Consider the following 144,179-nt stretch of genomic DNA (forward strand, 5'->3'; position numbering starts at 1 on the left):
TTAGGCTCAACTCTGAATACAAGGACAAGTGGGAATTTATAGCCAAGGAGCTGGGTTTCGGGGCAGTGGGTAAAGAGTACTAAGCACATCTCGAGGCTGAGGATTCTTGCTGAAGGCAGAGCAGGGTGAGGGACGAGGCATTTGTTCAGATACTAAAGGTGGTCAGATACTGGAGTGGGAGATTTTCACTAACTGACTTAGCAAGGTCCTTTTTCTTTCCTTTTTTTTTTTTAAAATGTAAATTCTACCTCAATTGCTAAACTGTGTCAGCCCAACTATATATTTAATCATAATTCAGAGTCTGTGAAAAGAGTATCTGTTTAGAAGTTTAGCTTTACACTTGAAAACAGATGGGATTTTTAAAAATCAAATGTATTCTCAGCACCAATAATTTCTACTAGTTTCAAAGCATCTTTTTTTTAAATAAAATATTTTTGTAATAATTGTTTTAAGAGACTACACTACATCTGCCACATTCCATTAAAACATTTAATTTTTTTTTTCAGACTCAATAATATGATTCCTACAGAGCACGATCCAATGTATTTAACGATGAGTCTTTTCAGGAACTCAGAAATGACCTAACGTTCTATTTTATATCGATTATCAGTCTGCGGTGTACTATACACATAAAAATATAACTAATTCTTTAATTACTAAATATTGAAGTTCAATTTAGCCAGCATGGAAAGATACATGCTCATACCCTGAGGATACAACAGTAGATTTAATGTTAAAAGTAGTAAAATAGAACATGGGCACTGTCCTTGTGTGTAACTATGACTGGAGATTTACTTGTTTTTTCTCTTTTTTACCCCCTTCATCCATTTCTTCCACCTCCATCCGCCACCCCTGGTAACCACCAGTCTGTTCTCTCTATAAGCTTGTTTTATTTTTATTCTTATATTTTTAGGTTCCACATATAAAAAAGATCATAGAGTATTTGTCCTTCCTTGGCTTATTTCACTTAGCATAAGCCTTCTATGTCCACCCATGTTGTCATAAATGGCAAGATTTCTTTTTTTATGGCTGAATAATATCCCATTTTATATATATACCACAATTTCTTTATCCATTCATGCATCAGTGAACACTTGGCTTGTTTCCATATCTTGACTATTCCAGGTAATGCTGCAGAAATCTTTTTGAGTTAGTGTTTTCATTCTCTTCAGATAAATACCCAGAATTGGATTCCTGGATCATGTGGTAGTCCTATTTTTAATTTTTTGAGTAATCTCCATCCTGTTTTTCTGTTGTGGCTGCACCAATTTATATTCCCATGAACAGTGCCCAAGGGTTCCCTGGTCTCCACATCCTCGCCAATACTTACTTCTCTCTTACCTTTTCTGTAATAGCCATTGTGACAGGAATGAGGTGACAGCTCATTGGGATTTTGACTTGCATGTCCCTGATCATTAGTGATGTTGAGTGTCTTCTCACATGTCTGCTGGCCATCTGTTTGTCTCCTTTGGGAAAATATCTGTCCAGATCTTCTGGCTATTTTTTTTTTAATTTTTAAGATTTTTATTTTTTTAAAATTCTGCCTACCTTGAAATAGGATTTTTTTTGCTGTTGAGTTGAATGAGTTCTTTATAGATTTTGGATATTAGCTCTTTAGCACATTCAGGATTTGGAAATATTTTCTCCCACTTTGTAGGTTGTCTTTTCATTTTGTTGATGGTTTCTGTTGCTGTGCATAAGTTTTTTAGTATGATGTATTCCTACTTATTTATTTTACTTTTTTTGCCTTTACTTTTGATGTCAGATTCAGAAAATCACCACCAAACCTGTGTCTAGGGGTTTACTGCCTATATTTTCTTCTAGGAGTTTTATGGTTTCATGTCTTATATTTAAGTCATTAATTCATTTTGAGTGATTTTTTTGTGTATACTGTGAGACAGTGGTCAAGTTTCATTCTTTGACATGTGGCTGTCCAGTTTTCCCAGCACCATTTATTAAAGAGAATGTCCTTTCCCCCACTGTGTTATTTTTGGCTCCTTTGTTGTAAATTAATTGACCATATACGCATGGGTTTACTTCTTGGCTCTCTATTCTGTTCCTTTAATCTAGGTGTCTGTTTTTATGCCAATACCATACTGTTTTAATTACTATCATTTTTGATATAGTTTGAAATCAGGGAGTGTGATACTTCCAGCTTTGCTCTTCTTTCAGGATTGCTTTGGCTATTCAGGGTCTTTTGTGGTTTCTTATACATTTTAGTATCGTTTGTTCTATTTCTGTGAAAAATGCTATTGGAATTTTGGTAGGGATTTCTTTAAATCTTCAGATTGTTTTTACCAATATTGATTTCTCCAATCCATGAGCACAGAATATCTTTCCATTTATTTGTGTCTTCTTCAGTTTCTTTTATTAATGTCTTATAGTTTTCAATATACAGGTCTTTCATATCTTTGGTTAAATTTATTCTTAGGTATTTTATTCTTTTTGATACAATTGTAAATGGGTTTTTCTTAATTTCTCTGATAGTTTCTTAGTGTATAGAAATGCAACAGGTTTTTGTATATTGCTTTTGTATCCTGCAGCTGTACTGGTTTCACTTATTAGTTCTAACAGTTTTTTGATGGAGTCTTTAGTTAGGATTTTCTCTACAAAATATCTATCTGCAAATAGTGGCAGTTTTACTTCTTCCCTTCCAATTTGGATGCCTTTTATTGTTTTTCTTGCCTATTTGCAGTAGCTAGGACTTCCAATAATATGTTGAATAAAAGTGTCAAGAGTGGCATCCTTGTCTTCCTCCTGATCTTAGAGGCAAGGCTTTCAACTTTTTACCATTGAGTGTGAAGCTGAGGGCTTATCATATACAGCCTTTGTTATGTTGTGGTACATTCCCTCTATACCCACTCTTGGTTGAGAATTTTTATCATAAATAAATGTTGAAGGATACCTGGGTGGCTCAGTCAGTTAAGTGTCTGCCTTTGGCTCAGGTCATGATCTCGGGGTCCTGGGATCGGGCTGTATTGGGCTCCCTGCTCAGCAGGGAGTCTGCTTCTCCCTCTGCCCCTCCCCCCTGCTAGTGTTCTTGCTCTCTCTCTCTCTCAATAGATAAAATCTTTAAAAAATAGTTGTTGAATTTTGTCAAATGATTTTTCTGCATCTGTTGAGATAACCATGTGGTTTTCATCCTTCACTTTGTTAATGTGGTGTATCACAGCGACTGATTTGCAGATACTGAGCCCTCCTCATATCTATCCCCAAAATAAATCCCACTTGATCATGACATATTGTCTTTTTAACACATTGTTGAATTCACTTTGCTAATATTTTGTTAAGGATTTTTGCATCTATGTTCTTCAGAGATATTGGCCTATAATTTTCTTTTCTTGTGATGTCGTGCCTGATTTTGATATCAGGATAATGCTGGCCTCATAAAATAAGTTTAGAAAAATTCCCTCCTCTTTTTTTTTTTTTTTTTTTTAAGAGAGAGAGTGTGAGAGGAGGGGCTAGGGGCAGAGGGAGAGGGAGAGAGAATCTCAAGCAGGCTCCACACCCAGACCAGAGCCCATGTGGGGCTCGATCTCATGACCCTGAGATCACGACCCAAGCCGAAATCAAGAGTCAGTCACTCAACCAGCTGAGCCACGCAGGTGCACCCCCCCACTTCTATTTTTTGAAAGAGTTTGAGGATGTTTTGAATGTTTGGTAGAATTTGCCAGTGAATCCATCTGCTGCTGGGCTTTTGTTTGTTGGGAGGTTTTTGACTACTGATTCAATTTCCTTATTAGTAATTGGTCTGTTCAAATCTTTTAATTTCATCATGATTCAGTCTTGGTAGGTTGTATGTTTCTAGGAATTTATTCATTTCTTTCAGATTATCCAATTTGTTGATCTGTGATTGTTCATAGTCGTCTCTTATGATCCTGTGATATCAGCTGTGACATCTTCTCTTTCCAATCTGATTTTGTTTGAGTCCTCCCTCTTTTTTTCTTGGTGAGTCTCACTATGAGCTTATCAATTTTGTTTATCTTTCCAAATAACCAGCTGGGTTTCACTGATCTTTTCTATTGTCTTCTTAGTCTCTATTTTATTTATTTCTGCTCTAGTGTTGTTATTTCCCTCCTACTAAGTTTGGGCTTCATTTGTTCTTCTTTTTCTAGTTCTCTGAGGTACAAAGTTACGTTATTTAAGACTTTTCTTTTTTCTAGGGGCACCTGAGTGGTTTAGTCAGTTGAGTATCTAACTCTTGATTTCAGCCTAGGTCATGAATTCAGAGCCCTGGGGTGGAGCCCCACCTCTGCTGTCCACTCAGTGGGGAGTCTGTTTCTGCCTTTCCCTCTGTCCATCCCCCACTTGCATGCATGTGTGGGCACCCTCTCTCTCTCTCTCTCAAAACGATAATATAAAAAAATCTTTTAATGACTTCTTTTTTCTTGAGGTAAACATTTATCACTATGAACTTCCCTCTTAGAACTGCTTTTGTTGCATCCCACAAATTTTGGTTTATTTCTATTTTTGTTTGCTCTAAGACTTTTTTAAAATTTCTCCTTTGCTTTCTTCTTTGACTCATTGGTTGTTCAGTAACCTGTGTTTAATCTCAACATATTTATGAATTTTTCAGTTTTCTTCATGCAATTATTTTCTTGTTTCATACACTTGTGGTTAAAAAAAAAATGCTTCGTATGATTTCAGTCCTCTTAAATGTATTAAGACTAGTTTTGTGGCCTAACATATGATCTATCTGGGAAAATGTTTCATGAGCACTTAAGAAGAATGTGTATTCTATTGTGTTTGGATGTAATGTTCTCTATATTATCTGTCAGTCCCTCTGGTCTTACATGTCATTTAAGGCTAATGTTTCCTAATTGATTTTCTGTCTGAGTGATCTATCCACTGATATAAGTAGGGTATTAAAATCCCCTACTATTATCGTATTGCTGTCTGTTTCTCCTTCTAGGTTTGATAATGTTCACTTCATATATTTAGGTGCTCCTATGTTGGGTGCATAAATATTTACAAATGTTTGTTTTAATTATTGTCGGTTTGATCCCTTAATCATTTTGTAACACCCATCTTTGTCTCTTATTAGAGTTTTGTTTTAAGGGTTATTTTGTCTGATTTAAGTGTAGCTACTCCAACTTCCTTTTGGTTTCCGTTTGCATGGGATACCTTTTTCATCCCTTCACTTTCAGTCCATGTGTGTCCTTACATCTAAAGTGTATGTCTTTATGGATGTATGTCTCTATAGACGAGTCTTGTTTTTCATCCATTCAGTCACTCTATGTCTTTTGGTTGGAAAATTTAGTCCACTTACATTTAAAATAATTATTGACAGGTATGTACTTATTGCCACATTGTTAATTGTTTATTAGCTCTTTTTTAGTTCCTCTCAACTTCTTTCTTCTCTTGCTCTCTTCCTTTGTGGTTTGATGACTTTCTTTAGTGGTATACTTCTAATCCCTTCTCTTTACCTTTTGTGTATTTACTATGGGTTTCTTTCTTTCTTTTTTTTTTTTAAGATTTTATTTGTTATTTGACAGAGAGAGAGGCAGCGAGAAAGGGAACACAAGCAGGGGGAGTGGGAGAGGGAGAAGCAGGCTTCCCGCTGAGCAGGGAGCCCAATGCGGGGCTCGATCCCAAAACGCTGGGATCATGACCTGAGCTGAAGGCAGATGCTTAATGACTGAGCCACCCAGGTGCCCCTACTATGGGTTTCTGCTTTGTGGTTACCACGAGGCTTACGTTTAACAGCTAATGTCTGCAACAGTCTATTTTAAGTTGATAATAACTTAAGTCTGATCCCATTCTAAAGCTCAGCATTTTTACTGTCCCCCCCCCACTTTACGTTTTTGATGTCACATTTTACATCTTTTTATCTTTTGTATCCCTTCACTAATTATAATTATAGTTATTTTTACTACTTTTGTCTCTTAACTTTCATATTAGCATTATAAGTGATTAATCTAGTACCTTACTATATATTTACATTTCCAGTGAGATTTATTCTTTTGTATGTTTACCTGTGACGAATTAGTGCCCTTTCTTTTCAGTTTTAAAGAAATCCCTTTAACATTTCTTATAAGGCCAGCCTAGTGGCGATGAACTCCTTTATCTTTTGCTTGTCTGAAAAAACTCCTTCTTTCCTCCAATTCTTAATGATAACTTTGCCAGGTAGAATATTCTTGGTTGGAAGTTCTTTCTTTCAGCACTTTCCCTATATTGTAGGCCACTTCTTTCTGGCCTGTAAAGTTTCTGATGAATAATCTGCTGATAGTTTTATGGAGGTTCCCTTGTACATAACAAGTTGTTTTTTCTTGCTGCTTTCAATATTCTCTCCTTGTTTTTAACTTTCAACATTTAAATTACAGTGTGTCTTCATGTGGATCTCTTTAAGTTCATCTTATTTGGAACATCACCAAGAATGATCCTAAGGGAAACTGTGGACTTTGGGTGACACTGATGTGTCAACAAAGGGTTATCAATTGTAACAAATGTATCCCTCAGTGGGGGATGTCAGCAATGGGGGAGGCTATGCATGTGCTGCAGCAGGCGGTGCATCCAAAATCTGTTCAATTTTGCTGTGTCCCTAAAACCACTCTAAAAAATAAAGTCTATTTTTAAAAAAATTGTTTCAGTCTAGCCACAGAGGATCACATGCACCAAGAAGATTTTGCATCATTTACAGGAGAGAGATTGACCCAGGGATCCCAAATACCATTTCCTTGGAATGGTTTGCATATAAATAAATGATTTGTATACTGACATAGCTACAGTTCCCAGGCCATTCCATGCCCCATCCCATTGCCCTTTACTTCTTAGATAATTAGAGCTAGTGGGGCTCAGAGGTCTCAGCACCCCAGGAGACTCTGGAATACACCTAAGTTAGTATAAGAAAAGGTGAGACTTAGGGACAGAGACACCCAAATTTATCCAATGAACATTGAACTTGGTGCAGAACATTGAACTTGGTGCAGGACCAGATAGTAAGGACACATACACACACATGCAAATGCACACCTACACCCAGAGGCCTGGAGAGTTCCATTGTCATAAAACACCTTGGTACACTGGGATAAGGTGGTGGAATAGAAGGCCAATCCCAGCAGGGTCATGCCACAAGACTTTTAGCTTTTTAATTGATTTCCATAATCCTCATTTTTTTCTTATGTAAAATGGGGCAATCATAACTAACACAGAGAGTTGTGAAGATTAAGGGAGGTGACATCTATAAGGGTTTGGCCAATGTTTGTTCTTCAAACTGTGATCTTGCACAAGTTACCAAATGTCTGAGAAGCTCAGTTTCCAATCTGTAAAATGGAAGTTATAAAAGCACCTTTCTTTAGTGCTTTTCCATTTGTCACTTTTGGAAGTTGAGCAGCTGAACCCACCTTCCTAAGCTTGATGAGGAACTTCCCTTCACATAAAGGAGGGAAGATCCTTCCCTCTGGGTGGGAAGCAGAGTCACTTCTTACCAGGGGACAAAAAACCAGCACTCAGTCATGGCTCTCAAATCTCTTGCAAATCCTCCTCACATTTCATTTTTTGGTAAAACCAAACAAAACCCCTTCATTTCCTGTCTCCTTTGCCACTGAACGTGGATGTAATCTGAATTCTGCCAAACAGGCGTACCAGTCTGATTCAAAAGTGAGCTACTTGAGGAAACTGTCTGGGCCTAGGACATCCATTCTGGCTGGTACTTCTTGGGAAGTAAAGGCAGCTCTTTTTTGGGATCGGGGCAAGCATGGCAGCTTCCTGATCTCAACTGTGGCAGAAGCTCCCTACCAGGCCCTGTGTGGTTGTGGGTATTTTCCTGAAATCTCAGTCCATAGCCTAGTTTTCAACAATCCCAGTGATTCTGTGAGCTATTTAGTCTGTCTTACTAAGTCCCCACCTGCATGAAGTTGGTGGCATGGATTCCATTGTTGGCAACTAAGAACGTCTTCTGTTACTTTGTTTTTTCCAGTCTTCTCGACAGCTTGGCCAATCAGAACCTCATTCCTGGTCTTTAAAGCTGGAACCGCCCTTCAAAGAAGCAAGGGTGGTGGAGAATGCATTCTGATGGGGGCAGGGTTACCAGCAGCAACATCCAGCACCCAGTGATGGCATTAGCCACGATGCCCACTCCTGTGTCCAGGGACCTGGCAGGGGCAGCAGTGTCTGCAACAGATTGTGTCTGTGGTGGGATTCCAGCTGTGGTTCTGCTGCCCCACATTTGTTGTTGTTGCTCTTTCTGCTTGTGCTTTCCTGGATCTGCTTCTCCAGCCTTCCCAGTCATTCTGTGACTTCCCGATTTCCTTTCCCTTCAAGTCTGGTCATACAATGAATTACATCAACTGAATTTTGAATGTGGTACTAGCTTTGCATTCTGGGGATAAATCCCACTTGGCCATAATGTATTATCCTTTTAATACATGGCAGGGTCCCATTTACATCCATGTTTATGAGGGATACTGGTCTGAGCTTTTTTTTCCTTGTTGCCTTTGCCTGGCTTTGGCATCAAACTCATGCTGGCCTTCAACAGTGAGTTAAGGTGTTCCCTTTTCTTCAACTTCTTCTATTTTCTGGAGGAGTTTGTATAATATTGGTATTATTTCCTCTTTACACGCTTCATAGAATCCACCAGTGAAGTAATCTGGCCCTGGAGTTTTCTTTGTGAAGAGATTTTTAAATAGAAATATAATTACTTTAATAGACACAGAGCTATTCTCTCTCTTTTTTGAGTGAACTGTGGTAGTTCATATCTTTCAAGAAATTTGTCATTTCATTCAATTGTTGTATATATAGGCATTAAATTGTCTATAATTTTTCCTTATTATCCTTTTAATACATGTGGAATCTGTAGCAGCCCCACCTCTCATGTTTCTGTGGTAATTTGGGCCTTCTCTCTCCTTTTTTGCCTGTTCAGGGTGGCCAGCAGTTTATCAATTTCATTAATATTCTCAAAGAATCAGCTTTTGGTTTCATTATTTGTTTTCTGGCTTTGATTCCATTGATTTTTACTGTGATATTGTACTACGTCCTTTCTTCTGCTTACTTAGGCATCGATCCTCGCTCTTCTTTCTTTAGTTTCTTAAGGTGAAGGTTAAGATCGTTGATGTGCGACTGTTTTTCTCATCTGATATAGACCTTTAGTGCTATGACATTCTTTCTAAGTACTACCATAGCCCCATCTTGCACGTTTGGCAATATACCATTTTCATTTTCAGGCAGTTCAAAATATTTTGTAACTTTTACATACTTTCTCTTTTGACTCATAAATTACTTAGAATCATGTAATTTTGTTTCCAAATATTTGGAGATTTTCCAGTCATTATTCCATATCAAATTCTAATTTAATTCTGTTGTAACGAAGGAACATTCTTTGCTCTCAAACTGCCAGTTCTCACCACCCACCTATCTCAGTGGCCTTTCAGCCCACTATGAATCAGTCGACACTCCTCCTGCACTGATCAGAGTCCCCTGGGCAATGACAAGCCAAGTGGAGGACAGATACATGCCTAGGATAAAGGACATGCTAAAAGACAGGCATGGGCTCCCCCTGACACTCCTAACAAAAGTATTGCTTTGAACAGAAAGGTAGAGGGAAATTTGCTTATAGGAGAGGATGTTAACAACAATCAGCTTAGATGATGTTTCTTTCCACCTGGTCCCCGAATGAGAAAGCCTGGTACTCAAGGTAAGTGGAGCACACCTGAGTCATGACAGACCGAGTTAAGGAGACCAACAGACGAGCAGACACATTAGTTAGAAATGGTGGTGGTTGTAAGCCGCTGAGATGTGGCTGTTGCCACAGCAAACCTGACTAGTACCTCAACATTCCCTGAACACTTGCCTTGTGCCGGCACCGTCCTGAGCATTGACATGTGTTCTCCCATTGAATCCTCACACTAATCGTGCAAGGCCATGTTTCAGCCAGGGTTTTCGATTGTAAACATCAGAAAGTTACTCTGTGCACAGAAGCACAGCAGAGCTGGAACTTGAATACAGGTCCGGCTGCCTCCAAAGCCCCTATTGTTGCCACTGCCCTCCACTACTGACATGGAGAACACCCCTTCTTTTTTTTTTTTTTTTTTTTTTTTAAAGATTTTATTTATTTATTCAACAGAGACAGAGACAGCGAGCGAGAGAAGGAACACAAGCAGGGGGAGTGGGAGAGGAAGAAGCAGGCTCCTAGCGGAGGAGCCTGATGTGGGGCTCGATCCCATAACGCCGGGATCACGCCCTGAGCCGAAGGCAGACGCTTAACCGCTGTGCCACCCAGGCGCCCCGAGAACACCCCTTCTGCTGAGAGGAAGCCAGGTCAGGCCATCACTGAGGATGGCTGGCCGTGAGCACATGGGGAGTTAATAACTTGGAATATATTCCACCCACACAGCTGAAAGATACCTACTCTACACTACCTGATCTGTATTGCCACTTGAGGGGTTTCTGGGGGGTTTTTTTGTCAGCTATTACGTGGGTGGTAGTCAAGCATTTCATCTTTTTCATTGAATTATCTTATTATGTTCTTGATGTAGTCTCTCATTCCCTCTGAAAATAAAGTGGTTTAAGATGAAAACTGCAATTACAGTGCCATCTATTAAAAGGATTTTGGGATTCCTGTAGTGTTAAAAGGAATATGTAATTGCCAATTAAAGAAAAGCATGCTACTGGCCAAAACCACTGATTAGAAGTAAATTTGGAAAGATTCTCTGAGCAGCTTCATGCACAGGCTCACACCCTTTCTCCGAGAGCCAAAGTGACCCGTGCGAGGCTCAGAGAGGCTAATAACTTGTCCAGGGTCACACGGCTAGTATTCTTTTGACACTGGAGAGTGCACACTTGAAACGTGTTATCCAGGGAACTGGTACAGACTAGAGTATGTAAGATTCTAGAAGGCCTCATCAGATTTCATGGGCAACATGCCCCTAGTAGGCTTCCCTGGTTCAGGCCTTATTACCTCTCCCCTGGACCTTGGCAGTCCAGTCTCCTCTCCCTCACCTCACTCCCTTCCCACAGTGTTCACCAAATAGCACCCAGAGTGACTCCCAGCAATTATTATTGGTTGCCCACCAAAATGCTTTCCCCGGCCTTTCTACTTGAACAGAACAGTAATTTTCATTCAGTGGCCTCAGGGACAAATCCTGACAGGTTTCAGCCACTCCTGGCAACTGCATGAGTAAATACATATGTCTTGTATTTTTACTTAATAGATTTGGTTTTCAGTAGCAGCGTGAGTATAGGAATGCTGGAGCTATTTTCTATGTTTTTAGGTCCGAACAAATAAATGGATATACTAATGTTGGGAAGCAGAGTTCACACCCTGCAAGAAGGGAGAGACAACCATGAAACGGGGCAAAGCAGGCAAACCCCACAGAGTTAGGTTGGAATTAGAGACACCAGGTTTCTAGCTTCGTCCGTGGAAAGGGCCTTGAAACACCAACGCAGCACACTCTAGCACATGATATTTTTGGTCCTAAAAAGCATTCTTTGGGGGCGCCTGGGTGGCACAGCGGTTAAGCGTCTGCCTTCAGCTCAGGGCGTGATCCCGGTGTTATGGGATCAAGCCCCACATCAGGCTCCTCTGCTGTGAGCCTGCTTCTTCCTCTCCCACTCCCCCTGCTTGTGTTCCCTCTCTCGCTGGCTGTCTCTCTGTCAAAAAAAATAAATAAAATCTTTTAAAAAATAAAAATAAAATAGTAAAATAAAAAGCATTCTTTGCTAAAAAGAACCAGAGGTCCTTGAAGAAATGGCTGATTCGAGGACCAGGGCAGGGCAAGTATAAGGTGAATCTGGAACATCAGACTGGGACAGAATGAGAAATACTAGGAATATATCAAAAGTACACAGTAAACACCTGAAGGCATGAAGCATCCAAATAGATGCCAATAATGGGTTATAATCAGTTGAGTATCATGAGAATCCACAAGTCCATATGAATATATACATGCATACCCAAAGGACAGCTCTTCCTTACTGTAGAATGCCAACATACAGCATAAATGCAGGGGAAAATCCCCATCCTATAATGAAGCCAGGCAAGAGTCCTCAAGGGTTACAAAAACATGTGGTTGGAAGTCTATTGAAGAACAAGATATTTACAGTCTCAATGAATCTCTCCACAAAAGTAATTATTAATTAGAAAAGGGAGATAGAAACTTGGTGGGCATTGTTTTAATAAACTGATCAACGTTAATGTCACCAGTGATGGAATTGATCGATACCATTGCCTCCCGATACGTTGCACTGAGGAGAACACAACGTCACTCCTGTGGCATTCTGGCCAGAAGGACACCATCTAAAGCTGATAATGAGGAAATATCAAACCCCAACTGAGGGACATTCTACAAAACAGCTGGCATGACTGTACTTTTCAATGTGTCAAAGTTATGAAAGAAAAAGAAAGGATGAGGAATTGTCCTGGATGAAATGAGGAGACAGAGCCACGGAGGCCTGAGAACTGAGTGGAACACGGGACCCTGGACTGCACCCTGGACCAGAGAAACATTTGCTATAAATTGTTTCATTTGCACCCTCCCTGTGTTGAGGGGTGGGCTGGGAAAAACAGTGGGGAACAGGCCAGGTGGGGGACCCCGTGGCTATGTGTGTGTGTGTGTGTGTGTGTATGTGTGTGCGTGTGTGTGATGGGGCATTCAGAATTGTGGGAAGGCCAAGGTGCAGAGACGGCGTCTTTGCTGTGGCTGGCTCTCCGCCTGTGTGTCTGTTCCCCCTTCCTCGCTCAGGCCTCCTCCCTGGGGCTGCCTCAGGGTGCGCGACGCCTCTCCTGCCCTTGTCTGTGGCCCCCTCAGCCAACTCATCTTACCCCTTCTTCCTCCTCTGCAGAGCCAATCGCGGTCAGCCACCTGCTCTCGTCCGGAGTGATCGCATTTGGTCGCGTTTCTCCCCCTCTCCGTGTGGGAGATCCCGGAGCCTCGGTGCGCCAGGCCCGTGCGCCCATTCAAACAAGCACCAGGGCTCCCCGACAGAGGGTAAAAAGCAGCACCTGTACAGATACCAGCTCCTCTCGCACTTTGAACCATTCCTTCCTACCTAGTCTCTCACTGAGGGCTTAGAGCTGCCTCCAGGACCGGACGAGCAGCATCCTCACTTCACAGGGAAGGAGACTCAGGCCAGAGGGCCTTCCCACGGCCCCTCAGTGAGCAAGAAAGACAGCGCCTTGCTCACAGGACACCATGTCTCACAGGAGACTGGTGAGTCGGCCTCTGCCCCTTGCCAGCTGTGTGACCTTACTCAAATCACTTGCCTTCTCTGCGCTTCCATTTTTGATTTTTTTGATTTTTTGATTTTTTTTGTTTTTTGTTTTTAAGATTTTATCTATTTAAGAGAGAGAGCAAGAGAGAGCACGAGTCAGAGGCAGAGGGAGAGGGAGAAGCAGCAGGGAGCCAGATGCAGGGCTCGAACCCAGGACTGTGGGATCATGACCTGAGCCAAAGGCAGACACTTAACCGACTAAGCCACCCAGGGGCCCATGCCTCACAGGGTTATTAATGATGATCAGATGTACAACAAAGGTAGGATTCTTCTACAAGGAACTCATTTGATTTCTTTAGCTGTGAAGACAGATCTGCCTGTTAGTGATTTTTCTTTCCAAATGTCTGTCCTCACTCATTTTATTTTGAAATATTAAAACCTAAATATTCGAAGGCTCATGTTATGTATATGAATACAAATAGAACTATTTCTCCCCAGTTATTTGAAACTATTCTTCTGCTCCTCCATTTTTCCTGCTTCCCTTCCTCTTTGTATGATCACATACCCTCAGCCCGTGAGTTCTCCCTGTGTTTGAATCTACCTTGGGAAAAAATCCACAGAAGGGAACCCTGGTGCACTGTGGGGAATGCAAATTGGTGCAGCCACTATGGAAAACAGCATACAGGCTCCTCAAAAAATGAATAATAGAACTACCATACGTTCCAGCAGTTCCATTTCTGGGTATTTATCCAAAGGAAAAGAAAACACTATCTCAAAGATATCTGCACCCCCGTGTTCATTGCAGAATTATTTACAAGACATGGAAACAACCTAGGTGTCCGTCAACAGGTGAATAAAGAAGATGGGTTGTGTATACACACAATGGAATACTATTCAGCCAAAGAAGGAAATCCTGTCGTTTTCGACATGGATGAAACTTGAGATCATTATACTGAGTATCAAGTCAGATAGAGAAAGGCAAATACTGTAAGATCTCATTTTTATGTGGAATGTAAATAAGCTGAACGCGAGGTGGGTGGGGGGAGGGTAAAAGAGATGATGGGGACTAAGAGCACACTTAGGGTGATGAGCACGGAGTCGTGGGGAAGTGTTAATCACTGTATTGTACACCTGAAACTAATGTAACACTGTATGTTTATTACACCTCAATTAAAAATTAAAATTAAAAATAAAAAAAATTTTTTTAAAGCTGAACTCACAAAAATAGTTACCAGAGGCTGGGGGTGAGGGAAATACGGATATGCTGGTCAAAGGGTACAAACTCCCCAGTGTACGATAAGTAAGTTCCAGGGATCTAATGAATAGCATGGCGGCTGAATTAACAGTGACATATTGTATAATTGAGAGTTGTTAAGAGAATAGGTTTTAGATGTTATCACCACCCACAAGATGTTATCACCACCTACAATCATGTGAAAGGATGAAGGTGTTCACTGACCTTATTGTGGTAATCATTTTGGATATACATGAGTATCAAATTATCACATCGTATACCCCTGAAACTTGACATGGGTTTCATGTCAATGTCTCAATAAAGCTGAGGAGAAAAAGAAGAAACCCACAGAGTCATTGCAAGAAAATTCTATGAGACAGAGAACCTGACTAATGAACACCATCTAAGTGTATTACACGGACTGATGTCCAAGAAGAAGGAAGAAGAAATGTTCACAGAAGACAGAACTAACTTTGCATAAAGGTCTCATAAATCCAGATGCACTTGTGCCTCTGGGCCTGGTCAGTCCACACACGAACTCAGAACTCTCCCTGTTGAGGAAACAGTGCCAAGGCCTGCATGAACGGCGAGGGAGTCCCTGGGGCCGTCCTGTCTTCTGTCCCCCACAGTCCTGTCCCTACAGCCCCCCTTCAACATCCTCCACAGGGGCCTGGCCACAGGCCCATCTGGGCTGGGCTGGGCTGGGAGGGAAAGAGGCCGCCAGGCGACACAAAGCAGGGGCCTGACCTGGGCCCCAGAAGGCGTCCCTGCATTGTTCTGAGGGAGGCCCGGGGCAGCCCTGAGGCCAGGGGGAGGGGAGCAGGCTGGGCTCAGATGGCAGGCGGCACCCCTGGCCAGACAGATGGCGAAGGGGGGGTCACACAAAGGATGCAAAGTCACCAGACTGGTCTCCACCCAGGGCCCCGAACTCAAACTGCCGTGACACGGCAGGGAGGAGGGGGTGGGGGGTGCCTTTTGCACTTGCCTGTGTGAGCTGGGAACGAACCAGTTTCCCCATGGCAATTTCACAGCCAAATTCTAACACCTGTTTTACAGATGAGGAAACTGGGTCTAAGACACGCTTGTCTGAGGTCTCACTAGGAGTTAACCAAGCTGTCTGTTTCCAAGGCCAGTCTTTTTGATCTTCTTCATCGATTCTTTCTATATGGTAAATATTGCGCTCTTGGCCGCCTCCACAGGGCTATTATCCAAGATCACAAAGACAAAACACTAAAAATTCCTTAACCTGTGTTCTCAAAACCCAGGAAACATCAGAATTCCCCATGGGGGCAAATGAACCAAGCTGCCAAATGGCTTGACTTAGAGACATTCGTATCACAGTAAGTGTGTGTTTTCAGATGTTTAAAACAATTGTTTTTTAAAAGGAGAGAGTTTCGGACCACACACACACACAGTTGCGCCCGAAGCACAACCAATCTGAACAACGGAGGGCTCCATTCAACAGATCTCGCAAATGTCTAAAGGTGGCCCAGCCCATCACCATGTGCTGTTCCTCCCCTGGGGTTTTGCCAATTCCAGGCAAAATTCGAGGGCTCCCTAGTACCACCCAGAAGGATGGATGGGGACAGGAGGTGGCTGTCATATGGTACACCCATGCTGACTCAAGGGGTGCCTGTCACTCCGTCTCCACGGAAAGGAGTAGAAACAGACCCCTCAGGGTGGGGAGAACAATTGCAGCTGCCCTGGTACCCTGTCGAGTGTCGGGACTTTGCAGACCTCACTGACTCCTCGGGTGGGCAGCATCAGCTCGCTTTGTAGGTGAGGAATGGGGGCTGGAGATGGGGAAGTGATGAAGGGATATCTGTGTGCCTTCTCAGACAGGGATCATGTCCCCCTTCTGGCAGTAGCAACCCAATTGCTTCTCTCCCACTTGCGGTCTACTGTGATTTGGGTGAGGCTGCTGGGCTCCCGTGCACCTGATCTAGCCAGGCCCCTCGCCGGATTCGACCCCTAGGACGCAATGACTGGCCCAGGGGTGTGCGGAGACCCAAGGCAGCCAAGGAGATTCAATCCGGGGGGCTCTGTTGGCCTCGTGGACAAGCAGGGCCCACTCTCCATCCAGAAATGATGAGTGAGTGGTTGGCCTCGAGAGGTTACAGGCATCCTGTGAAGTAAGAGGTTACAGGCATCCTTCCTGAGACTGAACCGGACAGCGTAGGAGTAGCACCCTGTGAGATCCAGTCCCAGGGTCCTCTGAGTTACCGCCTAAAGCCTTTCAGGGATGTGAGCAAAGCAATACTAATTTTGAATAAGCCCACTGGTTTTCTTTTCCTGCTTTTTTCCCTTTACTTCCTTAGCTCCCCCTCTTCTTTTTAACCTCAAGTACAGATGGTGGGGCTAATTATACTCCTCAGTCATAACCCATTGTCATCTGTCACTGGACAGCCCCAGGGGGTGGAGGATGGGCCCTTGGGAAGACATACTTCCCAGGCTCCCTTGCAGTGAGTAGGGCATGTGACTGAGTTCAGGCCGTCCTTTTTCCTCTATCCTATCTTTATCCACTCACCCTCCCCCCATCCCCCATCATTCTAAATTAAATTCTAGACATCTTATCATTTTACCCTCAGGTAAGGAGTTTTAAAAACATTACCACAATACCATTATCACACACACAAAAATCATAGTAATTTCTTAGAATCATCTAATACCCAATCCCTGTTTCCGTTTCCTCAGTTGTGTTCGAATGTCTTTTTATAGTTGGTTTGTCCAAATCACAATCCAGTTATGTTCCTTTTGCATATGGCTTATGTCTCTTAATGTCTTTTAATTTTATTTTAATCTACAGTAATATGCTCTTTCAGTCTTTACCCCACGTCATGTACTGGAGAAACAGAGTCATTTATCCTGTAGAATTTCCACCATTCTGGTTTTGGTGGATTATATCTTCACAGTGTTTCTTTTTTCTTTCTTTCTTTCTTTCTTTCTTTCTTTCTTTCTTTCTTTCTTTCCTTCTTTCTTTCTTTCTTTAAAAATTTTATTTATTTATTTGAGAGAGAGAGAGAGAGCACTAACAGAGGCGAGGGGCAGAGGGAGAGGGAGAAGCAGACTCCCCACTGAGCAGGGAGCCTGACTCAGGGCTCGATCCCAGGACCCTGAGATTATGACCTAAGCAGATGCTTAACTGACTGAGCCACCCAGGCGCCCTCTTTTTTTTTTTTTTTAACATTTTATTATTTATTTGAGAGAGAGAGGATGAGAGAGAACAAGGAGGGGGAGGGGAAGAGGGAGAGAGAAAATCTCAAGCAGACTCCCTGCTGAGCACCAAGCCGGATGTGGGAAAGCACCAGGTGGATCCCAGGACCTGAGCCAAAGTCAGACGCTTCACCGACTGAGCCCCCCAGGCACCCCGCACAGTGTTTCTTAATACGTTCCTCCAGCCGTTGTGTTTTCTGTCAAGTACCTGGAAGATCTAGAGGCGTGGCTTGATTCAGTGTCAATTCTGGCGGACAAGAACACTTCAGAGGCGTGCTGTGTATTTTCTACAGTGCTGTGCCTGGAGACACATCACACGTGGGTACTGTATGTTGGGTGATGTTAAAATTGATCTGGGGACTCAGGTATCATCCCGATTTACCCACTTTGTAGTTTTCATAGCATTGATGACTGTGGCTTAGATCCATAATCCCAATCTGGGTTGGAAAACGGCGGTTTTCTAATTCAATCGTGTTTCTTGCTTTTATTAGCCAAGATCCTTCCATAAAGACAAACTTTTCTCCATCAACTATTTGATCACTCTGAACTATAGTCCATCCAGGAAAGACAGGGGGACAAATGGTTGTTTCTCTCCTTCTTATTTAACTGTTTACAGAATAATGATTTATTCCCTACCAAACACACAAAAACCCACAATAAGTTTTTGATGAGTTTCATTTAAAGAGGACCTACAGTATATGGTATGTCAGTGAATTGCAATCATTATTCTGTTGGATGCTCAGCGTGACTCAATTTGAGTCCTTTCACACTGGACGCCATTTCCTTTCCACAGGACCTGGTAGCCCTGATAGCTTCCTCGCTCTCCGGCACAAAACATCCCAAGCTTATCTTGTCCATATCCAGAGCCACAGCCCTGGAGTCCGTCCTTTCTCCAAGGAGCCTTGGTTCCTTTGGTGGTAAATGGTGCTTCAAAGAACACAGTCATTTGAAAAGCCCTTCCCTGTGGAAGCAAGGAAGCAAGCAGTTCCTGTCATCACTGGTCAGATCTTTTCTGGAGCAGCCAGGGGAGGAGACAGGTGGTGCTGCAAAGCAACCTCGCTGCGTTCAAGATTTTGGCCTCTGGCTGGCCCTGCCGGAAAGGACCATGGAGAAAAGCCCAGAAAAACCCAGCCCAGCTGCCTTCGCATCCTTCCCGCTGAGCAACCGGCCAAGAGCTGGCAGGTGTGAGGCGAGTGTTTTCCTGAGACCTGGGTCCTCTGCTGACCAAGCTGATGTCTGAAGTGAGGCGTGCGCCAGCTTTCTCGTGGAGCCCCCCGCCCCCGGTGCTACTGCTCCGTGTGTGACTGGGCTTGTGTGGGAGGCGAGGAGAGCTGGTTGGTCCTGGGGCTTTGGGTAAGGTCTTCACAAACAATTGAAGCCTCACAGCTACCCGAGGAGCTAAGTACCATTTGTATCCCCATTGTACAGATGAGGAAAATGAGGCTCATAGAGGTTAAGTCACTCAGCTGAGGTCACCACACAGGAAGTAAGTGGATGTGCGGCAGCATAACCAGGTCGCTTGGACTTCGTGGTCGTGCAGCTGCCTCAGCCCGGGGGGGGGGGGGCAGTTACTTCTACGGTCGAAACCACTAGCAGCAGCAGCAGCAAATGAAATGGCTAAACGCCACCCGATGTCCATTCTCCTTTTCTTGCTATCAGAATTCTGATTTTATTCTGGAGAATGATGCACACAGCTGGACGACTACATTTCCCAGCCCTCCAGGCCACAACTAGGGGCAGCCCATGAGATGGAAGAAGTTGTCTGATGGGCCCTCTGGGTGCTCCTTGTCAGGGGACAGGCAGCTTCGGGGTACCCCATTGCCCTTGTCTCATTCCTAGCTCCCTGCCTACACTGTGGCCAAGATGACTGGAGCTCCAGTGTCCTCTTAGATCATAGAACAGGTCTGAAAATGGAAGGCTGGAACCAAGGATAAGGGAACAGAAACACAGAAGGAGACTGGGTCCCTGAGAACTGAGAAATTGCCATGCCCGCCTGACTGCCTGTGACCACAGTTCCCTCCTGGCTCTGACACTAATCACTAACCCCGGTGCTCTCTTTCCAGCCAGGTCCTGACTTTTGAGCCCCCACGTCCATCTCCGCATTATCCAATTTCAACAAGAATCCTGCTAAGCCCGTTTAGCAGAACCCAAACCACCCCCATCCTCAATATCTGATCCCTCGATATCTGATCAGCTTCCTGGTCCCCACCACCCCTCAGGGGATGTCTGGTCACCCTGGCCTGCCTTCAGTCAGAATCCTGTTAGGTCAGTGTAAGCAGAATCCTCCTTACCCCCAATGTGCTCTCTTAGCAATTTTCCATCCACTGACCCCCACCTCGTTGCTTGGCTGTAAAGTCCTACTTGTGGGATGCCTGGGTGGCTCAGTCAGTTAAGCATCTGCCTTGGGCTCAGGTTGATCCCAGGGTCTTGGGACCGAGCCCCCACATCAGGCTTCTTGCTCAGCGAGCAGTCTGTTTCTCCCTTTCCCTCTGATCCTTCTCCCCGCTTGTGCTCTCTCTCTGTCTCAAATAAATAAATAAAATCTTTAAAAAATAATAAAAATAAAAACCCTAAAGTCCCACTTCTCCTCCTTGCATTCAGAGTTGGCCTGGTCTCCCTCCCCTACTACCAACCCCACTGAAGCAGTCGCCTCCCCTCCCTTGACTAAAGCCTTCTTTACCATCTTTAACTAGAGTGTGGAAAGTAATTTTTTCTTTGACACCTATCTTTGGAATTCATTTAAGGTATAGACACAGAATTCTGTCTTGCTGAAGCCATTTACTTGGGTATTCTTTTCGGGGCAGCTGAGCCTCACCCCTATAGATACAAACAACAACGTCAAAAGCAGAAGCAGGGCACAATCCTGGATCTTCGGTAATGCTCCAGATCGGAGGCTCCCAGCTTTCCTGACACAACTTTCTCTTTCCATGACAAATATTTTGTAAGATCCCCTTTATCATTTTGAAATAAAAATCACATGCAATTATCCAAATACTATAATGTTCTGATTCTAATATAAAGGAGAAATAAAAAGAAATTTGTAAAAATATGTATTTTGATATATAAATGCTTGGGGCATTTACAGCAGCAGTCAGATGCTGATATCTATGCAGAAAAGCGTGTGTGTGGCCGCTCCCAGTGCGGGCTGACCGGAGTGTTCTATTAGTGACTCAAATACAGGAATGGAATTGTCACTGGTGTTGTGACTTCTGAAATGCCAAACATCTCCAGGTAAAGTTTCAATAATAATGAAACAAAGCATAATCGTACCCTGATTTACCGAGTTAGATGCATTTCCAGAGAACACAATATTAAAACCACACAAAAGTACTTTATATATAAAACCGGAGTTCTTGGGTGAGCTACTTATGAACAGCTTTTTCATCTCCATCAATTTCTGGTAGGACACTGAGAATTTGTGTGGGGTGTAGCACAGTTCTGTTGTGTGGGGCTGTCCCACACGTTGCAGGGGACAATGCACCTCCAGCCACGTCCGCCATTCCTCCTCTCCAGTCAACCTGAGCCCTGAGCACGGCTCAGACTTCCTCAGCGCCCCCTAGTGAGTGGGACTGTCCTGGTTGGAAACTGCCGGCAGAACGCAGCTCTGGGATAGGTAGACATCAGTCAACCCACAGCTCCAGAACGGGAGCAAAGTCACCACAATGAGAGTAGTGCCTTCTGCTTCATGCTCCTTCTAGATCCCGGGGGCGACTCTGGAGGGCGGGTATCATTGTTCCCATTTGCCAGATGAATAAGCAGAAGACAGAGGGAGACTACTGGTGCTGAAAGAGCTGTGCCTTGAGTCCCTCAACAACTTAAGTTCCAAATTGCTAAGAGATCTAAGAGTAAGGGAATAGAATTAGCGACACAATTCTTTCTGTTTTACAAACAAACACCCAGGCAACACTGCACATTTTTCTTGTAAGACGCTTGCTGCTTGAACTTGGGTTGGTTAATCCTTGGATGACATGAAATTATAATCTAATGATGCTCTGCTTGCATCGTAAGAATAGAGAAAAAATGCCTTCGTGGCAGATGTCCACTAACGACCATTCTGCCTAAAAGGCAACATGGATGAGCAGGAATTCTCTTTAGAGTCACCCAGCCCTTGGCTGATATTCAGTTGCAAGAAGAAACTTATTATAGCAGTTCCCAAAAACAATGACATGAGAATTATCAACATGAAATACTCAAAAATTCATATTTCTTCTACAAAAAAATTGACCAACTTTTTTTCTCTTCCAACACCAGCTTGGCTTCACAGAACTTTGGGCCTAGTGAGTTTGTATTGTGATTTCTCTCCTGTCAGTAGGCACTGGGTGAACACTCAATGTACTGACATATTCCCTCTCATTGTTTTCATATTGTTTTTTTCATTTTGAAATAAAGAAAAATGCTTCCTTTATCCAATTCTTCCCTTTGCAACATAAGTTTTTGCTCTTTTTTTTTTTTCTAGAAACAGTGAAGATTTAGGCTGGCAGAAGTTTCACGAAGCATAGGTCAGACAGAGCAAGGGTTTAAATGGAAGTGCAGTTGACTGCTCTCCTCTGACTGGGTGGAAGGAGGGCCCGATGGATACTGCACACGTCTGTCTGGCCTTTTGTGCAGCAGGCCTTTCACAAGTGTTCACCAAGTGTAATGCTCAAAGCAGCCATGTTGGGGTAGGTATCATAATTCTCATTTTATAGACGGGAAAAATCAGAGAAGATGATTTGCTCAACTTCCCAGAGCAGGTGCAGACTCAGGAACTGAACCCAGATCTGTATGAACCAGGAAATTATGGTGATTCTATGGCAGACCCCTTGATCATCACCTGTTTGAACAAATTTGCCCCCCTCCACCATCTCACACAGACAGGGTATTCACTGTCCCACCAGGCATAATCATGTAGCACAATGAGCTGGACTTTCTGCCCTTGGAATCTGTCTCAATCCCCAAATCGGAACGTCTGGGGTGCAATTGTAAATGCAAATTCTACCTACAAAGTCCTCTGCAAAGCAGCTCTCTCCCAGTTCTGTCTCTCCCACGAATAGAACTGAGTACAATTATATTGGTCTTTCACTATAAACAATGAAGAACTGTTGAAGGAAGTTCTAAATTCCAGCAAGCTCTGCCAGGATTTCTCTGTGACTCAGTAAACATTTGCTGAATATGAATAAACGAATAAACAAGAAAACTGATGAGCGTTTCTGTGCTTCCGCAGACTGAGAACACAGCCTCAGCGATGGAGACCGAGGGTGGGGCTGGAACGGCCTAGGGCGGTCATGCAGGCTCCCCTGCGTCCCACCTGCTTTAAAGTGAAACCCTCTGGGAACAAAGAGGAAATTGCACCAATAAACACAATATTACTTTAAATCCTTGATTTCCTGTATGGCATAGCAAAGTATTTACTCTAATGCCCACTAAAGGCAACATGAAATCCCACCCCCAAAAGGGAGAGGGGCTAGAGGGCGATAAAAGAGGGCATTTATTACAACTGCAATTAGAATCAGAGTCAGACTGTTTTAAAGATACAATATCAATATTTTGCAGACTAGTCCCCTATGGGGCAGAGAATCTGGGAGCACCCAGCTGCTGTTCTCAACTTCATAATCTCATTCTGGTTAAGTTATCTCATTAAACCATAAAGTTATTAATATGCAGCCCACGTTTGCACATAATACACCAGTACCAAATAGTATTTTAGAGGACAAGTACCTAATGGTGAATATATTTATTCAAATTACATTTAATTTGCCTTCTATCATCACAGAAGACAATAAAACCATTCTTTATTTCTCTCCGCGTTTTAATGTGTGTAATATATCAGGCCCTGAGGCATCTCCCAGATTTTCCTAAATTATTAATGTAACGAACTTTCGGGGGTACTCCTCTGTGGGTGGATACTGTTTCCAAGTTTTGAGGGTTCTGGGCGCCAGCGTCTGGGCTCCGAAGGGAAGAGCCCGCTGAGGACCTGGGAGACAGACCGGTTACAAGCCCCACAGCAGCTGCCGGGCGCCCCCTAGGGCTTTCGAAGGGGTAAAACGCCTTATTTCCGCGCAAGTCTTCAGCTGATTCTATTCCTAAAGTCTTCCAATTAGGAAAACGTTTGGATTGAGAGGAACATTGGAGTGGATTTTTTCCTAAGCTATTTTTCATGTAAATTAAAAATTGGATTGCATTGGTAATCATTTTCTAGTTGTTTCAGGAATAGAATGATCAGATCTTTAAACGTGTACCTCCTTCCTTCCCAAAGTGCATAAACTCAATGTAATCATAAGAATAGATTAAGACAAACTCAAATTATGGGTCATCCGACAAAAGAATTGGTCTGTGCTTTGAAAAATATTGGTGTCTTGAGTGAAAAGCTGAGAACTGCTTCAGAGTTAAGGAGTCTGAAGAGATGTGACAACGACATGCAATGTGTGACTCTTGAATTGGAGCTTTTTGCTATAAAGGGCACTATGGGGGCAACTAGCGATATTTGAGCATGCGTGTGTACATTAGAAAATAGTATTGTGTAAAATATTACTTTTCCCAAATTTGATCATTGTACTCCCTTGTATGAGAATGCCCTTGATCTCTGAAACTTACTTTTAACTGAAAAAAAAAAAACCCCACTAAACTTTAAAAAAATGTAATGAGAATATGTATGTGATATGCACATCAGTTTCTTATTGCTGCTTTAACAAATTACCACAAACTTAGTGGCTGTAAATAACACAAATTTATTATCCTACGGTTCAGGAAGTCGAAGTCTGAAATGGGTCTTATGGGGCTAAAATGGAAGTGTCTGCAGAACTGAATTACTTTCTGGAGGATCTAGGAGAGAATGTGTTTTCTGGTCTTTTCCAGCTTCTGGAAGTTGCCCACACTGCTTGGCTCATCCGGGCACCGCCCTTCCTTCTTCAAAGCCCCGGATGGCTGGTCGAGGCTTTAATCCCCATGCCGTCTTTTTGGTTCTGACTCTTTCGACCTTCCTTCTCCCCATTTATAGGAACTGTTGTAATCACATTGGGCCCACCTGGATAACTCAGGATAATCTCTTTAATTGTAAAGTCAGCTGATTTGCAATTTTAATTTCATCTTCCAACCTTAATGCCCCCTTGCTGTGTATATATTCCTAGGTTCCAGGAATTAGGGTGTGGACATCTTTGGGGCCATTATTCTGCCTAACACACACACACACACACACACACACACACACACTGAAAAATGGAGAAAGCAAATGTGTTAAGATGTTAACAAGTTAACAATAAACGAAGAGTACATGGAAGTTAATTGCAATATTCTTGCAATTTTTGGTGGGTTTGAAATCTCAAAATAAAAAGTTTAATGTAAAAAAAACACCTTACAACAATGCCTGATATTTCAAGCAAACACAAATCCACAATCCCTTCTCTGAAATAGAAAGGCTCTGAAAGCGGATGGTTTTCTCCTCACTCCTGCGGCTTCAAAGTCACAAGGCTCCTGACGGCGTCTGTTTACGCCTCGCTCTGACTCTCCTCGGAGTCCCTTCCCTCCGTCCGCACTGTTTCTCCAGGGTGGCCGGTGGGCCGGCCGGGAGCTGAGGGCCCCGCGAGCACGGGGCAAACGCCAGAGCTGCCGTGGGGTGAGCAGAGCCCAAGCTGGGCCTGGGGGCGGGGAGGAGGCCAGAACGGCGACGCGACGGGTCCTGGCGGGAGGTGGGCCATGCTGGAAAGGAGGAGCGAAGCCCTTGAGGAAAGACACCGGACGCGGAGAAGTGTGGGGGGCGCCTGGAGACCCGAGGGCATGGTGGGCTTGAGAAACCCGAGTCGGTCATTCTGGGGGAGGAACAGTGGAGGCTGGAGGGACAGGAAGCCGGCCGTGGAGGGGGCTTCTCAGCAGGGAATGAGCACGGTAAGGAGAGGATTTTGGTCCCGCGGTTCCCGAGGAGGCCCCAGAGGGCTTTTTATGACAGAATATTGACCAGAGAACAAACACACACCCGATGTATGTCGTCAGCAGCTTTCTAAAGGGCTGTCAGTGATCCCCGCCTCCGAGGCTCACGGTCTTGTGCAAGCCCCTCCGGTGCGGCCGCCTCGTGACTGGCGTCACAGGTGCACAAACAGCAATGAGGCGAACACGGCGAGCTGCCCGCGGAGAGGCCACATGTCAAGGAACCAGGGGTGGACTTTGGCCAGGAGCTAGCAAGGATCTGAGGCCCTCTGCTCAACCATCGGTGAGACACCGGATCTTGCCTGCAGTCCTATGCGTGAGCTGGAAGCGGGCGCTTCCCTGTGGGGCGTTGACTGGACTGCAGCCCCGGCTGACACCTTGCAGCCTCAGAGAGTCCCCGAGCTGAAGGACTCAGACGCGCAGAAACTGAGAGGCTAAATATTTGTTACTTTCGGTCGTTAAATGTGGCGGTAACGCGTGTTGCACTGATAGCTCAGAAAACGTTTGCAAATCGTCTGACCCACCACCTGCTTGAAGAAGCGTTGGTTCCTTCAAAGCCTCCCGGGTCCCTTTTCCCCATCCCACCCTACCCCCTTTCTCCTGCCGGAGATCACCACTGCCCAGAATTTTTGTCCTTACACTGCTTTAAAAACAGGTTTTTTTTTTTTTATTTTAACATATATAATGGTTGCCTACGCAAATTTTGTTGTCTTTGCAGGTTTTTGAACTTTATATACACAGAATCGCACTGTACATATGCTTCTGTGATTTGCTTTTCTGATTCAAAATTAAGTTCCTGAGATGGAGCCCTGTTGATCATGTGGTTCGTTCATTTTCACCGATGTGTTCTCCATTCTCCTGTCCTCGGACACTTAGAATGTTTTCAGTGTTTTGCTATTGTAACCAGGCTCCAAGGAACATTCATATGCACGACTCTTGGAACACATGAGCCAGGGGTTCTCTGGAATATTCACCTAGGAATGGACATTCCAGCTTATATGGTGTAAGCATCTTCAATGATACAATATCGTGGAATTTTCCCCCAAAGTGATGATACCACGTTATGTCCCCAACTGGAGTGCACAAGAATTCCTTTGTTTTACATCCACTTGAGTTATCTGATTTACCTGTTTTTGCCTTTTTCATGGTTGTAAAATGACATCTTGTTATTTTAATTTGCAGGTTCCTAAGTTTTGCTAAGATGAACATTTTTTCATGTACACATTGCATGTTAGGTTTTATTCTCCTGTAAATTGCTTATTCACAGACTTTTGTCTGTGAATTGCTTATTCACCTGACTTTTGTCCAGGTTTTTACTGGGTTAATCTTTAACTGATGGAGTCACAGGAGTTCTTTCGATATTCTGATACTATACCTTTTCAGTTACGTGTGTTGCAAATTTATTCTTCTAGTTTTTGGATGATCTTTTCATTCCTATTGAAGTATTTTGAGGAAAAGAAATTTAGAAGTTTATTTATTTACATATTTTTAAAAGATTTTATTTATCTATGTGACAGAGAGAGCAGAAGCAAGGAGAGTAGCAGGCAGAGGGAGAAGCATGCTCCCCGCTGAGCAAGGAGCACAATGTGGGACTTGATCCTAGAACACTGGGATCATGACCTGAGCTTTCAAAGGCAGACAATTAACCGACTGAGCCACCCTAGCGTCCCAAAATTTAAAAGTTTAATATAGTCTAATTTATCAATCATTTCCTGTATAATGTACTCTTCTAGTGTCTTGCTTAAGAAAACATTTTACTCCCACTAGTTTGCAAAAATATTTCTCCTGCATTTTCTTCTTAATTCTTTAAGAAAACTCACATCTAAGTCTACTCCATTTGAAAAGAATTCTTTAGTATGGTATAAGGTATTCACTAATTGGATAAGAATATCCAGTTTCATAATTTTTCAGGTGGATAACCTCGAATGAGTACCATATTCAGTGGTCCATCCAGTTCCCACTGACCTGCAAGGCTATCTCTGACAGGATCAAGTTTCCGTGAGGGGTGTGTCTGTGTCTGGGCTCTGTCTTGTGTTCCATTGTTCTAACTGTGTATTCCTGTACCGATAACATATGTCTTAATTACACTAATTGATAATAGCGTCACTGTATCCTTCTTTAGAAGTGTTGAGGTTATTCTGGTCCTTTGTTTTACCATGTACATTTTGCAATTATTTTAATTAAATTCTAAGAAAAATGCTGCTGAGATTAAAATTGTATAGAATCCACGGGTCTATTGGAAGCAATTGCCATTATTCTGTAACTAAGTTTTCCGGCCCATGACATGTTGTATCTCTCCAAATATTTGGGACTTTAATGGTTTTCCAAAAGAGTTTTATCATTTTCTCCATATTTCCTGAGCTCTAGGTTCAGCATGTTGTTTTTCACTATTGCTATTGTAAAGGTATTATTTAAATTCCTATTTCTTATTGCTACATTAAACACAGTTATTGCTATATATCCAGCAATGTTATAAAACATACATTATCTCTAATAATTTACCTAAAGATTGTTTTGAGTTTTGCATGTAGACAGTCAACATTTTCTTTTTTTCTAATCATTTCTGACCAGGATCTGAAATACGATGTTATATAAAAGTGGTAATAGCAGGCTTTCTTGACTTGTTTTTTATTTTTTTTAAAAAAGCTGTAATATTTCACTTAGAAATGGGATATTCGCTATAGGTTTATTGAAGATATTTTTTATGAGGTTAAAAAGCTCTCCTTCTGGGGCACCTGGCTGGCTCAGCCCGTGGAGCACGTGACTCTTGATTTCCATGTTGGGAGTTAGAGCCCCACATTGGGGGTGGAGATTACTTAAAACAAAACAAAGAGGAAAACTTGCTTCTTCTCTTCCTAGCTTATGAAGAGTATTATCATGAATGAATATTAAATTTCATGGATTGCTTTTCCGTATCTGTGATGATCATATGGTTTTTCTTCACTAATCTGTGATGTGGTAAAATAACATTAATAAATTATTTACTGGTAAACTAACCTTATGTTGTTGGGATTAATCCAACTGGGTCATAATCTACTACCTTTTTTATTTTTTATTTTTTTTTAAGATTTTATTTATTTATTCGACAGAGATAGAGACAGCCAGCGAGAGAGGGAACACACGCAGGGGGAGTGGGAGAGGAAGAAGCAGGCTCGTAACAGAGGAGCCTGATGTGGGGCTCGATCCCACAACGCCGGGATCACGCCCTGAGCCGAAGGCAGACGCTTAACCGCTGTGCCACTCAGGCGCCCCCTACTACCTTTTTTAAAACAATAGTATTGATGAATGCAGTTTGAGTTTGTGAAACCCATGAGTGAGACTGGCCTGCCATTTTCCTTACTGTGCTCTTGTCCTCTTTTGCAATCAAGGTAGAGTAACTCAAAACAATGAATTAGAGAATAAACACTTGTTTTCTCTGGAAAAATATATGTAAACTTGAAATGATCTATTCCTTAAGTGATTGATAAGATTCGATGATTAAAACATTTTAGGATTTTTGTGTGCTATGAAAAAAATGTTTTTTAAATGGTTTTTATTATAAATTTGTTCATTTCATTTAATTTGCAAATTTGTTAGCACAACATTTTCATAACCATACAGTTAAGAATTACATTTGTCTGTAACAAAAGTGCAAAATCTAGTCGCTTTAATAAAGCAGGTTTTATGTTTCTCATGTAATGATAAGAGCGATGGTGGGTTGTCCGGGGTGGTTAATGGCTCCACAATGCCACCTGGGACTTAGATTCCCTTGTCTGGTTTCAGGTTAGTCAGATACCGGAAGCTTACAACTAGCTTCTCACAAGTTGTTGCCCTCAAGCATGATGACTGCATTCCAGGCAGGATGACGTGAAAGGTAAAGGGACTAAGACGTGGTCTACATGGAGACAGACGCCTGGCACAAGGTTTCCGTTCCACCATAGAAACTGGAAGGGAACGCACTCTGTGGGGTAACATAGCATGCATTTGACAAACACGGAGGAACTATAACCACAAGGAAATGGAATTGGGTGGCTCTTGCTAAGCTCTACTGCAGCTCTGGAAGAGACAATTAATAAAAGGCTGAGGGTGATTAACATGTAACTGAAAGCCAGAGGGCTTCCTTGGTGGCACACAAAGAAGGACTCATCTCTGCAGGGGGACAGCAGAGAGAGCTGAGGCCCAGGCCTGGGACTTCACCATCAGAGTAGTCCAGCTCCCAAGAAGATTGAAGTCCCAACCAAGGCAGGTCTGCCATCCCCAGGTAGGGTGTGACTAGGAAAGAATGAGACCTTGACACATGTGTCTAGGGTTCTCTGGTTGATGCCCCTGAGAATGGGACCCGCCCCCCCAATCAAGGCTAATTTAGCTACTGCTGCCACCAAGTGCCCAGCCTTCCAGTAACAGAGACCAATGCTGAGTGCCCAACATGGCAGCATTCCTTGAGTGGACCAAACAACCACCAAGTGGGAAGTCAAATCTAGTTGGTAGCTTGCATTTGGGAAAAGCCAGCAACTTGTTCTGACAGGACTAGGTGCATAGTTCAGGTGTGAGTTTGCCTTTTCCTGCCTGTAAGCCTCACCGGCACCACCATCTGAGAACTTACAAAGTTTGATGACCCGACACATCGTGCCAGGCCAGGAGCCCCACTTTCCAGTGAAGGAGTGTGGGAGGGGGTCCATGATCATGGGGTTTACCGGTTGTATCATGCACCACACTACCCAAGAGCTCCTGGCCTGACTGAGCATTGTGACGGCCTGCTGACATCACCGCTGAAGCTATAATTCACAGGTAATATTTGGGATTGGGTACCAACCATCCTCATGGGCCCAAAGGGGGTGATCCCACTTAACATCACTCACAGCTAGTGAGTCTCATGTTCTCACAACTCTGGGCTTGGCAAATTTAGAGGTCCTGGTCCCCAAAGGGAGGTACACTTCTGTCAGCACATACAGCAAGACTCCTTTTTTTTTTTTTTTTTTTTTTTTTTTTTTTTTTAAAATTTTTTTTTTTTTTTTTTTTTTTTTTTTTTTTTTAAAGATTTTATTTATTTATCTGACAGAGAGAGACAGCCAGTGAGAGAGGGAACACAGGCAGGGGGAGTGGGAGAGGAAGAAGCAGGCTCCCAGTGGAGGAGCCTGATGTGGGGCTCGATCCCAGAGCGCTGGGATCACGCCCTGAGCCGAAGGCAGACACTTAACGACTGAGCCACCCAGGCGCCCCAAGACTCCTTTTGAACTATAAGCTGCATCTGCCACTTGGGCACTTCAGGATCTTTGTGACTCAGGACCACCAGGCAAAAAGAGGGCTCACCATTTTTGGTGGGAATTTTGTCAAGGGATATTGACCTTAATCATCAGGAGAGAGTCAGGGTTTCTGTTGCATGATGAAGGCAGGGAGGAATAGAGGAGGACCCAGATCTATCAGGTGCCTCTTGGCTCTCCCTTACCCAATTTTCATGGCACCTGGACAAGGGCAGCAAGCCTTTCCTGAAAAGAGCACAGTCACCACAAACCCAGACCCTTTAGAGATGAAAGTCATGCCACCATGTAAGCCACTGAGACCAGCATAAGTGTGACTTGAAAGTGAGGAAAACCTAGAATGGATAGAACAATGAGTATTCGTTGCAGTTCCTAGACCAGCTGCAGTGCTTGGGGCTGGAATCCACCTCTCTAACCTTCCCATTAAGTTGTCCCCAGGAAGAGCAGCCCTGGCTTTCTGGAGCTGCTTTCAGGACATGGGGGAAGAAATGGCTCTGAGCGCTTAAACTGTAATGGACAGAGAGATGTATCACACCAATTCTCATTTCAAGGAATGGATTCATGTCTAAGTTGTTGCATTTAATGGCATAACGTTTTTTATATTTTCTTATTATCCTTTCAATAGCATAGTCCTTGTGGGATAACTCTGCCTTAGAGGCACCTGGGTGGCTCTGTTGGGTAAGTATCTGCCTTCAGCTCAGGTCATGATCCCGGGGTGCTGGGATTGGGCTCCCTGCAGGGAGCCTGCTTCTCCCTCTCACTCTGCCTGCCTCTCCCCCTGCTTGTGCTCACTCTGTCTCTCTCTCTTTCTCTCTCTGTCAAATAAATAAAATCTTAAAAAAAAAAAAAAAGGATAACTCTGCTTTACTTCTAGTATCACTTATTTGTGTCTTACTCTTTTTTTTTGTCTAGCTAGAATTTTATCAATCTTACATTGATTTTTTTTTAAACCAGCTTTTGGTGTCATGGATATTTTCCATTTTCCATCATCATTTCTCGATACTCCTGCCAAAACTGCACAACTTGACTACACATGAAGAAATGTCAGATGAGCCCAAACTGAGAGAAGTGTACAAAATAACCAGCCAGGGCTTTTCACCAGTGTCAAGGTCATGAATAAGAAATACTAAAGAACCATCCAAGACTAGAGGCAGCGAAGGAGACATGATAACTAAATGCATGTGGCAACCTAGATTAAATTCTGGGCCAGAGAAATAACATTAGTGAGACAAGTGCCAAAATTTGAATAAGGTCTATAAATTAGTAAATAATGTTGTTTTAATGTTAACCTCCCAGTTTTGATAATTGTATAATATGTTACCTTTTGGGGAAGGTAGATGAAAGTATATGGGAACGCTTTGTTCTATTTTTGCAACTTTTTTGTAAGTATATTATTTCAAAATTGAAAGTCTTTTTTTTTAAATAAAGATTTTATTTATTTGTCAGAGAGTGAGCACAAGCAGGGGTAGCAGCAGACAGAGGGAGAAGCAGGCTCCCCGGTGAGCAGAGAGCCTCACGCAGGATTCAATCCAGGGACCCTGGGACCATGACCTAAGCCAAATGCAAATGCCCAACAACTGAACCACCCAGGCATCCCCCAAATCAAAAGGTTTTTAAAAATAAACACAGACGGGGCGCCTGGGTGGCTCAGTCGTTAAGCATTTGCCTTCAGCCCAGGGCGTGATCCCGGCATTCTGGGATCAAGCCCCACATCAGGCTCCTCAGCTGGGAGCCTGCTTCTTCCTCTCCCACTCCCCCTGCTTGTGTTCCCTCTCTCGCTGGCTGTCTCTATCTCTGTCAAATAAATAAATAAATAATTTTTTTAAAAAATAAATAAATGAACACAGACAGCACATAGTTGAATTTTGCCTTGCTACCCAGTCTGACAATCTCTTGTCTTGTAATCAATTGTTCAGACCATTTATATTTAATGTACTTACTGAAATTAGGTTTATATCTACCACCTTGCTATTTGCTTTCTATTTACCTGATTTGTTCTCTATTTTCCCCCTTCTTTTCCTAGCTTTTTTTCAACTGAGTACACTTTAGTATTCCATGTTATCTCCACTATTGGCTTATTAACTATACCTTTTGTTTTATTTGTTTTTAGCTATTATTCTAGGATTTATAGTATTCTTAAATATCAGTATTATTAGTCTTCTTAGAAAACCAATTTTGGCTTTGTTGATTTTCTATTGTATTTTAAGATTTTAATTCATCAAGTACCCCTCTTAATTATTTTATTATTTTTAAGTTATTTGAGTTTATTCCATTTTCTTTTTCTAATTCATTGCAAAGTATGTTGTCACAGAGCTCTTCACAAAAATGTTTCCTTTTCGTCCTGGGCCAACAGCTACTCTATTATTTTCTCAGCCTTCCTATCAGATAGGTCTGGGTATCAGATATCACATGACTGGGTTCTGGTCAGTGAAATACAAGCAGAAGTTTATACCCATCCATGCTCATTCTTCTTTCCAGCTAACTTGGATATAGATAATCCAAAGTTCAGTGGGACTCAGAGTGTGGTCTTTGAACCAAAAGCAGCACCACCTGGCAGCCTGTTAGAAAGGCAAATTCTTGGGCCACAGATTTAGGTTAAGCCTAGTGATTCAAATTCTGGGGATGATACCCAGCAATCAGTGTTTTAACAAGCCCTCTAGAATTTCAAGCTGAAATGATATTCAGCTAATTGGTAACATGAAAACGTATGAATATATACAACACCGATAAGAGTAAGGATACAAATTCAGCTTACTCTAATACTTTATAACACAGTAGAGTGTTAACCACTTAATTCTAGCATAAAGGTTAAAGGACAAGAACATTAAAAATCACAATAGCTACAATAATTTGCTAGTGAATACACAATATAAAAAGAGGTAAATTGTGACCTCAAAAACATAAAAGGTGGAGGAGTAGAAGGATAAAATTTTGATGTGCAATTAAAGTTAATTGTTAACAGTGTAAAACAGATTTATATCTATAGGCTGTTTTATGTCAGCCTCGTGGTAACCACAAAGCAAAAACCTACAGCAGATTCACAAAAGGTAAAGAGAAGGAAATCAAAGCATGCTGTGATGAAAATGATCAATCCACAAAGGAAAGCAGAAAGAGGAAGAAAGGAAAGAGGGAACTACAAACAACCAGAAAACAACTAATTAGATGGCGATAATAGTCCTTACCTATCAATAATTACTCTAAATGTAAAAAGGAGATATCTGAAAAAGAAGTAAACAATCCCACTGTAGCATCAAAAACAATAAAAAATACTCAGGAATAAGCTTAACTGAGGAGGTGAAAGATCTGTACACTGAAAACTGTAAGACTTTGATGAAGGAAATGGAAGATGCCACAAATGGAAAAATTCTGTGTTCATGGATCAGAAGAATTAATATTATTAAAATGTCCATACTACCTAAGCCATCTATAGATTCAATGCAATCTCTAGCAAAATTCCAATGCCATTTTTCACAGAAATAAGAAAAACAATCTTAGAATTCATGTGGAACCACAAAAACCCCCAAATAGCCAGAGCAGTCCTGAGAAAGAAGAACTGGAGAAACCACACCTTCCGATTTCAAACTGCAGTATTTCAAAGCTGTAGCAATTAAAACACTATCGTGTTGGCATAAAAACAGACACATTAGAGCAAGGGAATAGAATCAAGAGCCCAGAAATAAACTCATGCATATATGGTCAACTAATATTCAACAACGGGGCCAAGTAATGGGGAAAAGACTGTCTTTTTAAATAAATGGTGTTGAAAAAACTGGATATTCACATGCAAAAGAATGAAATTAGGCTCTTATTTTCGACCACTCACAAAAATTAAGTCAAAATGGATTAAAGATGGGGCACCTGTGTGGCTCAGTCAGCTAAGCGTCTGCCCTAGGCTCAGGTCATGATCCCAGGGTCCTGGGATCGAGCCCCTTGCTCAGCAGGGAGTCTGCTTCTCCCTCTCCCTCTGCCTGCCCCTCCCCTTGCTTGTGCTCTCTCTCTCTCTGCCAAATGAATAAATAAAATCTTTTTTTAAAAAAGGATTAAAAACTTAAATGCAAGACCTGAAACTGTAAAATTCCTAGACGAAAACATAGGGAAGAAGCCCCTTGACGCTGATCTTGGCAATAACTTTTTGGATATGACACCAAAAGCAAAAATTAATAGGTGGGACTATATCAAACTAAAAAGCTCCTGCACAGCAAAAGAAACAATAAACAAAATGGAAAAGCAACCCGTGGAACAGGAGAAAATATTTGCAAACCACATAGCTGGTAAGGGGTTAATATCCAAAATATGTAAGGAACTCATACAACCCTAAAACAATAAGAAAATAATCTGATTAAAATGGGCAAATGAACTGAGCAGACATTTTTCCAAAGAAGGCATACAAGTAGGGGACAGGCATATGAAAAAATGCTCAGCATCACTAACTACCAGGGAAATGCAAATCAAGACCACAAGGAGAGATCACCTCACACCTGTTAGAATGGCTACCATCTAAGGATAACAAGTGTTGGCAAGGATATGGAGAAAAGGGAACCCTTGTGTGTTGGTAGGAATGTAAATTGGTGCAGCCACTATGGGAAACAGTATGGTGGTTCCTCAAAATATTAAAAATAGAACTACCATAGGATCCAGCAATCCCGCTTCTGGGTATCCACGACAAGAAATTAGATCATTGTCTCAATGAGATAGCTGCACCCTGATGTTCCCTGCAGCATTACCCTCAATAGCCAAGTCATAAAAACACCAGATGAGCAGAACTTTGGGATATATACACAATGGGAGATTGTTCAGCCGTAGAGAAGAAAGAAACCTTGCCTTCTGTGACAACATGCTGATTGAAATAAGTCAGACAGAGAAAGACAAAAACTGCATGATCTCATTAGATCTAAAAGAGTTGAACTCACAGAAAAGGAGGATAGGGGGGTAGCTACCAGAGACTTGGAGCAGGGTGCAGGGAGGTGGAGGCAACAGAGACCTGTTAGCCAAAGGGTACGGACTTCCAGTTATGAGATGAGCAAGTTCTGCGGATCTAAAGTACAGCCTGGTGACAACGTTAACAGCGCTATATTGCCTATTTGAGAGTTGCTGAGAGAGTTCCTAAAAGCTCTAACCACACACACACGCGTGATAATTCCGTGAGGGATGGAGGTGTTAACCTTCTTGTGGTAATCACTTCACAACATGTAAGTGTATCAGATCACCACGTTGTTCACCTCAACTTACACAATATTATATGTCAATTATATCTCAAAGCTGGGGGGGAAAGAAAATACTTTGGTAATGGTATGGGGAAAACATCTAGTCATTCTATCCTCTGAATTACTTCCCCAAATGGTGGAATTTTGCCCATCTATTGAGAGTTTATCTAAGATAGGGAACATTCATCTTTTACTTTATTTTTTAAAAGATTGTATTGATTTATTTGGTTGAGAAAGAGAGAGAGAGAGCATGAGTAGGGAGGGGGGACAGAGAGAGAAACAGACTCCCTGCTGAGCAGGGAGCCGGACATGGGGCTCAATCCCAGAACCCTGAGATCATGACCTGAGCCAAAGGCAGACGCTTAACCGATTGAAAGCCACCCAAGCACCCTTATCTTTTACTTTAAACACCAGAGGCACAAAACAAGCCCTCCATGTGATTTGGATACAGGCTGAAGTCTGAGAACCACAGCCCCTGTCCACCTTGGAAGGCAAATGTTGAGAAGAGCGGAGCCTCAGTCAGCTGAGTCCCTGGAGAACTGTTAGAGCAGAGCCAACCTGTTCCTCTAAGATCATTAAATGAGCAAGCCATAAAATGTCTATTAGGTTGAGCCATTATGCATCTGAGTCTCTATGGTGCCCTAGCCAAGCCGAACTAATACAAATGCTTACCTCATTAATTTTTAGCCTTTTTTCCTTTCTAATACATGGACTTAAAAATTTAAATTTTCTCTGAGGACTGCTTAAGCTGTATTCATCAGTTTTGACATTTAGAATTTTTATTATCATTCAGCTCAAAATATTTTGTCCATGTGGTGAGCAGACCTGTGGGTTATTTGAAAGCATGTGTCTGAATTTCCAAACTTACGAAGTTCTTCAATGATCTCTTTGCTGATTTCCAGTTTAATTGCATTGTGGTCAGAGAACATCCTCTGTATGATTACAATACTTGAAATCTGATAAGATTGCTGGAGTCAATTTCTATAAATAGCAATGCATAGTCTGAAGATGTTAAGTAATGTGCAGTAATGTGCATTTCCATTGGGTTAAGGTTGTTAACCACACCCTTGAAATCTATATGCTTACTATATTTTTCTATTAATTTCCGAGAAGTTTGCGGAAGACTCCCCTTATTGTTGTGGATTTGTCTGTTTCTTCTTGTGGTTCTTTCAATTCTGGCTCTGCATAACGAGGAAATTTTATCTGGCATATGAAAATTTTAAATCATTGTATCCTTGGTGAAACAAATCTTTTATGACCACGTGGTGACCAAACGTTTTGAATTCTGGGAATGCTTTCTTGCCTTAAAGTCTGTTTTCTCTGGTAGTAATATAGTGACTCCTGTTTCCTTTGGGTGGTATTTTCTTTTTTTTTCCTTTTTTTAAAAGATTTTATTTATTTATTTGACAGAACGACAACCAGAGACAGAGGGAACACAAGCAGGGGGAGTGGGAGAGGAAGAAGCAGGCTCCCAGCGGAGAAGCCTGACGTGGGGCACGATCCCATAACGCCAGGATCACGCCCTGAGCCAAAGGCAGACGACCAACGACTGAGCCACTCAGGCGCCCCCTGGGTGGTATTTTCAAGTCTTATCCTTTTACTTCCAACCTTAACATGTCCTTAGGGTTTAGCCACGTCTCTCACAAAATAGCCGTTTGTTGTTTTTAAATCCAGTCTGACAATCTTAGCATTTGTGCCATTTCCACTAATGCAACGACTGAAATATTTGGATTTAAAACCATATTATTTCTGGGGTGCCTGGCTGGCTCAGGATGTCACTCTTGATCTTGGCCTCAAGAGTTTAAGCCCCACTTTGGGTGTACAGTTTACTTAAAAAAAATTTAATTTCATGCTGTTTGTCTTTCCTTTCTGGAACTCCTTTTTTAACTGATTTTTGAGAAGAATCATGTTTTCCCCTCTACTAGGATGGGAGTGGTGCTACTTCTGTTCTTTCGTTGGTTCTCCTCCATTTTACAGCACATACTTAAAACCAATCAGGACTCCTGGGTGGCTCAGTCGGTTAAGCGTCTGTGTTTGGTTCAGGTCATAATACCAGGTCCTCGGATGGAGCCCCGCATCAGGCTCCCTGCTCAGTGGGGAACCTGCTTCTCCCTCTCCCTCTGCTGCTGCTCCCCCTGCTCGTGCTATCTCAAATAAATGAACAAATAATCTTTAAAAAATAAAATGAATCAAAATCTTCATCTTCCACTTGGATAATATAAAGTTTATATAACACTTCCTAACTCCATTTATCTCCTTCCCTCCTTTCATATAATCATAATGTGCTATATTTTTGTCATGTTGTTTTTAAAATCCCATTATTATTACTCTTTTATACAGTTAACCACCTTTTCCATTTGCCTGCCTAAAAATGACTGCTTTTTTGGTTAGCATTTTTTTTTTTGCGTCTTAGGCCTTCCATGTGATACCACAAATTCCTTCTGCCTGAAGTATGCCTTTGAGGATTTCCTTTGATGACCTGCTGATACCACACTCCCTGTTTTAATTTTTCTGAAATTTCTGCATTCCCTTCTTGTGCCTGAAGGATTTTTACTGGGTGTAAAAGTCCAGTTTGGCAGCATGTCGGAAGGAATGGTTCCCCTCTCTTCTGTTCTGCATGTTAAGCTAGTTGTCAGACTGGCTGCCATTGCTTAAAAGGTCCTGTCAGAGGTAAAATCAGGATGTTTTTATCCCAAAATCTTCTCTGCCTTTGGTTATCTAGTTTTATGATACTGTGTATAGATAGGAGTTCCTTTTTACATATTCTGTTTGGGATTTTCAATCCAAGGAGTCAATTCTTCATGAGTTTTAGAAAATCCTCAGCTTGCATCCCTTGAGATGACCCTTTGAGCCGCTCTTTCTGCCCCTGGGACAGCAGTCACCCAGCACTGGGCCTCTGGGGCGTCCTGTCTGCATCTCGCCGTCTCCTCTGTTGTCTTCTTGGTCCTCCTGGCAGCGTGGCGCTCCAACTTGCCGTGAACCCACGTTTCCCAGCTTTGTCCAACTGTGCTCTAAACTTTAGTTTTCACTTCTAGACGTTATATTTGGTTTTCAAATCTGCTCAACCATTTTTTACTGTCCTACTCTCCTATTTTCAAGCATGTCTTACATTTTTAAAACTGTACTCATTTGCATTTTGATTTATATTTGGTAACTCCAGAATCTCTTTTCTTTTTGGGAGTGGGCTGTTTTTGCTCTTAATTACAACCAGTGGCCGGCTTCCTTGTATGCTTATCAGCCGTGTGCTGCTCACAGTCCTTGAAATTATTGATGTGTTCACACCATGACTGAAGATGAGGACTGCTTTGTCCAGAAGAGAATGGTCTTTGCTTCTACCATGCGTTTAGGACCCTATGTGTTTGGAACAACTTTAATTCATGATCGAGGCCCCCTTCCCCAATGTAGCAATGCAAAGTTGGCCTTTAATTCTGCTCAGGGGTCAGTACTGGGTCTCAGGGCTGGCCTTCTGTGTTATACTTCCGTGTCCTGCTCAGCACCAAGGAAACTTTGTCTACTCCCAGGGAGATGGAAGAGAGAATCCAAATTTACTCCTGGGGCCCCAACTTAATGGGAAGGGCCTATCAGACTCAACTTAAATGGAACCCGGTCATCTACTTCTGCCTCACTTGCCTCTAGGTCCTCAGTGGCTTGGAGTGTCCTCTTAACTGTCTAGGCTCTTACCACGTCTTGGATTTTGGCTTGCTCATTCCTCGTTATGTTCACTCGTGGATGTTAAGATTTTTAGGATACTTTACCTAGCATTTTAATTGCACTCACTAGGAGCACTGGTCCTAAAACCTAACCCATTGCAGGTAGCAGAAATCAACTTCACTTTGCTTTAGTGTTCTTCGCATCACCACGTTTATAGGCACGTCTTAATCCAAATTAGGATACATTGTCATTTGTGGAGCTATGGATTCATGTTTATCAACTCTGGGAACTTTCCAATTACCTTTTAAAATATTGCTCCTCTCTGCTCTGCTCATTTACTAAATATATGAAATATCTTAGACATTCTCATTCCATCCTCCGTTATTTCCTAACTGATCTTTCATAGTCCTTCTCTTTACCTTTCCTGTCCTCTAGATAATTTAAATAGATGTTCAAGTTTAAATCACTTCAGTTACATCTAGTCTATTTTTTATGTACCCATTGAGTCCTTGATTTCAGTGCCTATAGTTTTTTGTTTTTGTTTTTTTGGGTTTTTTTGACAACTGAGCACTGTTTTTGCATTATTTGTAACTCTATTTCAAGTTCCTTCCAAAACAAGGCCCCAGGAGCCCCCAGGTTCAAGTATGTCCCCGAGCTTGGTCCACTGCTGTCTTGTATTCATGCCTGGGTGTTCGTTCACCAACATTAAACTCCAGCATAGAAGATGTGACACAGCAGGACTCCCTCTTCCGTGGCAGGAATCCTCCGCTGACCTCAGAGGTGGTGGTGGTAGCCCACATGGAGAACACACTGGAACTTTTCCTTGGAACTGGGCGGTGATGACACGTGCCTGCCAGGAGCATCAGCATCTTTTCCTTGTCCCTCCCTCTAGTTTCTGAAGATATAACAGAAAATAATCTTCTTTGAAGATACTGGTAACAATGCCAAAAGACAAAACACACGCCACCAATGCGCTGAGCTTTCAGATATTCTGGGTTGAATTCAGCTGCCCTATGAGCTGATTGACGTGTCAGCTAGAGGGCGAGGTAAGCCCACCTCCTTGAGGAAGTCCACTCCATTCTTGGTAGCGTGACGGGCCACCAAGAGATGGAAAGGACGGAACGCAGAGATCACCTGGAAATTCTTCCCCGGAGAGGCAATTTCATGAATGAGGTCGTCCAAGCAAGTAACACCGTACTTCCCCAGGTGCTCCTCAATCGCCGTGTTGTCTGTCAAAGGGATGGTTTTATTCCTGACCTTGTCCATGTTTCAAGATGCGTTCCTGGACAGACTTCAGATTTGGAAATCCCCAGGTCACAAGAGGTTCCACTATACACAGTGTTTGCGGTCTGGGGGGTTACTCTGAAAAAGACACCGCTGAAAACCTTCTTCAGGCGAAGCCTCGCAATGGTCCTCTGCACCAGTGAACTCACCCCGTTAATCCTTTGGATGCATACAACAAGGGCCAAGGAATGTTTATCTGGCACTTTCAAGCCGCGAGGTCTCACTTCTAGCCTTCTGAGGCACGCCCTGTCACCATGCTGAAGCCAGGAATCATGTAAGAACCATTCCAGTCCCTTAAACTTGAGCTCTTTTCCTTCCTTCTGCTCCTTCTTGTCCAAAAGTGCCTGCCTGCTTTGCTTGAGTGGCTTAAGGGGCTGATAAGCCTTCTTCTTTCTCAGATTTTCTGGAACCAGTGGGATCTTTTTTCTTTTTTGCTCTTGCTCCACGTTTCCAAGGCTGCGGCTACTGCTCTATAGTTTTCATTTTTATGGTTAACTATTGAAGTCTGTTTGTTCCCTATTTCACATTGTACGCTCATCTTCGTAATTACAACTACTAGCTACTCTGCATTTGATCTTGTTAAGTCTTTGATGGTGTAAATCTGTTGTTTTCATGTTTCTGTAAACACAGTGGCAGGTCTTGTGTTTGCTAATCATGAAGCAATGCCATGAGAGTCTGTAGGTCTAACTTGGTGAGTTTTCTCCCCACCAGATTTAATTCTGCTTCTACTGATATCCGGGGGAGTACCCCCCACCCACCCTGAGAGAACCTGAGTCTGCTGAGGCCCACCCCTGCTCTTCAGGCCTGGACCCCAGTTATAATTGCACCTGGAGACCTAAGCCCCAGCACTAGGCCCCACCCTGATTAACCCATTCAGTTCTAATTGTTTAACTTTGGGCTTGGCATGGGGGACAAAGGGAAGAGGGGAAAAGTCCTTGGGGGAACCCTTCTACTTTTTGTGAGCTATGCTTCAAAAAGCACGTTCTGAGATCTAGTTGTTATGAAGGTGAGTAGCTCAGAGGTCCTGCTTACTCGATACCAAAATTGAGTACTTTTAAAATCACCGTTTTATTTCTTGAAACATACTAAGCATGACTATTTTATGAACTATACTTTGATAATGCCAGTACATCAAGCCTTCATGGGTTTCATCATGTAGCATTTTTTTACTTTGCATTAGATTTTTAAAAAACAGGCTTAAAGTGAACAAATCTTTTTTTTTAAAGATTTTATTTGACAGAGATAGAGACAGCCAGCGAGAGAGGGAACACAAGCAGGGGGAGTGGGAGAGGAAGAAGCAGGCTCATAGCGGAGGAGCCTGATGTGGGGCTCGATCCCATAAAGCCGGGATCACGCCCTGAGCCGAAGGCAGACGCTTAACCGCTGTGCCACCCAGGCGCCCCTAAAGTGAACAAATCTTAAATATACAGATAATGTATCTTCACATTATGTACACACCTGTTGAACCCTACCCAGGTCGAAATGTAGGACTTTTGTTACTCCAGAAACTTTCACTAGGCCTTCTGCTAGTCAACTTCTCCTCTCCAACTCCAGGTACCCTAATTTGACTATCAAACTATGTTTACCTGTTCTTGACCTTCATATAAATGGAATACAGTGTATATTATTCTGTGCCAGACTTCTTTCATCTAACATGTCTTTAACACTCACAGTACTGCACGTATCAATAATTCTTATTTTGCTTTATTATGTAGTATCTCATTGCATAAACTTATAATCGATTTTCCCTTGATGTCCACCTTTAGAAATAAAAGAGCTATGAAGATTTGTGGAGATTTTCGTTATTCTCTTGGGTTGTAGCATAGAAATAGTTTTAAACTTTCTTAAAAACTCCATCTTTCCAAAGTAGCTGTACCATTCTCAACAGCGATGTAGGAGTCCCAGTTGTTTCTATATCCTTGGTCTCGTATCTACTTGTCATTTTATTGGCTATATTGTGTTATCTTATTTGTGGTTCTAATTTGTATTACTAACCATGTTAAGCATCTTTACATGTGCTTATTTTTAAAATAGTGTTTAGGTCATTGTCTGTTTATGTGTATATTTTATTACATACCCTAACAGATATATTGTAAATATTTTCTTGCAGCCTGTGGCTGCACATTTACTTTAATGACGTTTTTAATTTTGAAGGTTTTTTCCTTAATGGTTCGTGCTTTTTGTGGACTCTAATCCCTGCCTACTCCAAGGTTGCAAAGATACTCTGTTTTTTTCCAGAACGTTCGCAATTTTAATTTTTACCTTCAGACCCATATTCATCGTTTGAGTATGGTGAGGTAACGGCTCACTTTTCATACTGATGTCCAGTTGCTCTAGCACATACGTGGGGGCAGAGACAACAAAAAACAAAAATCAACACGTAACTTAGGAAAATTCAGGTCAAATAACCTATGCCACTAAAACACCTCAGAGTAAGTTCATACAACGGAGATCAATCTTACTGGATAATCTTGAAAAGATTCAGAAATAGCGATTGAAATTGGGCCTTTTATCCTTGACAAAGACTTAAGAAGGAACTGCGGTGCTTTGGAAGTGTGAGGGACTGGGACACAGAAAACAGGAGTCTAGCACTCAATTTTGTGATGAGCTCCTTTGAATGAGACGCGGTTTCGAATTCTAGGTCTACCACTAGTTTCAAAATTTTGACACTTTAAAAAATTAATTATATTAACAATATTAATACTAATTTTATATTAATAAACAGAATTTATAATAAAAAAAACTTATCATTTGAGAGAACACACACAGGCACGAGCATGCGGAGGGGGAGATGGGGAGGGAGAGGAAAAGGGAGAGAATCCCAAGCAGGCTCCACACTAGGTGTGGAGCCTGACTGGGGGCTGGATCCCACGACCCCGAGATCATGGCCCAAGCCAAAACCAAAAGTCCGATGCTCAACTGACTAAGCAACCCAGGCACCCCTCAAAACACTTTTTGTATCAATTCCCAGGAGAGAATAAAAGAAAATGGGTTATTTCTCCCGATGGGCTACTAGAACACTTGGATCTTTGTTTCAACAAGGAATGCCCCTCCCCAAATCAGTCTGTCAAGTTTGTTTCAAAGTGTGGTTTAAATACTATTTTCTCCAGCCAACCTTTCCAGATCCTTCTAAAAGAATCAATTACCATGACACTTCCAGAGAACAGATGACATCCCTGAGGCCCAAAGGTAGCATAATTGAAACAGCTCACCTAAGACACACTTGAACCTAATGTTTGAGTTTGACTTGCTATGTTGTTCCAAAGATGCTTTGGTTGTGGGAGAGGGGGGATTCAGTGCTTCCCTCCTGGCCTCGGTAGTAACTTAAGGCTCTGTATAGATCAGCTTCAAGAACGGTTACAATTCATATACGTAGTTCTATTTCTTATTATTCCCCAGTATGTTTCATCCTGAGCCAATCCTCATAGATCTTTCCTCTAAATCGTCTTTTGCTTTGTTACTCATTCCAGTGTTCATCCCAAAGTCTGCTGAATAATCTAGTGTAGTAAATAAACACAGAACTAAGATTCCGAACACCAGTCAAAAAAAGCCCATCGTGACTAACAGCCCTCTAAATATCACTTGTCTATTCACCCAATCTATAAGCTGTTGGAAAACCACATGAAATCACTGTATAAACATAGTACTCTATGAATTTAAATTACTGAACTGATTCCATATACATTAAGGTAGCCAGCTGGTTTGTGCGATGCAAAAAAAATCAGGAAAATAAAGGAAATCATTTAACTACACTTTGTTTTCTTGCCTATCAGTTGTGTGGATATCATACTTGAACCTTAAGAAACAATACACTCACAAATTCCCTCCTCTACCACGGCTTCTAATATTCAGTAATAAACACACAATTTAAAATTGGGACACTAAGCATTAAAATATACTTGTCATACCAACCTCAACCATTATTTTGCCAACGTCCTCACTTCACCCAATATTTCAGTCTTCAGTGGAAAGCAGTAGAAAAGCGTTCAGTTTTACCTTTGAGAAAAGGGACACGAAAAATTTGTCCTGGTTTCCTCACCTACAAAGCTAAGTGATGTTTGATGGTAGCTAGAACTTGTGAAAACTCAAAACAGACAAAATGTAGAATGGGTAGGTACTGCAGAACACTTATATCTGTGTCAATTGTTTCAACCTATCATATGTGGATTTGTTTGGTTATTCTAACAAGCTTCTAGCCCTTTAATTTTTAATATTCTTAGTTTTCTGAAAGGCGAAAACCAAAACTAACACAAAGTCATGAAGTTAAAAATTCATTACAACCATGGGGTGGGGGGGATGGGGTAACCAGCTGCTGGGTGGGTATTAAGGAGGGCACGTGTGGTGATGGGCACTGGGTGTTATACACAACTAACGAATTGTTGAACACTACATCAAAAACTAATGATGTAAGATAAAATGTAAAAAAAAATCATTACAACCTAGGGAGGTATCAAATAACCTCATTAGGCTCAAATTTTTCAGATATTCTTTACAAATTGGATGTTTTGATACACAAAAAGTATGGTACCCAAATATCGATAAACCTGTGGAATATATAGCAGAAGTAATCTTACTGACCTACGAGGGAATTAAATAATTTGACCTTTTGTTTCCTATAGAGATATCACTATGTCTAGCAGATCGGAGCCTAACACTTAACTTGAAAATGGCAACGCACTTTTGTTCTTCACATAATCCTAAGAAAGTGTGATTACGTTCTCACCCAACCAAAATATTAGAACACATTATAGGAAAAAACCCCTATATTTTCATAAGGATATTTTAATTTTTTAATTTTAATAATTCAAATAAAATTCAGCTAGTTAACATAAATAGAATAAATGCACATAATTTACAGCCATGTACACAAAATGCGAGAATAGCAAACCTCACATAAATGGTCAAAAGATACCAACTCTTTTGAAGTTGACTATTTAGCTATGACTAATCATAATTTAATTGTTCACATATGAGGGGTACACATTCAAATGTTTATTAACAAAAACTGAGCGAAAATAGAATTTTCAGTTTCTAAAAGGAATAGCATAAAAAGCAGTGTATAGATTAACAAGAAATATAAGTGCATGATGGAGAAGAGACTTGGGTGGGCAGAAAGCACATTGTATGAAATATTTTTATATAATTAAAATTCCTTCTAATTTAAATCATTCAGAAATACCTTTATTCTTAGGAATGTTTAAGTCATGATCAGTAGACAGAAAGGCTCAACTATTATATCAGCCCAAAAGGGGTCCCTACAGTACTAATAGTCTGGGCAGAAGAGCATGTAAACAACAAAAGACAGGCATGAACAATGCTGGAAGAGTAAAGGATAGACTGATTTCTAGCATTTAAATCCTTCAAGTTGAACTCAGTATTTTTTAATACTTAAATCTAAAAATGCTTGACATGTTCATACTCCAGTAAAAGAGTAAACACTCATTATTTTTAACACCCTGGTCCTAATACAATAATGCTATTCCACAATGGGCATCAGGTTTTAGGAGACAAAAGGCTGGATTAAGTAACAATATTCTATCCTGGTTTCAAAGTTACAAATAAATTACTTGAGAGCCCCATCTAGTAAGGTTGGTTCCACAAAATTACATACACAATGAAGATTAAGACAAAGCTTTGGTGATACAGTTTTTTTTCCTGGATTCAAAAGCACTGTATTACACCCCACAGTCACAGGGTTGGTAATTCTCAGATTTGGACTTTGAAATTTAGGAAACTGTCTATAAGCCACAGGTATCAAAGTTCTATCTGCTGCTCTATGAGCATACTCTTTCAGTATCTACTGCTTTAACTTGAGTAAGTTCAATTCAATTTCCTGACAAAATTCTGTAATAAAAGTACAGACAAATCGGAAGAATGCTGCTGACCTCTATACTAGAAATAAAAAGTCATCTGATAGAAAATAGATGAAAACAAAACACAGCTTAAAAAAAAAATTCAATCCTTTAAGTATGCGTTTTTCTTTTTAAACACTTCCATCAATTAAAAAAATCTCCAAAAAATGTTTCAGAGACAAACTTTATATACAACTTTTATACATAGTTTTCTTTTTAAAATTATCTCTGTCACACATAAAGTAAACTATGGCAGATTGTGCTTTGGGAAAAAAAAAAATTAAAATAAGCTTCATTGCTCCTTTCCAGTTGTTGCACAAAGAAACAAAATCTAAGACTCTAAGATCTTTTCTTCCAGTACACAGAGAATACTCACTTTTCAAAGGTGAATATAACGCACTAAAGTCAACATAATTTTACTTGCTAAATACAAACAGGAATAGAATACATGCTCATCCTTGAAGGACACTTGTTATGTATTTGCTAACACTAAATAATAAGATGTTCCTTAGCTGCTGGTTTTCATATCGTTCTTAATCATTTGTGGTGTACTGAGATCATTAACATGAGAGAGAATCTCTGTCCTACATTCAACACAACTCATGTTTACCAATCTTTGCAAGGCAAATGGCACTGTATTAGGCAGTGTACGTGGCACCTGAAAAGGCAAACACTATAGATGAGACTTTCTCTACAGATTTAAGTTAGAAACCCCTAGATTTTTTTTTTTTGGCATATTTCTCACAATAAATGTCAAAGCTAAAATTCATCATAAAAGGTATGAATAATCCCAAAGGTAATGAAACTGAATTTGCCTTTGGTCTCCAAATAGATTGGAATATTTTTTAATTCCAATCAAAGCACCTCAAAAACATCCAGTTACTCTTGATTATAAGGAGTTAAGATAAAGGTGAAGGAATTTTCAAGAGGGCACTGTGTTTCACTGGTGACAGCAGAGAAAGCTTGTAATGACATACTACAGTTTTCTGTGCTGGGGCATTAGAGTGTACATAGAACACGTAAAACATTTATATTATTAAAGATCTCCAAAACACCATATCTAAAACCCAGAAAAATGTTTTGAACATGGTTTCTGCCTAATACATGACCAATGTTTAAAAAAAAAAACAAAAAACAAAAAACTTAACATGGAATTCTCTACTCTCACCCCCTCCAAAAAGAGGCCACAAAGTGCATTCACAAAGAGTCATTCTTAAGATAAAGCCATTGCACAAAATGTACAGTTCATCTACACTGAAATGAGTACCACACTGGAGTTTAATTGTAGATGTTTTATACACCAGTATAGCAACATCCACTGGCAAAATTCTCTTAACAGATTTACAGCAAACATCTTCACAAGGGCCATACATATATACATTTAAGTATTAAAAGGTACAGTTAACAGCAAAATGTAAAAGATATATCCTGTTAGCACACTTAATCTGAATTAACTTGAATCTTTCTATGATTTACCATTCAAGAAATCAGGATAGCATAAATTTCTTGTCAAAAGCAGTTTGCTCATTTACAAAACTGTGGTCAATTAGGATCACTACCTGCTCAATCAGACAGCAGAGGGCCCCTCTTCTATGTTTATATTGCCCCAGATATTTATGTCACCTTAAAAAAAGAAACCTATTAGGGCAAAGCTGAAAATTACCATTTTCTCTACAAAATAAATGCAATCTATATTGATCTTCTGGAAATAATTCAATGGTTCAAATTCCTAATGTGAAGGCAAACAGAGAAAAGATTCAGAAGTGGTGAATTTTTCCACTTTAAGAAAAAGATACCTAGGTATGACAGATGATAATTCAAGTTCATAACTAATAAATCACTGACAAGACAACTGCATTCATTCATGTATCATAAAGTTAGAGAAGATATGAGGATGTGCTCAAGTCATTCAAATGGCCAAGAATCAACATCTCACTGGTTTCTTCTGTCCCAAACTATTACCACTGAGCTTGATATGTTAAAGAACAATTTAAGCGTCCACATTATGCTCAACATCAAGCACCTGTCAGCTGTGAAAACGAAAACATTTTAAAGCTAAAAATACTCAAGATCTTTAGACATTATTTCATTACTTGTCAAAACTAGTGACTATTACTGTCAAATAATTAATTTTAAAATATTCCAGATCCTCTCAAGGAAATGGGAAAATAACACTAAGGATCTCACTTATTCTTGTTATTTTACAATTTTACAGGAATTACACAGAAGCCAGAGGTAAGACATTTATGACTGTCAATACTATCTTTGGATAGTTATAATATTTAGACAATTAGGGATGGCTTTGTTTAGACTGGAAAAGTGCTCATGGAATACATACTATATACTCTGACTGCCATAAATCAACAAAATGCAACTGTGTCCCGTGGACATGGTAGAGAAAATGGCAATTTGGAGGAAAGGGTGCTTCTAAAGGCTTTTTCTTAGAGGCAGCCTAGGTATTTTTTCACATTACTGAAAAAGACCAAGTAATGTGGTTATGATTACTTTAATTCCTACAACCAAACTTCCACTTAGGCATAGTTACATGTTCCCAAACGTTTTTCTTCTGTCCACCATGCTGGCTTCGATACTGCATGGTCCACTGCTATCTTTTGGTCTTCCCTCTTCATAGTACAGCAGCCTGAAGTTGCTATCCATTGAGAAGGTAGACCACCAATTCATAGGTGGCCATCATAATGGCTGTGTTTGGAATCTGTCTCACCAGATGAGTTGTTAGACCACGGTAAAGAGACCCATAACCTTCTTCTTGAACAACCAAAGACAGTGTCTGAAAAAAAGATCTATATTTTGTTCCCTCTTCACGTAGTCTTGTTCTTACAACTTCTGTTTAGGGGGGAAAAAAAGGCATTTTAAAACATTAGTGGTATCTTTATACCCTCCTAATGCTGAGCATATCCCATTTATCAGTCTTTAAGTGTAAGCTCAGAATAAATAAGGGAGTGACTTTTAATATGTAACTTATTGAAACTGGTCTTATCACAATAACACCAAACTTCTAAGATAGCTGGCTAAAATCACTAATAATAAAAACTAATTCTAAAATTTCACAGGTTCCTGAATGGTTAAAGAATAAAACAAAAGTGTCAGTTGTACACTAAATATAGATAAAAGGGAGAATACATATGGTAAGGAAGAGGTGAAGAAACAGAAAAGGGAATGTAGGTGGTATCAAAGATGAATACAGAAAGATACGGTGAGAAATAAACCCAAATGCTCTTAAGTGGACCCCACAATGAGAAAACAGAATAATCTAGTCTCAATGGTTCACAGATACCAACATGAAATTTCAGGTGCATGAGCCTAAAAATGTTCAAAATATTAGCTGTTAGCTAAAAGGCCCCATTTGGGAAGCTTAGCTAAGCAAAAATTGTAAAATTTTAGCGCTCTAAGAGATATAAAAGATTATACTTAAACCATTATTTCTTAGTTTTGAAAGGTGAAGAAATTGGACTGCGGAGAGGTTTTAGTCAGTTGGGGGTAGAGGCTGGGACAAGATTTCAGAGCTCTCTACTGAAGAGTCTTTTTTTCCAACACACTACTCCTGATGGGCCTGAGGAATGGCCTAGAACTATTTTCACTGCAAATGTTAATATTTGAAATCTCTTGAGTCCTATACTAAAAACTCATGCCATTTATATATTCCACTCCAAAATATTGTTTATAAACTACCTCTTCTTGTAATGACATCATCTCACTTGAGGAGACAGGGTGCTTACAACTCCAAAACTGTCTCTTACCCTTAGCAGGCCACGGTTCTAGGTATCCCATAGTGGCCAGAACCTAAACAACGCTGATACTGTCCTCTTCTGACTTCTCTTAAAGAAGTTACGAACTTCTCTCAGGAAACAGAGATAAGTTCACAGTCCAACTTGGTTAGAGTTGGTTTTACTCATAATTACATTTTAGAGCAAATACTCATTTCCTCCTAGCCCTGTTTCATTTGTCTTGATATAGCTTTAATCAGAGCCTTAGATTTACAAGGATGAACGTAAATGTTAATCCGTGTAACAAAAGTGAAGCATTTAGATTAAAAACCCAAAGCAGGGGCGCCTGGATGGGTCAGTCGGTGTAGCATGCAATTCTTCATCTCAAGCCCCATGTTGGGTGTAGAGATTACTTAAAAAAAAAAAAAAAAAAATCCCGGGACCTCTGAGGCTCAGTCAGTTAAATGTCTGCCTTCAGCTCAGGTCATGATCCCAGGGTCCTGGGATCGAGTCCTGAATAGGGCTCCCTGCTCAGCTCAGCGGGAGCCTATGCCTGATGCTCCCCCTGCTTGTGCTCGCTGTCTGACAAATAAATAAATAAAATCTTAAAAAAGAAAAAAATCCAAAGCAAAACAAACCCCAAACATAACGAAATCAAAGGCTACACTTTAATCAAACAGGCTAACACTATAAAACTTAGATAGAAATAAATCATTCATATATACTTATTTGCCAACATGAAATCATGTAAAATAGGCTGGCCTTTGGGATTACAGACTTCATTTCAAATTTGGGCTCCTCCACTGAGTAAGCTGTGTGACCTTCAGCAACTTAATCTTAACACTTCTTGCTTTCCATTTGAAAATGAAGACGAATTCTGGTTATATTCTAGCATACTTAGACTTAAACAGAGAAGGTAAGTACTTTGCAGGAATTTTTTGTAGATTAGCCAATAATGTATATAAAGTATCTAGTATACCACGTATATCCATACTTTTTTTTTTTAAACTTGCCCAAACATCACCTGGCTGGAATCTGACTGACTCTGGGCTAAAATGTGACGGTCTAGGGTGCATGCTAAATCTCCATCATGCTACCGTAATATATACTGACCTATTAAAACAGTTACTGACAGAGATTTAATTGCATTATGATGAACTCCTAAGAACTATATTTTGTTTTACTGAATTCAATAAAATCATAAATGTTCTAATAAACGGGCCACTGGCTGACATGGGAAAATATTTCTAAATTAACAGAATTTTACTCATAGAATCTCAACTCCTCTTACCATGTGGATATGCTATAGTTGTGGCACAAGTTTTTGAGGTGGCAGCAGCTAGCATCATTCCCACAAAATCTGTTGCTTCTTTTACAGACTCTTCATCATTTTCCATTGTAGAAGCAATCTTATATTCCAGTAGTTTTTGCTTAATACTTTCATAAATAACGAAATGGATAACAGTCTCTGATATGCCAGCGTATGAAGCAGACATGCCCCTATAAAATCCTCTAAGTCCATCTGTCTGATACACTTTACGAATACATTCAAAAGCGCCCATTCGCTTTTCCCCACGGTTCCTGAAGAGCAAAAAGGAACAATCTTTTACAAAGTAGTACAGGTTTTTAGATAAAGTCAATAAAATATAGTAGAAATATGCCACTCTAAATATAGAATTATCCTCTTTAACTCATGGAGAAGTGAAACCAGAATTTTGTAATGTTCATTTTAGACTTTATTCTTTTGTCCCAAGTTTGTCACCTTAGATGGGTAACATGTAAGTAGTTTATTTTACTAATGCAAAATACACTACAGTAAATCTTCAGTTTCATGTACTCATTGAAGTTTGTATTGTAGGGATAAGAAATAAAATCCTTTAGTCCAAATACACTGTGGCTGCAGCTCAAGATAAAAACAAACTCTCGGGTAATCAGAAGGGGGAATGAAACATGAGAGACTATGGACTATGAGAAACAAACTGAAGACTTCAGAGGGGAGGGGGTGGGGGAATGGGATAGACTGGTGATGGGTAGTAAGGAGGGCACGTATTGCATGGTGCACTGGGTGTTATACGCAACTAATGAAGCATCAAACTTTACATCGGAATCTGGGGATGTACTGTATGGTGATTAACATAATATAATAAAAAAAAAACTCTCACATTGCATCATTAAATCCAGTTCTAAGCTGAGAAGATTTCTTCTGCACTTAATAACATAAAAGAGTGACTGAGACACCAACGATGACAGCACATCACAAAGCAAGGAGTATAATTAATCAATACTTGTGCATCTGCGGGATTCTTCCAAACGCACGCAGTTCTTCCCAAAAAATGACTGTGTGAATTTAAGTCAAATTTCCTATGATCCTTTGAAGGCAACAGCCCTATCTTTCGTGTCAGTATTACGGTGAAGAGTGAATGAGGACCTCTATAGTTATCAAACATTTACTGAGCATTGTGCCAGTAAAACTTCCTTAGCGCTATTTACGGGCAGTGTTATCTACTCTTATATAGGTATATAATTTTGAGTTTATAAAATATTACCTTACACTATGGTTCTCCCAATAGACCCTTATCTATAAGAAATGGGTTTAAATGCTACCTACAGGGAAAGAAACAGAAAATTCACCTATTTATCAATTATATACAACCTATTTCTGACATAACAAAAAACATAATTAAGACACACACCTGATAACCTACAAATTCCTCCAGTTTCATGAACGAATTATTGTCTTGAACTAATAACTGTCCTCAACTAATGACACTGAATGAATACTTTCTTCACTGAATGATCCGTGAAACCAACTGTAATCAGTTTCTGCCAGAGACCTCCTCACAAGAAGTTAAAATGCTACAAGTCCCAAAGGGTAATATGCAAACACATCAGCCCTGTTCTTGATTTCATAGGTATACATTAGCATCCTCAAACCAACCTTTAACTATTACCCCAACCCCATCCCATTCCCCATCACCCCCAAACCTAAGAACTTGCGTTGGCTTGCGTTAGAATTTTAAGTGAAAAAATAATAAGAGTTTTGGGGCGCCTGGGTGGCAGAGTGGTTAAGCGTCTGCCTTCAGCTCAGGGCGTGATCCCGGCGTTCCAGGATCGGAGCCCCACGTCAGGCTCTTCCGCTATGAGCCTGCTTCTTCCTCTCCCACTCCCCCTGCTTGTGTTCCCTCTCTCGCTGGCTGTCTCTATCTCTGTCAAATAAATAAATAAAATCNNAAAAAAAAAAAAAAAAAAAAAAGAAAAAATAATAAGAGTTTTAAGCCATTCTTTTCTCAGGACCACCCCCCTGGCCCCAGATCCACCCTACGACATACTGAAGAATATCCCTGGTAGTTTAAAATAGTATTATATGGACTGGCATCTTCTCATTTCTCTATCATCACCTTTCAGATCTTTGGCTTTAAGAAGTAAACTTCGAATTTTGCTTCATGACACTTAAGATTTCATTTCAATTATTCTGGATGAAACAAGAATTAGAGATGTTTCAAGTCTCCAAACAGCATAAGGTTCAATGTGACAGAATGTGGAAAACACATTTAAATAGGCATAATTATCAATGATTTCTTAGATCAGTCTTATTTATAGTCTATGAGATATATAGACTACTTCCCAAGCCCTAAAAATATAACCGTGAAAATTTGTTACAAGTTTACTCTAGACCAAAAAGTTGAAAGTTTCAGAAGTATTATTATTATTATTATTATATTATTATACAGCAACAGGATCATCTCTCTATAAAAGTATTTCCTTTTCCCCACCTACCATCCTACAGGCCAACAGGAATCGAGATGGCAAGACTCTAAGCTGTACTGCTTCTGGACTTTGCTCAGTTCCCAAACACTCCAAAGGCCCTAAACTTAAGACCTATGAGGTTGGCACTGAGCCCTGCTTCTGCTTAAAATGGGCTCAAAAATAAATTCCATTTTAAAGTTGGTCCCCACTGTTTCTTGGTATATCTCTAGAACCGAGCAGTATATCTGCTCAACATACATTAATTTTGCTACCACAAAGTGGTCATTGATAATAGATGAAATCTATGAATATATAAGAGCTAAATCCCACACCATGCCTCTCTATATATAAGGTTACTAAATTTGAGCAATGATCCTTCAAGATTTAATCTAGACTAGTTGATCATGTGGGCTGTCTTAACTGTTGGGAGACCAATTATAATCATTCATGAGGTAAAATTATCACTTCTTGGGCTTGGCTAATATTTATTCTTTTTCTTTCATTTTCTTTTATTTAAAAACATAACACATAATATACTTTCTTCCCTAGAAAGTCTCATATTGCCAACTCTTATATCACTTTTGCTTTTGACGATAGACCCAAGTTTCAAAAACCAAACAAAAAAAATCAGCAGCAAAAGAGGGGAAAGACGTGGCTAGATATACGGCACTGAAATCTCATGGATATAAATTTACAGGAAAAAATCAGTTGAAACCAACTTTAATTTAGTTTTAATGAATTAACATACCTTGCATCAAGCTGTAACCGAGTCTTTATAAGCCAAATAGGGTTGGTGGCTGTGATTGCAGTAAAACCTAAACAAACATGTTTAAAATGAACTCCGGTAAAAATGAAGAATACACTATTCACTTTAAGGTTTTAAAAATCATATAAATCTATATTTAAAAAAATGTATAAACTATTAATTGATGTATGCTATACACTTCTATTTTACAAACACACACAACCATGAACATTTGTAGTTTATTTCCAATCTACATTCTCAAATTCTGACCATAACTAAAAAATTCTTTTAAGAGCAAAATCTGATTATATATAAATTCCTTTCCCAACATATTCAGAATATTCTCTGGGGCACCCTCTACACTCTAAGCTAAATTTAGAAACCCATTTCTACAGACAAATATATAGAAATTTGGTGTATTTTAAGGCTTTTTAGCATGCAAACTCTACTGAGGTCCAAATCCCTGCATTCAATGTGGATTCTACCTAAAGGTCAGCATTTACTATATTTGAGCTTAGGTTGGCTGTGTAACAGAAAGGGTTGTTGTCTGCCTTTATGAATGCTTTTACGAACATATACTTACTAATACTGTTAAAATAATGGTATCACAGAAGTAAGGTTTCTGTTAGGGTTAAAAGGACAGATCTATTGCTCATCCACTTAAACACATACAAAAACTCAAAAGTTCGAAAAGTTATCCATTGGAACTTCCCTCTCACTTTTACAGACACTGAAGAGAGAAACTCAGAGTAGAAGATAGTTCTAGTTTGCTTTAAAACTTAGAACTATGTACTACCAGTGCAGAAGGGTGGTCTCCTAAGATGGCTCATTCTAGTTAGTAGATTAAGATCTCTGGAACAATTGTTTCTAGACTAGTGCTTATCTTTTACTTTCTATCTTCCTACTGTTAACGGAAAAATAGCACAAAATAGCACAAAAAATTGCAATCTTGATAACGGGAATTTATGAAAATTGCTTCATCTATACAAAATGGGGCTTTAATATATTTCTTGTGAATATTTAAGATCACTACACAAACTTCATAGAACTACTTACATCAAACTGTATTTATTCAATTGGCCTTTAATTCAGTGAAAACATATGCAGAAATGTCTAAGAATGTTAACTATTTTAATACTTTCTATCAAATAATACAGGTGAACCACATTTTTTTAGAAAGGTGGAATATAACCAGCACATTTAATATGAGTAAAGTTATTTCAGGAAGAAAAATGCTGTGGTGCACTTAAAAATAATTTTTTAAGTTAACATACAGTGCAGAACCAATCATACACCTTTTCTTGGCTTTCAAAGTCACTACGGGTATATCTAAAATGCAAAATAATTTAACTAAATTGTTTACAAAGCAGAATTTGGTCTCATAGGTTCTTTTACCTTCTATAATGTCAGATAATTAGCTAAATCAAATTTTATTTCCTTAATCCACTGTTTTAACACCACAGAAATAACCAGATGTCTCACAAAAGGATGCTTAAATGGTATCTATTTATAAAACATGATAAATGGAATAAAAATTTGGTTTGATAACTCCTTTCACTATCTTGTTAATAGTCCTATAGTCTCCATTTCTCTCGAGTGTTTTTAACACTATATACATATGTATAAAACTAGTATGGGACTAACAATTTTGTATGAGCCAGTATTAAAAAAATAAAAATTTAAAGTGTTGGATACGTTATCAGGAACATTTTTAAATAAGAGTTTCTTTTCATATGTAAATTCTTGGTAAAAGGAAAGGAGAAGAAAAATATGAAACTGTTAGAGCCGTTTAAATATTTTACTTGGAAAAGATTTTTCTTGCATGTCCTGGCTTAAATGAGAATAAAGCTAAAGCATTTTTTTTCTTTTCTTGACCTTCATTTTCCTAACTAAAACACTCAAACTAAATACATTCAAATTCTATTTTAAAGCAAATGTGCACCAGACATCAGTGGTCTGGCTATACCCCTCATTTGATGACTTTTGTTTTAAACTTAAATATTTCTATTAGCTAAATGTCTGTATAGCAATATTAGGGGGTTTATTAGTGAAAGGCTGCAAAGCAGCACAAGGCAACAAAATATTCTGCATTATTCACAATGGTTATTAATTATCCTGTGGAAATTAAGAAAAAAAATTTGCTTTTCATGAAATTTTGAAAGCCTAAACAACTGGGAATTCTTACACCAAACTTTAAAAAAAAAAAAAAAAAAAGGCCTAGGTAAAAATCTCAATCTACTATACTTTATTTGAAAAGATGATCACCAAAGTTTTTTTTGAAAAACAGAAATTCTATTTCCAAAAATATAAACTTAGTACCCAAGCTTAATATTCTTACAAGTCACAAAATTCCTCAAATTAAAGGCTGAAAAAATTCCATATATGGAAACCTTAAAATACTGCAATATTTATAAATATTACTAGAAATGAATTTTTCAAATATCCATGAATAAAATTTTTAATTATTCTCTGTACATATTAATGAGCAATGACAGGACGCAAACAACAGGTATTTCTCACTTAACTAAAATTAATTTCCAAATACAAATTAATCTATGGGACAGGAAACATTAAAATTCAGGTAAGTGAGAGTACTGTCATCGTATCCCTCTATAATTGTTACTATCAGTAATCTGTGCTTACTAGAGTTGTTGTGGCTCACCTCTCCCAATAAGCTAGCTTTTAATAAAGACACTAGCCTAAATGCCAGCAAACCATTACGTTAGACAGGATCGAGGCATAACCCACAGCCTTTTAGCTATTGGTCTTTAGCACAGTTAAAACTCTGGTCCTAGAATTTTATGCTATTAACATTCTCTTAACCACAGATACCCTATCTAATAAACTAACTAGACATTATTAAGCTAATTAGTCCTATAAAATATAGTCTATTAATTCAAGAAATTAACAAGTGGAAGAAGCAAAAATTTATTACTAACTTAATTATATATGGTAAGGCAATGTGAAGTTGGCCAACAGCCAAAGTTAAACAAATCTTCCTACTTCTAACAAAAACATATACAAGGATACTGGGAATAGCTTCCCTGAAGTTTAGAAATTTACTATTACTTTTTATTTTGGCATTTAAATTTTGTGAAATTTTGAAAATATTCTAGTTCATATTAATATTCAGAGCATCCTGTTAAACGTTAAAACTGACTTAGAGTCATATGAAGGATCTATTTGTAGGTTAAGAAGAATATTGCTCTAGTCAGTAAAAGCGAAGTGGCAGTGTATTAGCCATACTGTTAGCAGTGCAGTTAGAATTTTATCAGAATTTTTTTTTTAAACTCTCAAAATGCAAGTTTTAAAGTTTTGCTTTGTCTAAGACTCCATTTGATAACGCAAAACAGATTAACAGAAATCCTGCTTATAGGAAACTTGCTGAAAATGTCTATTTCATTAAGTGAGTGATACCTGTGGTATTGCTTTTTCAGCACTTTTTATTTCATCAAATTCTGTAAGAACAAAGCCCACCTAACTTTCTAAGAGAAATACATTACAACTACAAAAAAACAAAACAAAACAAAAAAACCAACCCAATTAAAACTAAAACAGCTTAGATCCCATATATTCTTACCCTGCATTTATTGGAAAGTAATGGTAGGTATTAAGATCAATGTTTTTGCAAGAAAGTAGAAAGCTAAGTATCAACAGACAAGAGAATAGAAAGCACTGTATTAGACTTTTAGAATATGTTATGCTAAGCAAAAAGAGAACTACTATTTTTCCTAAAAGTTGTAGGATGGTATGATACCATTTACAACTATGTATATCTTAAATATTGTCATCAAATTCTTTTGAGGTCAAGGCTATTATGGCCAAGCTGAAGACCCCAGGCTTTTATTACATGATGACTATAAAGTTACCCCATTCTTCCTTCTAGAAGGAATATTCTAAAGGGATCAGAATTAAAGTTTTATGAAATACTCAGAACGCACACACAAATTCAGGAAATAAAAATTCATTTCCCGCCTTCTATTAATTCCACAGCTATTATATATTCCCAGGGTGTGTTTCTTATAACTAGAGGCTGCAAGAGACGCTCAGATCAGTACTCACGAGGTTTAAGTTAGTCCATATTTCTACAGGAAGTGACCTGCGGATGGGGAGCATGAGATGACACGATCTCACTCTTTTCTCGGGAGAAATGTACAGTAAATGCCTAAAATAGACACAGGCTTTTCTGTATCATAACAACAAGCAGTGACCTCATCAGAAACATGTGTACAAAATGAATCCCATTGGAAGGATTTCAGAAATATTAACTGTGAGATCTAACTTTTTTGAAAATTTTAAGTTAAAAAACAAAAAGGAATATCAGAATGGGCCATAATTTAAAAAAAAAAAATGCACCGAGTACTGAAAATTCTGCCATCTGCAGCAGTTTCAGAGTCTAAATACTTACCTAAAAGATGAATTTTGCCTTAGAGAAAAAAAATGCTAACCTTGTCAACGGGGAATCTAAGAAAATATTTCGAAGGGATTATCATATCCCATTTTCCTAATCATTATCTACCATGTTCAGAGGTGAAGTCACAATTTTCTATACTTTTAACAATCAGCTTACTTAGTGAATCTTTTTTTCTTAGTAAATCTTAAAAAAAAAAAAAATCAAAATATTTCAAGTAGCATTTTGTAATTATTTTAACTTTTAAAAATTAAAATAAAGTATATGTTGCTACAATTGTACCTTTCACCTTTTGCACTATGGCCAATAATACTGCACATCCATTTTTATGGAATATTTTGGATTATTTTGTATTTAATTTCTTGTGTTCTACAAAACAAAAAACAGGAAGAATGTTTATATACAAACACACAAAACATCTGTCCAACCATCCATCTGGCTGAATAAATTGCCATGGACAAATAAAATATTAAAAAATATATTTTATATAGGCAAGACAAAATTTCTCCTTAATGAGTAAAAACTTAACCTTTAATAATAAACTTTAAGTCAAACAGGAAAATGTATCTTGAAATATAACAGTGAATGCTATTAGCAAATAAAACCCACTAGCTATGTAGTAAATGTGAAATGATTACATTATTGGTATTTTAAAAATTAAGCAGTAACTGTTTGAATATATAATCCAATAAAAATGAGAATTCTTTTCATTTAAATCTGTAATGTTGTATATAAAAATCTGCTATGCTCCAGATAAAAATTTCTGAAAACTGGGAATTACTATAAAGAAACCATACTATTTTTTGTAGGCACACTCGTGTCTAGGTATATAGAGAGGGATATGCAGGTTCATTCATTTAAACAAAAACATACAAGTAACCTCAACAAAACAAATACTCTTCAGTGTAACAAAGGTTACATGTAAGAAAATAAAAAAAGCAGGTAAAACACAGTCAGCATTACTTAATTTTATTAAATAGCCTTCCAACTGGAAATAATTTTTCAATTTATACCTCTAAATTTAGGTTTATAAAAGTCTTATAGTATTCCCTTGAAAAACCACAACAAACCAAAATAAGATCCACTTTAAACTGTCATTTTGATTAAAAAAAAAAAAAACAAAACTTTACTACCTAAACACTTGAGTTCATATGGATAAAATGCAAAATCAAAACTGGCTACCTGGAATAAAAATTATGTACAAGGTCTGTTATTAAAATCCTTAATGTGTGTGTTGTTTCATGTGGCAAAATCTTGCAGGCAATATCATTAAACAGTCTATTTTAGTGCACTTTTTGATACCAAAGTGACAAGGTTAGCATTTTTTTAATAGCCAGTTAAAAAAACGATTTTTCACATGACTGCCTCTAAGCACTTTGCACCCCCAATTCATATTTAGAAGACTTCTAAAAATGATCCTGAAGAAAAACCAGAGCAATCTGGTCTAAATATTTCAAGAATGAAGGGGGCAAAAGGCTACCTTAGTGACTTTGCATGGGACCATTCAGTTCCACCAACCACGTAGCTATGTATAAAAACTGCGAAGCTAAGTGTTAATGCTCGTGAATAGTGCAAGGAAGCTCTGAAAGCACAATTCTCAGAAAAATGTAACTGCAAACAAATGGAAGAAGTATTTTCAAATTACACAGTAAGTACATAGTGCAATAATCTCTGAGCAATGATAAGACCATCAATTTACAAAAATTCAAGGAATTTGAGTTGGAAAACAGTTATCAATATAAAAACTATGAGTTGACATTTGTACACATTTGAGAGAAAAGTGCAAAATGACAATTCCACTGAAATTCTTTACATGACACAAAAGTAGTAATAAACTCTGATAAGATATTCTAATGAAAAAAGATGTTCCACTGGGAATTAAGATATTCTGAAGCCCTAAATCTGTACTACTGAATATGTAACAACTATCCTCGACTACAAATGACTGCTCATCCACTTTCTTGACTTCAAGTCTTCCAAAACAAACAAAATGATTAGCATTTCTTTAATAATTTTCTGGGGTTAAAAAACAAACAAACAATGGTAATCCAGAAATATATTCTTAAAGATCCTAATATAGCAGTTATATAGTTTGGAATTAGCCACTAATTTTTACCTTATACCCACTCAAATTTGAAGAGGAAAAATCATATCCATACTCAACATCTATAAAAAGTACATTAAAAAAAATTTCTAGTTGTAACTAGATGATCTCTATGGTACTAAAGAACTAGTTCTCCAAATCCAAATCTTTGTAGAGCAACCTACATTCCAAAGATAAGGTAAGAGAAATTCACATAAATTACATAACTTGCCCAAGATCTCTCCTCCTGGGTAAATAAGAGTATTTCACCACCTTGACCTCTAAGGTTTTTACCTTTCAGCTTTAAAACTTCAATGAGTCAGTCAACAATTACCAAATATAAAAAGCCTTGAAAATAATTTGTGAGGTATATGGTAGATTATACGGCTATTGACCTTTCAGAAATTAGTTATTTCCAATTTACACTTGGTTCGTTAAAATGTGGTTCAAATTGATCCAATTTATTTCTAAACAGAAAATGGTTAACAGTTTAAGGCACTCATTATTAAACATGTAACTGACACCAATTTACTGCTCAACAGTTGATGAAAGTAGTTAATAATTTGCTTTATAGTCATAGCATAATTTGGAAATGTGAGGTATGGTTAAATATACAACAAATCTCAGAAAACTGCAGAGAATGAACCAAAGGTCACGGCTTTGTCTAACACGCATTGCAACAAATGATTCCAGAACCAGACTGGTCAAATCAATCTCCTAGTTTATCTTTAAGGCAGTACAGAGGCCCAGAACTAGTTGCTTTAATTCAGAATCATATATACTCAACAATGATAATAGAAGAGTCCCTGGAAAACATTTCTATAGCAAGCATGTACACATAGCCAGTGCCTAAATTTCAAGTACTATCTACTGTGATTTATATGGAATGCTAAACATATTTTTCAAAATACATATGTAACGGTAACTCTCAGTTATCAGTAATAAATACATCACAAAAATTTCAGCATTTGAGCACAGGACAAAATGAATACTTTACCAAGAACTGCCGGCACATTTCAGACAGAAGCCAAAACATGCAGCAAAAAGGGAAAAGGCACTAACAGAAATTGAGGAGAGAAGAGTAAATTACAGCTGCATAACTTATTTATAGTGTAATTATGGTTGGATTCTTTAAACTGTCAAAAGTGATCACTAAATATTCAGTGGACTACACAAGACAACGTAAATATTACACTACCTGTACACTATCACAAACCCGATTACAAAAATGCCAACTTATAACAGATTTTAAGTATACCTCCTGATCAAATTTACTGTATACCAATAAATGTAAGAATCATATATGTAGATGCTAATCAATGAAAAGCACATTGTCTTAACTATATAATGTAAAATCATAATTCAATATTAAGTCTCTAGGTTTTGAAATTTTTTTGCTTTTTAATATTATATATTCATACCTGCCATTGCAGCTGAAATCATGTGTACCTGGGTAGAATCCGGATCAAATACACCATTCAACTTTTCCTTGCAGTTTGAATAAGCAGCAAAGTATATTGCTCTAAAACAAAGATTTAAATTTTATCAATAAGCATGTTGCATAACTCATTAGATTTAAATGACAAGTAAATTGATCTTCATAATTTTAGAGAAATCTAAAGACAAAGTCTTAGCCACATTCTCATGTAACATAAGGTTAATTTACATATTTTTTCCATGTAGACTGAGGTATGTTTTGCATTGACTCATTAAATGACAAACTTCAATGTAAAGTTCCTCAAATGTAAAGCATCCTCCAACAAAAAGACATCTACCACCCTGACCCAATACTTAAACAGAAACAAAAACTATTTGTATAAGATTTTGATGTTTGGAAACATATGAATAAGGCTGGAAGGCTTATGTTAATGGAAAGGTTAAATTAAACACACTTGAATAAAGACAGTATGAGCACTTCAAAAAATTGCTAAATATATAATTACTATAATTAGTTGATACTAATATAAAGTATTACTATTAACATATAATATGTATGTTATATGTATATATAACATACTTTAAGTGGGGAGAGGGTGGTAGAACTGACCCAATTCATCAAAGTATGTTAAACAATTTTGAGATACTGTGGTATATGCTACTCTATATTATACACAGAATAGTTCACAGTATCCTTAGACAGAATTACAGAAGAAATGAGTCCCATCAGGTCATGTCTTCTATTGTTTATAAACATTCCATTAAATCTGTAAATATTTCCCCTCTTATTACTATGATTTCATGCATTCCAACCACCTCAACTGATTAGCCTTCCACGCTTTGAAATATTTGCTTGCAGTATCAAATCCTTTTATGTCCCAACAACCCTGATTATCTGTCCAATAAGGAATATAATAGGCAAACAAGTATAAATGAGGACAGTCTCACTGTTGTGCCCTTTTTAATGTGCTAAAGAAAAATGGGAAGTTAATATAATTTAAAATGAAACATTCTACATTATGAGCAAGAAAAACAAATAGAATACAGTTAATGATGACGAACTGTGAAGAGGTATAAACAGAGCATTCCTAGAAATGAGTAAAAAAGACCTTTTAATGAGAAGATAGGCAACGAATATATACAGGTAATTTGTAGCAGAGATACACAAATGGCAAATCATTACAAGAGGGAGGGTGTGACTGCACCCAAAATTAAACAAATGTATATTAAATCAGTGAAAACTGGGGACCCTGGGTGGCTCAGTCAGTTAAGTGTCTGCCTTCGGCTCAGGCTGTGATCTCAGGGTCCTGGGATCAAGCCCTGAGCCAGGCTCCCTGCTCAGTGGGGAGTTGGCTTCTCCCTCTCTCTCTGACCCCAACCCTGCTTGTGTTAGCTAATAAATAAATAAAATCTTTTAAAAAAAAAAAGAAAGAAAGAAACCCACACACACAGTGAAAATCATGTTTAGTCTATTTGGCAAGTATTAAAAGACATGAATAGTAACCAACATGAGTAATATGTCATAAAGAGCAACTGATTCACTACTTGAGAAAAAAATATGGGATGCCTTTTCAGAAGGCAATTAAGTAATATTCATTAATTTCAAATGTGTATATGCTCTTTTACACAGAAACTCTACTTATAAGTATTCTAAAAAAATATAAAGTATTCAAAGATAAAAGTATAGCTATGTTCACAAAACTGTTTTCAACAGACAAAATGTGGAAATAAACCTATAGGTTTATCAATAAGGGAATGCTTATTAATGACAGAATAGTCATACTATGTGATTAAACAAAAAATACATATTTCGATGGAAAAAGCTTCAAGACAAATTTGGTGAATTATTTTAATATGATTAAATGAATGTAAATGATAATTAAGTATACATATTATGCACTTCACATACACAATAAGCCAGAAAAATTAACAGAGCTATACACACCAAACTGTTTTATTAATAACAGTTATCTCTGCGGAGAAGAGTAAGTGCCTGTGAGAAGGCATATAGCATGAGATGAGGTGATGTGTTTAAGATGGAATGTCAACCTTTATGCTATACTTTTTACTTTCTACAGTAAGGATAAAACTTTTTAAGTTTATTGATTTGAGAGAGAGGGACAGAGCATGTGCAGGCAAGTGCACAAGCATGCAAGTGGGGGAGAAGGAGCAGGAAGGAGCAGAGGGAGGGAAAAGGAGAGGCAGAAAAGAACCTCGAGCAGACTCCACACTTAGCACAGAGACCCAGGCCAGGCTTCATCTCATGACCCTGATATCACCCTGAGGTGAAACGAAGAGTCTGACCCTTAACCAAATGAGCCACCCAGGTGTACCAAGGTAACTTTTCAAGAGAAAAAAGAGCCCATAAAAAGTTGAAACCCAATAAATAATAAGACATGTATCTAGTACATGGGATACAGAGAGCCATTTTCACTCTGAACGGAAACTCTATAGTATTTTATTACAGAAGAAGTAAATCTAAGATAAAAGGGTATCAGAGAAAAATGACAGGGAATTAATGTATTAAGGCCTTTTTCAGCTCTTTTAATAGGGAATGAAATTATTCTGTTTAGCTGGTCTGCTAAGCCAAAAAATAGGGTTAGTTCTAGAATCTAGGTATTCCTCTTTCTCATTGTTGGTTCCCTTAGTTTGTTCTTTGCCTTCGGAAGTTGGTACAAAAACTGTATTCACAATGATTTCACTAAGAAGTCCTTTGCACCTGGGCAAACTGCCCAAGCTTTTACATGGTTACTGATACCTGTTTTTATACCATGGTGCTTTATCCTTACCATCTTGACTTCTCTTCAGCATCTTCCATCATTAAGCTTGAAACAAAAAAGATTGCCACGATTTTAACATAAAAAAATTCTTTTTACCTGGAAGGAGCCACCCCCACTAAATTGGGACCTAATCCTCTGAACAAGGAACGAGGCCCTTCTTTTTCCAAGATCACTCTGAAAGAGAAAAATATTATTTAGAAAGGAATGTCGTTCGAAGTCTAGTACTTTATTTGTATAGCAAACTTAAGACTTTTAAACCTATAGGTTTCTGCTCTAATGTTGTGCTTCTCTGGTCAGTTTTTCTTACGAAAATCTGTTTTTCTTGACATAGCATAAATTGATAATCTTAAATGATAAAAACAATTCCAATCAGATTCTTTTCCAAAAGTTTTAAAGACTACAGTATAATTTCTGTATTTTCATATAATCACGCTCTTATCGTTGATATCCTCCATTTTACAATCTTTACCAGCAAATTCAATTCCCAATCAGAGATTTAGTTCTCCGTCTAGTCATTTGAGGTCCTTTCTTGACATCAGATAACTCTCTCAGTAATGCAGTATTATCTCATTCAATCAATGAAATGCTGTCAAAATCTGGCACCCTAACCTCCTTTAGGGTACTAAAATGGTTAGCCTGTTACCATTTCTCCCGCTATTCAGTTAACATTTACTATACTGAATACTTACTGTATAAAAACTAAGCAGAGTAAAAAGAAAAGAAGGTGAGATGCCTGCCATTGAGAAATCTGATGTGCAGTTGTCGAAAAAAGAATTATATTGAAACAAATAATTTAACGGACTATATTAATAAGCAAATACTATACAAGCCAGATACATATGCCCAGTAGGGAAAGGATGAGGCATGTCTAAGTCATGGAAGGCTTTCTAAAAGTGAGTTATTAAATTAAGCTTGGAAGTGAGAAGAAACAGAAACTGGAAAAAGTAAGTATTTTAACTAAGAGTTAACAGGCTAGGGCAGTAGTTCTCAACCACTTACATGCATAAGAATGATTTCTTTAAAGACAGTTGAATATAATGGTGAAATAAGGGCCTGAGATATGGAGCCAGACTTCTTAATATGAAGACCAATTTTGGTAAATGACTAGCTATAAGAACATGAAGTAATAACCTTTCTCTTATCCTTATTTTCATCAACAGTAAACAGAGAAAAAACAGTACTCTTTTTCTGGGTTGCTGTGAGGAGTAAATAAAGAAAGAACTTAAAAGAGTATCTGGCTCCCAGTAAGTACTTCATAAATCTTAATATTATGATTACTACTGAGTTTGTTCAAAATGCGTATTTCTCTGATCTCACCCTCCAAGTATTCTGATTCAATAGGTATAGGACAATGCTCAGGAATTTGCATTTTTACCATGCTTCCAGATGACTGACACAGGTGATACAGAACCACTTCTGATAAAACTAGATTAGACAGAAGCAGAGTTCAAAATACCAAATGATAGAGAACTTTTTGAAGATTCAGTGTTTGTTAACCTTTTCTGTATCATAAATCTCTTTGAAGAATTAAGAAAGGTAAATGTTCAGGGTGCCTGCGTGCTCAGTCGTTAAGCATCTGCCTTCGGCTCAGGTCATGATCCCAGGGTCTTGGGATGGAGCCCCGCATCAGACTCCCTGCTCGGTGGGAAGCCTGCTTCTCCCTCTCCCGCTCCCCCTGCTTGTGTTCCCTCTCTCACTGCGTCTCTGTCAAATAAATAAAATCTTTTTTTTTTTAAAAAAAAAGAAAGGTAAATGTTCTTAAAAAATATAAATATATATATATATACATATAATGTGTATGTGTATGTACACACACACACACACACACACACGTTGGGGCGCCTAGATGGCTCAGTCGGTTAAGTGCCTGACTCCGTTTCAGCTCGGGTCATGGTCTTAGGGTAATTGGACTGGGTCACATTGGGCTCTGTGCTCCGCAGGGAATTTGCTTAAGATTCTCTCCCTCTCTCCCTCAGTCCCTGCCCATATTCACTTGTGCTCTCTCTCAAATAAACAGATAAATAAAAATCTTTTAAAAAAATACACATTTGTGGGGCGCCCGGGTGGCGCAGTCGTTAAGCGTCTGCCTTCGGCTCAGGGTGTGATTCCGGCGTTCCGGGATCGAGCCCCACATCAGGCTCCTCCACTGAGAGCCTGCTTCTTCCTCTCCCACTACCCCTGCTTATGTTCTCTCTCTCGCTGGCTGTCGGTGTCTGTCAAATAAATAAATAAAATCTTTAAAAAAAAAATACACATTTGCAAACATAATTTTGCATTAAATTTCATGTAATTTATAGACCTCTTGAAATTCATCCATGAGCCACCTAGGAAACTAAGAGCCCAGAGGGGGCGGGATTCCTAAAGTCCGTGGTTAAGCCATGAAACACTTCACTCACTAGAATGGTTATAGTAAAAAGGTCAGACATAGTAAAACAAGGGTTGGCAGGGGTGCCTGGGTGGCTCAGTATCTTAAAAGCGTCCAACTGTTGACCTCAGCTCAGGTCCTGATCTCAGGGTTGTGTTAGCCCTGAGTTTTTTTTTTTTTTTTTAACAAAAAAACCAAAAAACAAAAAAAAACAAAAAACAGGAGTTGATGAGGCTGTGCAGAAATTGAAAATTTCATTCATTGGTGGTAGGAATGTAAAATGATGCAGCTGCTTTGGAAAACAGTGCAATAGTTCCTCAAAATGTTAAACATAAAGTTACAATATGACCCAGAAACTCCACTCCTAGCATATCCCCCCAAAATGAAAATATACATCTCTATAATAGCATCATTCAGAATACTCCAAAAGTGGAAACAAACCAATGTCTATCAACTGATGAATAGATAAACAAAATGTGGTATATATCCATATAAAGCAATACTTGACAAAAAGATACTTGTTACAACATGGATGAACCTTGAAAACATTATGGTAAGTAGAAGAAACCAATCACAAAAGACTGTGTATTATATAATTCCATTTATACAGAGTGTCCAGAATAAGCACATCTGTAGTGACAGAAAGCAGATTAGTAGTTGCCTAGGGCTAGGGGATGGAGGAAGAGAGAAGGCAGAAAATGAGAAGTGACTACTAACAGATAAAGGTTTATTTTGTGATGATGATGAAAATGTTTGAAATTTAGAAGGTGATAATGGTTGCACAACTAAACAATCTAAAACAAACTAAAAACAATCAAATTGTACACTTTACATGGGTTAATTTTATGGTATGTGACTTATACTTCAGAGATGTTAGGAAAAAACAGAAGCCATGAAACAGATTGCTTGGGACAGAGCTCCTTAGTACGGAAACAATGGGAATGAGAGTAAAAAGATGTTAAGGCAGAGAATGCAAACTTAGAAGATACCTATACACTAATGGCAGGTGAAACATGTTAAACTGACTCTAAAAGAGGGCCAGAAAAACTGAGAAATTAAAACAAAGCTGAGAGGGATTCCTACTACTGCTGAGAAAAATCAGAGAAAGCAAACCACTGAAAAATAGAGTAAAAAAATATAGTACTACTGTGGGGAGCCTGGATGCCTCAGTTGGTTAGGCATCTGACTTGATTTCAGCTCAAGTCAGGATCTCAGGTCACAAGATTAAGCCCCACAGGGGCTCTGCGCTCAGCTCAGAGTCTGCTGGTCCCTCTTCCTCCCCCTCGGCCCCACCCTTCTGCTCGCTCTTAAATAAATAAAAATATATAGTACTGTCACAAAGGTCAAAGAAAGAAGTTTAAGGAGAGGTAATCAGTGGTAATAAAAGTCAAAATCACGGACGCCTGAGTGGCTCAGTCAGTTGAACATCTGCCTTTGGCTCAGGTCATGATCCTGGGGTCCTGGCATGGAGTCCCATGTCGGGCTCCTTGCTCAGTAGGGAGCCTGCTTCTCCCTCTGCCTACTCTGCCTGCTGCTCCCCCTGCTTGTGCTCTCTCTCAAGTTCTGACAAATAAAATCTTATAAAAAAGTCGAAATCATGATACTGAAATGACCCATTATTAATAGGTAAAATATTCTATTTTATCAAGATATTATTAATCAGATTAATACTCTTATCAGATATTCATCTATAATATGGCATTTTATTTGTTTGTTTATATTTAAGAAGGGGGAGGGGCAGGGGGAGAGAAAATCTCGAGTAGGCTCCACTCCCAGCACGGAGCCTGTCACAGGACTACATCTAACAACTCTGAGATCACGACCTGAGCCAAAATCAAGAGTCAGATGCTTAACCTACTGAGCCACCCAGGTGTCCCTATAATTATGGCATTTTAATCCAAAATTATTAACAATTTTATTCTACCTATCATGTACCAGATAAATCTGAAAAAGAAAAGATTGATGCTATCTTTTGGTAACTAAGGTAAACACATGATATTGAATTTATTTGCTGCCACAAAATAAACACTACTGAACGAAGTTCAAATAGATTATGTACCAAGTGGCCTGATAAGGCAGATACAAGTTACACATCTAAGTCTTAACATATAAAATGTAATTTCAATAGTTTTGAAATTTCAAATCCAATGTGCAATATAATGAAGTATGATAATATGTATAAATAAAATCTTTTTCAAACCAAGAAATGTCAAACACTGAATCACCTCTTAAAATCAGTAGAACACTGCTTTAAATTTCAGCTATGTGTAGGTTATATAAAAATCAGAGTGCCATTAAGTGGATGTACTTACTGTGTCAGTACTTGGAAAATGAAAAAACACACAAGAGCTGGCATTTAACACTATCACATTTCAAAGACAAATAAATAATCCAGAATAGAATACCTATAATACTTTCAGAAAACAAATCCATTGAATAAATATAAAAAATATTCCAAATACACATGATTTGGAAATAATATTACATTTTATATTATCCAACTAACTGTTCCTCTCCATTAGGGATAATCATTTCTGATGAATTCAGGGTGACTCTGTTAGTAGGTTTGTAAAAAACCTTTTTAAATGTGGCACAACATAAACAAACAAAACACAGGGATATCATTAAGGTAAACAGCCTAAAAACAAAACAAAACAAATTCATGAATACTGTGCTCTCACTTTAGGCAATGGAGAGGTCCAGGAGAAACTACTCGGTTAACACTGGCTCCAGCCATGGTGTTCAACTGAACTTCAGAGATATAAAGTGTCACAGAAGATGATTGCAGCCGTGTTTTTACAACTTCCAGTGGACATGTCAGAATAGCTCCTACTGTACCACCACATCTACAAAAAAATGCAAAGAACAAATCTACTTACTCCATAAATTAGTACACACATTTAGACTGTAAAATGAGTGGGCAACTGGGGCTTCACCAAGGTACTAAAATGTTAAGATTGTTGATTTTAAAAGACTAAACAATTTTAATGTTTCATTTATTTGACTGCATACAAACACCTTCAGTAGCTAAAAAGAACTGAGCTTAATATTTACCTAGCAAGCATAATTAAAGAAGACTCCAAATGATGGGTACTGTTACTAAAATTTACTGCAAAGTAAAGGGTTTATTTGGTGCTCCTTGCCCAGATATTACTTGCGGTTGTTTACAATGAGATCACTATCTGAGGTACATCCTATCGCTCAAACTCCTCCAGCTTTCAAAACTCAAGATATGGTCTTTACAGCAATAAAAATTAACCACTGAGGGATGATCATGTTTCCTGTTTTAAATATTCAAATACTCAGAAGTGTTTTACCTACAAAAAATGACATTTATATCTCAAGATCAGTATATCAGGCTTACATGTAGAAATTGACACAAAGTAGGGAGGGTTAGCTAGAAGAATCCAATTTAAATACAAAAACTGACCACCAAAACAAAATAACAGCTCTTAAAAAATGACATCATTTAAACATTTTCAAGGAATGTAAGAGATAGGCTCAGTATTTTTTTTAAATGCAAGAACGGGAAATAATTTTCTCTTAAAGCACTAACAGCTACCCGGTGAAACCTTGAGAACTGCTTTCTAACCAGAGGAAAATCACTCAGGAGAGCTCTTACTACACAGTCAAAGAGAAAAGCAGACTAAGTCAAAGTAACCTGGACCTTCAAATGGGCATTAAAGGAAGAAAAAGAAAAGCAGCCCACCACAGAAATATACTAAACAATTCTACCTCCAGAATTAAAAAAAAAAAAAAAAGTGTGTGTGTGTGTGTATCACATAATAAAAAAAGCAGGCATGGCAACAATAGTACTCCCAATAACATTTAAGAAAAATCATTAAATAAGGTAGAGTATTTCATACTGATGTAACAGTACATACCATCAAGAAAATAAAACTGAAACAAATTTTATGCAACAGAAGTGAAAAATACAACTTAACAGAGAACATCCTTATGTAAACTAAAACTTGACTCTTACCTCATATTGTATTTAAAAATTAACTGAGAATGAATCATAGCTCTAGATATAAAACATGAAACTGTGAAGCTTCTAGAACACATTTGGAGAAAAACGTCTGACTTCGGGCTAGGTAACTACAAAAAAAGCATGAATCACAAAAGAAAAAAAAATGATAAACTGGACTTTACCAAAACTAAAAACTGTCACTTTGAAAGAAACTGTTAAGAAAATGAAAAGACAAGCCTACAGTCTGAGAGAAAATATTTGCAAAACACACAGCTGATAAAGTGCTTATATATTCAGAAACACAACTCAATGAAAAAAACAACCCCCCAAAAGAGATGGGAACAGACACTTCACCAGATATATGGATGCAAATAAACACTGAAAGATTTTTTCAAATCACTTATCAGGGAAATGCAAATTAAAACCACAATGAGCTATGACGATACATCTATTAATGGCTAAAACTAAAAAGAATGAGAAAGCCAAGTGCTGATGAAGACCAACTGGAAATCTCATACATTGCAATGGGAACGCAAAACGGTAGTCGTTTTAGAAAATGGTTTTTAGAACACACAAAAAAACAGGAAAGGCAGCTTGTTGGTTTCTTACAAAGACCTACTCTTAGGTATTGAGTCAGGAGAAGTCCAGATATATGCCTGCACAAAGACCTGTCCATGAATATTTATAGCAGCTGTACTCTTTTTTTTTTTAAAGCTCTTACCTTTTTTTTTTTTAAAGATTTTATTTATTTATTTGACAGTGATAGAGACAGCCAGCGAGAGGAAACACAAGCAGGGGGAGTGGGAGAGGAAGAAGCAGGCTCCCAGCGGAGAAGCCCCATGCAGGGCTTGGTCCCAGGACTCCGGGATCACCCTGAGCTGAAGGCAGACGCTTAATGACTGAGCCACCCAGGCGCCCCAGCAGCTCTTCTCTTAATAGCCCAAAATTGGAAACCTAAATGTCTATCAACTGATGAAGGATAAACAAGTTACAGTATATCAATAGAACAGATTATTATATTCTGCAAAAAAAGCAACAATCTGGATGAATCTCAAAAGCATTAGGGTAACTGAAAAAAGTCAGGGACAAAAGGCTTTTATTTTAGGATATTTTCATTTTAATGACTTTTTGGAAAAGGCAAAACTAGAACAGAAATGAGATCACTGATTACCAAGAGGTAGTGGAATGCATAGGAACTGACTGCAAAGGGCATGGAGGAATGCTCGGGATAAAAGAAATGTTCTATATCTTGATTATAATAGAAGTTACAGGGGCACCTGGGTGGCACAGTGGTTAAGCGTCTGCCTTCGGCTCAGGGCATGATCCCGGCTTTATGGGATCGAGCCCCACATCAGGCTCCTCCGCTATGAGCCTGCTTCTTCCTCTCCCACTTCCCCCTGCTTGTGTTCCCTCTCTCGCTGGCTGTCTCTATCTCTGTCAAATGAATAAATAAAATCTAAAAAAAAAAAAAAAAAGAAGTTACAGTAACTTATACATTTACCAAAACTTACTGAACTATAGTATACACGTAGCAAATTTTATTTGGTGAATTTTATTATATACCTTCATAAATAATCTGATTAAAAAAACTGAGTATGTGAAAAGTAGTAATAAATGTTAAATATATGAACTACCTGGAACTGAATACAACTACGTGTTAAAAGTTTAATCATAATAAACTTAATGTTTCCTAAAAACTCCACTTAAGAGTTTTAAATAGGAAATTTAAAAAATTAAACCCCAAAAAGGAAAGATCGAAACCATAATTATATTGTCAGAAATCAACACATCAATTAAATAGTAGGGCTATAAGAGACTTGAAACAAAATTAACTAGATTGAGACTCCATACTCAATACATAAGGAACAGGTATAATTTTTAAACAGCTATGAAATAGGCTTAAAACCTCATTACAGTTGACTCCCGAAAAACATGGGGGTTGGGGCACCAACCTCCCCCACCCCATGTGGTTAAAAATCCACATGTAACTTTTGACTCCCCCAAAACTTAACTTCTAATAGCCTCTGCTGACTGGAAGCCTTACCAATAACATAAACAGATAACATGTATTTTGTATATGTATTATACATTGTATTCTTACTTTAAAGCTAAAGAAAATGTTGAGAAAATCACATAAGGAAACTACATTTACAGTACTGTATTTATCGAAAAAATTCTGCATCAAAGTAGACCCTATCAGTTCAAATCCATGTTGTTCCAGGGTCAACTTTATCTAAAACAACACAAGGAAAATCTTTAACAGAAGCCACAAGTTTGTTTCTGTTAATTGGTGAGGGCTAAGTGGCAAATGTGAATCACAGTACACGCTGTAGCATATGCTGCAGAACTCAAGACAGCCTGTGATGTAAAACACACTGTATTCACACTACAGTACTGATTGACTTACAACATATCATACTGTTTGAATTTACCTGGCTTTTTTTTTTCAGTGTTTAGTATTATTTATTACATTTACTGGAAATAAAAACCAAATAGGCCCAAAATTTATAATAACCATGCATATCTATTTTGGTTTTATATTCTATAAAACATAAAAAATGTATTCTTGGTTTTCACAATGAACATGAATTACTTCTATAATTAAAAAATAAAAACAGGGGTTCCCAGGGGCACCTGGGTAGATCTGACTCTTGATCTCAGTTCAGGTCTTGAACTCAGGGTTGTGAGTTCAAGCCCCACAGTGGGCTCCATGCTGGGCAGGAAGCCTACTTAAAACAAAACAAAACACAAAACACAACAAAAACCAAGAGCACCTGGCTGGCTTAGTCAATGGGGCGTGCGACTCTTGAACTCAGGGTTGTTGGGTTCGAGTCCCACGACGGATGTGGAGATTACTTAAAAATAAAATCTTAAATAAACCAATTAATTAAAAAAACAAAACAAAAAGCAAAGCTAGCACATAGGCCAAGATTCCTACCCTGTCACTCCTGGCTGCAAGAAAATAAACCTATTACATAAAGAAAACAATCTACTGGAGGAAAACAGCTTTGTTCTAAAGATGATATATGGTATGACCCATGTAAAGTATTTCATGACATGGCACATGGAAAATGCTCAATAAATATTAGCTACTGAAGCTATCAACATCTATTACAGATAGCAGTAACAGAAATTCCAACATAACTATTACAAATACTTTATGGCCAGACTACAGACAAGATATATACTATGATTCCTTAAAAAACAATTCAACAAGTAATGAGGATCTAAAATATACATAGCTGGGGGATGGTTTAAGTGGGTGTACACACAAGCACTTAGGCTGTCCTGAAGCAGTTTTATGTTATGAAATTCAATAGGTATGTAAGCATGGGGTGACACTCCAGTATCTCTCATGCTGTTTTTATCTTAAAATCATTTAAAATTATTATGCATCCTGAAATCATTCAAACTGATGCAGAACACAAAACTACTGGAGTCAAACATTTAAAATCTCTCCTTATGAAAACAGGGTTAAGGACAGATTATTTCCTCTCCATGTCAAAAATCTCCTTGTTTAAAGAAATATGCCACAAGGACAGAGTGAACCAGGGGAGAAAGGAACAAGGCCCAAGATTTCAAGCAATGAAGCATACAGGAAGGGGTAGCTAACTTATTAGCAAAGAGGCAGAAAGAACTGCAGAAGGAAATACCAAAGAAAAGCCCTGCAAAATCTTAGAGGCCTACAGATGAGTGCACCAAGTATTCAAAGATGGAGGTGAGGCAAAGAACTGAAAACGGGAGTGGCTGATAGGCTATAAAGCAAAGGTGGGATACCCAGGTGGGATCTACCCCCACCCCCACACACTGGTGAAACTACATTCCCAGGTAGAAGCTTCATTCTCTAAAGCACATGAGAATTCAAGATCTCTGAGGTCAGGTTTCACAGGTAGAATCAACAGATACCAAAAAACCCCAATCCAAAACCAACCTCTACACCTAGGTGAGCTACTACAATCTTTTAAAATACTGGGAACAAAGATCTCATCAACTTCCACAGAAAGCATAAAAGGTTATATACATAGGCAATGTCAGAATAGCAACAGAATTCCCAACAACTGCAGAAGATTACTGATCCTAGAATTCTATACCAAATCTAACTGTCAAACAGAAAAAATAAATACACTGCAGACAAAGAAATATTTAAGAAATTTTCTGCCTTATACCTTTTCTTAGCTACTAAAGTATGTGTTCTACAAGTTAAGGGATTAACCTAAAAAAGAGGAGGGACAATACATGAGAAACAAATAAACAAATAAAAAAATGGGCAGAAGATATGAACAGACACTTTTCCAATGAAGACATACAAATGGCTAACAGACACATGAAAAAATGTTCAAAATCATTAACCATCAGGGAAATTCAAATCAAAACCACACTGAGATACCAACTTACGCAGTTAGAATGGCAAAAATAGACAAAGCAAGAAACAACAATTGTTGGAGACGATGTGGAGAAGGGATCCCTCCTACATTGTCGGTGGGAATGCAAGTTGGTACAGCCACTCTGGAAAACAGTGTGGAGGTCCCTTAAAAAGTTAAAAATTGAACTACCCTATGACCCAGCCATTGCACTACTGGGTGTTTACCCCAAAGATACAGACGTAGTAAAGAGAAGGGCCATATGCACCCCAATGTTCATAGCTGCATTGTCCACAATAGCCAAATCATGGAAGGAGCCGAGATGCCCTTCAACAGATGACTGGATTAAGAAGCTGTGGTCCATATATACAATGGAATATTACTCAGCTATCAGAAAGAACGAATTCTCAACATTTGCTGCAACATGGACGGCACTGGAGGAGATAATGCTAAGTGAAATAAGTCAAGCAGAGAAAGACAATTATCATATGATTTCTCTCATCTATGGAACATAAGAACTAGGATGGTCGGTAGGAAGAAAGGGATAAAGAAAGGGGGGGTAATCAGAAGGGGAAATGAAACATGAGAGACTATGGACTATGAGAAACAAACTGAGGGCCTCAGAGGGGTGGGGGGTGGGGGATTGGGATAGACCGGTGATGGGTAGTAAGGAGGGCACGTATTGCATGGTGCACTGGGTGTTATTCACAACTAATGAAGCATCGAACTTTACATCGGAATCCGGGGATGTACTGTACGGTGACTAGCATAATATAATAAAAAATCATAAAAAAAAAGAGGAGGGAATATTCTGAGTAATTATGTTGTATACCTAAAACTAACACAATGTTATAGGTCAATTACATCTCAATAAAATGGGGAAGGGGACTTAATTTAGGAACACAATGAGTAACCTAAGAGAGGGAGAAAGGAATCCCAAGATGATAGTGAAATGTCAGCCTTAGAAAAGAACCAGTCCAGAAAGGAGTCAGGTAATGAAAAGTCCAGAGGGACGAAGATCTCTAGGAAAAAAAGACTGACAGATGAATATATTTGATGGCATGAAACTAAATATTCAAGTACTCACATAACTAAACAAACATTTTTAAATGTGTAGCAATTACTAACTCCAAGGGGGGAAAATGAAGATATTCAAGAAAAAAAAAGGTCAACAACTGAGCCCTCCTAGCAACCATATTTATATTGTCACAGTAAGATAAGCATTAACTATTGATTTAACCAAAAAATTGTGATGTAACTAACTATATATTGAGAGGACAGAAAGAAAGGGGAGATAGGAAATAGTATAACTAAATCCTCATCTACCAGAAGAGAAAGTATAAGGAAAATTCTACATAGCTGAGACATAAAGTTCCCACTAGGAAGGAGATGTGGGGGGAGGGGAGTTGGAGAATGCTGTTTAATAAAAATCTTAAAGCAGCTTTTTGAAAAATACCATAGACATACATTTCTTTAGTTTTATAATAATTTTAATCAAAATTTTATCAGGTTTTTTTTTTTTTTAAACAGCAGTGTTTTTTAACTGGAGAATGTGGTTGATGCTTCTGGGACCCACTCACTGGACCCCATGAAAAAATGATGTGTATGGTACCCAAGTGTCTCTGACTCAGTACTCCAAAATAAACCCAGAATCCTAACCACTGTTCATCATTTCCATCCTGGTCTAAGCCACTGGCCTCTGCTGTAACTCTAATGAGAATTTAATACATGAACCATGCTCCTGCCTCAGGATCTCTGTTCTTACCGTTTCATCTGGAATATTCTCATCTTGAAAGAAGAACAGGTTACTACCTCACCTCTTTATCTTTGCTCAGCTGTCACTTCTCAGTCATGTCCTCTCTGATCACCATATATAAAATCCTTCGCACTTTTTATCCACCTTTCTTGCACTACTCTTCTCTACAGCCCATAGTGCCACTTAAAATACTAAATATTTTATTTATCTTCTGTGTTCCCTGATGCTACAATGTAAGCATCAGGAAATCAGCAATTTATGTCCGCTTACTATAACCCCAACACCTCTGATAATGCCTGGGACATAGCAAGCACTCACGTTGAAAGAGTGAACACTGTAGCATTTGGTAACTCAGGATTTAGGAGGTAGGAAACAGGGACGACTGGGTGGGTCAGTAGGTTAAGCAACAACCTTCTAGGTTAAGCAACAACCTTCGGCTCAGGTCATGATCCTGGAATCCCAAGATCCAGCCCTGCATCGGGGCTCCCTGCTCAGCAGAGGGTCTACTTCTCCCTCTGACCTTCCCCCAACTCGTGCTCTTTCTCACTCTCAAATAAATAAATAAAAATATTTTAAATATTAAAAAAAAAAGAGGTAGGAAACAGTGTATTTCGCCCAACTTCCTTACTCTGCAGATGAGGAAACAAAAATCCTGCAAGGGAAAGTTAGTTGCTCCAAGTTGACAGTCAACTAAAGAACAACCCAAATCTGCTGATTCTGAGTCCAGCTCTTTCCCTTTCAAATCTCTGACTTCAATTCCACAAGAAATATTTTGCATCAAGACACAGTATATCCACATGCACCAACATTTCACAGAATAATTATTTTTAAAAGGTTGGTCACAAATCAACCAAATTGATTTCATAATCCACTAATAGGCTGCTACACAATTAGAAGCATGCTGTTTTATACTAAGTTAGATGCAACTTAACCAGGAAGGATATAAAGGGAAAAATTTGTTCTTCTGTATTGGGTTTTCTGGGTTTTTGGGGTTTTTTTTGTTTTTTTTTTTGGAGAGCAAGTTGGGGGTGGGGCAGGACAAAGAGAGGGAGAGAGAGAATCCTAAACAGGCTCCAGGTCCAGTTCTGAGCCTGACACAGGCTTTATCTCATGACCCTGAGATCATGAACTGAGTGTCAAATCAGACACTTACCCAACTGAGCCATCCAGGCACCCCTCTTCTGTATTGTTATTATTACACATCTCAAGTAGCTCACGAGTACAGAGATCCTCTATGCACTGGTCAATTTTGTGCAAGATTAAAGCAGCATGCTACTTAATAGCTGGAGGCTAGGGACAATGCATTCTCAGCTTCACAACTTTACGGGATGTGAGTACAACTAAAATACATTAAATATATACTACGTGTCTCATTTATTAATCTATAAGATTTTGGACAGCACAAGTATTTTATTAATCAAGTCATAAAACAATTAATGGAAAAGACTAGAAATTATTTCTTAAACATTCTATATAAAAACCGCAACATTTAAAATTATTTTAGTTTTATTCTACTCTCCCACAAAGTATCTTAACAGTGACTGATTTCAATATTTTTTACTATTTATAATAAGCAAACTCCTCATGAACACTGATTTGCACAGCCAATATAATGCTTTAAAAAACTAGCAAGATAGGGCGCCTGGGTGGCTCAGTCAGTTAAGTGTCTGTCTTTCGCTCAGGTCATGAGTGCGCTCTCTTAAATAAACAAAATATCTTAAAAAAAAAAACCAACCCAAAAACTAGCAAGATAGAATATGTAGAATGTAGTGGGGCTAGAAAGAATCCAGGATCAAGGCAGCCATGCGAAAAGATCCTGCCGTTTACAACAACACAACACAACACAAGTGAACATGGAAGACATTATGCTAAGTGCAATAAGCCAGACACAGAAAGAAAACAACTGCATGACCTCACTTACATATAAAATCTAAAGTCAAATAAGATAGAAGCATAAAGAGTAATCAGCAGGGGCAAGAAGGTGTGGGAAATGGGAAGGTACTAGCCAACAGTACAAATTTGCAGTTATGTAGGATGTAGTTATGTAGGATGTAGTTATGTAGGATGAAGTTCTAATGTATAGCATAATGACTAAAACTAATACTACTATATTGAATACTGGAAATTTGCTAAGAGTAGATTTCAGGTGCTCTCACATACAAAAATGGTAACTACATCAGATGTTATGTCATAATCATTTCACTATGTGTAATTATCAATTCATCACCTTAAATATATATAATTTAAAAAAGAACATGTGAAGAGCTCCTATGATTACCTTAGTATGAGGTATTGAGGGCTAACAAGGGTGACAAAGGCATATAGAGGCTCTGTGACATCCAATTATTCTCAAGTCTCTATGGTTCTACATTCTAAACTTCCCCTCACGTTTCCCCTCACCATCCCCACTCCAAGTGCCATAAGCAGGCCTTTACTTTCTTTTTTGCCTTGTAACTGCTCCTGAGTCCCTCTGATCCACCGATGTGGCCAATGAGTTAAGATCAGTTTTAAGTTATCACCAATGCTATTTGCTACTAATAATAAAGTACTAAGTTGGAGCTTTATTGTTAAAAGAAAAACTTACAAGTCAAAGTTGCTTGCTCATTTGCTTTAAGTGCTTTGACTGGCAAAGAATTCCAAGTAAAGAATAGTCAAGACTGATAGCTGAAGAGCATACAAGTTCATTATTCTGTAACATCGAAAACCTAGAAGGACAGATTCTAAGTTTATTCCTCCTATTTGAGAGTCTCTCCCTCAAAGAGAAAAAAAAAGCAAACTGCCTCTTGGTGGATAGCTGACACAATAACTACATAATATATAGTTCTGTTAAAGAATTTAATATACATGTAGTGTCATTAAAATACAGCTTAAATCTTTCTTACATTCTTTGGCAGGGTGTTAAAAGTTGTCTCCATAACTCAATTGACTTAACCAATGACCTTACAAACTCTGAATATTAACTTTAGCAAAAAATATAATGGGATCAAAGGGTGTCTTACAGAAAGCCTAAGTTATGAATGTTGAGTATATCACCCACACCCAAGGCCCAGCACTAGTCCGTTGCAAATGTTCCTGATTTAGTAATATAGCTACTAGGCTATTAGAATCTCCCTGAGATTCTGATAAACACATACTTGAATACAATTATAATACAAACAATCCAAAGGCCCCATACTCAGACAATTTTTGCATTAAGATTAAACGCCACTGCAAAAGGTTATTTAGTTCTATTATTATATTGAGTTTTCATAACTTAATCTAAATGATACCTGTATGTGAAGCAGCCCAGTCACAACAGCTAATAAAAAGATCTCTCCTTTTCTGTAACTACCTATTATTGTTAAAGTAAAAACTAACTTTCTTAACTCCTAATTAATATAATTCTATCAGGATAAAAAATAATGAAATACAGTTTTCTATGAAGAATGTACCAGAAGTGATTGCCTAAATAAGCAACTTTCATATATAAAAGAATTCAACATCTTCAATTAAGAACCAATGTAACGGACACAACCCAACATGCATTTTCACAAAGCTTACCATAAAGACCTCCAGGATAGTCTACAAAATTGGCTTTATATAATACAGAGCTGGAAGGATCTGTAGAGATTATTTACCTCTCATTTTACACGTATAGAAAGTTGTTTGACCTTGGGTAAATCAATACACCTCAGGATTTTTCCATATTTTTAAGGGGCTCAACCAGATGATCTTTACCCTCCTTCCTAGTCCCACTATTTTTCTAAAAATGATAAACCAGAAAAGAAAAAAAAAAGATAAACCAGGTTTTATTCCAACAAATTATGCAACCACATGTAAATATAAAATCAAGAGATACAAAGGAAGGGAATTTACAAGCCTGATCACCCATGCTATGTCAGGCCTTACATCCCAGTACCTCATTTATAACTCTAAATAACCTGCAGATGCCAGGTTCTTTGGGGGAGGGGAGGCTCCTTAGCGTATTGGTGTTTAGATACTGCAAAAACTCCATGTCTGCTTTTAAAGAAAAAGCTAACCAGGAGGTCCTTTACATGTATTAATAACAAAAAAGTGACAGATGATCTTAATCCAAACTGAGAACTTGGTGCAATCAAGCTAACGTGCCCTACTTTCAACAAAACTTGATATATGAATTTTGAATGCAGAGTAACAGAAATGCTAGGACCTCGCAAGAGCCTTAGAGATCATATAGTACACCTTCCTCATTTTACAAATGAAGCAATTAAAATAAAAGATTTTTCCATTTTTCACTCAATTAAAATAGCAGCCAGAAGTAGATGGGCCGTCTCCTTTCACACACTACCTTGTGACGGAAATACACGAGGAAGCCTGATAATCAGCCTAACAAGACATCTTTACAGGAACACCTACATGAAATATGGAAAGTATTCGTCTAAACTTGGTCTCACGGATTAAAAGGAAAATATTTTTTTATTCCAGAAGAGTGGCTGGCCCATGACTGATGTACAATAAAAGTCTGTTGAGTGAACGTGCTAACCCAAGAAAAGTATTACCATCGTCGGCAATAAAGTCTTAAAGTGGTCGACTGAAAAACAAACTGTACGCTTTAAGGAGGTGCGACTTTATATGGTCATATATAAAGAAAAGAGCCTCAGCATAATTCACCGTAGCCATTTTTTGATGACTCTGATCCTACAGATAAGTAACTCTTAAACTTAAAAATGCTAGGATTCCCCAAATAACATGGAAGGAACAATCTAAAAACGAGACTCAACTGGCTCAACAAAATAGCCACAGCATTTAGGATGGCTATCAGGGAGACTTTAGGCTTAGTCCTAATCTTGGACACACAGTAACTGTCGCCAAAGCACTTGACCTCTCCCTACCCCCGACTTTCTCCTTTAAGCAGACGAGACGCAGCGGGTGCACAAGAGGGTTGGTTTTCAGAAAAGAATCTGACCCCAAAGGTAATTCTGTTTTGCACCGCATCTTGCAACCTGGAGAAGCTTGGGCAGAAATCTTCCCAAAGGCGAGAAATCTACAGCTCCAGCGGGCGAGTGAACACCAAATCCTCCCCGTGGGTGCGGAAGTCCCCCCAGGGCCCACTCCGGCAGCGCGGGCCAGGAAACCAGCTACCCGAGGTCCGAGATGGGGCGTGAGCGACGTGAGGAGGCCTCGCAGCCCGCACGGCAAGAGGGGGAGGGAGGCGGCGGCCCCGGCGCCCATTTTGTCCTCGGCCTCCGCACCTCCGCCCCGTCCCCCAGGCCTAGAAACCTCCACGAGGCCTGCAGCCACGCTCCTTCCCGCGGCCCCGCATCCCGGACACGCGCTAGGTCTCGGCGCGTGGCCCCAGCCCGCTTCGTCCCCCCAACCTCGCCCGCCGCTCCTCAGGCTCGCCGATACCGCCCCAGCCTCGCCGCGGCTCCGCGGGCCCAAAGCCTTACGTTTGCCCCGGCTTCATCCCTCAACCCTCCCCGCCGGGCCTCAGCCTCCTCAGCATTTCCCCCCACCCGGGCCTCGCCCTCTCCGCCCGACGGGCAGGAGTCCCGTCACCCCTCTCGCCCGCGTGTCAGGCCACGGCCTTCAGCCCCGCACCCTCAGCCCCAGCCCGCACGCCCTGTCTGGACCGTACCCCCCGGCAAACAGATGCACCAGCGTGTCCCTCTGGGTCATTCTCTCTCCCGCATGTCCTCCGGGCGCTGAAGCGGGACGCGGATCCGGCCAACCGCGACGGCCGGAAGCTTCGGTCCCGGTCTAGAGCCGCACGGCGCCCCAGGGACAGCAGGGGACCGGCTAACGGAGAAGCGGCTGCAAAAAGCAACGGCGCGGCCCTCCCCGCGGCGCTCCAGCCGCGTAGCCTCCCGCTCCAGCTGGGCGCTCTCGACCAGGGGCGAGGCTGCGTGTGGGGGCTCGGATATTCCGGTGACCCCCGACATAAACAGAAGCTTCCATTGGTCCGCGCTGCGTGACGTCATGCGGCCGGCACGCCGCTTTCACGTGATCGCCAAGGGTTTTTTTTTGTTTTGTTTTTTTTTTTTTAATGAAAGAGGCAGTGAGGCGGGGCAGAGCGCGTGTCCTGAGGGTAGTAGGTCACCGTGCTCTTGCACCTAATCCGGGGCGGGGAGGCTGCGCGGCGCCACTTGGGCCTGGGCTGGGCAGGCTGGTGGGAGCCCAGCGCTCCAGCCGGGACCACGTGAGAAACTGCCTGGACTCCCAGTTCGCCAGCGTGCCCGGTCTCTGACTTTTTTTTAAAGACCATTTTTTCTTAAAAGGCAGTTTTAGGGTTTACGACAAAATTGAGAGGGAAGTACAGAGAGTTTGCATTCACCCCGTTTGATTCACTTTTTGAAAATTGGATTTATGGCATTTCCGCTTCCTAGTATCTACTCCAGACAGAGCACGGGAAAGGCTTTTACAAGGGTACAATGTTTACAAACAATGCTTGTAATAGAAAATTGGGATCAGTAGGGAAGGGAGAAATAAATCATGGACCATTCCTATGGTGCAATGTGCAGTTGTGACAAGGAGTAAGATAGATCCATATGGAAAAAAGAAACTCTAAGGCTTAGTAACAGGCAAAGAGAATTAAAAAACTAACGTTTATTTTAGAAAGAATAAAGAGAACTAACATTTACATATTTTTCTAACCAGCAGATATTTTATGTACATACTATGTAAATCAAAGACTCAGGGAAGGAAAATATTTTATTTCTCCTTATTTCTAAGGTGTACAAAAGTACAGGAATAATATGACACATGGTATGTACTCATCACATAATCTGTACCCACCCTGAACAAATGTAATTATTTTCCACCTCTTTTTTGGGTAACTTCCATTCCACCTGCAAGGCCCTCACCACCCTTTCCCACCCATGTGGGATTATCCAGGGCCCACCTTACTTTCCTTCAGGGCCACTTTCTTCATGGAGTCCTCCTTGATTGCCTCAGCTCTCTATGCTCTTTACCTACCCCTAAATTCCTATGAAATGTACAGCCTGCATGCCACTGGCAAATGCCACAGTGAATATTCATCTGTAAAATGGGCATAAGAGTATCGTACTTCTAAGGTAGTTGTGAGGACTGAAAGCATTAAAATGTGTAAAGCACCTACAGCAGTGCTGTATAAGTACTGTCTGTAAAAATTAGTAGTATTAATTTACGCTCTTATATTCTTAACAGAAATAGCAGCGGTACCTGGCTGGCTGAGTAGGTAGAGCACGTGACCCTTGATTTCTGGGTGGTGAGTTTGAGCTCCATATTGGATGTAGAGATTACTTAAAAAAAAAAAAAAAAAAAGCTAAACAAAAAATGGCAGCTGATATTTCTTCCGCACTTACTAATATGCCAAGCTCTGATCTAAGCACTTTACAGCATTCTCTTATTACATTCTCACAACTACCCTGTGGTAAGCAATATTATTGCCCCAATTTTCCATGAAGAGCCTGAGGTGTAGAATAATTAAGTAACTTGCCCAAAATTAACCAGTTCATTCAGAAGGAGCTTGGATTTGAATCCAACAGAGTCTATCTGACTCCAGAGCTTCAGTTGGTGAAATAATAGCTGCCCATTAGAGGAGGGAAATTTTGAAACAAAAAAACAAAAAAACAGGGGCACCTGGGTGGCACAGCGGTTAAGCGTCTGCCTTCGGCTCAGGGAGTGATCCCAGAGTTATGGGATCGAGCCCCACATCAGGGCTCCTCCGCTAGGAGCCTGCTTCTTCCTCTCCCACTCCCCCTGCTTGTGTTCCCTCTCTCGCTGGCTGTCTATCTCTGTCAAATAAAAAAAAAAATCTTAAAAAAAAAAAAACCCAGAAAAGTAAAAATAAAAATTGGCACCTAGCCGAACTACCCCAAAACCATTGTATTAGCATTTGGGGACTATTTCTTTCTTTTTTATAGCAGGTTTTGGGGAGTATCATTTGCATGCCATAAACCACCTAAAATGCATAATTTAGTGGTTTTTAGTATAATCTCATAGTCGTACAACCATCACTATCTAGTTCTAGAGCATTTTCCTCACCCAGAAAGAAACCCTACATTTGCTAGCAGTCACTTCCATTCTCCTCTCCCCCTGTCCTCTGGCAACCACTAATCTACTTTCTATCTTTCCGGGCTTGCCTAATTTGGACTTTTCATATAAATAGAGTGATACAGTATGTGGCTTTCTGTGTCTGGTTTCTATCACTAAGCATGTTTATAAGGTTCATCCATGTTGTAGCACGCATCAGTGTTTCATTCCCTTTTACAACTGAACAATAATATTCCGTTGTACGGATATACCCCATTTTGTTTATCTATTCTCAACTGATGGCTCTTTGGATTGCTTCTGTTTCTTGGCTATCATGAATAATGCTGTCACGAACATTTGTATGCAAAGCTCACAAAGTACATACATTTTTAATTCTCTTGGTAATATACTTGGGAGTGGAATTGCTGGATCTTAGGATGACTCTATGTTTAACCCTTTGAATACCTGCCAGACTGTTTTCCAAAGTGACTGCACCGTTTTAGATGTATTTCTTTTAAGACAATAGCTCTAGCTCCTGTTTTTGACATAGTGAATATCCTAGTAATTACATTTAATGAAGCTTCTGAAGCTGGTAAGGAGGAAGCCAGAGTGTAACAGTTATGTGTAACAGTTATTTCCTTTATGAGCAATAACAGTTCATATGTGACCCGTTCCTTTTGAACTTCCTTCAGATGCCGTCGTGGAAGGAGACTCTGCCCCCTGCGTGGTCCGCCTGGTACGTCATGGGGACTGCCCACTGGCCTGTGGTTGCAGAGGTCACCATTCTTGTGGAGATCCAGGGTTGGGTTGGCTGTCATGCTTGCTGAAGTTTCGCAGCACTGCCATCTGTCTGCTCTTTTATAATCATACTTCTTCACTCCTGTTGACTAGAGCACATCCTTCAACACCAGCACAAAGAGGAGGTTTCTTAAGCTGCCAGGTGCTTTTCCGGGAGAAGGATGTTAAGGCAGAGTGAGTGGAGCGGAGACCATGCTTTAGTGTCAGGCACACCTTCACCTCCCCAAGCCCCCATTCCTGCCCAGGGGTCTTCTGGGAGTTATAGGGTTTTTTTGTTTTGTTTTGTTTTGTTTTGTTTTTGTTGTTGTTGTTTTAACTGAATCTAGATAAAAGAAACTGATGGGGAAGGGGTGGCTGCAACTGGATGCTCATCTCCGAACAAATAAATAAGCTCATCGTGAAGTAGAGAGGACCGCTACTGTCTTTCCTGATTGGTACTGGCCTCGAATTCTAATTGCTAATGGGCTAAAGAAAAGTTTTCAGTAGCTATTTGTGGGGGAGTGGAGCATAGATGAAACACTGATGCCACCATTCCCACACATTTCGATTGTATTAGTCTTGGAGGTACAGAAAATTTGTATGTGTTTCAAGTTTTGGATTGGCAACATTAGTTTTTTTTTTTTAAGTTTTATTTATATAAGTAATCTCTCCACCCCACCTGGGGCTCAAACTCAGGACCCCAAGATCTAGAGTGACATGCTCCTCCAACTGAGCCAGCCAGGTGCCCTGGTAACATTAGTTTTAAATGTTTGGGTAGGATTTTTTTCTTTTCCTAAGTAAACTCTACCCCCAAGGTGGGGCTCGAGTTTACAACCCCAAGAGGCACACGCTCTCCTAACTGAGCCAGTCAGGCACCCCAGGATTGTTGTGGGGTTTTTGTTGTTTTTTTTTTTTAAATCTCTGTATCTTCTTAGCTATTTCAGTGGGAGGTTGGGAGAAATTGTTTTACATTCTCTTAACCAGATGCCACTTTATTTATATATTTTCCTATTTTGCTTTCAAGAAAAAGTAATAAATTCAAATACAGAGGTGCATGAAGTAGAAATTAAAATACTCTCCTCAACCTCCCTTCCTAAATCCCACTCCTCAGCAGAAATCACTGGTAAGAGTGGTGCAAGTGCCCTTCTGGGTACTCTGTGCCACGTGATGGCAGTCCTCTCAGAGCTGATCTCTACAGCACTCATCACGTGCCAGGCACTGTTGCAGGCACGTTGTGTGTGTTTATATAACCCCCTCTGGAACCTAATGAGGTACGTTCTATGGATGAGGAGACCGAGATGCAGAGACGTTAGAGGAGTTGTCAAGGTGACTCAACTAGCAAGTAGCCGAGCTGTGATGAAAATCTAGGCAGTCTGACTTCGGAGTCTGTAAGCTCATCCTCTGTTCCATACCATCTCAACTGTTTTTTGGTTTGATGGTGAATATAAGCTATGGTTACTACAAAAGCGCAGAGGGTGGGGAGCTTTTGAAGGAACTTATGAAGATGTGGTGCCCTGTGAATAGATGTGCTCTTACCTCTGAGCCCCATGCGGAGTCAGGAGAGCAGCTGCTCCCTGATGCAGGTTTGATCTCCCACCAAGCACCCCTTCCATCAGCCACCCTGTGCAACACATTCAGGGATAAAAGGTTCTTCTTAAATACACAGGTGAAAGCAGAGCTAGTGTTGGAGATAGATAAGGAGGTAAAAGAAATGGATTTTACCCAGAACATATCAACAGTTTGCTTGTAGGAAACACCATCCCTCAGGGTCCAGTTCAGAAGCGTGTCCCGGGAGGCTTAAAAAAAAACAAACCCCAATCCAATTTTCCCTGCCCCCCAGTACAGGGCTATTAGAAAGGTGAGGAGAACGTGCAAAGAAAGGTATACATTTTGTTGTGAGAAGGGTACACACTTTTAAAATTTGTCTGGACAATGCCTGAGACTTCAGCAGTTTGTGGTGATACAGAAGTATTACCCGCTTCCCATTAAAGAATCCATCTAAAGGCCTTACCGAGGGCCCCTGCTTTGAAATTCAACTTGCCTATTGGCATTTGGATCTTGCTTTTTTGGGGGGGTTGGGGTGGGGGTAGGGATCTTGCTTTTAACATTGACTCTGTTTTTATTACAAAGTAATAAAGGCAAACAAACAACTCAATTGAAAAAATAAAATGGATAAAGGACCTGTATAGACATCTCTCCAAGGAAGATATACAAGTGGCCAACAAGCACATGAAAAGATGCTCAATGTCACTAATCATTACGAACATGCAAATCAAAATCACAATGAGATATTACTTCACACATATTAGGATGGCTGGTATAAAAACAAACACAAACAGAAAGTACCAAGTATTGGGGCGCCTGGGTGGCTCGGTCGTTAAGCGTCTACCTTCGGCTCAGGGCGTGATCCCAGGGTCCTGGGATCGAGCCCCACATCAGGTTCCTCCACTGGGAGGCTGCTTCTTCCTCTCCCACTCCCCCTGCTTGTGTTCCCTCTCTCGCCGGCTGTCTCTCTCTCTCTGTCAAATAAATAAATAAAATCTTTAAAAAAAAAGAAAGAAAGTACCAAGTATTGGCCAAGCTGTGGAGAAATTGGAACCCTTGTGCATTGCTGGTGGGAGTGTAGAATGATGTAGCTGCTGGGAAAAACCCTGTGGCAGTTCCTCAAAAACTTAAACGTGTGATTACCATATGTTCCATCAATTTCACTTCTAGGTATATACCCGCCCTCCAAGAACTGAAAGCAGAGACAAACAGATAAGTCCATACCGATGTTCATAGCAGCCCCCCTCCCCACTGTGTTTTCCCTGTTGTAGCTTCCCAGACCTATCACCGTCTTTGAGTTTACTCGGCAATTATTTGTCTTTGATGACTATGTCAGTTTTGTCCACTGCAAAGCCAAATGGTATAGATATTTCTCTTGTACAACTTTTTACTCTTCTTAGAGTTAACAGTGGTAATTTTCCCCAAACTGGTTTAATTTTCTATACCTATCCTTAATTTTCCCCACATACTACATCACCTCTATTGATGGCCTAGATATCTTATTTTCTAAATGTTTAAGTATCAGTCTTGTAAGCCCATTTTTTTGCTCCCTCTGAAGACCTCCCTCCTGAAATCTTCCATCTTCCTGTCCTAACAGGAACTAGTTGCTCTATTGACTACACAATTTTCATCCTGCCATTTATACAGCCCCCCCTACCTGTTTCCTGGATCTCATGGGTTTTTTTTTCTTCTTTCTTTCTTTATCTGCTATTTTGTTTTGCTGAAGCACATCCTTCAGCAGCTGCCAAAGAAAAGGGGTATAGGTGGTATTATTATTACACATGCTTTTTTAAAAATAAATATTTTATTTATTTATTTGAGAGAGAGTGAGAGATCATGAACAGAGGAGAGGGGTAGGGAGAAGCAGACTTCCTGCTGAGCAGGGAGCCTAATGCGGGACTCAATCCCATAAACCTGGGATCATGACCTGAGCCAAAAGCAGATATTTAATCGACTGAGCCACTCCAGGCACCCATGATGCATACTTTCATTTTATCTTCACATTTGATAATTTGGCTAAATACAGGATTCTGGGTTGAAAATCATTTCCCTCTTTTTTTGAAGATTTTATTTTTAAGTAATATTCACACCCAATGTGGAGCTCGAACCCAAGATCAAGAGTTGCATGCTCTATTAACCAAACGAGCCAGGCACTCCCTCCTTCTGACTTTTGAAGCCATTGCCACCTTACTTTCTAGCTTCCAGGGCTAATATTGAGAAGTTTGACTCCATTTCTACTTCTGGTCTTTTATATATAACATGCTTTTTGCTCTTTTAACTCTTAGGGTCTTTCCTTTTCATCCCTAGTTTTGAGAAATTTCGTGACAAAGTGCCATGATGGTGATTGGGTCCCTACATTCATTGGGCGGGGTACTCAGTGGGCCTTTTCAGTCTGGAGAGGAAAATCTAGGGTTTACCCTTAGAGAGTTCTTTAATGGTTTCACATGTGCTTGTTTGGTCTTTCGGTTCCCAGAGCCAAAACAGATACTTCATATTACCTGTCCCCCACAGTACCTGGCAAGAAGTGATCACTAGGTCAGTACCCAGGGTCAGGGGCCAAAGGTTAAAAGGATAAACTTTGGCAGCAACACCCCGAGAAGCAGCAGTTGACAAATATTTGGTGCAGAGAAGAGTGAAAACAGCTTTATTTCACAAGCCTTTGAGTCTGGGGTGGGGAGAACTGGTTCAGCAGCTTTTCACCTTCACCAGCCTCTACTCCAGGCCATATCCTCTTAGGTTGCCTAATAGTTGAAAGAACAGAAGGGAAATGGAGAAGAGGACTGGGCCGTCTCATTGTACTTGGGGTTAGGGTCAAAGATCAGTGCTGGAAGGGAAAGCCCTACACCCCATAGTCAAAATTACCTTGGAAAATCCCAAATCTCCCAGAAATACAGGATACTAAGAACTTTTTTGCACTTGGAATGTTTCCCTCTGTCCTCAATTAATCTTTCATGTCTTCTCCCGGGATGTCAGTGAGACCATTGCCATCCAGTTTCTTGGCCACAGCTAAACAATTTGTTTTTCTTCTTGTCATTGATGGGAAACTACTTGAAGTTGCTTTCACAGCTTTTCCATAATTTTGGCTCTGTAAGACTTACTGCCAAACAAGAGGGGGTACCAAGAATCAGAAATCTCATTAAAAACCAGGCAAAGTTTATAAGGCTGTGGTTTTAAGACACTTGACATCAGACAATGAAAGACAGTAATTCCTGAGAGTTGAGAAACAAAGTTAGCCATGTAATCATCTCAGCTTATTGCCTGGGAGAAAGTTCCCGGCTACACCATAGGAAGATGGAAACCGGGCAGAGCTGTCAGACTCCCTGGATTGTGGACACACAGCTGAGAATTCTGGGAGACCAAGGCAGCCAGAGTGTGGGGGACGGAGTACCAAGAACCCCAGAGGGTCCTCCTGAAGTTTCTAGCTGAGTACTAATCACATGAGGAAACTACCCGAGGGAGGCAATAATACCCCCTCCTAGAATGAGAGGGAACTGCACGTGGCATTCTCACAGGGCCAGGAATAGTGCCTATTCACATCAGCACGGTGGAACACCTCACAGATCATGGGGCATTGGGGAGAGTCCTTGGAAGGGTTTTGCCTCACTAGTGGGGAAGAATTAGCCCTGTTCTGGTCTTGCATGATATATCTTAAAAGTGAGGTGTGAAAGGATGAAACTTTAGTTTATTAAATGCATTTAATAAGGCATTTTAATCCATCCTAGATAAGGCCAAAAATCTATATTGGAATTCAAAAACATCCAGCATCCAACAAGGTAAAAGCTACAATGTCTGGGATCAATCCAAGATTACCAGGCATGCAAAGAAGTAGGAAAATATGCCCCCAAAATATGTTATTATATATATATATATATATATGAAGGAGTATAGCATTATTTGAAGGTAAACTGTGATAAGTTAAAAATGTATGTTATAACCCCCAAAATACCCACTAATGTAACAAAGACACAAATATCTTAAAAGTAAAAAAATGAGAAAAAAAGATATACATGCTAACACCAGTAAAAGAAAGCGAGAGTGGCTATATTATTAGACAAAGTGGATTTCTGCCCAAAGTATATTATCAGGGATAAAGAAGGTCATTTCGCCATAATTAACAGTCAATTCATCAAGAGGATATAACAATCCTAAATATTTATTTACCTAAAATAAAGCTACAAAATACATATAGCAAAAAACTGTTAGAACTTTAAAGGAGAAACAGGCGAATCCTCAATTACTGTCAGAGATTTCAATACCCCTCTTTAAATAATTGATAGAGCAAATAGACAATCAGCAAGGATATACAGTTTTGAACTGCGCTATCGACCAACTCATCCTGATTGCATAGAACACTTGTATAGAACACTTCTCATACATTCTTTTGAACATTTACCAGATCAGATTCTGGGCCAACAGAATGTATCTGAGAAAGTTTAAGAGGACTCAAGTCATGCAAATTATTCTCTCCAACAACAGTGGAATTAACTTGAAATTGTTAAAATGATTTTAGCTGAAATATGGGATTGCTTTAGGCTTGAGTGCACCCCCTGCTCCTTTGATTCCTATAAATTAAGTGTATGCATGATTCTCCTCTTATATGGGCAAAGAGAAGGTGTGTAAACAGAACCTAGTGGGCTGCTGGATGTGTGTAGGTAGTAGGTAGGTCATTGAAGAACCGATAAATTGGTAAAATTGTGGGTGTGGATTAGAAATAGTATACCATCCATTCTGGTCCAATAACAAAATGTTTATTACAGTTATGCAACTAACTTATATTCAGGTAATTTTTATCAGGTAGGGACCCAACACATTGGTGGATGTTTCACATGTATCCTATCATTCTGTTCTCACAACACAACCATGAGGTTGGGTTTATTTTTTTCCCTCCTTATCAAGAGGGGGAGGTAGAGAGAGGTAGACTGGGGGGAGGGGAGAGGATAAGAGAGAGAGGGAAAGGAGATGAAGAGGAGGAAGAAGAATGAGACAGAGAGAGAGAGAGAGAAGATGAAGATGATGAAGAGGTGGAAAAATGAGAGGGAGAGATTGAGAGAGAGACTGGAAGAGGAATGGGGAGAGGGAGAGGAAAGCTCAGCTCCCTGGCCTAGCGCATCACGGTGAAGTCCCTGTCTACCTCTTTCCCCTGCTCTCCCAGCCCTTCCTGCAGGCCCAGGTCCCTCTCAACTGCAGCACGGCCCACACTCCCACAGTAGCACCGGCCTCTGCAGATCACGCCCTGTCCACTCCTTAAGCCCGCGCACTCCCTGAGCAGCAGGATTCCTGGCCCACAACAGAGACCACGCTTCCCCAGGTTGGGAACCATTTCACATTTGTCTTTGTAGTCTCTTTGGTGCTTGGCATCATGGATGGCCAATAAATATTTTCCATGTGCCTACTCTGTGCCAGGTACTGTCCCAGAGGAACAACGAGTCACTCTAGGTGCCAGCGCTGGCTGAGTTCACATTCTAGACAATATGCTGGTTAACAAATCAACTAACTCTGTACTATGAACTTCTATGAAGAAAAAACAAATGATGGGAGAATGTAGTTTATTTTTTGAAAGATTTTATTTACTTATTTGACAGAGAGAGCGAGCGAGCGAGCACTGGCAGGGGAAGCAGCAGAGGGACAGGGAGAGGGAGAAACAGGCTCCCCACTAAGCAGGGTACCCAATGTGAGGCTCAATCCCAGGACTCCAGGATCATGACCTGAGCTGAAGGCAGATGCTTAACCAACTGAGCCACCCAGGCGTCCCAGGAGAATGTAGCTTAGACTGAGTGGTTATGGACATACTCTCTGGGGACCCGACATTTATGTTGAAAGCTGAGCGTGATAAAAGGAACCAGCCATGTGAAGATGGGGATTGTATTAGTTTCCATGGCCGCCATAACAAAAACAATACAGACACGGTCGCTTAAACAACAGAACTTTATTTTCTCACAGTTCTGGAAGCTAGAAGTCCAAGATTAAGGTGTTGGCAGGTTTGGTTTCTTCTGAGGCCTTTTTCGTTGGCTTGCGGATGGCTGCCTTCTCATATAGTTGTCCCTGGGTCTGTGTGTGCCTGTGTCCTAATCTCTTATAAAGACACCAGTCATATTAGATTAGGACCTACCCACGTGACCGTGACCGAATTTTACTTTAATCTCCTCTTTAAAGACCCTATCTTCAAATACAATCACATTCTGAGGTACTGGGAGTTAGGACTTCAACATGTGAATTTTGGGAGGACGCAAGTCAGCACATAACGGAGGTGAAGTGCATCTTCAGGAAGAGCAAGTGCAAGGGCCCTGAGTGAGTTTAAGGGAAAAGGGAGGCAGTGGGGTGGGAGCAGAGTGAGCAAGGAGGGACTGGCTGGACTTGCAGTTGGCTAGGCGGCCAGGGGCCAGCTCAGGGAGGCACTTCAGGTCATAGCAAGGATTTTAGCCTAAGGGTGAAGGAAACCCACTGGAGGGTTTTAACCAGAGGAGTGCAAGGACTTGATTTTCAATTTCAAAGGATCACTCTTGTAAAGTGGAAACTTGGTGGAAGAAGGGTAAAAAAGGAAGTAGGAAATGAGTTAGAAGCCTAGTGCGGGTGGTGGCTTGGACAGAGCACGTTCAGAGGAGCAATAAGTAGGCTGGGGGGAGGGAAAGCGTACGTGAATGGGAAGGAGGAAGAAGGTCCATGATATGTTTCATAAAAATGTAAATTTTCAGCCAAGAGTCATCATCACAGTGAGTAGAAGGTGCTAATTTAACAACATTTTCCATGAACAAAGCAAGGTCATTTTAATGAGTCTTGGATAATTTGGTTGGAATAATTAGTTCCGTTTACTGAGCCGCTACTATGTGGCAGATACTTGTTTTACAAGCAATTTCATTTCATCCTCAAGACAATCCCATGAGAGAGAATTACGACCACCCTCACAGAGATGAGGACACGCAGGCTTTCATGAAGCCGCCCGTGAGCATCGGAGCTGGGCATGCACTCTCCATTCCCCCAGCCCCCTCCTGATACCCCTCAGCACCCTGCTCTTTTCCCCGCCCTGGGCCCTCCCAAGGCCATCCACTGTTCACTGTTGGCCTCCGAGGCTCCTTCGTCTCCCTCGAACACCTGAGCCCACCGGATCTGCCAGTGGAGTGAGCCCCGGAGTGGAGACCTGAGGCTGCAGGCCTTTAATAAGATAGGGTTGCCAAGAGGGAACAATTCATTGCATGCTTTATTAATGCATTAATCGTATGTTCTCCATGAAATATTAATCATGAACTCTTGCTAATACAATGTCTGGGGAGCAGTAAGCAACTTTGACTTGTGGCAATCTTGAAAGTACCGAACCCCCCCAATTCTGGTTTTCAGCTGAGTTCTGGTTCAGCATCCTCTGCTCTGACCCACCAGAGAGATCTACTCTACCCGGAGGATTCTCTGCTCAGCTCCATTCTTCAACCCTCCTGCGGAAAGCTGCAGGCTTATTGTTATGAAAGGAAAAAAAAATGTTCAAAGGGGAAAGAGAGAGAGAGAAGGCCAGGCCAGATGAGAACGGCAGCAGCTGGCAATGCTGGGAAAGCAGAGGCAATAAGGGGGCGGGAGGAGGTGGAGAATGGGAAGTAGAGAGGTCAGGCCGAAGACCTCCTCTTCCTGCAGGGGCCACTGAACAGGGTGAAGTGTATCTGACCTGAGCTGCCTGGCTGTGGGCGAGAGGAGGCCACTTTCCACCCCCAAGTGCTTTTTTTTTTTTGCTGGCCAGGAGGAATGTCAACCATGGACGCCAAACAGAAGTGGTCTTTATTCTTACTTGGCCACAGCCCACGCTGCCATCTTCTCTTCAGGGAGCCTCAGGGCCAAGAGCAGTTTTAAGAAACAGTCAACAAAGAGGAAGGAGTGGCTGGGTGTGCAGGGCAGGTATCTGGTGATTTTCAGAGCCTCTGCCCCAGGGCATTCCTGTCTAATAGGATCAAAAAGGCCCTTTCTTCGGATGAAGGGAGAAACATCTTACTGTGTTATCTGGCCCAGATAGAGGAGGTAACTGGATTGCTGCCATAGGGAATGACCAGTTTGAGAGAGTAGACAAGTTCAAGGAGCTCCCAGGCTAATGGTCTCTGTTCTCAGGGAGCCCTCAGTTTATCTTTTCCAGCCCGGTGTAGCTTATACAACCACTGTGTACAATACATTCTCGGGTAGGTGAACCCATGCATATACTTCATCCGTATTTGGAGAAGTGTTAGGAAGTATATAGGCACCTCTTGTTTTCAGTAACCACCAGATACAGACTTTTAAAAGCATTCTGTTTTTCAGATCCAAATACATATGAGAGTTTAGTACAAAAGTGACATTTCAATACAACTTCGTGTTGGGATTACTCGATTAATCCCATCTGTAAAAAACAAACAGAGCTTGGACTCCCAATATCATTCCTTAGATCAAAATTAATTCCAGATGGATCAAAGATTTAAATACAAAAAGATAAGCCAAATCAACAGAATGAGAAGACAAGCCACAGCCTAGGAGGAAATATTTGCAAAACATGTATCTTTTAAAGAACTCTAATCAAAAGTATACAAAGGATTCTTAAAACTCAACAATAAGAAATGAGCAATCTAATTAAAACATGGGCAAAGATCTGACCAGACACTTCACCAAAGAAGATATAGAAATGGCAAGTAAGCATATGAAAAGATGTTCAATGTCATCAGAAAAATACAAATTAAGGGGCACCTGGGTGCACCTGGGTGGCTCAATCGGTTCAGTGTCTGCCTTCAGCTCAGGTCGTGGTCTCAGGGTCCTGGGATGGAGGCCCACGTCTGGCCCCCCCGCTCAATGGGGAGGCTGCTTCTCTCTTTTCCTCTGCCCCTCCTCCTGCTCCTTCTCTCTCACTCACTCTCTCAAATAAATACATGAAATCTTAAAAAAAAAAAAAAGAAAAATACAAATTAAAACAATGAGATTCCTCTAAACACCTATCAGAATGTCCCAGATCCAAAACACTGACATCACCAAATGCTAGTGAGGATGTGGATACACAGGAACTCTCATTCATTCAACCCTGTTGGGAATACAGAATGGTACAGTGATCTGGAATACATTTTGGCAGTTTCTTACAAAATTAAACAGACTCTTACCCCGTGATTCAGCAGTCATGCTTGGTATTTACCCAGAAGAATTGAAAATATATCCTCCCCCAAACCGGCAAACCGATATTTATAGCAGCTTTATCCCTAATAGCCAAAACCTGGGAGCAACCGAGATGCCCTTCAGTGGGTGGGTGGATAAACTGTGGTCCATCCATGCAGTGGAAAACTACTCAGGACCATAAAGAAATACCAAGCTGTGAAAAGACATGGAGGAATCTTAACTGCATCTTACCAAGTGAAAAAAGCCAATCTGAAAGGCTATACACTTTGTGATTCCATTTATATGACATTCTGGAAAAGGCAAAGCTGTGAAGAGGTAAGAAGATGAGTGATTGCCAGGAGCCGAAGGAGGGAGGGATGAATAGGCAGAGCACAGAGGATTTTGAGGGAACCTCTAATGGCAGATACAGGTCATCAGACATTGGTCAAAACCCATAGAATGCACAACCACGAGCGAAACCTAAGGTAAACTATGGACATTGGGTGACAAAGATGTGTCAGTGTAGGTTCATCAGTGATAATGGATGTGTCACTCAGGTGCAGGATGTGGACAGTGGGGAGGTTGTGCACGTGTGGAGTCAGAGGTACGTGAGAATTCTCTACTTTCCACTTAATTTTGCTGTGAACCTGAAACTAGTCTAAAAAATAAAGTTTATTAAAAAAATTTAAATCCTCAGAAACAAAACATGTGAAAACAAAGCTAAGCCAAGCAGCTGTAGTCATCATAACCCCAAACTGGGAAATATGCAGCAGGTGAAAGGATAAATGAAGTGGTTTAGCCATAAAATGAGAGACCATTCAACATTAAAAAAGAGAGAAGATGCATACAATAACAGGGATAAATCTCACAGATGCCAAACTCAGGGAAAGAAGCCAGAATCAAAGGACATGCTGTACAATTCTCACATGACATTCTGTATACTTGAACTGGGTGCATTTTATTATATGTCATTATACCTCAATAAAATTGTAAAAATGAAACCATAAACATTTTAGAAGAAATCATGGGAGACTCAAAAGAATATGTAATTTGGGTATGAGGAGGTCTCATCTAAACATGGCACAAAACCTGGATGGCATAAAAGAAGGGACTGATAAATTTGGTTATAGAGAGGCAAATTTTCTATAGGGCAAAGAAATGCCATGTACAAAAGAAGAAAACAAGCAACAAACTGGGGAAAATATTTACAACCTGGTTTCTCTTGTTCTTCAAGTACCCGAGCCCAAAGAGCGTGCAAGTATAAACCTATGTGGTCAAAACTGAGCCTGGTGAGGGATAGAAATAAGGGCGTATATGTCCTGATGGCTGTGGCTGGGGATTGGAGTTGGGCTGAGTTCATCATGGAGGGCTTCATTTGCTAGAGGAAGCGTTTGTATTAATAGGGCATACCCCATTTGTGCTATATGCAGTGCCCCACCTGGTCCCAGACTACCAGCGGGCTCCTGCTGCAAGGTTAAATAGGGTGGCACTGGGATCTAGAAGGATTTTTATTCCCAGGATGGCCTTCTTCCTTATCCCTGTGTCTTGATCATGATGTAGGAAAAATCCCTTTCTTACAAGTTTGTTTTCCCAAATTAAATCTTAGAAAGGAAACAAATGCAAAATGTCTCCTGTACACTGCTCTCCTCCCCCACTGCCTTAGTATCTAAGCATCTTCTAAAAACCTAGTTTCTGATTAACTAAAGCTAGTCCCAGATTAGACTGGCTGACCCTGCTGATCTCACACCTGAGTCCTGGCTCCTTTCCCTCGTGGCTGCTATGTCTGGATCCTAAATAAAGACTGTCTGGCTTCTAGGCCAAGGTCATTGGGGTTGGCATGATGTCTGGGTCTGTTTGGATGCTGTGTCCTGACCTGAGCTGGCTTCCCAGTCTCAGACCTTGGGCCCCAAGTCACCATCCTCAGCATACTCTGAGTGGTGTTTCCCCTCTGAGGCAGGCAGCCTAGTTGCCTTGATCCCTGCACTGGCCCTTGGCTTCTCTGAGAAGAAGTCCCTTTCTTGTGTGTCCAGAAGATTCTCTCCTTTCTTTTCAAGCCAGTCACCATTTGCTTTGCAGTTGACTGTTTCTCTTCTCCGGGAGCTTTCTACACGTCTGAGCTCCCAGACACCCGTCTACACCTTCCTGGGTACCTATTAGGAGCCAGGTTCTTAGATGGATGCTGGGATCAGCCCTGCCTTAAAGTTGCTCACAGATTAGTGGAATGGACAGAAGAGTAAATAGGCATAACAAAGCACGGCTGTGATAACGGGAAGCCGGGAGTGGGGAGGAAGAGTGGGGTCCTAGAAGGCAGAAGAGCTCAGTGAGCTGCGATCGGGGGAGATTCCTGCAGGAGGTGATGTTGGAGCCCAGCCCTGGAAGGCAGACATGGAGACAGGGAGGGGTAGACACTTGCACAGAAGAAATACCCTGTGTGGAAGCATGGAACAGGGGGGCGAGCTTTGGGACCTGGACACAGCTTATTTCCTCTTTTGGGACGTGTTGATCAGGATCACCTGTTTACCTGATTGCTATGGCCCGCCCTGTCTTTTATTAGCTCTCTATGGTCCAACATGGAATTTAGCAGCTCACCACAGGAAATCTTCATTATCTCATGCAGTTCCTGAGGTCAGGAATTGGAAGCAGCTCGGCTTCCGGCGGTTCTGACTCGGGATCTCTCATGAAGTTGCTGTGAAGCTGTCTCCTAGGCCAGAGTCATCTTAAGGCTTGACTCAGGTTGCAGAATGTGCTTCTCAGCTCACTAAGAAGGCTGTTGTCAAGCTTCTCATCATGTGGCCTCTCCATAGGGATGCTTGTAACATGGTAGCCGACTTCAGAGAGAGAGAGGGAGAGAAAAGAAGGAGGAAGAGAAGGAGGGGGAGGGAGAGGAGGAGGAAAGGGGAAGGAAGAAGAGAGCCGGTAGAAGCCAGTCTTGTGTAATCTAATCTCAGAAGTGGCATCCCATCACTTCCATCACATGCTGTTGTGACACAGACCAGCCATGGTACATTACGGGAAGAGACGACACAAGAGTCCAGGAGGTGGGATCATTGGGGCTATTTTGGAGGCTGGGTACCACATATCCTGTGGTTAAACTGGATTTTGTCACAGTGATCCAAGGTGTCATACTACGCAGACTTGGTCTCTCAGGCAGCCAGTTGGCTTCATTGGGGCCCCTCATTTTACCTGGAGTTTCTTAGCACTGGGTCACCTCTCTTGGAAAGGTAGACATTTCCTTGCCTCTTCCTACTTGGGTAGTAGGAGTTTTCCTTTTGGCCTCTCAAATCTTTTGTTTCTAGTTTGTAGAAGTCCCTTACTTCTCACCCCACTCCTAAGGGATTTGGGACACACTCTGAGCCAGATGAATGACCAGGTCTTCTCTGACTCAGCTAACATTATGGGATGCCTGGGTGGCTCAGTCAGTTAAGTGTCTGTCTTTGGCTCAGATCATGATCTCAGAGTCCTGGGATTGAGGCCCACATCAGGCTCCCTGCTCAGCGGGGAGTCTGCCTCTCCGGCTGGCTGCCCCCACCCCCCACTTCTCTCTCTTTCTCTCACTCTCTTTCTCTCTCTCAAATAAATAAGCAAAATCTTAAACAAACAAACAAACATGCTTACCTTCTGAGAGTCTAGGTGTAGCCAGGGGATGGCTCTTCTTGAACCTTATTACTCAAGTTTCATAATTCCAAAATATTAAAAGAATTTTCATGAAGAGAAGAGAAAGAGTGCTGTTGCTCACATCTTGGGGAGGTGGTATATGTGGTGTGGTGGAAACAACATGGGCTTAGGTTGCAGACAAACCTGATTCCATCATTGACCAAGGTCTTTAAACTCTCTGAAGCTCAGTTTCCTCATCTGTGAAATGGGTTGCTCTGAAGATTAAATGAGGTAATTCATACAAAGAAACCATTTGCTGGAAATACGTTGTAAAAGTTGAGACTTTATTTATTGACTTAATATTTTTTCCCCTCTTCATGGTACCGGTTTTAGTATTATCACTACTATCTTCTTTCAAGATCCAACTTGATCTTTACCTCATTTCTATCACAATAATCTAACCGACATTGCCATCTCTGTTCTCTAAACTCAGATTGCACTCTGAGTCAGAACTTCATCATTTACTGTTTAATTACCTATCATCTTCTGTTCCCTTCTACTTACTTTGTGTCAGTCTTGCCTTGACAGTTAGATTTTAGTCTTTTCCTCTAGTAAAGCCCAACCCAGCAGTAACTCCATAATTGATTGACAGTTGTTCAAGATACCAAGTATCCTTGGGGGGCTGGCTGCAATGTGAATCGCCTGCTATGAACTCCAAAACTTTCAGGAGGAGAAGAAAAGGGAATGAGGAGGGAGCAAAGTAGCTAAGTGCATGTGCTATCAAGAACCTTTGCATATGAAATTTTGTGTCACTTCACTTGCTATGATTTTGTTGAGTTTCCAAATGAACTGCTAAAACCCTCAGTTCAGCTGGCAACCAGCAGGGAAGCCATCAAACCAGATTGGATTCATTTCTTTAAAACAGTGTGAATTAATCTTACTTCTGCAGAGGAAAACAGGTTCTCACCCTTTAAAATGCTTCTTAAAATATACCAGTCTAATATTAATCTGAAAATACAATGTAAATAGTTCTTCCTGAAAGACAGCAGTGCTACTATTAGAAAAAAACCCCAAACCCATGTTTCTTTGCCACAGTTGACAACATGTTTATCAATGTGGAGACTGTTTCATAATAAGGGAAGAATGGTTACATTAAGGCATCAGCTTTATGGAATCTAGTGGCTGGCTTCAAGTGCTATTTTAGAGCCTTTATGACATGTATAAATGTCAGTGTTGACAGCTCTAGCTTCCTGTTACCAAATGTGAATAAAATTAGTCCTCATTTTAAAAAGTAACATAGAGAAAGTTGAACTGCAGGGTTGGTTCATTAATGCACCCATTCCCTTTATAGAACCTGCCGTTGCAAACGGGAAGGATTTCCAGCACAGCACGTATTATTGGAAGTTTTGTGGAAGAATAACACAGCGGCAGTGCTCTGGTAATGACCTAAGCAGTGGGTTATTTTGTGGGTATCTGGTGAAGCCAAGGAAGAGATATTCCCCAGAAAAATTCATAGTCATAAATAAAAACATGAGTTTCATTGATTTCTTCCAGAAGCCAATGAATCCTAGGTTAAGAAACTCTAGGGTGAAGTTGAGCAAGGAGATTGGGGTTTTAGAAGAGGCTGGAAAATCAGGGATGGCCTGAAGGGTATAGCCAGCCGTGTCTCCTTGGCTCCCTAGAAACTGGCATGGAGCGCTCGGGAATGTTTGAAAGAACCACGGTTAGAGCTGATGTCTCTCCAAGCTCATGACACAGTCTGACAAGTCGGTGGCTTTGTTACAGGATTATAGGGTTCTTGTCTCACGGAGTCGGAGAATGAATCTCACGGACACAAAACAGTGAAGTGAAGTGAAAGTTTCTTAAGTGAAGGTGAGAGCAGAAAGCAGAGCAGCAGCTCTCTAGAGTGAGAGGGATCCTGAATGCATTGCCACGGAGGGGGCTTTTATGGCAGTCTTCTATTGAGAACTGACTGGGAAGCTTGTGGCCTTGAGTTTCTTGTGCTGTCTTGGTTTGAGCACGGACTATTGATAACACCCTTAATGACTTAATTCTTTGAGGTTTGGCATTTTCTGTGATACACTGCAGCCGCCAAAGAAAAAACTCCCTACATTCAGGGCCAGGTGGTCTGTTTCCTTATCTCTTGTTCACTCTGGCTTAGCGGCTTCTGCCTGCCAAGAATAGTTTCAGAGCCCAGCCAAGGGCCCCCTACTTCTCCCTGCCTGTACCTTAACCCTTTCCTTATTCAGCTTTAGGGAAGAGCACCAGTCTAAGTGACAACCTCATGTAATCTCTTTTGTCCTTGCTCGTGTTTGTCCTTCTGCAGAGCAAACTTGGCTTTAGGATTGCCAGTGGGTGAATGCAGCTAGAGGGGCTGTGCCCGCCCCGACCTCTGATCCTGTTTGTGTGGGGAGAGAACCTAGACACAGCCAGAAGGCAAAACAATGTCCTTTGGCGGGTGGTTCTGGTTCTACTCTAGGAATTCCCATGCCCTAAGGTGCTCAGTCCCCTACAAGGGCCCACTTTGCAAGTCTCCCCTTTTCCATACGGCATTTGGCAGCCTGCTCGTATTTTCCTTTTCTTCTTGGCAACATGCCCCCATCTTTGGTCCTGTGATCTCAGGAGGCAATCTGATAAATGAATGCACACTGGCCAGCCAATGTATAAGAACTCAGCTGTTCCTGACAGGGATGATTCTGTTGGCGTGCTCCTTTGATTGCCAGGACCGGCCAGTGGGGGAGGCGTCTTGTCAGTGGAATAGGCCCGCCCAGGGTAGTGACATCCTTCCCTCCAATGAGCCCTGTATGAGATTTTGGAGCATTGGTCTGGGTTTGGGTCCTGGCTCCCCCACCAGCCAGCTGTGGGATCAAAGCCAAGTCATGTTAATTTCCCTTTCTCTAAAGTGGGGAAATAACTCTTCCAGCCCTCACAGAGTGGTGGGAAAGAATAGCTGAGTGTGTAAATGTAAAAAAAAAAAAAAAAAAACCACTGGGCATTTGGTAAACATTTAAATGAATATCATGGGTGGACTAGTCTTGTCACAGTTGGGGAATAAAGGTTGTGGTGTTGTGGAAATAAATCCAAATAATCCCCAAAATTACTGAAATCTGGTATCTAGAGGTGAGGTTTAGAGATAAGTTTCAGAAATGCTTGAACTCTGTGGGGCTTCCCTACCTCCTAAACCCTGCCTCCACTAACCCACATGGGCCTCAGGGCCTGCCAGCTGTACCCGGGAGGCCACCCAGAGAACCTCTTTGGACATTCTTGAATGCCTCCTCGGGGCCTGGGCACCACAAAAGCAGGAGTCCATGTGGGGAGGAAAAAGGGAAGAAGCGTGAACGAGACTTGCTCTTTGTTCCCTTTCTTGTCTGGAAAGTGGCTGGGAAGAGTAGAGGCTCCATGTGTCTTGGGCATTTGTGAAGGAGAACTGTGAACAAACAACTTAATGTTGATGTCAGATCACATTCAGTTAGCTCCCAAGGATGTCCAGTGCAGGGCCTTGTCTTTGAGAGGCCCCCAAGTAGGGGCAGCTTGAGGGAGGCCCTTGCTGACTTGCTTTAGAGTCTAGGGATGCAACCCATGCACTCCAGATAGTTCTCTTAGCTGTCTGTTACAGAAATGGATCTTGTTGAGAAGCATGGGGGGAGAAGCAAGTGGAGTTCATGTCAGACATAGTGGGAGGTTTAAGTGGAAGGATCCTACAGGCAGCTGACAGTGCTCCCAGGGGAGAGAGATTTGGAGGCCACAAGCCAGCAGGTGGTCGGTGAAGCTGTGGAGTGACTAAGCCCATCTGGGAAATATGCTGCGTGAGGGGAGGGACCCCTACATGAGTCAAAGCCAGGGCTGCAGGAGCCGGGGTGCAGGGTGCAGGAATGAAGGGGAGCAGATAATTCTGTGTAATATGTGAAGGTAATATCAAAACAGTAACAAAACTGGCTCATTGTCAGAAGGTGCTTATGATGATGATTCAGGTGCAGGTGATTCTAAACAGTGTCAAGGATAAAATTCTTCCTTCTGATGGGGCAGAGCACTCCCACCACCCTGTCCTTGGTACATCACCACCTGTGTCCCCTTGCACCTGTTCACTCCTTGCTTGGAGAATGACTTCCCACATGGCACACCACTCTCCGGGTGTGCTCTGACCATGTGCTGGGCCTGGGTTTGCCAGAAAGGCTTGAGCAGAATTACAACATGGCAATCTCAGAAGAAAGAAGACAAGACCTTCTAGAGATGGAGAGAGGTTCCTGCTCCCAGATCCAGTCATGCCTGATGATTTCCCTAAAATGTTCCTTTAAGAAACCATCAAATTTCCTCTCGTGCTTAGTTTGATTTGAGTTTTTGACACCTGCAACAGAAAGAATTCCAGGTATATAAATACCATATTAGTAACTATAGGCACAGGAAATTGCAAAAGCATTTGGTGGTACCTAGGTGTTTTGCTTTTCACCTAGTGACGGGGTTAGAGGTTGTGGTTTCTAAGTTTTTCCCGGGTTTGGTGACCCCTGATCCAGTAAGCAAACAAACACACTGGCAGGTCACAGAAATACCTTTCTGTACACACCAGAACTCAGTAAAAACCTGCTTGGACCCCATCCAAGGCAATTATTTACAGAAGCACATAATTATAGGACCACAGTGCTGGGACCTGCGCCATGGGGGCAGCTCCTGAGTGTAACCCGAGTGTAACACAAAAAATCACTGAACTAGTTGAACCTGAATTTAGGGTCTTAAAAATGTCCATTGCATAAGCTTGGAGGGAGGAGATCTGAATCAACAACATTTCGCATGAGAAAGCTTTGAAGATATAATTTTTAGAAGAAGCCGGAGAAGCTGTCTTCGGGTTTTTAATTTATCCCGGGTCCAACACTAGCCAGTAGTTGATATGGTGACTAAAAAAACCAAACCTTTTCTCCTGAAGTAGAAGGATGATTCCAGCACCTTCAGACTTACCGGGTCCTTACGGCTCATGATCTCTTCAAGGAAGAGATCCTTTTTATGCCCAGCAATTCCCCCAAATGGCTGTGACTAGGCCTGCTTGTTTGGTTCCTCTGCCTAACCCCCCATGGAGTAGGAGGCCACGTGTTCCTTGAACAACAGCTCCACATAATCCCATGGATTAGTAGTGCTAGGCAGTTCCACGAAAACTGGAGGTGGGTTGATAGAAGGCACCAAATGTCCATAAGAATCCTGTGAGTTCAAAACTTCGCATTGCTGCTCCCTTTTTTTTTTTTAAAGAATTTATTTATTTATTTTGGGTGGAAGGGGCAGAGGGAGAAAGGGAAGGGCAGAGGAGGAGGGGCAGAGGAAGAAGGGGAAGGGCACAGGAGAAGGGTAGAGGGAGAGGGGTAGAGGGAGAGGGGGGAGGGCAGAGGGAGAGGGGGAAGCAGGCTCCCTGCTGAGCTGGGAGCCAGATTTGGAACTCTAATCAGGACTTGAGCCAAAGGCAGAGGCTTAACCAACTGAGTCACCCAGGTGCCCTCCCTTCTTTTTGACTACTATAAAGACCTGTAAGTTGGATAGAATCTGTCGTCCAATCAGGTTGCCCCTCTCTTCTCCTCTAGGCTGGAACTCTGCAAACTACATTTCCCAGAATCCTTTCTCAGCTTTCTTCTGTTAGGATCTTCCAACAGGAAGCGCTGGCCAGAGATTGGAAGGTGGGAGAAAAGGAGAAGCCAGTTCATCCCCACATTTCTGGAAGTACCCCTGGGTACAACTATTTGGGGCAGAAGCTGGGGCCAACCAATGCAGGCTCCTGGGTATGGCGGCCTCAGAGGTGCATGTTCCTGGGCTCTGGGTGACAACACTATTTTCTCTTTCACTTCTTCAGCTCCAGGGTTAGTAGCTGCTTTCCTCAGTTGTTAATTTTTTGGTGATTTCCCTCTTTGGTCCTTCCAACACCCTGTAACCAATTCTTGTTATTAACTTCTCTTTGTTTAAAATCTCTATGATAAGACAGAAATACTCTGTTTTCCTAAGTGTACTGATACAGTTTTCATTTTATTTTGTTATTAGAAATTCTTTATTTTTCTGGGGTGCCTGGGTGGCTCAGTCTGTTGAGCACCTGACTCTTGGTTTTGGCTCAGGTCATGACCTCAGGGTTGTGAGATCAAGCTCTGTGCTCAGCGTGGAGTCTGCTTGGGATTCTTGCCCACTTCCTCTCCCATCCCCCTCTGCCCCTCTCTCTGCTTGCACGCACACATGTGTGCTCTCTCTCTCAAATAAATACATAAATCTAAAAAAAAAAGAAATTATTTATTTTTGATTAAAAATTTAACATTGAACATTACATTCAAAAGATTAACAATTTTTATTTTTTTTAAAAGATTTTATTAATTACTTGACGGAGATAGAGACAGCCAGTGAGAGAGGGAACACAAGCAGGGGAAGTGGGAGAGGAAGAAGCAGGCTTAAAATGGAAGAGCCTGATGTGGGGCTCGATCCCATAACGCTGGGATCACGCCCTGAGCCAAACGCAAACGCCTAACCGCTGTGCCACCCAGGTGCCCCAAAAGATTAACATTTTTTAAAGTGTACAGTTTAATGACATGAAGGTCATTGACATTGTTGTGCAACCATCACCAGCATCCATCTCCAGAACTTTTCCATCATCCCAAATGGAAACTCTGTACCCATTAGACAGTACTTCCCCGTTGTTAACAACCCAGCCTCTAGCAATCACCATTTTACTTCTTGCCTCTATCATTTGGACTACAAGTGCAATCTATGATATTTGTCCTTTTGAGACTGTCTTGTTTCACTGACCTTAATGTCTTCAAGGTTCATCCACGTTGTAGCATGTGTCAGAATTTCCTTCCTTTTAAGGCTGAATAATATTCCATCAAATGTATCTACCACATGTGGATTATTCATTCATCTGTCAATGCACACGTGGTTGTATGACCGCTTGCTAGGGCTGCCATAACAAAGTACTACAGACTGGGGGGCTTCAACAAGAAAATCTATTTTTTCACAGTTCTGGAGCTAGAAGTCCAAGATTAAGGTGTTAGCAGGGTTAATTTCTTCTGAGTCCTCTCCTTGGCTTGTAGATGCTGTCTTCTGCCTGTATCTTGGTATTTCTTCTGTGTGTGTTTGTCCTAATTTCTTGCTCTTATAAGGACAACAGTTGTATTAGATTAGGGTCCCACACTAGTGACCTCATCCAACCTTAATTACCTCTTTAAAGGCCCTATCTCCAAATACGGTCACATTCTGGAGTACTGGGGGTTAGGACTTCGACATGTAAATTGGTTAGTCCATAACATTGTGTGTTATGGCACAATTCAGTCCATAACAGGTTGCTTCTGCTGTGTGGCTATTCTGGATAATCCTGCTATGAACATATACAGGCATTTATTTGAGTCTCTTCGGTGTATATGCTAGAGTGTATGGTAATTTTATGTTTAATCTTTTGAGGAACTGCCATGCTGTTTTTCACAGCAGCTGTACCATTATACATTCTCACCAGCAATGCACAGGGTTCCAATTTTTCCACATCCTTGTCTCACTTGTTATGTTATGTGTTGTTTTGTTTATAATAGCCATTCATCTTTATGGGTGCAAAGTGGTATCTCATTGTGTGTTTTTTTGTTAAAGATTTATTTATTCATTCATTTGGGGGGGGGGAGATTGAGAACCAGCAAGCATGAGTGGAGGGGCAAAGGGAGAGGGAGAGAGAATCTTAAGCAGCCTCTACGCCGAGCGCAGAACCTGATGTGGGACTGACTAGATTGCATGACCCTGAGCTGAAACCAAAAGTCAGGTGCTTAACCAACTGCGCCACCCAGGCACTCCTCTCATTGTGGTTTTGATTTGCATTTTCCTAATGATTAGTGATGTTGAACACCTTTTATGTGCTTACTGGTCATTTGTATATTTTCTTTGGAGAAATGTCTACTCGAGTCCTTTGCCGACTTTTATACATTTTTAAAGACATTTTATTGGGGCTCTTGGGTGGCTCAGTTGGTTGAGCATCTGACCCTTGATTTCAGCTCAGGTCATGATCCTGAGGTTGTGGAATCAAGCCCCACATCTGGCTCCACACTCAGTTCAGAGTCTGCTTGTACCTCTCCTTCCCTCCTCCTCCCCCCCATCTCCCTTCCCCTAAGTCCCTCTCCCTGTGCATGTGCACACACTGTCTCTAATAAATGGAAAAAACTTTTAAAAAATAGCATTTTTGGGGGTTTCTGGGTGGCTCAGTAGGTTGGGCAACCGACTCTTGGTTTCTGCTCAGGTCATGATCTCATGAGTGAAGGAATGGAGCCTGGCATGGGGCTTCAAGCTCACTGGGGAGTCTGCTTGAAGATTCTCCCCCTCTGCCCCTCATGTGCATGTGCGTGCTCCTGCACACGTGTGTTCTCTCTCTCAGACTCCTAAAATAAATAAATATTTAAAATAAAATACCATTCTTCAGCTTAAATTCAAATACCACGGAGCAGTCTCCCTGACCGCCTCTCTATTTAAAGCTGCCCCCACCAGTTACTCTCATTGGTATGATTTCTTTCCTTACCACAGTTCATAAATCATCTTCTTCCTTCATGTGTTCCCTTGTTTTACTAGAGGAGAAGCACCGTAATTCATCTCAACACAGTGGTACAGGCCACCACCACCACTGGATGAGAGTTGGTACAAAAGATAAGTCTGTTCACCTTTGTAGGTGGAGAGCAAGGGTGACTCTGAGGGAGGCAGCAGGGTAGCAGGAGGGCATTCTGTGAAGGCATTTGGTGACTCAGAGGCTCCCAAAGACAGACCTCCTTTAAGTCAGACTTTGACACTTTCTAGCCCTTGCGGGCCTCTGGCCAGGATCATCCACCAGCCTGATTTTGTTCTTCTTATCAATGTTGCCTGAGTTCTGAGAGTTGCTGTGTGAAAATTGTCCCAGTCTCAGGGATAACTCTGGGGACTTGGGGGTCTTTGAAGAACGACTAAGAATGGCTAGTGTTTTCATTCTTTTTTTTTTTTTTTAGTGTTTTCATTCATAAACAGAAAATGGAATTGAATTAGGTTTTCTTCCTTCTGAATTGTGCATGCCAAATCTTCAGAGATCCAGGCTCACTGCTATAAAAAAAAAAAAGTTTTACTCTTCAAAGTTGGGATTAAGGGCTATAAAAAGCAAAATTGTGAGGGAGTCCAAGAAGCAAGAAGTACTATTTTATTATCATTTCCTTAGTTTTTAATAAAATCTTAAATTCTGAGAAAAAAATGCTGTGTATTAATCAGAAAATAGGCCCCTTGCAAACAGCTGTGGAAAAGGCTGAATTGAGAAGGGTGAAGAAGCTTTATTCCATACGTGAATCTCTCAACGCAAGAAATGTGTAAAATTACTGCAGGGCAACAAGACATGATAGCTTATTTATTTAATTGAGTTGAGAGAATCATAATTTTCTTTAAGCCTCTGAACAAAATATAATGTATTCTAGCACTCAGTAATAATATGCAAAGAGGCCACAGGGCAGAAAAGAGTATTGGAATGAAAATGGGGTCCCCTATTTCCTGGGGTGGTGGAGCAGAGGGCAAAGGGAAGGTTGGGGCAGCCTCTATGATCCTTGTTTTCCATCTCTCAGCGCCATTCTCTTCCAGGCTCCGGGTCCCAGTGACAGGACCTCCCCACCATCCTCACTCCTTGTTCTCTGGCATCAGTTGAGTCCAGCCAATGGGAAACACTAGCAGAGGCCTGGGAGATGGAGGGGGAGAGAGGTCAGGTATCTATACTGCCCTCCCCCTCCCCGCTGTGGTCTGTTCCTCCATGGCCGTGAGAGTGGGCATCGCTTCAATAACAGCTGCACGACACGGGAGCTGGTTAGAAATGCAAGTTCTTGGCCCCTTGGTTCCAGGGGGCCCCAGCAGGCTGTATTTTAGCAAGCCCTCCAAGGTGATTTTGATTCTCTCTAAAGTGTGAGAGCTGCTGATGTATGACCACGGTTCCTGGCGGGCAGACCTTCCTCTGCAGTCCCTGCGTTTACTAGACTCTAGTAATTCTGTCGCCTTCCTCTGTCTTTTGGGTCTGCTTCTCTGCACAGCTAGTACTGCAGTAGCTCTTGTCAGTTACCTTATCCCTGCCTGTTAGTGCCTTTGTAAAATCGCTTCAGTGAAATCGTTTGAGTGCACTGCCCGTATCCTGCTGGGAACGTGACTGATACCCAGAGACACCAACTGTGGGCAAAGGCTGGAAACCAAAGTGTCCACGCATAACGGTGGCGTGGTCAGATCAGGACAGCGGAGCAGGGATGCACGGGAGTGAGCCCCTACCTCGTGCCAAGCATTTGCCCATTTAATGCACACAAGCGTCCTAGAGGTAGGTATCTTTTGTGTTTGACTGAGTCAACTGAGGCTAATAGGGAGGATGGCTGTGTGCCTGGGCAATGCTAATACAGAGGAGAAGCCCTCAATGGCCTGAGAGAGGAGCTGTGTTATGGGGAGATCAGAAGAAGGGGGGACTCCTGGTTGGGATCAGGGTGCTGTCTTTCCCTCTTGCCTGGGAGTGTCTTGCTGGCAGGTATAGCTTCTGATATACAGTAACTCTTGTGAGATGGGGGATCACACACAAAAGCCCCACCCCGTGGTTCCTCTGCTTGCCTTGTCTATGGGGCTCAGTCCTGCGTCACAGCTTTGAACACTGCTCTTTTCCAGCCCAGGAGGTGTTGCAGGAATCTAAAACAAGTGGGTTCAGAAATCTAAATGTTTTAGAAATCTTAGTCGAATAGGGATTCATTTGACTGGCACAGTGTTTGGCAGACCTGGTGGCAAGGGCAGGGATGCTAAGTACCCTGCAAAGCCTGGGACAGCCTGGCTCAGGGGGAAAGTGCACATGACTCTCAGGTGCCCTGCCTGACCTTCAAGTCAGTGCAGGATTTCTTTATAATGCTCTGAGCTGAAAGCCTCCTCCTGTTTTATATGTAAGCACAAAAGTATTTTCTGCTCGATTTTAATAAACACTGAATTTTCCAGGGTTGCAACTATCGTGTAAATCAAAGAAGAATGTAGTTTGTTTTGTTTGGAACTTTGGCAAGGTTGTGGAAGGTGTTGGAAATCATGTCGCTGTTGGCAACACTGTTGGACTTGATGCTTAATTCAGCTTACCTTAATCTACATTTACAGCTGCTGCCCTCATATTTATTTAATCCTGATTTTTAAATGCCAAAAATAAAGAAAAAGTGTTGACAGTATGTATGTTTTAAAGCAAACACAGCGGAGATTATGCCCAGTTGCTAAGGGGAGGTGGGCAGTGAGGTGAGAATTTATGGATGGGAGCTTGGGAGCTCTTTTAGGTAGAGAGGTCAAGGAATCCTTTCTGTGGAGGTGATGGGTGCTGAAGCTGAAGGGGTACCAAGATCCACCTGTGCAAAGGCCCTGAGGTCGAAATAGCTGGGCATGTCCTAGGAGCTGTCAGAACACCATGTACAAGTGAGTGGTGAGAGAGAGCAGCAGGGAGCGAAACTTGAGAAGTGAAAAGGGGCCTTGAAACCACACTAAGGATCTTATTCTCTGAGGAGTTATTGAGAGGTATGAACCAGGGGGTGACCTGGCCAAAATGATCTTTTAAAAAAGATGAGGCCGCAGGCCTGGGCCAGGAACAGTACAAGATGAGCCTGAAATATTTTGCAGTGCCAGAAGGCAAAGAAGTATTCAGGAAGAGATGGGAATGTTTCAAAAGGCACAGGAGCCATCTGGAAAGAGCCCCCAATGACCAAATCCAGGACAATTGATACAACAAAATAAGGAGTAATAATGAATTGTATCTCATATAATACAATAAATACCCATGTGTTTACACTAAATAAATCAATAAATCAATAAATGGAACAGCTCTTCCTTACAGGAGATTAACTAATTAACATAGAAGAAATGATGGATGTAGAAAATCATCATTTGACAAACACCATGGTGATAATCTGTGCACACGAGAATAAAATTTAGTGGGCAAAAGTATGATGAAAAAGAGGACTATTTGCATGGTCTCATAGTATCTCCCACAAGATTCTTTTTACAAAGGGAAAACTCGTGAATTTATAGAGAAGAAACCTGGAGATACTCCCTTAACCAAGTGATCACTGGTAATGGAAAAATCTACACCATGTGCTTTCTGATGACTGAGCACAGCACCACTTCTGTGGTGTTCTTGCCAAAAATGCATAACTTGAAATTAATCATGAGTAAACATCAGACAAATCCAAATAGAGAGGCATTCTACAAAATAACTAGCCTGTATTCTTTAAAGTGTCAAGGGTATAAAAGACACAGAAAGACTGAGCAACTGTCTGTAATTGGTGGAGACTAAGGAGACAGGATGACTAAATGCAATATGGGTCCTGGATTGGAGTCTGAAGCAGGAAAAGCACAGTGATGGGACACCTGGTGAAATTTAAGTAAGGTCCGTAGATTAGCTAATAGGATAGTGTTTCTTAGTGTTGATTATTCTGTGGTTAGGTTGGATGGGGAAGCTTGGTGAAGGGTACGTGGGAGCTCTTTGTACTATTTTTGCAACTTTTTAATAAGCATGGAATTATTATAAAATAAGAAGTTAGACACATTAAATAAGTATATTAAAAAATCCCCCCCCAACATGCATGTGCATGCACACACATACGTACAAATTGGGTTGGCTGCTGTGTGAAGAATGAGTTATAGTGGGCAAGAATGAGGACAGGAAAACCAGTTAGGAGGCTTTTGCAAGGNATATAATGTATATATGATATAATGATATATAATATATAAAATATATATAATATATATGATATTATATATGATATAATATATAACATATATACAATATAAATGATATAATAATATAATAACAAATGTATATATATAATTGTATATATTTATTATATATAATATCCAATGCCAGTTACTACATTGTCTTTATTTTTATTTTTTATTTTTTTTAAAGATTTTATTTATTTGACAGAGATAGAGACAGCCAGCGAGAGAGGGAACACAAGCAGGGGGAGTGGGAGAGGAAGAAGCAGGCTCATAGCAGAAGCAGGCTCATAGCAGAAGAGCCTGATGTGGGGCTCGATCCCATAATACCGGGATCACGCCCTGAACCGAAGGCAGACGCTTAACCGCTGTGCCACCCAGGCGCCCCTACTACATTGTCTTTATTACTGCAGCTTTGTAGTAGGTTTTAAAATTGGGGATTGTGAGTCCTCCAACTAAATTTTATATTTTAAAGACAAAGGCAACACGACTTATTTATGAATTTGATGGGGTGTATGGAAATATTACAACCTTTGGGACTTTTTGGAACCTTAGCCCTTTGGAAACTGTGTTGGCCAAAAAAGACTCTACTTGCTTTCTGGTGGCTCATTGGGAGTCACAGGAGATCAGCCATTTCCTCTAAGTGGATGACCCTGAGAAGGGTCACCTTGGCAAGCAGCCAACATAGAGAAATTATAGATCTGGTGTCCCTGTTGTTTAGAGAGCTTAACAGGAGAGAACAAGTGTAATATTTTAGTGTTGCCCCGTTGTTGCTAGAAACCAATCCCAGAGAACAATGCTTGGCAGTTCTGTGTTGTGGATTTAGGCGGAGCTGGTCTGCTCAGTATGGTAGTCCCTAGCCATGGTAACTACTGAGCACCTAAAATGTGGTGAGTACAACCGAAGAACTGCATTTTAATTTCAATTTATATTTAGACATCGAAACTTTATTAGAAAATGTTTAAGTATGTTTAGAAGAATTTGAGTATATTATTTACTTTTTCAACTGTGCGTTTCATAAAATCTACAGACCAAGTATTTCTAATAAAAATTGGTGATGAGATTTTCAGGTTGAGATTTTCAGGTAGTGTGAAATACCCACCAGATTTAAAAGACTTAAAATGAAAAAGGAATACAGAATATCACACTGATAATTTTATATTGCTTATGTGTTGAGTTGATAATAATTTGGATATGTTGGATCAAATAAGATACTTTATTAATATCATTGCTTCTTTTTACTTTTTTTTAATGAAGCTACTAGAAAATTTAAAATTATATTCTGGTTTATGTTGTATTTCTAGTAGACAGCACTGCTCTAGATGTTTTCTCTCTTTTTTTTTTAGGATTTTATTCATTTATTTGATGGGGGTGGGGGAGACAGAGAGAGAGAGGCAACAAGCACGGGGGGAGCGGCAGGCAGACGGAGAATCAGGCCTCCAGCTGAGCAAGGAGCCCCAGTGGGGCTCCATCCCAGGACCCAGGGATCATGACCTGAGCCAAACGCAGACGCTTAACCAACTATACCACCCAGGCGCCCCGCTCTAGATGTTTTAATGATGAGTGCCCATTGCCATCTTCAACTACAAAGATAATCACACAGCAAAGGAACTGCAATGACTTTGCCATTGAGATCTAATGTTCCAATTAAGTGGAAGTTATAAATGGGAGAAACAAAGACAAAGCCTGGCCTGGGTGCTAGAGGGCACCATGCCCACTTCTCCTTCCTCCTGTCCTCAGGTGCCCTCTCAGCAGGCCCCGGCTGCCCGTGTACAGTTTCTCTTTTCTAAGGGAAAGAGGTAAAGCTCTGCAGCTTGTCTGGTCCACTTCTGGTCTCCCCTTTCCCTTGTCCCCTCCCTGCCCTTCCTGCTCTACCACCAATCTCCTCTGGAGAAACATAGGGAAGAAACTTACAACTCTAACGCAGGGGTTGGCAAGCTTTTTCTATGAAGGATCAAGGAGTGACTAGTTTAGGCTCTGGCCAGAGTCTCTGGCACAACCACCCAGTTCTGCTGTTGTAGTGCAAAAACAGCCATAAATAAATGGGTAGGGCTGTGTTCCTATAAAATTTTATTTATGGACACTGAAATTAGAATTTCATGTAGTTTCCCCATGTCATGAAATATTCCTTTTCTTTTGATTTTTTTTTCAACTCTTGCAAAATATAAAGTCCATTCTAAGCTCATGGGCCGTACAAAAACAGCTTGGCAGGATTTGGCCCTCGGGTCTGGATTTGCTGACCCTTCTCTAAAGTGTAAGTGAAGACTCAAATATAATGCATTACCCTTTGGGGAATATTGGGGCAGAACGATCTTTTCATTCATTCACCTTACAGCTCAGTCCCAGTCAATAGGAACTGCTCAGTTCTCTGCCTGAGTGATTGAAATTTCAGGAATCCTGTCAAGGTAGGAATGTTAAACATGAAAATCATAAGAAGACCTGCACATCAGGAGGGACTTCTGTGTGGTAATTGGTAATCGCTCTCAGGCCTGGGAGAGAGGGCTCCCTGCCCTGAATCCTGTACTTTAAAGGGCCTGCTTGGGCCCTAGTCTGGCTTTGCCCTCCCCAAGAGTTGAAGAATGCACAAGGCAATGAGGACATGCCTACTTTCCATGCTTCAGGTCTTGGGACCCCATAATCCCTACCCAAGTGACCTCAAGTCCACTTTTACGCTGGTGTGGCCCCTGCCCTGGGGCTGTTCTCCTGTGCACAGATCACGTTGCCAATGTGCTAACACACCTGGGCCCAAGGGATGGCCAAGGGACAGCTGCTTGCAAGGTGCAACAGGGCTTGGAAGCACGAGGTAGGGCTTGTTTGTGCTGGGGGTGAGTGAGAAGGAAAGGGGGTGGACCTGGGATATAGGGTCAGGGACAGCTTCTTCTCTTTGGCCATATGAGGCATAAAATTCTAAATTTAAACCTGACTTTTGTTATGGCAGCGGGATAAGACATTTTTTAATTAACAGTGTGTTCGTTTGATTTATAACTTAAATATTGAGACATAAAATACATGGACCTCCATTTGTACCCTTACCCTAAACTGTGCAAATGTTAGAGTAGGCCTGTTTCTACAGTGAATTTAACTTTGAAATGGAAGCAGAGGGCGGGGGCGAGTCAGTAGTCATAAGCTGGCTTTTCTGGCTGGTGAGAGCCCTGTTGTGTATTTTTCCGAACTCTGTTCTGTGATGCCATGTGGGTACCTTGAAGTCGGCCAAAGAGGAGTATTTATATCATGGAAATGGCAAATGCTATGAATCAGAACTTTTTTGTTTGTTTTGAGAACTGGTTGTTAAACATTTACCAGCACATGTCACACTGTGTAACTGCCACCAGTCTGGGACAGAGCTACGTTGTCCCTTCCTAGCCCCATATAGAATCTCTCCTCATTTCCTATCCTGAGGACAGCAGACGTGGAGAGATTCCCTTCAAGAGATGTGTTCAGCGATCAGGTGTGACTGTGTGGGAGCATACATAATCATTCACTCATTTGTAAAGATTTCTGAAACATGCCAAGTTCCTGCTTGTCCTGAGCCACAGGTATGAGCAGAGCCAGGCTCGGAGTCTCAGATCTTCATGTCTGCAGACATCCCACTTCAAACTGCTGCCGATTTTTAGTCAGCCCTAGCAAGACATGAGCATTCCCACCCGCATACCTTATGTTTGCAAAACACTTCTAAATTCAGATAAATGTATAACATTTTCGTGGTTAAAATTCAGAGAGACATAGTTTGCATGGTTCATCCCTGGATTCCTTTCCCTGAAAGGAGCAAAAACTATGGTTTTCTCCTCTTATTTTGCACGCCTGCCCTCTGATGGTGAATTGGGAGAAATACACGCAGATTCTCTCAATGTGATAGTTTCTGGAAGACGGGTTCATAAACTCAGCCACCTGCTGGCCCAGGCAGGAAACGCGGAATGAAGGCCGGATGTGAGAAGAACAGGGAGGTGTGGGGCAGACTGGAAGACTCAGGCGTTATCTACAAGGGAATGAGGCTACTCTTTCAGGGTCAAAGGATGCCTCTAAGACTTGGAGTCTAGAACACAGTTCATAGTCTAGCAGCCTACAGATGCCTTTCGTTTGGCCTTCAGACTATTTCAAAGCAGTTGCATACGTTAAAAAAATGTTATTTCCAGCTTTTTAGTAAAAATCTGAATATTGGGCAACCCCAAGTTCACACTGCCACATGGCAACAATCCAGTGTTATAATGATTGTTAAGAGAAATTTTGAAGATGGCAAATGACATTCAAGAAAGAGCAAGTTACTGTGATTTTCCCAAAGCAAGAATTATCTCTACAACACCCGCCAAAAGTTATGGCCTTATATTTTATGTTTTACAAGTTCTAGAAATAGGTAATCCATTATTTTTTATTTGCTTTCAATTTTTTATTATGTAGTATTTCATGCAAACAGAATCACACATACGCATATTATAAGGTATATAGAATAATGAAATAAACGGCCTTTTCTCTGCCATCTACCTTAAGAAATAGAAGAGTACCAATACTTTTGAAGGCTACCTGTGTCCTCTCCCAGCTGAATCATCTGTCTCTGAACTGAGGGTAGATACCACTCTGTTGACTCTGTCCTTGCTAAATTCTTAGTTATTCTGAGAATTATTTTAATAGTTCATTTATTGTTACTTGGGTTTTTTTCTATTCAGACAATCATTTCATTTGAGAAAATTAAGTCTTATTTTTTCCTTTCCAATCCTTAAATCTTTTATTTTTCTTGAGTTATTGTACAGATTAAGTTCTTTGATTCAATGCTGCCAAGAAGTGGTAATAGTAGGGGCATCCTTATTTTATTCTTGATTTTTGAAAATGCTTCTGTTTCATTATTAACTATGATGCTTGCTATAGGTTTTGATCGGCACCCTTTAGTAGGTTAAATAAATTCTTTCCTATTTCTAGTTTGCTAAGAATCACGATTAGGAACGGGTATTGAATGTGATCAAATGAGCTTTTTCTGCAACCATTAAGGTGATCATAGAGTTATCTTTAACTTTTTATTAGAGGGATTTTCAAACTACACAGAAACAGAGAGAATGTTATCATGAGTTGTCATGACTCATCACCCAGCTTCAATAATGATCAATTTCCTGCCATTCTTATACAGTCTCTTCTCCCGACTTTTTTTTGGTTTGAGTGTTTGAAAGTAATTCCCAGTAGTCATGTCATTTAATCTGTAAGTACATTAGTGTGTACCTTTAACAGAGAAGGACTTTCAAGAACACCCATGATGAGCCCCCCTAATAATAATTCCTTACTATCACCTAATATTCAGGCTGAGTTCAATTTTTCCAAACTATTGTTATTTTATTGTTGGTTCATTTAACTAGGATGCAAAAATGTGCGTAATTTCATTTGGTTAATGTTCCTTTTCTTTTTTTTTTTCTTTTCCTTTTGCCTCGAAGAATGAATGTTCTTCCCTTTTTCAAACACTAGTTCCATAGTTAGTATGTTTCTTAAATCTCTTTTAGTATCAAAGTTTTCTCTTCTTTTTAAAAATGCTATTTATTTGATGAAAACAGCATTTGGACTATAGTGTTTCCTGTCCTCTGTATTTATGATTTAATTTTTGAACCCTCATTTTACATGTTTTTCCATCCCTTGTATTTCTGAAAAGTAATAATCAGAACGAGGGACTTCCTTAGATTTAGGCTTTTCCTTTTTAAAAATGGTTAAAAATTTGAAATATTTATCTGGCAAAATTCCTGTATAGGTGGTGCCGTGTACTTTCTATTATATCACATCAGGAGATAAACAGAATCTGATTGTCTCACTTCTAGTGACCTTCATACTGATCATCTGGTTCCGTTCTGATGGTGCCAGCCTAATCCATCTGTTCTAAAGTTTCCCATCTACCTTTCACCCAGTGCGTTTGGCAGTCATTGTGGATCATTATCTGTGTCAGTGATTGCATTAGAGATTGCAAAATAGTGATTTTCTAACTCATTAACTCTTCCTACATTTATTAGCTGTGATTCTTTTATAAAGAAGAACTTTCATCAATTATTTGGCTACCCTGAAAAACCGTCTAAACTGGAAAGAAAGGATAAATGCTTCATTCTTTTCTTTTATGTATCAACTTTAGAATGAGTTGGCATTGTAGTAATCTTCAAAGACATTAATGATAGCATAAAATTATCATTATAAATCCATGAATTTTTATCTATTTGTTGTGTTTTTTAAAGTATATTTTTACATATTTGGTGCATCTCAACCTACTGAAATCATTATTATTTTTGATGCTCAAATTATCCCGTCTTTGGGAATTCCTTCAAGTTGGTTCCAATGTGCTACGGATGTGCACCCAGTAGCCTTTAAGTTCCTTGATTTCTTTTTTTTTTTTTTAATTTTTTAGAAGTTCTAGTATTTTCTTTCCTTTTTCTCTTTTTCTTCCTTCCTTTCTTTCTTTCTTTCTTTCTTTCTTTCTTTCTTTCTTTTAAAAGAATTTTATCTATTTGTCAGAGAATGAGAAAGAGAGAGAGGACACAAGCAGGGGGAATGGAAGGCAGAGGGAGAAGCAGGATCCCTGCTGAGCAAGATGCCTGATGCAGGACTAGATCCCAAGACCCTGGGATCCTGACCTGAGCCAAACACAGACGCTTAACCGACTCAGCCACCCAGGCGTCCCAAGTTCCTTGATTTCTGTTTGACAAGATGGACCAGGCTGTTTTTGTATATTTCCTTCCACAGATGTGGGGCAAGATATCTGTCTAAAAAGTTTTGATTATTTTTAAAGGGTAATAGTATTTAGAGACCATAGTCTTGGGATTAGAGTTGTGTTTATCAATTCTACATCTTTTTAAAAATAGCAATACCAATTATAGCAACAACGAACACGACACCTGAATGCAGTTTTGGTTACCTTTGATTTTTTTTTTTTTTGACCTTATAGTCTATCCTACTGAGGATATACAGTCAAAGTATTATGTTTAAAGTCACTTGGAATAATTCTGTGTGGTTATGCTACCAACTTCATATAGAGTTAGATTGCTTTCTTTCAGTTTTTAATTTTTGGGGATTGCTTCTTATTTTTCTATTCAATTTTGTGTTTTAATTTTATAAAACATTACATGATTCCAAAGTTAAACCAATGTTAAAAAACAAAATTTGACTCAGTAAATTTTAAAGATCTTATTGGATTTATTCAATGATTCATGAATTGAGCAGCACCAATCTCGCAGATAGTAAGGAGCTCCGAGGAGGTGTACAAAGTGAAAGACTTTTGTAGGCAGAAAGGAACAGGAGCAAGGATGTCATAGTTGACCAAAAAAGTGGACTGGTGATTGCAAGATTCCTTTCCTCTAGCAGTTGGCTTGTGTCTATCAGGCAGATGACCTAACTAGGGCTGATGGGGTGGTGCCTGAATGATTGGTTTAAGATTCCACTTCTGGGAGAGTCAAAATTATAATTAAGATAAGTCACTGTTTGGTGATATGGGGCTTAGCATAAGTGACTCCAATTTCTGATCTATTGTCTTCTTTTTAACACCACAAAACAAGGTACCTTCAGAGAAGTCTAGCTGCCAGCTCATTTCAGCCCATCTGCTCTCTTCATCCCTTTTTATATGCCCATTTATTATTAGTTTTGGTTTATCTTCTCATTGCTGTAATGATTTCTGACACTAAGCACCGCGTTAGGCCAAACTTCATAGGTTAAGAGTATAGTACTCCACAGACTGGCCTCACTTTGGACACCAGCCACAAGCTTGGGAGTTTCCAAGGCCACCCCCACTTCTGAATAACTGGTTAAGACTTGGGGGTTTTCATAACCTGCACAGGTTTGATAACTTGCTAGAGTGACTCACAGAGCTCAGAAAGTGCTATATTTACAATTACAATTTTATTATGGCAAAAAGGATACAAATCAGAATCAGTCAAAAGAAGAGATGCATAGGGTGACGGCAGGGAGGGTCTCAAATGGCAAGCTTGTGATGTCCTGTCCTTGTGGAGTGAGGAAAAGTCACACTACCAGCACACTGATGTGTAGCAATATGCAGAGTGTTGCCAACCAGGGAAGCTCACTCAAGTTACTCTTTATTGAGTTTTTGTTGGGATTTCATTTCATAGTCATGGTTGATTCAATCATTGGCCATGTGATTAAATTCAGTTTTTTGTGGCATTTCCCCCCATCCCTGCCCCCCCATTTGGTTAATATCACCTTATTCAAAGCATTAACCCTTTAATTACTGAGTTGGTCTTTCTGAGTAGCCAGCCCCCATACTGAATCATCATCTTAGCATAAACTCCTAAACTCATGGCCCACCGTGAGTCATCTTGTAAGCATAAGCTCAGAGGGGGTCTGAGGGGCCAGCATGAGTAACAAAGACCCTCCTAGCACTTAGGAAACTCTCAGGGTTTAGAGGCTACTTCCCAGCAATGGGAGACAAAGGCCAGCCAGAGTCTTAACTAAACAGACATTACTTATTCATTTTGAAGCTATAAGAAATTATATTTTTCCTTTTGTATTTTAATTTAATGATTATATTAATGCCTTCTGAACATTAAATATACTTTGAATTCATAGAATAGATTTAATATGGTAATGAATATATTCTATTTTTCATGGATTTCTGGATTCAGTTTGCCAATATTTTGTTTGTAATTTTTTTATCTATGTTAACCTTGATTATTTTATTAATGCATAATTTTTTTAAAGCAGTTTTTTTTTTTGTTTTTTTTTTTGAGAGAGAGAGAGAGAGAACACATACAGGCATGGGTGCACACGCATGGTAGGGAAGGGGAGAGGGAGAGGGAGAGAGAGAAGATTTTATTTTGTTTTTGTTGTTTTTTTTTAAGATTTTATTTATTTATTTGACAGAGAGAGAGAGAGACAGCCAGCGAGAGAGGGAACACAGCAGGGGGAGTGGGAGAGGAAGAAGCAGGCTCCTAGCAGAGGAGCCCGATGTGGGGCTAGATCCCAGGACCCTGGGATCATGCCCTGGGCCAAAGGCAGACGCTTAATGACTGAGCCACCCAGGCGCCCCTAATGCATACTCTTGATATCAAGGTTACAATAGCTTCAAAGAATAAAAATGGGGAATTTGAAATATCTCTTCCTTTAGAGCTCACCTGTCACTCCATCATCTGGTCTGGTGTGGTATTTAATTTGGGGGACATTTTAAACTACTGGCTTAATTTCTTTAATTATTGTAAATCTATTTAAACTTTCCAAAAAAAAAAAAACTTTCTGAGTCAGTTTTATCACGATAGATTTGTTGACACAAAATAAACAAACCTTTTAGAATCTCTAAAAGTAAGAGAGAGAGTTTTATTTGAGCCCACGTTAGGACAGCTGCCTCTTCACAGGGAAGAAAAACCTCTGGAACGTGAACAGTTTTTACAGGGTTATATACTTTTCTACATCTTGTAAAACCTCAAGAGATTATAGGTTAACATCGGAATGACAAGTTTCAACATCAAGGAATGTAGCGAGTAGGAGCATTAATCAATATCTTAAGGACAAGATGGTTTTCCTTTAGGCTACTCACTTGCGAAGCAGGTGTACAATGTATGCGTGGTGGGCCGTAAATCAGGCTTTTGATTTAAACAAAGTTTATGTATAGTCATGGTGACTTAGAAAGAAATCTAAACTGGTTTCCCTTATATCTCAGGCCTTTAGAGAGTTTTTTCTTCCATCAGATTTTTCTGGGAATTTATTAATTTCACTTATATTTTAAAATTTACTCATCTAATATTGCTCAGAATATGTTCTTATACCTTTATTTTTAAAGTTTACTTAAATTTTTATTTTTTGAAATAATTTCAAACTTACAGAAAAACTTAAGTTTATACTAAAGGACTATATCCTTTACTTATATTTGCCTACTGTTAATATTTTGCCACATTCCTTCCAAATAATAAAACTCCAGGCCCAGACGGTTTTCCTGGGGAATTCTACCAAACATTCAAAGAAGAAATAATACCTTATTCTCCTAAAGCTATTTCAAAAAATAGAAACAGAAGGAAAGCTACCAAACTCATTCTATGAGGCTAATATTACCTTGATCCCCAAACCAGGCAAAGACCCCCTCAAAAAGGAGAATTACAGACCGATTTCTCTAATGAATATGGATGCCAAAATCCTCAACAAGATCCTTGCTAATAGAATCCAACAGTACATTAAAAGGATTATCCATCATGACCAAGTGGGATTCATACCTGGGATGCAAGCATGGTTCAACACTCGCAAATCAATCAATGTGATACATCATATCAACAAGAAAAGACTCAAGAACCATATGATCCTCTCAATTGATGCAGAAAAAGCATTTGACAAAATACAGCATCCTTTCCTGATTAAAACCCTTCAGAGTGTAGGAATAGAGGGTACATTTCTCAATCTCATAAAAGCCATCTATGAAAAGCCTACTGCAAGCATTATTCTCAATGGGGAAAAGCTGGAAGCCTTTCCCTTAAGATCAGGAACACGACAAGGATGCCCACTCTCGCCACTATTATTCAACATAGTACTAGAAGTCCTTGCAACAGCAATCAGAAGACAAAAAGGGATCAAAGGTATCCAAATCGGCAAAGAAGAAGTCAAACTGTCTCTCTTTGCAGATGACATGATACTCTATATGGAAAACCCAAAGGAATCCACTCCCAAACTATTAGAAGTTATAGAACAATTCAGTAAGGTGGCAGGATACAAAATCAATGCCCAGAAATCAGTTGCATTTCTATACACGAATAACGAGACTGAAGAAAGAGAAATTAGGGAATCCATCCCATTTACAATAACACCAAAAACCATGCGTTACCTTGGAATTAACTTAACCAGAGACGTAAAGGACCTATATGCTAGAAACTATAGATCACTTTTGAAAGATATTGAGGAAGACATAAAAAGATGGAAAAATATTCCATGCTCATGGATTGGAAGAATTAACATAGTTAAAATGTCCATACTACCCAGAGCAATCTACACTTTCAATGCTATCCCGATCAAAATACCGAGGACATTTTTCAAAGAACTGGAACAAATAGTCCTTAAATTTGTATGGAACCAGAAAAGGCCCCGAATCTCCAAGGAACTGTTGAAAAGGAAAAACAAAGCTGGGGGCATCACAATGCCGGATTTCGAGCTGTACTACAAAGCTGTGATCACAAAGACAGCATGGTACTGGCACAAAAACAGACACATCGACCAATGGAACAGAATAGAGAACCCAGAAATGGACCCTCGGCTCTTTGGGCAACTAATCTTTGATAAAGCAGGAAAAAACATCCGGTGGAAAAAAGACAGTCTCTTCAATAAATGGTGCTGGGAAAATTGGACAGCTACATGCAAAAGAATGAAACTTGACCACTCTCTCACACCATACACAAAAATAAACTCCAAATGGATGAAAGACCTCAATGTGAGACAGGAATCCATCAAAATTCTAGAGGAGAACATAGGCAACAACTTCTATGACATCGGCCAGAGCAACCTTTTTCACGACACATCTCCAAAGGCAAGAGAAATAAAAGATAAAATGAACTTATGGGACTTTATCAGGATAAAGAGCTTCTGCACAGCCAAGGAAACAGTCAAAAAAACTAAGAGACAGCCCACGGAATGGGAGAATATATTTGCAAAGGACACCACAGATAAAGGACTGGTATCCAAGATCTACAAAGAACTTCTCAAACTCAATACACGAGAAACAAATAAACAAATCATAAAATGGGCAGAAGATATGAACAGACACTTTTCCAATGAAGACATACAAATGGCTAACAGACACATGAAAAAATGTTCAAAATCATTAGCCATCAGGGAAATTCAAATCAAAACCACACTGAGATACCACCTTACGCCAGTTAGAATGGCAAAGATAGACAAGGCAAGAAACAACAATTGTTGGAGAGGATGTGGAGAAAGGGGATCCCTCCTACATTGTTGGTGGGAATGCAAGTTGGTACAGCCACTCTGGAAAACAGTGTGGAGGTCCCTTAAAAAGTTAAAAATTGAACTACCCTATGACCCAGCCATTGCACTACTGGGTGTTTACCCCAAAGATACAGACGTAGTAAAGAGAAGGGCCATATGCACCCCAATGTTCATAGCTGCATTGTCCACAATAGCCAAATCATGGAAGGAGCCGAGATGCCCTTCAACAGATGACTGGATTAAGAAGCTGTGGTCCATATATACAATGGAATATTACTCAGCTATCAGAAAGAACGAATTCTCAACATTTGCTGCAACATGGACGGCACTGGAGGAGATAATGCTAAGTGAAATAAGTCAAGCAGAGAAAGACAATTATCATATGATTTCTCTCATCTATGGAACATAAGAACTAGGCTGATCGGTAGGAGAAGAAAGGGATAAAGAAAAGGGGGGTAATCAGAAGGGGGAATGAAACATGAGAGACTATGGACTATGAGAAACAAACTGAGGACTTCAGAGGGGAGGGGGTGGGGGAATGGGATAGACTGGTGATGGGTAGTAAGGAGGACACGTATTGCATGGTGCACTGGGTGTTATACGCAACTAATGAAGCATCAAACTTTGCATCGGAATCTGGGGATGTACTGTATGGTGATTAACATAGTATAATAAAATAAAAAATAAAAATATAAAAAAATATTTTGCCACATTTACTTTATCATTTCTCTTTCTCTCTTTCTCTTTTAAAAGATTCTATTTATTTATTTGTCAGAGAGAGAGAGAGATGGAGAGCGCACGATCAGGGGGAGTGGCAGGCAGAGGAAGAAGGAGGCTTTCTGCTGAGTAAGGAGCCTGATGTGGAACTTGATCCCAGGACCCCAGGATCATGACCTGAGTCAAAGGCAGATGTTTAACTGCCTGAGCCACATAGATGTCCCTCTCTTTTTCTTTCTATATATATATATTTTTTTCTTTTTTTCCCTTGAATAATTTCAGAATAAGTTGTACATATCATGCCCCTACAAACCTTAGCACTTCAGCACTTATAATTCTTAAGAAGAAGGGCACTCTCTTACATAATTACAGGAAATTTAATGAACTCAGGAAATTTAATATTTATTGAAGTGTTAAACAATTTGGCATTATCTAACATATAGTTCACATTCTACTTTTGCTAGTTGTCCCAATAATGTCTCCTATAGTGAAGGGGAGCAGAATTTGTCTCCCCAAAGTTGACCTCTTTGCTATCAGGATTATTTTATTTTTATTTATTTTAAAGATTCTATTTATTTATATGACAGAGAGAGTGTGCACGGGCATGCAGGGAAAGGGGAGGGAGAGATAGAAGAGGACTCCCTGCTGAGCACTGGGCTCCATACTTCACAAGGGGTTCAGGGCTCAATGGAGGGGATGGGAGGATGGTTCGTCTAGGGACTCTGGGCTCCATCCCAGGACCCTGAGATCATGACCTGAGCCCATCAGATGCTTAACCAACTGAGCCACCCAGGCACCTGGTATAAGAATTATTTTAGACTGATTATATTTCTCTTAAGCAGACAAGGAAAAGCTTTGAAAACTGAGATGTTATCCTTTTGTAAGAGACATTTACATTTATAAGGGAAATCTGTATTTGTAAGGAAAGGATGACTGAAAACCTCTTGAAGGTCTTACCAGTGGAGAAGGCAATGACTTAAGTTTGCATAACCACCTTACCCTCATCTTCTGTAATTTTCCTGGTAACTTCCCATAACTGGCTCCCCCTACTTACCGCCCAACATCCTTTTGTCTTTAGTCGGCAATGGTATTTAATAAGGTGGTGGTCTGGGCCATTTCTTCAGGGAGTTACTCAGTTTTCTTAGGAATCTCCCATGTGTACAGGAGGTATAAATGTTACTAAATGTCTTGTTTTCCTCCTGTTTATCTGTCCTATTACAGAGAGTCTCAGCCAAGAATCTAGAAAGGTAGAGGGAAAATTAATTTTCCTCCCCTACAATAGCATTATTTTCTGGTCTTTGATGTAACTTAAGGTTGCATTTTGTTGTCATGCTTCTTAGATTTCCTTTAACCTGGAACAACCTCACAGATTCCTGGGTCTTTCAGGACATTTCCATTTTGGAGAGTACATGGTAGTTGTTTTGTAGATGTCTCATGCTGAGTGTCTATGTTTCCTCATGGTAAAATCCGAGTTATGCATTTTGTTATAGGCGTACTACATAATATTTTTGCTTCTTAGTGTATAACATTGTAACAAAACCCAAGTTCCCATGCTTGATGAACCAGTCTCACTGAGACACCAAGTGAGCAGCAAGGAAAGAGTTTATTTGAAAGGCTGCCTCCCTAAGAGGGAGAGTCAGGGAGATTTAAAGGCAAGCTGAAAAGGGGCTGGGTAAAGGGGAGAGGAGATACCTGACTCAAGATCAGACAAAGGAAGTTGCTAAGTGGGGCCAGGTCAATTTCATTTTGCTGTGCTCTAAGAGGAGGTAAATCTTGAGTTCCTGCAAAACTACTAAATTAACACTTGGTTATGGGGTACCAAGCATGAACATCACCTTGTAGAAACAATGTGGCAGATGGCATTCCCAGAATAAGCAGATTTGGGAAACAGAGTTGCAGCTGTGCTTATCTGCCCTGTTTACCCTTTGGTTACTGGTTTCAACATCACAAGTCAACTGATATTGATTTGTGATGTTAACTTTGATCACTTGGTTAAGGTGATGTCCAACAGTTTTCTCCACTGTAAAGTTGTTATTATGCTGTCTGTATTAAATAACTAATTTGCAGGAGGTACTTTGAAGCAGTGGAAATACCCTATTTCTCATCAAACTTTCACACATGTGTTTTAGCATTCATTATTGATTCTTGCCTGCACCAGGCCTTACTATGATGGTTGCAATATAGTGATTTTCTAACACCTTCATTCCTTCTGTATTTATTTACTTGGCATTCTCTTGTAAGGAAGAATTTCTCCTTCTCCTCCAGTTATTTATCTTAGTCTTTTTATATCTCAACAGCATCCATAGTATTTCTTCTTTTTTATTTGCAATATTGTTTATTTCTTCTTTCTCCAATCTTGCCAGCATACTGTGTATTTTATTAGACCTTTCAAAGAACCAACTTTTTGATTTGTTGATGCCTCAGGTTTGGTTCCCCCAGAAGCAGACTATTGGTGGCTTGCAGGTAGTTGGGCTGGCCAACTATGCACTATGAGCAGAGAAGGCAAACCCATAATTAGAATATGTATTATTTCTAGTAAGGATGAATTGTTTCTCTCAGGTAGAAGAGATCCAAGATAATGAACTTGCCATCAAATAGTTGCTTATGTCCTTGAGGGATTGTACCATATCAAGGGCTCAGCATTAGTCTGTACAGCTGATGGTTAGGCACTCAGCTGTGCTGATAGCTAGATTAGCCTTGGTGAAAAGGAGTTTATGACATCAGACTACCATGACTAATCCATTCATTCATGGGCTCCTTTGTAAGGATTGAGGTGGCTGAGGACAGAGGCTCACTGTCATTCACTGGATGAGTCATCCTGTCTACCGGCTTAGTCAGTGCTGCTTCTGCACACATGCCTTTTTGGGGGGGTGTTGATGTGGGGTGCAAAGATCCACAGTCTATGCGCTTATTCCCATAGCTCCATCCACATGCGTTTTTCTCAGACATTCTTGTTCCCAAGCTTCCAATCTTGCTCCTTCCAGACCCTTGACCAAGCAGCCAAGCCATTTGCCATTACTTGGAAGTCTGTGTATATCCTACCTCAGGTCACTTCTTCCCCACACAAAGGCCACAGCCAATTGCACTTTAAACTCTGCCCACTGGGAGGATGTCTCTCACCACTCTTTCTCAGAGCCTTTCTGCATGGCAGCAGTCCATGTCTGGCTTACGCCAACATATTGTGTGGACCTAACCATTATCAGGCCTTTTATTTTATTTTTCTCCTCTATCAGCTGGTTGTAGATGTGGGCTGATGGTGAGCTGCAGTGCAAGAGAGGCAGGGTACATCAGGTGTCTACACCCTGTTGTATACCTTACAACAGGTGTAGACAACCTGTTCACCCAATTTGCGTGTTTCCTCCATACCTGCTTGAGCCTGATTCCAAATGTATTACTTTCATTTCATAACAGGTTGCAATTTTGCCTGTCTCAGCTTATGATTTGGTGGGTCTGATAACTGTGCCAGCTTATGATGTTCTACAGTCACTCAGTTTCTCCCAGGGTCCAGTATTGTGCCAGAAGATGTTTTTTGATTACCAGATTGTTCTCTGCTGTAGACAGCATGGCCTTTCTCCAGAACCATATGGGTCTGGGCTCAACCCTTTTCTAAGGGCTTGCTGAAGACTTACTCCATAGAGTGTCCTTAACGGCTGCAGATGCCTCTAACATCACTGGATCGGCCAGACCATATGCCCGCAGTAGGGTTGCTTGTACTGCAGCCTGAGTCCACTGCAAATCTCCCTCTTGCTCTGGGTCCCACTCAAAACTGGCAGCCTTCTGGGTATCCCCAAGTATAATATATGCTATATCCAAAGTCTGAATCAAGCATTGTGTTTTTTTCTGAGTGGTCGGTGGTACAAAGTTCGGTAGCTTGTACTTTACTTTGAAGAAGATGTTTTGGCACATTCCAGACTATGGGCTCCTAAAAACTTCACCAATTGAGGCAGGGGTCTGAACCTTTGTTAGGGCTTATTTCATACTCTCTGATGTGAATGTGTCTTTCTGGGATGTCCAGAGTGCTTGTCACTTCCTAGTCACCATGTCTAGTTAATGTGATATCATCAATATAGTGGACCAACCTCAGAATGTCAGGATGATTAAGAGTCTTCCAGATTTTATATTGTGACAGAGCAAGAGAGTTAGTAGAGCCCAAGAGCAAGATTGTGAATGTGTACTGTTGTCCATCCCAGGTGAATGGGGAGTCATTTGATCCTCCTTCCGGATGGGGCCAGAGCAATAGATGTATTCCAAGTACTAGAGGCTGTGCTCATCTGTTCTAATAAAGATACTTGCAAATGGGGCTGTCTGTAGTTAAGTTTACAGTGGTCTACCATCACCCGCTATGATCCATGTGGTTTTGCAGGGATTACATAATGAATGAAAAGGGGTGTTACGTATCCTTTAAGTCTTTGAGAGTGGCACTGATCTCTGTCGTTCTGTCTGGCGCTTTAGGCACCCTGGCATCAGTGTCACCTCACAATTTGTATACAACAGCACTCAAAAGGTCTGGGTGTTCCCCCTACCCCAGCGTATAGCTACTCTGGTAAATGATGGAGGTCCTTTTAGGGGAAGAATTAGGATAAATGCTACTATACTTACTATGCAGGCTTCTATGGGATCTGGCTTCCCCTTTCATAGTTGTGCTCTGGGATTGAGCAGCGTCTGCCTTCTGTTCACCAGCCCTTGGGCGGTTTTAGTTCTGTAAGTGAAGCACGTGTCCTTTTTATTAGTGGTTTCCTTACAGACGTTGTCATTTAATATAACAAAGCCAGAGTTACTCATCTCTCCTCCTAAATCTTAGTTCATTCACTCTAACATTAATCTCCTTCATTCAGTTTACATCTATTTTTATTTGGTATTTTAAATCTATTTTGTATTATTTTGTTAACCCCACAAATTAGACATTATTTGTTATTCTTTTACATAATTGATGCTTGTTTAGAGCCATCCAGGCACCCCTCTTCTTTGCTCCATAAACATTCCGCTGTTTCTCATGGGCCCCTGGTTTACTCAAGTTTGTTAATTCCGGTCTTGATGCATGGTTCCAGGCTCTACATGTGGCCTGACCCAGAGAAGAGTGGGAATATTTTTTGTTATGAGTTGGACTCTGCACCTGCTTCCACATGCCATCTGTCTGCATTACATTGTTCTTCGTGTCGAGTTTATAGACAGTCAGCCCCTTTCTGGGTATATATATTTTTTTCCATAAAAACTTTTGCCTACTTTATTTTATTTCTGTAGACCTGAGTGGATGTCTTTATATTTACTCTTGCAAAAATTTATAGTCTGTTGTATTTTTGGACCACTCCTTCCTCATAGGGAGAAGCATTGAGCCTTGATTTGAGTTTTAGCCTGGGAGGAAGGAGGAGCCGAGAAATAGTGAATTCAGGTAGCCTGGGTTCCAATTTCAGTGATGTGACAGAGAGCAAGTTACTTAACTTTACTGAGCCTCCCCCACCATCCCTCTTGCTTATAGAATGTCAACTCAATGTAAACTTCCAATTCCAATATTCTCATGCCTTTCATAGTGTTTGACATGTAGTAGGTGTTCAACAAATGCTTGTTGGCTATATGATTGAATGAAGTAATAATACCTACTTTGCAGGGGTGTTGTGAGGTTTAGATAACATGTCAAGTGCCTAATAGAGGCTAGGGTTTGGGAGGTGCTCAACCAAAGGCAAAAATTCTTATAAAAAAATGGTTGTCTAGGCCTAGGTGCCTTGCAGCTTTCTATACCTTCCAGGATGAGAAAAAGCACAAACCATCATTTTGGGTTCTGTCGGATTACCAGGCTTAAACTGTCACACAGTTCACATTTTCTATGAAGTCCCACTCTACCTGGAGTGCGTCTGGACTGCCTAGCATTGCACTATCCAATACAGTAGCCACTGGCCACATGTGCCTATTTCAACTAAATCAGTTAGAACAACAACAACAAAAATCACAAGACTCAATCAGAGTTGTCACATTTTATTTTATTTTTTAAAAAGGTTTTATTTATTTATTTATTTGAGAGAGAGAGGGAGAGCACAAGTGGGGTGAAGGGCAGAGGGAGAAGCAGACTCCCCGCTCAGCAGGGGGTCTGATGCAGGACTCGATCCTTGGACCCTGGGATCATGACCTGAGCTGAAGGCAGATGCTTAACTGACTGAGCCACCCAGGCACCCTTAGAGTTGTCACATTTTAAATGCTCAGTAGGCACATGTGGCTAGTGGCTGGCACATTAGACAAAGCTCCTCTAGAATATTTTCATCATCGCAGGAAGTTCTGTTGGATAGAGGTGGTCTAGAGTCTGTGGGGGTAGAAAGGAATGTGATAGAGTATGGGGCAAGACCATAAATTAGGAGGCTGAATACAACTGTGATATGACAAGCTCCTGAACTTCAGAAAATGGAGAGGAAGGGCAAGCCGGTGGGATATTTTGAATAAAGCATGGGCAGAACCTAGTGGCAGAGTGGAGAAGGCAGATGGCACAAAGGCTCTGGAGCTGGGCAGGGTTGAAATCCTGGCCCTATAGCTCACCAGCTGTACTGACTAGCCTCATCTCCAAGGCCACTTTCTCATTTGTGAGATGGGAGGAATAGTATTTGCCTCACAAGGTGGCTGAGAACATTAAGTTAGGAGGACTTGATTACACAGAAAGGCTTAGCACAGGGAGACATAAAGAAGGCGCAGTAGGTGGTAGTTGGACTGCTATTAAAGTTCTGATTTGGGCATCTGGGTGAAGTGGCGTTGATTGAGAGAATCATTTCTTACTGCACAATTCCTTTCTGTTCTTCTCCAGAAACTCCAGTGCTTTCTTTCTCCAGAGGCTGCAGTGCTATAGATTTCTATATGACTCTCCCTGGCAAGGTTCTAAACATTGGGCAATTTTCGCCTGTCAATATAAAACTTGACCTATCTTGGGTTCCATTCCCAAATCTGCAAGATGACTTAAAATCTTGGAGTTAAGTTCAGGTGGGAAAAGACCAAAACGGTTATGTATCTCCCCTCCTCCCCTCGATCGAATTTTTTTAAAAAGATTTTAATTATTCGTTTGAGACAGAGAGATACAGAGAGGGAGAGCATTAGCAGGGGGAGAGGCAGAAGGAGAGGGAGAAGCAGGCTCCCCACTGAGCCAGGAGCCTGACATCAGTCTCAATCCCAGGACCCTGGGATCATGACCTGAGCCGAAGGCAGACGCTTAACCATCTGAGCCACCCAGGCACCCCCATCAATCTGATGTTTGAAACCCTTCTACAATAAGATTATCTACCACGATCCCACAATTCTAATAATAACTTCCATATCTGAAGGTCTTCGGTGGGCTAGCACTGTGCCAGCCACTTTACAGGAGTTGTCTCATGGCTGTATGTTGCCCCTCTTCCCAGGGGAGGAAGTCGGGGTTCAGTGAGATGCAAACAGTCTGTTTTTACCATCTCAGAGGGTAAGAGTTGCAAGATTTCTTCAGCTTGATCATTCCCGTCTGTCCTTTCTGCGGCTCCCTGTTTCCTTGTGGTTCTCGGCTAGTCAGATCTCAGTACATTTCACTGGAAGTGTGAGAAGGGGGACAGTGGGGAAACCCTTGCCCTTGAGGCAGCCAGGCTGAAGGTGGAGGTCATGGGGCAGAGAGGGGGCAGCTAACCCTCTGTAGGGAAGAAAATGAGAGCAGGGAGTGGTCCTGCTTGGGGTGTGGTTGTGGGGCTCTGTGCATTCCCTCCTGTCCTGGGCCTTAAAGAGGAAGCAAATCCTCCCAGCACAGGCAGTGACAGAGGTGGCTCTAGGTCCGGTGCTAGTTTCCGGCCACTCTAATTCCAACTCCCATTGTATTACTCTCTACACAATTGATAACTTTTATTCCCCTTAGCAACTGTGAGTTAGGTATTATCTCCACTTTATGGCTGTTAAAAACAAAGCCCAAAGAAGTGAAGTGATTTTTCCACATAATAAATGGCAGAGCTGAGATATGAACCCCTGACTCTCCGAGGATGCACTCCTCTCTAGTTTTTTAACGAAACTAATAACATTCTTTCTATAATGTGTTACTCTAATTTGGTCTTTTGTAAATTCAAGAAAGTTCCCTGTAACTGTTACTACTTTTTTTTTTTTTTTTTTTTTAAGATTTTCTCTCTTTGAACATTTCGTTGAATCAGCTGCATTGAAGAAATCTTGCCAGCAGGGAGCGACACGAAACCAGTAACTCAGGATACTAGTTCCTGTTGTCTGGGGGTGGGGGGGGGCATGGTATTTGCTGCTGTGTCCTTGGCAGAGTGGGTGTCTGGCTTCCTCTTGTGATTTCCGGGCTACTGGGTTCTCCACGCCTGCTACCTGAGGCTCAGCCTGGTTTCCTAAGACTGTCAGGACAAATTCTTCACCTTTAGCTTTACCCAGACCCTCCTGGGCTGCTGAATGTTTGAGTCCTTGCTTCTTTTGCTCTTCTACTCCCTGCCTCCTAACCTTCTCAAATGAGTTAATGCTCCTTGCACTACCCATAATGCTCTTCCATATTCCATGCCTTTGTCCCTGCTGGTCACTCTGCCTGGAGGACCCTTTCTTCCCTCCCCCGCTGGTTAATCCCTTCTCATCCTTGGGGCCCACTCTACTCCCCTTCCCCCATGTCCAGGCTGGGTGGGGTCCCTTCTTCATGTTTCTGGCTGTCACACACTGGTAGCCCTAGGTCGTACTCTTTTTTGCTTGGCTGCCTTTCACCTAGTGCCCCATGAGGGTAGAAACTATGTCCCATCCTTCTTGGGTTATTTCTACTGCTGGACAATGGAAGAGGTACAGAAAAAATTGTTGATGAGTGAATGAACAAATGAGTGCTTACAGAGAGCCAGTGCAAGAGCCTTTGTGGAGCCCCAAAGTGCTGAGTGTCTTGTAGACAGGAGCAGTCATCACCAGGGAGGGTGGCTCTTCTTGGCCTGCAGGGTAGATGGTATTTGTTTTCTGTGGGGGGCATTTCTGGCTTCATGGCGACAGCCTCTTTGAATCTCCTTAAGTACCTCCAAGGAAGAATGCATTTTCTCAAGATGTAAGGAGGAGTAATTTAAGTAAATGGAAGGAAAATGCATTTTAATTGCATTATTATACTAATTTATGTTTCCTGCCCCCCTTGAAAAAGTGCTTTTTCACAGTGTGGAAGCACATTAGGGTTGGGAGTTGAGACTAATTGTTTCAGATGGCTGCTGAGAGACAACGGGCTTTGTTTTTACAGCTCTCAAAGCAGGTGGGTAAACAGGCCCATTCATTCCTCTGCAAGGTCAGATCAGGCTTCAGGACTCAGGCACCACACCTGCAATGTCTGCACTCCCAGCACAGTGCCGGGCACATAGTAGGTGTTCAGGAAGAATTTGCTCAGTGGATACATGAATGAGTAATAGAGAAACAGGGCTGGATACACAACTGAGGAGGATTCAACACGATTGGGTCTCTTCCATAGTATGGTCCTGTGAGATCTGGTTGTAGGGAGGAGGAAGTGACTGGAAGTGCTGTTTGATGCAAGGCAGCCACTGGACACTTTTTCTCAATCTTCAAAACCACCTATGAGGTAAGCCCAGTTTACAGATTAGCAAGGTGAGGCCCAGACCGGTTAAGTCACTTGCCCCAGGTCTCAGTGTCAGAGAGAGGCCAGTATGGGGACCAGGTGTGCTGGATTCCAGCACTCAGGCTTTCCCCTCTTCCCGAGTCAGGCTTTTGCAAATAATAGCTATGGCATATTGAATACCTCCCAGCCCTGAGGGTAGACCTTGGGGCTGTGCTTTCCACAGTGGTCGGGATACTCTGCAGGGGGACCACTTGGGGCCAGCTCCCAGTGCCCAGGCCAGGCCCACTGGAGCGGACTCCAGGGCCCTCTCAGTGCCTCAGGCCAGATTCTTCCATCAACCAAACCTTCACTTCTCTGTTTTTGTCTGGTTGTTGTCTTGATTAAGCTACCATTGTTTGTTTCTTTTTAAAAAAATTTTTAAAAGGTTATTTATTTATTTATTTATTTATTTTTTATTTATTTATGAGAGAGAGAGAAAGGAAGAGGAGCAGAAGGAGAGGGACAAGCAGACTCCCCACTGATAAGAGTCTGATGCTTAAGGGATTGAGCCACCCAGGCACTCCTTGGTTTTTCCTCCTTCTCCTCCTCCTCCTCTTCTTTTTTTTTTTTTTTTTTTAAGATTTTTTTTATTTTTTTGTGTGAGAGAGAGAGCACAAGCAGGAGGAGTGACAGGCAGAGGGAGAGCGAGAAGCAGGCTTCCCACTGAGCAAGGAACCGGATTCCAGACTCAATCCCCGGAGCCTGGGATCATGACCTGAGCTGAAGGCAGCTGCTTAACTGACTGAGCCACCCAGGCATCCCCCTTGTTTGTTTTGGATAACAACTTTATTGAGATATAATTCACATACTATATAATAATTCACCCATTTAAAGTATACAAGTCAGTGGCTTTTAATATATTCACAGAATTATGCAACCATCACAATTAATTTTAAAACTCCCGCCTCCTCCAAGGAGCCCTGCACCCTGTAGCTGTTATCCTCCAATCCTTCCAGCCCTAGGAACCACTATTCTACTTTCTATCTGTACAGATTGACCTATTCTGGACCTTTCATATACAGCAGACCACTTTATCTGTGGTTTCACTTTCCGCAGTTTCAGTTACCTGTGGTTGCAAAGCAGATGACCCTTCTTCTGACGAATCTGCCGAAGGTCAATAGTAGCCTAATGTACTACGTCAGGGCGCCTGAGCCGCTCGCTTCACGTCATCTCCTCACGTAGGCTTTTTATCGTCCCACATTATGAAGAAGGGTGAGTACGTATTATGCGGTATTCTGAGAGACCACATTCACGTTACTTTTATTATGGTATTCTGTCATAATTGTTCTATTTTATTTTTAGTTATTGTTATTAATCTCTTACCTTGACCAATTTGTAAATTAAACTTTATTATACGCATGTATGTATAGGAAAAGACATAGTGTGTGTATACATAGTGTGTACATATATATGTGTGTGTGTATATATATATATATATAGTTTGGGACTATCTGTGGTTTCAGGCATAGGCATCTGCTGGGTCCTGGAACGTAACCCTTTGATAATGGGGGGGACTACTGAAAATGGAATCGTATGCGGTCTTTGTGACTGGCTTCTTTTATTTGGCATAATGTTTTCAATGTTTACCCATTTTGTAGCATCGGTATTTCATCTTTTTTATGGCTGAGTAATATTCCATCATTTAGATACATAACAATTATCAGTTAATGGACATTTGGGTTGTTTTGACTTTTTAGGTGTTATGAATAATGCTGCTATGAACATTGGCATTCAGGTTTTTGTACGGTCATGTCTTCATTCTCTTGGATATGATATCCCTAGGAATGGAATTTCTGGTCAGATGATAATTCTATGTTTAACATTTTGGCAAACCGCTGCACTCTTTTCCAAAGTAGTGACACCATTTTACATTCTTGCTAGCAGCAAATGAGAGTTCTGATTTCTCTGCGTCCTTGCTAACAGTTGTGATTATCTGAAGTTTTTATTCTAATGGGTATGAGGTGGGTGTCACCAGTTTTTGGAGCATCTCAACTACTGGAGTGTGAAGATAACTTTTTCTAATAACTGCCCTCCAGCTGTGCTATGTTGATCTCCCCTTTCTTCCAGTTGGCAATAGCTGTCCCATCATCAACATCTGGACCAGATTATACAAGTTTTCAACACTTTCCAGTTATTAGAAGTGTTTCATTCCAGTATTAAAGACCAAATTCTATTCACTTAAAAAATGCAATCTCATATCTAAATCAAGGCTTTCTTGGGACACCTCAATGGCCCAGTCAGTTAAGCATCTGCCTTGGGCTCAGGTCGTGATCCGGGGGGTCCTGGGATCGAGTCCTGCATTGGGCTCAGGGAGCCTACTTCTCCTTCTCCGTGCTGCTTCCCCCACTTATGCACTCTCTTGCTCTCTCTCTCTGGCAAATAAAATAAAATAAAATCTTTTTTTAAAAAAGAGATTTATTTAAAAAAAGGACTTTCTCGGGGCGCCTGGGTGGCACAGCGGTTAAGCGTCTGCCTTCGGCTCAGGGCGTGATCCCGGCGTTATGGGATCGAGCCCCACATCAGGCTCCTCTGCTATGAGCCTGCTTCTTCCTCTCCCACTCCCCCTGCTTGTGTTCCCTCTCTCGCTAGCTGTCTCTGTTAAATAAATAAATAAAATCTTAAAAAAAAAAAAAAAAAAAAAAAAAAAAAAAAAAAAAAAAAAAAAAAAAAAAAAAAAAAAAAAAGGACTTTCTCTCCCAGAACTGTGTCTCTGAATTTTTTTTTTAAGATTTACTTATTTATTTATTTGACAGAGAGAGTGAGAGAGCACAAGCAGGGGGAGCAACAGAGGGAGAGGGAGAAGCAGGCTCCCCCCTGAGCAGAGAACCCGATGTGGGGCTTGATCTCAGGACCCTGGGATCATGACCGGAGCTGAAGGCAGATGCTTAACCAACTGAGTCACCTAGGCACCTAAATTTTTTTTTTTTTGAGGGGAGATGGGGGAGTGGCTCTGTCATCAGTCACCCTGTCTTCTTTTCTTTCCTAAGTTCTGGCTTCTCTGTTAGGGAATGACAAGGCACCTGTCTCCTTATTTGGTGGGAAGATGCTTTTGGTCAGTGCTGCTTCTCCAGTCCACTTAGCTGGCTGTTAGTGCCCTCTGTGTGGAGAACACCCAAATGCAGCTTGTCTTTGGGGATATTTCATTGAGTTCTTTGGGGGCCCTGTGGGAGCTCCTCACCACACAACTCTCTCTGATGTTGGAGTCCTTGTTCCACCTGATGTCTCCCTCCACCAACCCTGAGACCATGCTTGGGCAGCCCCCCTCACAGACCCTCCCGGTAAATGTCTCCAGCTTGGATCTCCACTCTTAATGGGGTCTCAGCGGGGGAGAGGGGCTCAAGGGCTGGGGTGGGAATAGCCTTTCCCTGTGGTCACTGTGTGCCTCCAAAAGCTGAGGAACCCACACCTCTCATTCATTTCTCTTCTCCCACTGACTGCAGTGGGTGAGAGTGGCAGGAGGAGGTGAGTATTGGGACAGAAACCCCTCAGAAGGCCCTGTGAGGAGTACTGTCCCCACCACTGGAGACTCTCTGATCTGCTGAATGTAGGGGATTTTATTGCCTTTCCCCCTGGACTTTGGACCTAAACAAGAATACCAAAAAAAAAAAAAAAAAAAAAAAAAAAAAAAAAAAAAGGAAAGAATCCCACCTTCCCTCATTACTTTGTTCTGTGGGGGCAGGGAGGAGGCTCTCCAGTGCACCTGGGTGGGGTGAGGAACAGCCGCTTCTCTGGAAACTCAGATGAGGCAAATAATTCGTGACTTCCATGGTTGTAAATTCCAGTGACATTCCAGTGAAAATGTATGAAAAGCATTTCCGAGGTGGGGGTCACAATTGTGGAAGCATATGTAAGTAGAGGCACAGGCGATTGAGAAAGCCCTCCAGAGCAGCCCAACATGCTCATCTTACCCCTTCTCAACACTTGCACACCCAGCCTGGATGGGGTCAGTTTGCATCTGCTGTTTCCTAGGCCCTTTCTCAGGGTCCTAGCATGCTGACTAAGAGCCTGCAACTAGATTCACACTGCCTAGCTTCAAATCCCTGGCTGTGGGACCTACAGAGACTCGTTGAACATTTCTAGCCTTTGGGGTTCTCATCTGTCCAATGGGAATATTAATGTTGTCTACCTCACAGGCTTGTGGGCACTGAATGCATATGTGTCTTAGTCCGTCAGACTGTTAGAACAAACTACGATAGTCTGGGTGGCTTATAAACAGCAGAAATGTATTTCTCATAGTTCTGGAGTCTGGAAGTCCACAATCCAGGTGTCAGCAGGTTCATTGTCTGGTGAGGGCTCTCCAACTTCTTCTTGGTGGCCATTTCTTGCTACGTCCTCACACGGTGGAAGAGACAAGAGAGATCTCTGAGGGCTCTTTCATAAGGGCACTACTCTCATTCATGAGTGCTCCACCCTCACAACCTAATCACCTCCCAAGGGCCAACCTCCTGATAATGTCACATAGAGGGTTAGGATTTAATATTGGAATTTTGGGAGAATGCAGACATTGAGCCGCAATGTGCTTTATTTGGAGTCTGTACAAATTAAGCACTCAATTCTTCCTCCCCTAACTCCATCACAATTTGCTCTTAATGAATAATTTAATATATGAATTTAAATCATTACCTTCACCAATTGCAGAATGAAAAACTATTTCCTGGTTTAGAGAAAGCCAGTCAGTAAGGGGAGAGAAGCTGTGTGGAGAGGTATGGCAGCGACCTATCTACCTTTCCCACCATCTCACCAGGGCTGCTCTCTGCCCATGCCCTCCACCCGATCACATGGACACAGACAGAGTAGAGATGCAAGAAGAGGTCTCATGCTTGAAGATGCCTGGTCTAGAGCCGTATTACAGAATTCAAATCCAGCCTGATTCAGGTGGTATGACAGTAACAAGAAGGAAATATTTTAAAAAGCTCTGCATTGTATTTAGATATAGAAAATAGTGGCAACACTTTTAATTTGGTTTAAACTTAGTATACATTTCTTCAGAAGGGAAATCAAATTATAATTAATTGCCCATTACAAAAAGGGAGACCGCTGGGATCGTATGAGGCAGGAAAACAATTTTAAAATGTTCATTTTGAGTTAACATCTCAATTTATGATAAGTCAGAAATACCATTAATGAACTATGAGTATCTCCTACTCTTATCAAGTTTTATGACCTTCCACAATTTTCCTAAACAACTTTCACACTTAGACATTTATACAAATAATGGGATATCATTTAGATGAGTAAAAATGAGCTCTGTAACAGGAAAATAACATACGAAAGGGAATCTGACATCTTCCTTAGGACCTTCACCTCTGTTGGTCATCCAGCTAACTAAAACCTCTTTGCTTAGTTCAGAAACTTGAATATTTAGTTGTCTTATCATTTTATATCTTTATTTTAAAAGTGCTTCTGGGTCCAAAGAAATGGTTTCCATAGTTTCCTCTTAGATAGGTAGGGTTTTTGTATCAGAGTGAGAGATAAGTTCTCATTTACTAGATCTGCCTTGTCTTGTTTCATCCCAGCAGGCTATAGCAAGCTCTCGACCACTGGCATGTAGCTTTACCTCCCTAGAATCCGGGAGAGGGCATCAGATCAGGCTATCAAAAATTCTGGCAGCTTTTAATGTAAGGACTGAAGTCAATCTCTGATGCCTCAGTGGCAGCATGGACAGTGTCTCCTGCATCCACACCCCTTTGTGGTATATCCAGATGTCCACCTGCCTATCTTGCCTGTTAGAGCAGGCTTCTTTGTCATCTTTGTTCTACGAGAGCAGAGGGAGTTACGAATTATGCTCCAGTTAGGAATTACGTTGCGTAGGGCCTGTCCTTTCCTCCATACTGCATCCTGCCAACTTCTACTTAGGCAATGCCTGGCTCTGTCCCTATGTTGACTTACTTCTGTTTCTCGGCAGTGTGAAATGGTTTGACTTTTCCCCATACCCCACTCACGTATCTGCTTATAGTCTCTGAAGCCATACCACTTTACCATGACATATTTAATTATCAGTGTCTGGCGTGGAAGGGGATGGGTTGCCCAAATGGACGGTATTAATAATTGTTGTATATTTCTTGTGCTCTCTCTTTCTCTACACACACACACACACACACACACACACACACACACACATCCCTTAATCTTCAATATGCAACATTATAAATGCATGGGAAAATATAATTATTTATTGTATCTTCTTTCTGTGTTTACCTTCCTTCATCTTTAGTAGTTTTTCCTGTTTTTTTTTTTCCCCCAGATTGGGTCTGAAGTGGTAAACTCAGTCGTTTTTTGTTTGAAGTAATCTCACTGTGAAATACTAGTTTAGCTGAGCACAGTGTTATAGGTTGACAAGAGTATTCTCTCAGCATTTTGAAGCTATTTTCCCATAATCTTCTGACCTTTGTTGATGGTATTGTTGATGTTGTGCCAGCTTAATTATCACTATTTTGTAGGAAATCTGTTTTGTGAAGTCTATACTAGTCTAATTGCTATTATTTTGTCAGAAATTTGTTTTCTTATCTCTTGTTGCTTATAAGATTTTCTCTATGTCTTGGGTATTCTGTAATTTTGCTATGTGTATAGGTTTACATTTGTTTAGATTTTCTTTTCTTCATACTCACTATAGTTCTTAAATCTGAGAATCCATGTCTTCATCAATTCTGGAAAATTCTCACCTATTATATCTTATCATTTCTTCAAATATTACCTCCCTCATTCATATCTTTTCCTTCTGGAAATCCTACTGGTATAGGTGGGCATTGTCATTCTATCCTCAGCTCTCTTAAATGTTCATACATATTTTTATCTTTCTTTATCTTTTTGTCCTGAGTCTGTGGAATTTCCTCAAGTTCATATTTCAGTTCACTGCTTCTCCATTTGGCTTTGTCTAGTACTATTTTGCTAAACCTGTCTCAAGTTTTTAAAACCTTATTTTGATGGGTGAACTTTTTTTTAAATTTTATTTATTTATTCGACAGAGATAGAGACAGCCAGCGAGAGAAGGAACACAAGCAGGGGGAGTGGGAGAGGAAGAAGCAGGCTCATAGCGGAGGAGCCTGATGTGGGGCTCGATCCCAGAACGCCGGGATCACGCCCTGAGCCGAAGGCAGCCACTTAACCGCTGTGCCACCCAGGCGCCCCATGATGGGTGAACTTTTTAAAAAGCTGTGTTGAGATGTAGTTCATATATCACACAATTACCCATTCAAAGTGTACAATTCAATGGTCTTTATTATAAATGGCTGAATTTTTAATGTCCATGAATTCCATTTGTTTATTTGAAAAACTTGTCCACTTTTTTTTTTTTTAAATAGTACCTTGTTCTTCTCTTATAATCCCAATTTTTAAAGTTTGGGTTATTATTTTAAACACATTTATGGGGCGCCTGGATGGCACAGCGGTTAAGCGTCTGCCTTCGGCTCAGGGCGTGATCCCGGCGTTATGGGATCGAGCCCCACATCAGGCTCCTCTGCTGTGAGCCTGCTTCTTCCTCTCCCACTCCCCCTGCTTGTGTTCCCTCTCTAGCTGGCTGTCTCTATCTCTGTCAAATAAATAAAATATTAAAAAAAAAAAAGGATAAACACATTTATAATCTTGGGGCACCTGGGTGGCTCAGTCTGTTAAGTTTCTGCCTTTGGCTCAGGTCATGATCTCGGGGTCCTGGAATCGAGCCCCTGATCAGCCTCCCCACTCAGCAGAGAGCCTGCTTCTCCCTCTCCCTCTGCCCCTCTCCACCTCTGCTCATGCACTCTCTCTCTTTCTCGTAATAAATAAAATCTTAAAAAAACCACATTTATAATCTTTATTATATTGCCTTATTATCTGAAGTTCTTGTGAGTGTAAGCATTATTTTTTTTCCTTTAAGTGGTGTTTGTTGGTGCGCCTGGGTGGCTCAGTCAGTTAAGAATCTGCTTTTGGCTCAGGTCGTGATCTCGGGGTCCTGGAATCGAGCCCCTCATCAGGTTTCCCACTTAGCAGGGAGTCAGCTTCTCCCTCTCCCTCTGCTCTCCCCTTGCTCATGCTCTCTCTTGCTCACTCTCTCCCTCTCTCTTTCAAATAAATAAACAAAATCTTTAAAAAAATTGTGGTTGTTTGCTGAGTCTCACTCAGGTTGGGTTTGTTCCTCATTTGCCTTGTAATTTTGGGCTTATCTTCAGTGGACATTTATCTGTTAGAATCATCCACAGTGTGGGATGAAATTGTGTCCTTCTATGATAGTTTTTCATTCACTTCTATCAGGGGCCCTAGGGATAGTGCCAGCTT

General features: G+C 40.7%; 1 protein-coding gene, 1 long non-coding RNA gene and 1 pseudogene across 2 annotated transcripts; all 3 read right to left on the reverse strand.

Annotated features, from left to right (window-relative positions):
- Positions 1–37,395: 37,395 nt before the first annotated feature.
- LOC100482373 lies at positions 37,396–43,148 on the reverse strand (annotated as a pseudogene).
- Positions 43,149–45,639: 2,491 nt separating this feature from the next.
- On the reverse strand, positions 45,640–83,972 carry SLC25A36 (solute carrier family 25 member 36). Its single transcript, XM_002925281.4, has 7 exons — positions 83,697–83,972; positions 70,695–70,859; positions 65,745–65,822; positions 62,853–62,953; positions 54,941–55,007; positions 51,737–52,026; positions 45,640–49,564 (listed from the first exon to the last, which is right to left on the reverse strand). Exons 1-7 carry the CDS (start codon positions 83,735–83,737, stop codon positions 49,371–49,373), a joined length of 936 nt encoding a protein of 311 aa, XP_002925327.2. The 5' UTR covers positions 83,738–83,972; the 3' UTR covers positions 45,640–49,370.
- A 1,854-nt stretch (positions 83,973–85,826) lies between these two features.
- Positions 85,827–88,645, reverse strand: LOC117802569. The gene is made up of 3 exons (XR_004625932.1): positions 88,571–88,645; positions 88,385–88,469; positions 85,827–87,014 (listed from the first exon to the last, which is right to left on the reverse strand). It is a non-coding gene; the product is annotated as an uncharacterized LOC117802569 (long non-coding RNA).
- Positions 88,646–144,179: the final 55,534 nt, after the last annotated feature.

This window comes from Ailuropoda melanoleuca, chromosome 6 (assembly GCF_002007445.2).
Source record: "Ailuropoda melanoleuca isolate Jingjing chromosome 6, ASM200744v2, whole genome shotgun sequence".
NCBI lineage: Eukaryota > Metazoa > Chordata > Mammalia > Carnivora > Ursidae > Ailuropoda > Ailuropoda melanoleuca.

Coding starts and splice junctions, on each gene's coding strand:
- SLC25A36 (XM_002925281.4), bottom strand. CDS start 83,737: ATGACCCAGAGGGACACGCTGGTGCATCTGTTTGCCGGGGG. Junction 65,823..70,694: donor GGACCTCTCCATTGCCTAAA/GTGAGAGCACAG, acceptor TTTCTCTTTCAG/AGTGATCTTGGAAAAAGAAG. Junction 49,565..51,736: donor AACTATAGCATATCCACATG/GTAAGAGGAGTT, acceptor CCCCCTAAACAG/AAGTTGTAAGAACAAGACTA.